Raw genomic sequence first — 144,179 nt, 5'->3', positions numbered from 1 at the left:
AGCTTGGATATGTATTCAACTATATCCATAACATATTCAAGTCCCGTACTCAAAAATTATTTGAAATTTGCGTTGAAGAACCAGTTTAGGATATGTCGGTTGCTGGAGCCAACACGTAAGAATTTCCAACTTGCCACCGGAAATATCTGATAATAACTTATTATCTGTGTTAGGAAAGATCGGAAAAGTGAAGCGCATAGTCCGAGAGTGATGCCCGGCTAAGTATCAACTTTCAAATGGAATTCAACTCTAGCGTAGAAACTGTGTTTTGTCTATGTCAGCAAGACTTGGTGTACCAGCAGAGATCACGCAGGAACAATGTCTACGTTGTAGAATTCGGCATGAAGTAGGAAATTTGAGAGCATAAATGGGGGTGAATCGGCCTCACATTACGAAAGACCGAAGAAAAAATCCATAAACATGTGCTGGATTGGAATCTGTCATGACATCACAACAAGGTTGAACCCCGAGGGCCATGGCGACGAAGCCACTGCAAAGAAATACAGGAAGTCGATATAAATCGGCACTAGATCCAGTTCAAGACCAGTGGAATCTTAAGATTCAATGTAGTCACGATGACTGTTGACACTAGAGATGGGCGTTCCGCTCAGGAGCTGTTCCAAAGATTCGCTTCCTTACATTGAGCTGATGAGCCATGGATCTTTTTTAAAGAAGCCCAGCTCAGCAGCTCACTTTAAATTGATGAAATCATTGTCAAACACGCGCCTAGAGAAACTCCCTCGAGCGTACGCACTCGAGTACGTGCGCTGTTGTATTTTGTACAGCACAAACGAAAATACCACGCTCTCGGTACGCAACACAAGCGAGCTTGTATGAGCATTCCAGTCCAGTACCGCGCACGTGCTGATCGTTTATTATTTGCACCTCAAGCACCATCAAGCCAAGCAACAGAAATCATTTCTGCTGCAGAGAGGAATAAGAAACACACAAGCAAAAATAATCTAGCTTGCCGCCTATTTCTTAACCCATACCCACATACTCGTCGCTACGAACGGACACACAAAAGATACCTACACTCAGGCAAATTGACTATCGAATATCATAATGCAGCATTTTGGAAATTTGCCACAAGTTTTGAGCTTGAAATTCAAAAGGACTCATTATGAATTAGATTTACGTGATCAATACAGAACATAACATTTTCCTAAGGCTCATTTATGAAATAACCGTGAAGCATTATGAACGCTGTACGCTAGACATTAATTAATCCATAACCCTACCTTATGAATTGCGGATGTAATATTCGGAGGCCATAATCGTGCCTTATGAACTTCGTAATTTGTATATAGAATCTTAATCAATTCATAATGCAGATCTATGAATTTATCATTGGGTTTAACTGTATAAATATGCATTCATTATGCTGCATTATGAATTTCTAATTCGTGTATAATGGAATTTTTCTTCAATGTGCTTAACGTAAAAAGTAATTACAGATTCTGATTCATTCAGGCATACATGCATTCATTTCAAACTCGTTTTTTGGTTGCATCATGGCATCGAGGGGGTACATGAACAAATATGTGGTGTCAAACGCGTTCCAAAATGTCTTCGAGTCATTGATTGCATTTACTTATAACTATTCATATTCGAATTCAAACTGTTTTTTTTTGCCTTTCTCGTATACTAAGTATACGGTAAAGGCTATATGATCGCTCCAAAAACAAACTTTTTATAGAAGGCCCGGAGACCCATAGTGTTATATACCAATCGACTCAGTTCGACGAATTGAGGTGATGTCTGTGTGTGTGTGTGTGTGTGTGTGTATGTGTGTGTGTATGTGTGTGTGTGTGTGTGCGCAAAACTACTCAACAAAATGTCACTCATTTTTCGGGCACTTATCCTCAACCGATTTGCTCGCAACAAGTTGCATTCGACGCAGAATCCTGTCCCATTGTTTCCTATTTGAAATTGGCCAGATCGGACTATGGGATCGAAAGTTATGGCCAAAATACAAATTCATACAAAAAAATCGCGTAAAAAATGTCACTCATTTTTCGGACACTTATCCTCAACCGATTTGCTCGCAACAAGTTGCATTCGACGCAGAATCCTGTCCCATTGTTTCCTATTTGAAATTGGTAAGATCGGACTATGGGATCGAAAGTTATGGCCAAAATACAAATTCATACAAAAAAATCGCGTCAAAAATGTCACTCATTTTTCGGACACTTATCCTCAACCGATTTGCTCGCAACAAGTTGCATTCGACGAAGAATCCTGTCTCATTGTTTCCTATTTGAAATTGGCCAGATCGAACTATGGGATCAAAAGTTATGGCCAAAATACAAATTCATACGAAAAAATCGCGTGGAAAATGTCACTCATTTTTCGGACACTTATCCTCAATCGATTTGCTCGCAGCAAGTTGCATTCGACGCAGAATCCTGTCCCATTGTTTCCTATTAAAAATTGGCCAGATCGGACTATGGGATCGAAAGTTATGGCCAAAATACAAATTCATACAAAAAAATCGCGTGGAAAATGTCACTCATTTTTCGGACATTTATCCTCAATCGATTCACACGCAACAAGTTGCATTCGACGCAGAATCCTGTCCCATTGTTTCCTATTTGAAATTGGCCAGATCGGACTATGGGATCGAGAGTTATGGCCAAAATACAAATTCATACGAAAATATTGCGTAAGAAATGTCACTCATTTTTCAGGCACTTATTCTCAACCGATTTGCTCGCAACAAATTGCATTCGACTAAGAATCCTTTCCCATTGTTTCCTATTGAAAATTGGACAGGTCGGACTATGGGATCGGAAGTTATGACCAAAATACCTTTTTTCATAAAATCACAAAAATGTCACCTATTTTCGGACACCTAACCTTAATCGATTCACACGCAACAAGTTGTATTCGACGCAGAATCCTGTCCCATTGTTTCCTATTGAAAATTGGCTTGATCGGACTATGGGATCGGAAGTTATAGCCGAAACACCATTTTAGCCTTTTTATACGAAAAGGCTGTATGTTCGCTCCAAAAACCAATCTTTTACAGAAGGCCTGGAGAGTTATATACCAATCGATTCAGCTCGACGAACTGAGATGATGTTTCTGTCTCTCCCACTTCATACGGGAGTTTGGCAGAAAGACGGTCATGAGATTTATATCATAACAAATATTGCCCTCCGCTCGCGTGATGGGAATGACATTTTCGTTTTCTTTTTGTGTAGTCGGAGCTTCAGTTCAACTAACATCCAAAAGTGATATCCTTAAAATATATGACTGGGTGAAATAAAACAGGGTTATGTACGTCAAAAGATTGGAAAAGGAAACAAAATGTCGAAATTCTTATTAGCATATTGTAGATCAAGCTGAAAACCGAACCGAGGTCCCGCGAAATCGCATTTTCTCGCATTTCCGGATGTTGCAACTGCATCGCGAGTAGTGCGTCGGGCACCACTCGCGATGCAGTTGCGACATCCGGAAATGGGACAAAATATGATTTTCGGTTTTCAACTGGATCTACAATATCTTTGCCATAAATAATCTGATTTTCATAGAACGGACAAAGAAATTTGTCTTTTTTACTCCTAGCCACTAGCTCATTTTTTTTCAAGCACACACATTTTACGAAGGTCGAGAAAGGCACCATCACCGCTAGGTGGATTAATCTGGGTTTTGTATATATATTCAGTGTAAACTTCATATTTCACCCTTGACACTTTTGAACACTTTAACTTAATCTTTGTTTCAAACCACCTCGATGTAAAACGCAACCGCACGACTTGAAATGCTTTACAATATGGGAGCGCATGGCTCTCTTGACTGAAACGCGTTCCCTATCCGATTAAGATGCATGATGCCTTTCATAAGATGCCTTACGATTTCCTTCAAACCAGTTGTGAACGAACTACCAAAAAGTGTCTTATGAAATTCATCATATGAAATTAATGGACCACATACGTCCCATAATGAAATTTGAAGAGCTCCCAATGAAAAGCATGGGTGACTTATGGTTTAACGATTCTCAAAAATCTTATACCTTCATAATTTATGCCTTATGTATTTCGTATGTTCATTTGCCTGAGTGTAGTAGTGCGGTAGCGAACGAACCGTACTAAGCAAAAGATCCGAAGATCCGAACAACTCTCAGTTCCGCTCATGTCGTCGTCCGTCTCGAAATTGCTGTGACATGGAAGCGAGAGCTGCGCCACTAGCTCAGATCCGTGCGACACGGATCTCGATCCGGATCAGTCGCGACGGTCGCGACCGATTCTAGCGAGCGAACCGTGTGGTTCAAACGAACCGAGCTGGGTGCTGTGTCTTGCACGGAGCGGATCTTTTACTTGCGACGGGTTTTCCCGCCAGCATACTGCTACATGTGCACTCGGTTTGTTTTGTTTGTAACACCGTGCTCTGTATTTTTTTTACTCTCTTGTTTTTATTTCTCTCGCATTTCGGGAACCAATATAGATGAATGGGCTCGCTTGTATGAAAATGTCAACTACGCATGGTTAGAAGGGTTAGAACCGCGCGCAAACAAGACATTGATTTACTGCACCCAGTATGAAGAGAAAACTTATGACACGTGATATGGTTCATATACATATCAGAGACTAGGGACTGAATTATTTAAATTAACGATTTGAGAAACGTTATCAACAAAATGTAACTTAGAATTATGAATAGAAAATAATGTTGAGTTAGTTTTTGTAGAGAAATAAATGTGATAGTTCTAAATGAACTCCTAGACTTCAAAACTAGACGGTCAGAAAAAGCGTAATAAATGTTATTAGTTTAAAATTGTCGGTTTTTCAATAGAAATTATTACCTCACTGTAGCCAAACATTTTAAAAAATTCAAAGAAAGGTGAATAGATGAATGATGAACGAATGAATAAATCAATGAATGACATAAATTTTTCAAATTTTTGAACAATAATTAAAATAATAATATTAACAATTATGTTTTATTATATGTAGCATTAAAGAACTGAAGAGCTGATCCAAGGAGCTGACTCTTTTCAATGAACTGAACGGATCAGATCCGCTCACTGCAATAAGCTGTTTTGCCCATCTCTCACCCTTTACCCCACGGTGAAAATAATAAATGGATTCACAATACGCAACAACTAGATTGTATAAATTATATGATATTTTTTAATATTTTTTAGTAAAACTTAACGATAATTTTAACGATTTGGTGGTTTCTACCACATTATTCTCCCTGTGATTGTTGAAGTTATAATTTTCATTTGACATACTGAGCTTAGTTTATGAACAATGACAGCAACAGCACTTAATGTGACTCGATTTTTGTAATTGTTAAATATAATTTCCAAAAAGTAAAAGAAATAAAGTCATGTGTTGTTATAGTTCTTTATTATCAAAAAGGGTTTCGTATGATAATTAATACCAATACTTGTTATGCCCCAGTCCGTATTCATAACCATAGCCACCATTGTTCCACAAACCATTTTCGACCACCTTGGCCCCAACAGTTACAACTGGCGAGGAGTATCCCCAGTTCTTGCCATATCCATAGCCACCATAATTCCACAGTCCATTGTCCACTACTTTGGCGCCAACGGCAACAACCGGCGAAGAGTATCCCCAGTTCTTGCCATTCGCAGGCCAGGTTCCATAAACATTCGGGTAGGCGTACTTTCCGTAGGCAACATCTGGGACCACAGCTTCCTTACCACCGTACAATCCACCGTATGCGGGCCAAACTGTGCTGGTCTTCAGTGGCCACGGGTTGGAGTAGGACACAACATCTTGAACGTACGGATCGGGTGAAGCATTGGCGACGATGGCCATAGTCATTGCAATTACGGAAATTGTAACCTGTAAAAACATATTGTAAAGTTTAATCCAACAAATAGTATATTCGCATTAGTTACCTTCATTGTAGCGCCGCGGCTGTGTTTGGTTCGATTCTCGGAAACACTGCTGATTGACTGATGAAGAACTGTTGTAAAAGATCTATTTTATATAAATTGATCTATACGTTGAACAACACATTGATACAAAGAACTATCCTTAAGTGAATGTTACATTGATTCGTTTTTCTATTCCAACTTGTTTGAGTAATTAATTGCCAAAATTCACTTCAGCACGATTGTCCCCACAATTTCCTTTAGACTCTTCGTTTAGTCAAACAGGCGGTTGACAAAAAAAACGCGAACGCTTAACGATTGTTTCCGCATGAGTGACCTCGATTACTGCTCGTCTCCGAAACCAAAGGAATAAATCGAACCGAAATAATAAAACGGCAATCTTATCGCTACCGGGTGCTGGTGATACTTCCTATCTGGATTTTTTTAAACTAAAATGTGCTAAAATCGATAAATCCGTATAAAAGCAGATGGGTTTAAGTACTAACCATCAGTCAATCAATTGTTTTACTTGTGCATCAATCCTCATCAGCCAAGAGAGTAGAAATGAAGGTAATGAAGAACATCAGTTTATTTACCATGATATAATGTTTTTGTAATCTTCATAGGTTGTCAGTGCCATCCTACCGCTGGTTCTAGCCATCTGCGCCAATGCTTCTCCTTCGCCATATGTCCAAGATGTTGTGACCTACTCCAACCCGTGGCCTCTGAAGACCAGCACGGTTTGGCCCGCATACGGTGGATTGTACGGTGGTAAGGTCTCTGTGGTTCCAGATGTTGCATACGGAAAGTACGCCTACCCGACTGCTTATGGAAGTTGGCCTGCGAATGGCAAGAACTGGGGATACTCTTCGCCGGTTGTCGCCGTTGGCGCCAAAGTAGTGGACAACGGACTGTGGAATTATGGTGGCTATGGATATGGCAAGAATTGGGGATACTCCGCGCCAGTTGTAACTGTTGGTGCCAAGGTTGTGGACAATGGTTTGTGGAACAATGGTGGTTACGGCTACGGATACGGACTGGGGCATAACAAGTATTGGTAATAATTATCATACGAACTCCTTTTAATTAATAAAGAATTACAACCAACGCAAAACTTTATTTTTATTACTTATTGGAAATTATATAACAAACATTGAGTCACATGTGATGTTGATTGTCATCGTTATGTGATGTTGTTGTCATCGTTCATAAACTAAGCTCAGTATGTCAAATGAAATTTATGACTTCAACAATCACAGGGAGAGTAATGTGGTAGATACTAAGTGTATGCGATAACACAATTTTTCCTGACGAAACGAAATAAAACGAAACGAAATTCAGATTTATTTTCGGAACTTCGAAACGAGACGAAATCGAAATCCATTTGATTCGAAATTTTACTAAACAAAACGAAATGTAATTTTGTCCCGTGAAATATTTATTGAATAGTTTTTCTTCTGCATTATGTACATAATAAATCCACGGAGAAAATGAATTTTCTTTAATATTTTTTTAGTCAAATAAGGCGGATGCAAATATTTGAAAAGAATTATGTCTACACCCCTCGAATTTTTTGGCCTAAAATAATATTTTGAGAGGATAACCAGAAAAAAATCGGAAAAAAATCAGGATTTTGTTAAAATAAATAAATAAATAAATAAACTCAAGGAGTTTTATTTTATTTTAATATTTATTTTTTTATTATACCGGAATTCCGCGGAATTTCGTTTCGAATGCCATAAAACGATTTTTTTTTCGAAATACCTTATATGCTTAGTAGATACCACCAAATTTTTAAAATTATACAACCAAAAAGTGTTAAAATTAGCATTTAATTTATACAATCCATTTATTGCGTATTGTGAATCCATTTATTATTTCCGCCGTGTGTTAAAGGGAGCCACTAGCCAAAGAGATTCCACTGAATCGATTCCATCAAGGTTTTAAACTGGATCTATTTCAGATTTACATCGATTTCCTGTATTTCTTTGCAGAGGTTTTGTCGCCATGAGCCTCGGGGTCCGACCTTGTTGCGATTTTCTGCCAGATTCTAATACAGCGCATGTTTATGGATTTTGCCTCCGGTCTTTCGTAATTTCCTAGTTCATGCCAAGTTCTAGAACGTACACATCATTCCTGCGTCATCTCTGCTGATACACCAGGTCTCACTGGCATAGACCAATACACAGTATCTACGCAAGAGTTGAATTCAATTTGAAATTCAATCCAAATATTCACCTTTGCGTACAACCCGATTTAGCTGCACCTTTGTGTTTTTCTCTAGAAAGCAATTTATCAATAGCCTATAAAAGTATATTCTTCCCTTCATATTCCGGATATAAAACACCTCCGGTATTATCTTTTCTACTTTTTTGTAGAGGCCACGCACACCGGTATACACATCAAGTTTATACTTAGCCAGGAATCACTCTCGGACTGTGCGCTTGGCCAACCACTACTACATTACTAGCATTTGTCAATAAATTATCAATGACTCCGTAAAATTTGATTCTAGGTTAAATAGAATCGAAAAACATTCGAAAACGACTGAAAATTTAAAAAGTCGGTATATTTTATATTATAACTGCTGTATCTTAGAAACAGTAGCACTTAGAATAAAATTATTGTACACCGTTTCCATTGGAAATTTAACGTACTTTCATTCAATCGTGTCAATTAAAACATAAAAAAAATATTTCGACCATTTTTGAAAAACCAACTAATTTAAAAAATATATATATAACTTTTTTGTCCGTCATTTCTCCTTTATGACTCATGGTGCAAAAAATACATATATTGTCTGCTACAGCACATCAAAAAATAAAAAAATATTAAAAAATCGTTTTTGAGAAAATTAATTTTTAGGTTTTGTTTTCAATGTTTGAACAATTTTTATTCGCAGTTTATATTTTTTTCACATAGCCCAAATGATTACCTAAAACTTTGCTGAAGACATCAAAACGATTGGACGAGCCGATTTCAAGTGAATTTTTTTTAAAGTGTTCAAGGTGTTTTTGCTTAGGTCCTTGTCAAAAGTTTGGCTAGAGTCAAAATGGCAAACCAATGATGCAGATTATGTTTTTTGATCACAAAGAATGTATATGCAAAATTTCAGAAAAATCAAATAATACTAAATTGAAATCTCGAAAAAAAATCATGATTTCACAGAGAATTGTTCTTAAGTAATAAAAACGAAGTTATCCGATAGTTATAATTCTTTATTATTTAAATGGATTGCATATGTAAATTATTACCAATACTTGTTGTGCCCCAGTCCGTATCCATAGCCGTAGCCACCATTGTTCCACAAACCATTGTCGACCACCTTGGCACCAACAGTTACAACTGGCGCGGAGTATCCCCAGTTCTTGCCATATCCATAGCCACCATAATTCCACAGACCATTGTCCACTACTTTGGCACCAACGGCGACAACCGGCGAAGAGTATCCCCAGTTCTTCACATTCGCAGGCCAACTTCCATAAGCAGTCGGGTAGGCGTACTTTCCGTATGCAACATCTGGAACCACAGAGACCTTACCACCGTACAATCCACCATATGCGGGCCAAACCGTGCTGGTCTTCAGAGGCCACGGGTTGGAGTAGGTCACAACATCTTGGACATATGGCGAAGGAGAAGCATTGGCGCAGATGGCTAGAACCAGCACTAGGATGGCACTGACAACCTATGAAGATTACAAAAATATTAAATCATGGTTATTCAAGTTAACGTTTTTCATTACCTTCATTTTTACTCTCGTGGCTGATGAGGCTTGTTGCACAAGTAAAACAATTGATTGACTGATGGTTAGTACTTAAACTCATCTGCTTTTATACGGATTTATCGATTTTAGTTTACAAAAATCCAGATAGGAAGTATCACCAGCACCCGGTGGCTATAGGATTGCCTACAGACAAGTTTAATTATTTCGGTTTGTTTTATTCTTTTGGTTTCGGAGACGAGCAGTAATCAAAACCACTCATGCGGAAACATTCGTTAAACGTTCGCGTTTTATTTATCAATTTTTTCTGCCATTCTTTGCACTAATAAATAACTATCTGGGGTTAAGTTTTCATGACCCGCCTGTTTGACTAAACGAAGAGACTAAAGGAAATAGTAGGGAAAAGCGTGCTGAAGTAAATGTTAACACGAGGCAATTAATTACTCAAACAAGTTGGAATAGAAAAACGAATCAATGTAACATTCACTTGAGGATAGTTCTTTGTATCAATGTGTTGTTCAACGTATAGATCAGTTTATATAAAATAGATCTCTTACAACAGTTCTACATCAGTCAATCAGCAGTGTTTCCGAGAATCGAACCAAACACAGTCGCGGCGCTACAATGAAGGTAACTAATGCGAATTTACTACTTGTTGGATTAAACTTTACAATATGTTGTTTACAGGTTACAATTTCCGTAATTGCAATGACTATGGCCATCGTCGCCAATGCTTCACCCGCTCCATACGTTCAAGATGTTGTGTCCTACTCCGACCCGTGGCCACTGAAGACCAGCACGGTTTGGCCCGCATACGGTGGATTGTACGGTGGTAAGGTCGCTGTGGTCCCAGATGTTGCCTACGGAAAGTACGCCTACCCGAACGTGTATGGAAGTTGGCCTGCGAATGGCAAGAACTGCACACCAATTTTTTTTCGCCGAAAATCAGCAAAATTTTGCTGAATTTTGCCGAACTGAAAACTCAGCAACCATTTCAGTAAAATAAAATTACTGAAACTTTCAGCAAACTGAACTGCTGTCATATCTGACAGATGTTTACTGCGTCATCAGCTTTTTATGCTGAAAAATCCGCATTTTGGGCTGCCATGTGAATTGACAGCACTTTGCTGAATCAATTCAGCAAAATGTGCAAAACTGCTGAAAACCAGCTGATTTCATTTTCTATTATCATTATAATTATTGTCATGAAAGTATTCAAAAGAATATTTAAGATTTTTATGGCTTGTGTAAAAAGTACCGTCGTGCGGGGCTTCTTTTGATTCCGGGGGCTACTTTGGATTTTTGATTTTTTGAAAAAAATAAACGGAAAAAATACCAAATTTGAAACACAAAGTTACCATCCAACTATCAACAAGACACCCGATTGGTGATAATGACAATTTTATAGTAATTTTCGTTATAATTCTTGTTTTAAAATGTCCAAAGTAGCCCCTGATTTATCAAAAGAAGCCCCGCACGACGGTAGTCAAACAAATTCAATCAAATTTACATTTATTTTGTAAATGTTTAGTTTTGTGCAAGGATAAAGTTTTGCACGGCAACTGTATCGATGGACTCATGAATTTGCCACATCGTAGAATACCATCAACCAATCAATCGATTGATGACCATTAAAACAATCCAGGATGTCTGCCATTCTTCGAAGGCTGAAAGTAAAATACAATATTATTTTCACTTAACAAATTAACAAATAGAATTTTTACTGCTCCATTTTACAACTTACGTTGTAACGGTCGAGCTACAAGTTCCGCTAGACCTCTTGAACTTCCAGAACCATCAAGCATTTCACTTCTAGTATAGTTAGGTGATTTTTCAATTTTCAAAACGAACAACAACTCTAAAATGATATGTTTACCAATACACGCAGTGGCAGTGACAGCGGTACAATATACTGAATCTGCAGCAAACTAGTAGAGTTTGCTGAATTTCAAAAGACCGAAACAAATTGCTGGTTATCAGCAAAGTTCAAAATTGCTGATTGCTTTTCAGCTGAATATTTTGCTGAAACATATTCTTCGAATTTGGTGTGTGGGGATACTCTTCGCCGGTTGTCGCCGTTGGTGCCAAAGTAGTGGACAATGGACTGTGGAATTATGGTGGCTATGGATATGGCAAGAACTGGGGATACTCCTCGCCTGTTGTAACTGTTGGGGCCAAGGTTGTAGACAATGGTTTGTGGAACAATGGTGGCTATGGATATGGATACGGTCTAGGACACAACAAGTACTGGCTGTGAAACTTGGACGTAACAAATGTTATGGTGAATTAAAATAAACAAATTATTGATATTGGTTTCTGTAAAAGGCGTTCTTTTGATTTTGTGAAATTTGAAAGTAATTCGTCTGCATTTGATCGGCATCAACAATTTTCCTTTGAAGAAATCCTAAAAATGGCTTAGAATTTTAGGTTTCTGTCCCTAGCTTTTCCAACTGTGTGTATCATGTGCTGTTGATTAAATTATCACTATCGAAAGGCTTCGCTTATGAGTTTAGATATCGTCTATAAAATTTTAATCCAACGCACAGTGCGTTGAATATATGGCAATTCGGGACAAAAATCATTACTGGATGATTTAGGCTTTTTTACACATAGGGGATCGAAAATCCGTTAAGTTTATGCAGAGATATGGTTATTTTCGTGAAATTGGTACGGGATTGGCCATACACCCAGAACAAATGTCACTTTTACAGAACACCCGGAACCTGTTACAAATTGGCCAGAGAGTCTTACAGTCCTCAAAATGTATCTTTAATAAAGATCCTATATTCATCGTCTTGGGAAAACATGAATTTTGACACCCATATATGCATGGTTCCAGATGGTGCCAACAACCGGCCCCTCCTGGAAGGACCATGGAACCTGCTGTAAGAGTGGCAGCTGACACTACCATTCTGAAAATGTTTCTGTAACCATCGTCTCTCAAAGCCATGAAGTCAGATACTCATATTTGCATTATTCCGATCTATTATCATTTCACCATGTTCCCAGTACCATTTTTACGGAAATGTTTTTGGAGTTTTTGGAGAAATCATGAAACATGATGAAAGTAAATGTCACATAAAACGACAAGCAGTGGAAAAAATGCATTTTGAACATACCCTCGGAAAATCCGGAACATATCCGGTGGCCAAGGACCAACCATCGGTTTTACAGGGGGACAGTATACTAGAAGAGTGTCTGCTTCTGATGGTCCTGGTTTTATCAAAATCGGATTATTATACGCAAAGTTATGCTGATTTAAATTTCGACATAATTTTACCTATCTCAACCTTTTTGTCTAACCCCGGTATATAACATAGAAGGGCTTTACCCAAACCATTACCGATGCTATTAGCATAAATGTCGCATACGGGTAATAGCAAGAGTGTCTCAAATGCCAAATCCCAATAGAATTATAATAATTGGGAAGGAATTAAAAATGAAGCATGTAGTCTGTACTTTCCTCTGAAGGAATATTGCAAACATTGATCAAATTGTACGTGTTCAAGTGAATTATTAAATATCAACTTTACTGTTCTGCTGTTTTAAACCATTAGGTGACAACTTACAAACTTTAAATATGGTGAAAAATCAATTTATGCTACACTTTTTCCTTTTTCCAGCGGTATGTTCACGAATTAAAATGGTTAGGAAATGTTCGTGCTATGTCATTGTTATTGAATCAAGAATTTAAAAAAACACGAGGGGTCAGGAGAAATGATTCCATGAATAATTAACGAGGGGTTCAAGTTTTTGAAGATCTCAAATCGGTTTTACATTATGCTCGGCCAATCCTTTCGATTGCTTTTTTAGGATTCTATCACAAACGCCCGAATGACACTCGCCCGAATTCCATTCGCCCGAATGTAACATTCCCGAAAAGACGAAACGCCCGAAAAGACCATTCGCCCGAATGGACCACTCGCCCGAATAGACCACTCGCCCGAATGGACCATTCGCCCGAATAGGTCATATATTTATGAATACTTCCAGATTCTATAACAACATGTTATTTTTCCTAATCATATTAAAAGAAAAAATATGCCAATCACCTGGAATATATGAACGTTTGTCTAGTTTTTCATTCTTTTCTGCTATTTTCATTCTATATGTCTTCTTAGCCTGCAGTGGTCGTAGGGTATCAGTGGTCGCATTTCTTTCTTCTAGTTGGAACTGTTTTGGAACGCTATAAAACGGAGGACTTCCTCATTTCAAAAGCGAATTCCACTTATTGTGCCACCCTAAAATGTTATTGGAAGTTCGAGGAATACTGTTTAGGTTTTTTTTCATAGACCGATCATAGTGAAGGGGAGAAAAGTGGGTCTCTAGTGGTCTTTTTGTAAGTTGATTAACGACCATTCATATAAGTCCACTACGTTAGGCATAAGTATGTTAAGCATAATGGTTACGCATTACGAACGTTAGGGATAATGTACGTTAGGCATAATGGTCGTTTGGCATAATTCGAACTTCTTTATGTCATGGGCTGTTCTTTGGGTCATTTATGTATAACGTTCGAGTAAGTAACGGGTACACCCCATTCGCATCAGGGATGCCAGATTTGAAGACATGTCTTCAATTTGAAGACATTTGAATCTCTGTGAAGACATTTATTTCATGAAGACATTTTGAAGACTTTTCAAAATATTTGAAGACTTAGCATTAGCATTAGCATTGAGTAATTCGCACAAATTCGTAGGTGGTACAAGCCAAGACTATTGTATGAGAGTAGGATCACTTTCATCCGTTACCACAGATATTGATTTGGGACTAATCACTATCTCTTCAATAGTCGAGATCTGCGAATGCTGAGGAAGGGGAAGGATGGTTAGTTGGACACCTACTTAAGAAAGATGCAGAGAACTCTACGACCTCTCATAGGTGCCACGGGAAGTTTTGGGATTGTGTTACAGGTTATAACAGTAGGAATGGTTTTGGAAGAACGTGAAACACAGAAAGAACTAAGATAGAAATACAAAGTAGGAAAGGGACAAGCCTGGAATTGAACCCACGACCTCCTGCTTATAAGGTAGAAGCGGTAGCCACTAGACCACCGAGCTCGTCGACTTTTCAAAATATTTGAAATTATTTAAAGATACTTGAAGACAATCAATAAGCCAGCGAATAGAAAATATAATTCGATTACTAACTTTTAAATTTTGCGACTTCTAAATGCAGGTAATATAAATATTACAAAAGTTATACATAAAAGACTAATGTTTCGGGCTTAAAATTTCTAACGTAAAGGTTGTTAATTGCAACACATTTTAGACGTCAAACGTACATTTTTTAGTTCTGTGCTGGTTAAAAATTCCCGATGGCAGCATTTGTTTAAATTTCCCTGCATGGTGTTTTCGAAGTGTCTGGTTAAAAGTTATTTCGATCATTGCATCAGAACGCAATAACCGATCTAATTTATTTCAAACGGCAAAAAAAGGGATTCTATTATGACTTTTTGGCTAGAACCAATTTTTTTAAATTTTTTTATAATTCATCAGATCTTTTCGGTATTTCCAGAATACCCGTCGAGAATGAGAATAAATTTTGAAGAACTCGATGAATTTTCCGTAGATTTTAGAAATAATTTTCAGTGAAAATTCGTTTTAAAAAATTAATTCGTGTAAAAAAGGGAGAATTAAACATGAAAACTCTGAGGAACTTTTCATGAAAATTCAAGAGAATTGAAATTGAAAATTCTTCTAAAATTATCTTGCAAATTTATAACAATTTCAGTATGGGAAAATAAAGGGGTTCCCCCAAAATTGAAACGGGAAATTCATATTTAATTCCACAAACAAATTTCTAAGTTCTTGCGGGAAAATCATCTGATCTCCCACAAAGAATTCATTTTCATTTCCGCAAGAAATTTGTCTTGAATTTTCGTGGGATGTTCTCCGGATTTGTATTTGAAATTTTAAGGATGTCTCTTCGGATTTTCCATGAACCACATTTTTACGTAGAGTTTGAAATTTCCCCAGGAAATTATTTTCTCAGAAAATTTTCTTTAGTTTCCATAGAAAATTCTTACGAATATCGACAAGAAATTGAAATTGTTTTGGTTTTTAATGGATATTTTTCAGAATAGCCACGGTAAATTATTTTTAATTTGTACAGGAAAATCCTTTGAAAAAAATATTAGAAGAATTTCCTAAACAAATCCGCCAGAGTTTTTAAACCTCAGTAGAAACTCGTTACACTTTCTTGTTGAATTCTTCCTTGACTTCCTTTGGTATTTTTTCAAGAAATATCTTTGGGCACTCTTCCAGTATTTTAACTGAAAATCCCACTATGAATTTCTCCAGTAAATCCAACTCTGGTATTTATTTCAAATTCCCTTAAACTTCCTCCAGGGATTCGTCCAGCAATTCCCTCAGATATATTTCAGAAAATTTCTCCAGAATTTCCTTCGGATGTACATCTAGGAGGAGTTCGTCCAGAAATTTCACCGTAGGATCCTTCAAGAATTCCGTCGGAAAGTCCTCCAGTCGTTCCTCTAGAAATTCCTTGGTTTGTTTCTTTCACGACTTTCTCCAGTAGTTCTTCCAAGAAACCGTTTGGAAGTTTCTCCAGGAATCCCTCTTGATGATGCTCCAAGAATGTTGCCGAAAGATTCTCCACTAATACCTCTGGAATTATACTCTGGAATTTCTCTGTTATTTCCTCCAGGAATTCTTTCGGAAATTCCTGCAGCAATACCTCAGGAAGTTCCTCCAAAAAGTTAACCAGAAGATTTTTCGGAAGTTTCTTCAGAAATTTCTTCGAAAACTTCACTGCAAACTCTTTTAGTAATTGCTCAGGAAAACCCTCCAGGAATTCTTCAGGAAAATCCTTCAGAAAATCCCTCAGGAATTCCTCCTGTAATTCCTCCGGAAGTTCCATTAGCATTTCACCTGGAAGTTCCTCCAGAAATTTATCTGGAAGTTCCTTCAGAAAATCTTTTGGATGTTCCAACAGCAATTCCTCCGGAAATTCCTTCAGGAGTTCCATTAGGAAGTCTCCGAAAAATTCATCAGGAATTTATCCTGAAGTTTCTCCAGAAATTTCTTCAGAAAATCTTGTGGAAGCTTCTTCAGGTGTATATATTCCGAATTTCTACAGGCAATTCTTTAAAAATAAATTCAGAAGAATTCCACAAAGAAATTCAGTTAGAAAAATCCGTTGAAATTATATTTAAAGACTCATTAAAAAATCCAAGGGAAAGTGATTTCCCTTACTCTTGAAGATTTAAAGAATATTCTTTTGAATTCTAACAATTTGAGTGTTCGATACATAAAACAAGGAGATGATTGAAATTATAAACCTATTGGATTTTGAAAATTTTTCACTGATAATCATAATTTTGATATTGAAGACATTTGAAGACATCTTTACTCGACTGTGAAGACATTTGAAAATATGCCCTGGCATCCCGCATAATACTTGCTTTCATAAAAAAAAATTACGTTTCTTTGGGCAAGATTTTCGAACCTCCTTTAATGCCTTTGTTATATCTTAGCATGAAAAAAAGTGCAAAGGTAACACACTTTGTATAGGCAAGTTAAAGTCTGTAATTCTTCCCGTATGCCAATTGTAATCCCAATCGCTGATGTTTTCTAAAAACAAAACTTCGGTTGAGAAGAAAGAAATATCCTTAAAACTTGAATTTGGGAAGACACGTTCCTTAGCATTAATCTCTGCCATCTTAACATCCAATAGTATATACTCGGGATCTAACGTATACTGATATATTGCGTTCCATCAAAGAACAAAAGGCTGTATCATAGGGTAACGGCTGTATTTTGGACCGGGCTCTTATTTTGGACCACCTAGCTGAATTTTGTATTTATATCACACAAAACTAAATAAAACGTGCAATATTTAAATTTCATTGCACAAAGAAACTATCCATAAGGTATTTTCTACATTTGTTTCTTATAAAATATTGCAATTATTAGGAATATTTTCACGTGTTTACCCATGCCGGCTGGATTAGACCAAAACTAAGACGACATTGTAAAATTGAAGTCAACTTTCAAAAGCTGTAAGTTTATTTGTACATAGATTTAAACCACGTTAATGATGTTGTTGACTCATTAAAACCTAATTGAAGCAGTTTCATATCTCGAACGAAACATTGTAAGTTTAAAAACAGTATTCTGAGGCATGTCCAAAATAGGATCATTTTTTATTGAACCGAACATATTTTTGACATATCTTCTTTTTAAGTTCTAGATCTCTTAAACTTTTGTTTTTAGCAACCATTTGTTTCTCTAGTATCAAACCATTCATAAATTACTGTTCATACCGCATTTATAAATTACCGTTTATTGATGTAAGCCCTAGAAAAATGTCTATTAACCCAACATGTAACTGCTTTTTTTTATTTCCGTACGAAAATACTGCCTATGATCGCATATCAGTCCCACCTTTGCTGTAATTCCTATCCATATGGGACAAATATGCGATTGTGAGCAGAATAGTTGAGAAATCTCTACGACAAGAACCAATCTTTGCTAGAGCTCTCCGTCCGTGCTGTTTGCCAATGCAACAGAGTTCCGCGTTCTACGATTATGTTTCGTTTTGAAAAAGAATATGCAATGAGCAAGGAAGAACCAGGCAAACCACTACTATCAATGGCGCAAATGGAACAGATCTAACAAACTACATAAAAAATATGCAGGGTATGTATGCAGGTGTATACATCACGGCAATGGGCCACAAGTTTGTTTTGCTTTGATGATGCTGTACCGAGTGGTACTGACATTGAAATTAGTTTCAATACCCTAAGCTTGTAGATGTTGTTCTAAGCTTTGAATGCCTATAAAAATGTATTGCTTCACAAGGACTTTCAGGATCAAAACGCCGAAAATGCTGGAGATCGCTAATTTAATCCAATAGTAACATAACTTTGCAAGCAATACAAAATTGTTCGAGTGGTCCAAAATATGTTCAACAGGTGGTCCAGAATAAAAACAGGTGGTCCAAAATTAAATCTTACATATCTTCAGAATTTATGGTAGTTTGGTTTTTTCGGTGGGATTTACAACATTTTTACCTACAAATCCTACTTAGAATTCACCACTTTTTAGTTGCATAGGGAATTGATCAAGTATTATTACAAAATCTAACTTTTATTCGACAAAATTGTTCGGCCATCTCCTAAAGTGGTCCAAAATACCTCCCTTACCCTACGTTCCTGTGTTTTAGCATTAATGCCAAGAGAAAGAATTCGCCTACAGTTCCGTGAATTGTGAATACTTGAGCTAATTGTTGTGGAGCAGTTGAGAATATTCCGTCAATTATCCAAATCTTGGCTTGTGCCTACAACACTGACTGATGTGTTGAAGGAAACATGGATAGTCGATCGCAAGAAAGGTTCTGCGTTCAAAGTTGTCATATAGTATCAGTCGTTTTTGGTTATCTTTAAAACGAATTTTGCTTCAACCTTAATACTTAGGGAGGAAATCATGCCTCCTAACATTTAGAAAGAATAATGTATGAAGAAAAGAAGGGTGAATTCCTATTTGCGCCTCTTATTTTTGACGTTTGGTTTAAATAAATACCCTTGCAACGTTATTTCGCTACAGCTCTAATTATTCCATCAGGTTTTGATTCATTTCAGGATGTTTGTGGACCGATATAAGTGACAGCATACATAAAACATATTTTAATATCTGAATCACTTGAATGCCTTTGTTATATCTTAACATGAAAAAAGCGCTTAGGTAACAAACATTTTATAGGCAAGTTGAAGTCTGTAATCCTTCCCGTATGCCGATTGTAATCCCAATCGCTGATGTTTTCTAAAAACAAAATTTTGGTTGAGGAGAAAGAAACATCCTTGAAACTTGAATTTGGGAAGACACGTTCCTCAACATTAATCTCAGCCATCTTAAATTCCAATAGTATATACTCTGGATCTAACGTATACTGATAAATGTCGTTCCTTTAATGAATAAAAGGCTGTATCATATGTTCCCGTGTATTAGCATTAATACCAAGGGAACGAATCGACGGTGTTGACCTTCACCTACAGTTCCGTGAATTTTGAACACTTCAGCAAATTGTGGTGGAGCAGTTGAGAATGCTCCGTCAATTATCCAAATCTTAGCTTGTGCTTACAACACTGAATGATGTGTTTAAGGAAATAGAAAAATCGTCCCATCATTACCATGGATAGTCGATCGCAAGAAAGGTTCTGCGTCCAATGTTGTCATTTAGCATCTGTCGATATAAACATATACATCGTCACATTCTGATGGTTATAACAGTTCATCACGTTGTCACCGGCGTTACATTATACGACGTGGCTCGTTTTTGCTTATCTTCAAAATGAATTTTGCTTGAACCTTAATACTTAGGGAAGAAATCGTGTCTTCAATACATTTAGAAAGAACAATGTATGAAGAAAAGAAGGGTGAATTCCTATTTGTGCCTCTTATTTTTGACGATTGGTTTAAATAAATACCCTTGCAACGTTATTTTTCGCTACAGCTCTAATTATTCCGTCAGGTTTTGATTCATTTCAAGATGGAGCCAGTGGAGATATATCAGCTTCCACACTGATATTCTTCCCTCCCTCTTCATACGGGAGCTTGGCAGAAGGAAGGTCGTGCGATATATGCCCTCACAAATATTGCCCTTCGCTCGCTTTCAAATCGACTTCTATAAAAAACATTCTTCATGCCTGCCGTATCCTAACGGAACTATCAATTCTATACTTTCGCCTCTAATGCTATCATGAACATGTACGTCCGAATTTGGAAGATGATATTAGCATTTCCATATCAATTCAAGATGTTTGTGGACCGGTATAAGTCAAGACAAAATTTTCAAAACGACTTATCTGCTTTTGTAAACAAAGATTCAAACGACGATTTGACGAATCTGATAGCTCTCCCACGCAAACTAACACCAACAACAGGTAGCGGAAACCTTCACCTTCCTATTGGTGGTGTTGGTTTGCGTGGGAGAGCTATCAGATTCGTCAATTCGTCGTTTGAATCTTTGTTTACAAAAGCAGATAAGTCGTTTTGAAAATTTTGTCTTGAAGTGACCAGCATACATAAAACATATTTTAATATCAGATGCTCTCAACAATGCTGAGCGATTGAAACTGACTTTTTTTTGGATGAATGGATTGCAAGACAGTGATGAGTAGATTTTATTTATAATCAATGTTAAATGGGGCTTTACACCTCGGGTAAGTTTTCCGCCGGATTTTGGTCTCTGTACCCTGGGGAAAAAGTCTGCGGGTCGAATTCCCGAGGTGTGAAGCTACCTTAAAGGACTTATTTAAAGAAATCAAGTCATTATTTGAATATTATGAAAAAGAAAGTACATAACGTCTTTAATTTTCTTATTATTTCACATATAAATGAAACGAATATTTAGATACATGTGAGAGACGTACGTCTCGTGTACAACACGTGTACAACAAGATATGAGATAAGTAGGAAATCAAATATTCTTTTTCTTTTATTAGTCACAAAAAATCTTTTCATCAAGTAATGTGAAGAGTTTTTTCCGGGCATATAGTCTATTCGGGCGAATGATCCATTCGGGCGTTTGGTCTTTTCGGGCGTTTGGTCTATTCGGGCGAATGGAATTCGGGCGTTTGTCATTCGGGCGAATGGAATTCGGACGAGTGTCATTCGGGCGTTTGTGATAGAACCCTTTTTTAGGACGTTTGTATGAACCTCGTGTAAAAAGTTGCTCGGTCTCTGCAAGAATTATTAATGGTAAATTAGTTGCAAGGAAATTTAATGCAATTTCAACTGCTTGAAACTCACAAAGTTGCGGATAGTTGCAGCTGTAATGCACATGATTTCATAGGGTACACCGAAAACAACGATTCTGTTGATGTTTCAGGGTGGAGCTCGTTGAAACTTTTTTCAGAGCTCCGAATTACTCAGCTTAAAAATGTTTATCGATTAATATTTCAACGAATGTAACATTTCTGTTTCTCGCATACACGGTCTAACTTAACTGATTTTTTGTTTGCAATTCAATAAGTTTTGCTTAATATCAGATATTCAATTTACGAATTTTGGCTTCATGCAGTATAAGATCCGTAGGAACGTTTTTATGGACCTTCACATTTGAGGGAAATTTATGCCCAAACATTCATATAAGTTTTTAAGCATTTCTTGATAGATGCTTCAAACACTTGTTCACATTACAAGGACTATATACAAATACGTCGCACAAGAATGCTGTAGGAGCAAGTTCTGACGAAATACAATGGACGTATTTTGATGAACGATGAAACTAATATTAAAAAGAACTTTCAACTACCGGGGCATAATTTTTACCTTGCCAAACGGAAGGGAGATGCCCCAGGAAGATTCAAATTTGTGTATGCAGGCAAGAGTGCTTGTGATTTGATGGAATGGCAAAGCATCTGCAGTTGTGGAAAGAAAACTAAAGTTCCATCACTGGAGCGACCATAAATGGCAATGTATACAAGGAGGAGTGTCTTCAGAAGCGATTTTTGCCATTCATCCAATCACACGACGGCCCGGTGATGCTTTGGCTTGATTAAGCAAGCTGCTGTTACAGACGGGATGTAATGGAATGGTATGAACCGAATAAAATGACGTTATTGAAAAAGCTATCAACCCACCAAAATGCCCAAATTTTCGTCGCATCGAAAAATATTAGGTAAGTATCAGAGGTAAACTTAAGAAATGGTGCAATACATACAAAAATCCATCTGATATGGAGAAGTGGTGTGAAAAAATTGCAGATCATGTTGACCATTCTATTGTGTAAAAAATGATGAGTGGTATTGAGGGATCTAAGAATTCATCCAAAATGCTGATGAATAATTGTTATTAAGCTCCCTGTATAATCAAATCTTAACCACTTTTTTATGTACTCTTTCGACAAAGAAATGCCTCATGTCGTGCGGCCAAATACTAAGTGGATCAAGCTTTAGTGGTAAATAAACAAGAACGAGGCGCATTTTATAAAGGCCGTCATCAGTTGTTAAAAAGCTAATAATTGTTCGACTTTAAAAACATTAAATTCAAATTGTTTAATGCAAAAAACGGTTCATTCAAAATTCCGCGAAAAAATAATAAACAAAAATTACGTTACGTTCTGAAAAATTTGTAATTAAATGGGATCATCTTAATTTTATATCGTTTCGAAGTCCCGATTCATACTTTGTTTCATTTAAAACCAATAAGAAAATTTGACATTTCGTTTCGTTGTGACATGAAAAAATATGATTCTGCATAAATTTATGGATTGGAACATTATATTACCAGATTTGGACACGTTGGTTTAAAATTTTATAGACGATATCTAAACTCACAAGCGAAATCTAAAATTCTAAGCCATTTTTAGAATTTCTTCATAGAAAAATTGTTGATGCCGATCAAATGCAGACGAATTACATTCAAATTTCACAAAATTAAAAGAACGACTTTTACAGAAACCAATATAAATAATTTGTTTATTTCAATTCACCATAACATATGTTACGTCCAAGTTTTACAGCCAGTACTTGTTGTGTCCGAGTCCGTATCCATATCCATAGCCACCATTGTTCCACAAACCATTGTCTACAACCTTGGAACCAACAGTTACAACTGGCGAGGAGTATCCCCAGTTCTTGCCATGGCCATAAGCACCATAATTCCACAGTCCATTGTCCACTACTTTGGTGCCAACGGCGACAACCGGCGAAGAGTATCCCCAGTTCTTGCCATTCGTAGGCCAACTTCCATACACGTTCGGGTAGGCGTACTTTCCATAGGCAACATCTGGGACCACAGCGACCTTACCACCATACAATCCACCATATGCGGGCCAAACCGTGCTAGTCTTCAGTGGCCACGGGTCGGAGTAGGACACAACATCTTGAACGTATGGAGCGGGTGAAGCATTGGCGACGATGGCCATAGTCATTGCAATTACGGAAATTGTAACCTGTGAACAACATATTGTTAAGTTTAATCCAACAAGTAGTAAATTCGCATTAGTTACCTTCATTGTAGCGCCGCGACTGTGGTTGGTTCTATTCTCGGAAACACTGCTGATTGACTGATGCAGTTCTACATGAAAGAGATCTATTTTATATAAATTGATCTATACGTTGAACAACACATTGATACAAAGAACTATCCTTAAGTGAATGTTACATTGATTCGTTCTTGTATTCCAACTTGTTTGAGTAATTAATTGACCCGTATCAAAATTCACTTCAGCACGCTTTTCCTCACTATTTGCTTTAGTCTCTTCGTTTAGTCAAACAGGCGGGTCATGAAAACTTAACCCCAGATAGTTATTTATTGGTGCAAAGAATGGCGTGTTTCCGCATGAGTGATATTGGTTACTGCTCGTCTTTGAAACCAAAGGAATAAAACAAACCGAAATAATTAAACGTGTCTGTAGGCAATCCTATCGCCACCGGGTGCTGGTGATACTTCCTATCTGGATTTTTGTAAACTAAAATCGTTAAATCAGTATAAAAGCAGATGAGTTTAAGTACTAATCATCAGTCAATCAATTGTTTTACTTGTGCATCAAGCCTGATCAGCCAAGACAGTAAAAATGAAGGTAATGAAAAACGTTAACTTAAATAATCTTGATTTAATATTTTTGTAATCTTCATAGGTTGTCAGTGCCATCCTAGCGCTGGTTCTAGCCATCTGCGCTAATGCTTCTCCTTCGCCATATGTCCAAGATGTTGTGACCTACTCCAACCCGTGGCCTCTGAAGACCAGCACGGTTTGGCCCGCATATGGTGGATTGTACGGTGGTAAGGTCGCTGTGGTCCCAGATGTTGCATACGGAAAGTACGCCTACCCGAACGTGTATGGAAGTTGGCCTGCGAATGGCAAGAACTGGGGATACTCTTCGCCGGTTGTCGCCGTTGGCACCAAAGTAGTGGACAATGGACTGTGGAATTATGGTGGCTATGGATATGGCAAAAACTGGGGTAACTCCGCGCCAGTTGTAACTGTTGGTGCCAAGGTGGTAGACAATGGTTTGTGGAACAATGGTGGTTACGGCTACGGATACGGACTGGGGCACAACAAGTATTGGTATTAGGTATCATACGAATTCCGTTTAATTAATAAAGAATTATAACCAGCGCATGACTTTATTTCTTTTACTTTTGGAAATTATATTTAACAATTACAAACATCGAGTCACGTTAAGTGTTGTTGCTGTCATTGTTCATAAACTAAGTCCAGTATGTCAAATGAAAATTGTAACAATCACAGGGAGAGTAATCTGGTAGACACCACCAAATCGTTAAAATTATCATTAAATACTATCCAAGATTGTTAAGATTATCATATAATTCATACAATATATTTATTGCGTATTGTGAATCCATTATTATTTCCACCGTAGGGTAAATGGGATCAACGAGACTCCACTGAATCTTGAGACTCCACTGGTCTTGAACTGGATCTAGTTCAGATTTATATCGACTTTCTGTATTCCTTTGCAGAGGCTTCATCGCCATGACCCTCGGGGTCCACCCTTGTTGCGATATCCTGTCAGATTCCAATCCAGCGCATGTTTATGGATTTTGTCTCCGGTCTTTTGAAGTGTGGCCGATTCACCCCCATTTATGATCTCAAATTTCCTACTTCATGTCGAATTCTAGAACGTACACACAGCCACAGAGAACAGACATGGAGGCTCGAACATTTTTTTTTGCAAAACGTGTGTAAACAACCGAACCGCAACGCCAACGACGTCGACATTGCAAGTCACAATCTCATTTTGACAACACGATGGCGCTGCTATGCTCTTGCATGCATAACGATACTAGCGCACAGTGGCATTTTTTGATGACGCTAGCGTTGATTATGCACGGGACAACAACGACATTCCAAAGATATGTTATAACAAAAAAGTTATCACAACATAGCAAGCGCAGCTTCAACGTCTGTTCTCTGTGATGCAGCTACGTAATTCAATCAAGAGCCCCGTACGCCTGCCACTGGCAAACAAAGCTCGTGTACTCTACATCGAAGCTTAGAACCGGTAGTATGGCGCAATCGTTAATGGGAACACATTTATATTCGGTTAGTTACTGCAAATAAATTCTTTTTCGAGTCTCTATAATCAAGCAGGTATCTTAAGAATACTACAAATACAAATACTACAAATCGACGTGTTAAATTGCTTGATTTGGGTGCTTGATTTGGTTTGAATATCGAAAACAAAAGTTTGCATAAAAATTGCCTCGCTATAACAAAAAGGTGATAGAGAATTAGAATTATTAATTGAATTTAGAACGAAATCCAGATGTCTCACATGTCGGGGTAGGAATTCAGTGCTCCGCCTTCTCCCCATGAGTTCAACATCACCTTTGCGTACAATTCTATTTAGCTGCACGTTTGAGTTTTTCTCTAGAAAGCAATTTATTCTTAGCCTATCAAAGTAGGGGAACGGTTCGGCACTTCATCCCATAGCTCCTATTTCCATCCCATCAAAAACAAAGCAATGAAAAAAAATTTGGTTTGTTTCTTTTTTTTTCACTAGTGAGCACGCGTGTTAGCAAAAAGAAGCGACGAGATTGGTGCTGTATTTCTTACACATCAATACAAGTTGATAATTAGGGAATCACCAAATACAGGGTTGGTCATTTCTCACACTTCGTCTTGAAATGTGTAGAGATTTTACAAATAAAGAGAAGTGTATTGATTCACACTCGAGAGCGTTCACACGTAAGTGTGATTGAAGCCAAGAGAAACATGATCGATAAAGAGTGAGAATATTTTCGGTCGCGTGTGTTTTGATATTGTGTACAAAATGGTCTATGTTTAGGCGCTCACAACAACGTATTTACATGGAAGATTTAGAATATAGCCTAAATGTATGCATTTTGGTAAACAGCAAATAACCATTTTCCTGTACTCTTTACACTTGTGGGTTTGTGCGACGAAGAGTGGATACTACGCACGCTCCTTCATACAAAGATAAAGTGTATTTCTGCACAATACACTCGGATAACAGATCGAGAAAAGAGAAGTTTTTACACCTTCTCTTGAATACTCCTCAGAGCGAACCAACCCTGACCAAATATATTAAAAATTTTAGCGTGTAGTAGTTACATTTCTGCCACGGGTGGCGCCACATACGCTAAAGCATGGATCGCCAGTATTGCATGAGAGCAGGCCTTGGAATATTCGTTCAAAAACGAACGAATGCTTCGTTTTTAGCCCGCAGTGAGGTTGTAATTTCGGTGCACGGATTGATGTGCGCTCGACGATGTGCTGCTGGCTGCACGAACAAGGGAAGAGGCAAATACAAAGCATTCGTTTCATACATTGAAAGTGGGTAGTTTTGAACGTGGCATCTTCCTAAGCCGGGTAGTGCCGAGGAGGCATCGTTCAGTAGGACAGTGTGAAATGAGGATGGTTCCTTCCTGGGTGGTGAGGATAGAATCGATTTGGTTGTCAAACTGAAGCCAAAATTTTCTATTGTGCCGGAGCCAAACATTGAAGATTGTGGTTATGTTCGTTTCTGATCTAATATTGAGAAGTATTGTTATTATTTTGGGAAAAAATAAAAATAAACTTTGTTTGAGTTTTGTTTTCTTTGTAACAAACATTCTCACATTATATTTCGAGTGGAAAATTAGTGGGAATGCAATTAAAAAGGACTCGTTACGAAATTTCACGAGATTCAGCAGCTGATTGGAGCATCAATGTATGTAAACAATCGTAAAGTCATGTAGAGTCTAGCGCATTTGTGCGCCCTCGTGCAGCGTAGAAAGAGAAATTCGAAGAGCGGGAAATGTTTGACAGCCAAGTAACTGCAAAATAATTTAGTTTATGGGAGTGATTTCAAAATATCCCTCTGCTCGCTTGAGCGCGGAAAAGCGGCTCTATCCGCAGCACCCAGGTTCCTTCGTTCATCGGCAGTGTTTCAGATGCGAGTGAGTTTTGTGTGAATACAAAACCGTATTAGCGAGAAAGAGAGAGAATGTATCATATACCCCTCTTTCACACATTCATTCCAACTGAAATGCGCAGCTTAGTATAAGTGAGGCAAGAGAGTTGAATATTCTCTGCACCAGTGGTGCGAATTCTCAATCTCAGTGACTGAAATTTGTTGGATATTGATACCATTCCCTCTTCACACTCACTTCCTAGCAGTGAAAACTGAAAATGGTTAGCAGCAACAATCAAAGATAAAGTAAACAAAAGACCTCTCTTCTCATTGCACACGTAGCCCGCACTGACAGTCTATTCAGTTCACTCGCTGCTGTGTGAATGCGACGGCCCTATATAAATGCATGGGTGAATACTATCACTTGAACGACAATGACAGGAAATTTTTGCCGAATGATCATCAGCTTCAGCCCGCTGTTGGCAAACCGAGGTTGCTAAGCTACTCCTGCTTTGTCGTTCTGACTGAAATGCACCGTCATAGGCAGGGCCGGATTTAGCCGGAAGGGGGCCCCGGGGCCGACGGTATGTGGGGGCCCCAAAATGTACAAAAAATGTTAGTTTTGGTACATAAGATTTGTGGGGGTCCTGGGCCACGCCCCCCCCGGCCCCCCCATAAATCAGGTCCTGGTCATAGGCAAAGAGGAGCAGAGAAAAATACAAAACAAAAGAATCACACTCAGCAGGCATTGTTGATAAATTGCACCACTGCTCTGCACTAGCGGGTGTTTGGTGTCACTCTCCAGCTGTTTCGTACAGCAGTGCTATATGGAGCGAGAAAGCATTCTTCACCAAGCGCTTTGAAACTGTTCTCTCATGAAGCTACCTTCCTCGGGAGTTTTCCGTTGGGTACTTTTTTAACATGGGAGTGTAGTACCCAAATAGAGAGAAAGGTTAAGTAATAAGAGATGTTCATATAACGAATAAAATTATTGTTAAAAAAACAGAATAATTATACCTATCATTGGAAACCTTGGTGATTCCTAATTTCACATAATATGGACAACAGGAAATTCATTGCGATATGTAGACAACCCTGTATTCGACTTTACCACTTCATATCTCTGCTTCGACTCATCTCCGTGGTAACGAATACTTCTACAGCTCAAATCACGAAGAGAAGTACTATAAGCTTTACACACACTAACAACGTAATGCATTACACACATCAGTATAATGCCGAACTCTACGTCGTAGCCAGGGTTGCCATTATGCCAGATATATCTGGCACTGCCAGACTTTTTGGCAGCAAAAAGAGAAAAAGAGAAACCACCAAAAATGCCAGACTTTTCAAATTTCAGAAAGATTTTTTTTTACATTATGACCTGCATGAACATGTTCAAACATTTCTAATGAGTCATTCAGTTATTATTTTCATATTCATTCAATAACTGAAATCTGACCGCAAAACTCATTTTTGAATCATTTTCAATATTTTATAAATAAAGTGAAGGTATGGTTTCCGCGGATGTTGTTCCGGATTGCGGTTTGGCCATGCTGGTTTCCAGAAATCGGTGTTGAAGGAATCTTTCAAGGCTAATTTTTGGTGTAATTTCTTGCGTTTCGTGTTCTGGAAATGCTTACAACATTCTGTAACAATGATGCCAATAAATGTAATCATTGTCTAGTTCCATGATATATCATATTTCCTGATTCATTTCGGTCAATTCGGCGTCCTTCTGAAAGATCCGAAACATCATTAAACTTCTTTTGAAGGACCTTATTGGCCACCGGAGGTCCTACGGAAGATTTAGGACATACGTAAAAGTGAAAAGTTCATAAAACTCATCCGTCTCTAAAAAGCGAATGATTGACGAGGTCCGTTCTCATAAGTCACTCATGAGTCAATTATGGCCACCGAAATTCCTCCGGAAAATCCGGAGCCTTCGTAAAAATGGTCAATTCACGATACTCAGAGCGCAATTTTGTTCAAATCTTTTGATTATCGTACTCTGAGTAACAAATGCTTGGCTTAACCCCTTCTCATGAACTTGTTACGCTCCAATCCTCTGCTATTATGGACATTTCATAAAAATTATGATGGCACTTTTTACAAATATTCAAATAATAACTATGCTTATCAAAATTATTTTTGGAATACCTATGGGCTTACGAGTACCGTAGACCATTTTTAATTTGAGCTTCGTTTGTTTGTTAATCGATCAATTTAAAAATGTTTTGAACTTCATTTATTGTTACTTAGAAACTCAAAATAAAAGCAAACCCCGTTATTCTGAATGAATTCAAGTTTCACCAATAGCTGTTCGGAAATGTTCAAATCTCCATCTCACTGAACAAATATTCATCACATTGTGAAACAAAAAAATACGGCACCAATTTCGTCGCTTCTTTCTGTTCACATGCGTGCTAATTGCTGAAAAAAAAATCACAAGAATAAGAAATAAATCAAATACCTTTCTATTGCTTTGTTATTGATGGAATGAACATCGGAGCCATGAGATGAAGTTCGGCATCCGTTCCCAGAAATATTTATATTTTTTTGTAATTTCAGATATTTCAGAGCTAATCTAAAATCTAACAATCAATTCAATCTGAATTTTCTGAATTGTATAAAATGGTATGATTTCTAAGAATCTCATTTTTACAAATATCGAATTGTTTAAACGAATATCTTAGGCGGAAAAAGATTGAGAATTGGTAAACATAGAGCAAAAGCAAAAAGAGGGTCAGAACAGAATTTTCTAATATTGGTGAAAATAATTAGTATTAGATCACATTTTTAGTTAGAATCTATTAAATTAAAAAAAAATATAAATTAATATTAAAAACTTTTAATAACTAAAAAAATAATAAAGACGAATTTCTTCGCCAGATTTTGCCAGATTTTTAGTTTGTAGCATGCCAGACTTTTCTCAAAAAGTAGTGGCAACCCTGGTCGTAGCATCGAACGAACTTTACTTCATTCTCTCGATCAAGTTTGGACCGTGTGGTCGCGCTCGTGAGTCGGTAGGTAAGGAGCGAAAAAAAATAAGATGGAGTCGGACAGTTCGAATGGGAGTCAGCCGGAGGTTTGTCCGGAATCCCCGGAAAATTACCACAGGGAGTAAAGGCAAACTACTTCGACCCTACTTACTCAATTTTGGCTTCCCGTACGGATGTTCGAGGCTGGGTGAATTAAACTCACTATTGGGTAGTTTATTTCTTCCGTGTTGGCAAAGGAATACAGAAAGTCGAAAGTCTGAACTACACAGATAAAAATATGTTGTGATTTTAAATGTATTTTCATGCACATTCAATCGATCTCACTGTCCTCTTAAATCAAAATAAATTTAAACTGTGCTTGCTTGTAGAATACAGTAAAATTTAATTTAATATCAAATGTTAATTCGTTTGATGAAAAGATATTTTAGTTAACAGATAAAGATTGTCGCTTCGGTTCCCTTTGTTCTGCTGTCCGAAACATGCGTGGTACCTAACTGTCAAATCGTATGTATTTTTCCTTCATTGACATTTAGATCCCCTATCTTCGCCAGCAAAAGATGTTCCGGACAGCGACGACAGCGACAATATTTATCTTGTAACTAAAATATCTTTTGTTTGATGGGATAAGCTGTAATTTTACACGTCGTGAATTTAAAAAAAAAACTTGCTGTGTAGATCCGGTTCAAGACCAGTGGAGTCTCAAGATTCAGTGGAGTCTCGTTGATCCCCTTTACCCTACGGTTGAAATAATAAATGGATTCACAATACGCAATAAATGGATTGTATGAATTATATGATAATTTTAACAATTTTGGATAGTATTTAATGATAATTTTAACGATTTGGTGGTGTCTACCAGATTACTCTCCCTGTGATTGTTATAATTTTCATTTGACATACTGAGCTTAGTTTATGAACAATGACAGCAACAACACTCAACGTGACTCGATTTTTGTAATTGTTAAATATAATTTCCAAAAGTAAAACAAATAAAGTCATGCGCTGGTTATAATTCTTTATTAATTAAACGGAATTCGTATGATACCTAATACCAATACTTGTTGTGCCCCAGTCCGTATCCGTAGCCGTAACCACCATTGTTCCACAAACCATTGTCTACCACCTTGGCCCCAACAGATACAACAGGCGAGGAGTATCCCCAGTTCTTGCCATATCCATAGCCACCATAATTCCACAGTCCATTGTCCACTACTTTGGCGCCAACGGCGACAACCGGCGAAGAGTATCCCCAGTTCTTGCCATTCGCAGGCCAGCTTCCATAAACATTCGGGTAGGCGTACTTTCCGTAGGCAACATCTGGGACCACAGCGACCTTACCACCGTACAATCCACCGTATGCGGGCCAAACCGTGCTGGTCTTCAGTGGCCACGGGTTGGAGTAGGTCACAACATCTTGGACATATGGCGAAGGAGAAGCATTGGCGCAGATGGCCAAAACAAGAGCTAGGATGGCATTGATGACCTATGCAGATCACGAAAATTTTGTATCATGGTTATTCAAGTTAACGTGTTTCATTACCTTCATTTTCCTCTCTTAGCCTCTTGGTTGATGAGACTTCTTGCACTAGTAAAACAATTGATTGACTGATGGTTAGTACTTGAACCCATCTGCTTTTATACGGATTAATCCAGAAAGGAAGTATCACCGGCAACCGGTGGCGAAAAAATTGCAAGCAGACACGTTCAATTATTTGGTTTGTTTATTTCTTTGATTTTGCAGACGAGCAGTAATCCTTTCGTTTTCGAAATCACTCAAGCGTGTATGTAACTGAAACGTTTGCCTTTTATTTATCAACTTTTTTTTTACCATTCTCTATATTAATAGATAACTATCTGGGGCTTTAATTTTGATGACCATGTTCGGCAAAACGTAGAGATTAGAGGAAATAGCAAAAAAAATGTGCTGAGTTAGACTTGCAGTACAAAGCAATGAATTGCACATAAAAGTTTAAATGGAAAAACGTATTGTTTCACGTATGGTCTCATTGATATAAATTAGATCTCTCAGAACAGTTCTGCATCAGTCAATCAGCAGTGTTTTCGAAGATCAAACCAACCACATTCGCGGCGCTACAATGAAGGTAACTAATTCGAATTTACTACTTTTTGGATTAATTTTTACAATATATTGTTTACAGTTTACAATTTCTGTAATTGCAATGACTATGGCCATCGTCGCCAATGCATCACCCGCTCCATACGTTCAAGATGTTGTGTCGTACTCCAACCCGTGGCCACTGAAGACTAGCACGGTTTGGCCCGCATACGGTGGATTGTATGGTGGTAAGGTCGCTGTGGTTCCAGATGCTGCCTACGGAAAATACTCCTACCCGAATGTTTATGGAAGTTGGCCTGCGAGTGGCAAGACCTGGGGATACTCTTCGCCGGTTGTCGCCGTTGGCACCAAAGTAGTGGACAATGGACTGTGGAATTATGGTGGCTATGGATATGGCAAGAACTGGGGATACTCCGCGCCAGTTGTAACTGTTGGTGCCAAGGTGGTAGACAATGGTTTGTGGAACAATGGTGGCTATGGATATGGATACGGACTCGGACATAACAAATACTGGTAGGGAAAATGAGACATAAGAATTACTGTGGCGAATTAAAATAAACAAATTTTTGTAATTGGTTTCTATGGAAGGCAGTCTTTTAATTTTGTAAAATTTGAAACAATGATTTCCGGAATTCGTATCCTTTTTATTCATTTCATCGTTTTTTGTTTGAATCCGGCTGCAACGCTGAATGGAGCATGTTATAATCGAATCGAAAGTCTAGGAGCTAACGAGTAAATACTACGAATCACATCCGGAAACTTTTTTTTGAATGCGATTGCAGTTGGCAAATTTATAAGTGTACAGGGGTGACAGAAGCCGGAGTTGCGGATAATACTCACGACAACCCCAACGTTCAAGATGATCAAAATTTATAATTAACCATGCATTTATCTGTTTGATCTGATATATCAATATAATAGTTAACAAATCGAGTTTAGCAATGCCCTAAAGTAAAAGTGAATTTTTACATATTCTGAATCAATGTCTAAAAGCAGGAAATGTTTTATTTTATTTTGTACATACAGCAGCAATAATAGGAATAAAGAGCAAGTATATACTTTTTTTCAATGTTGTCAACTGCTTAGCACGGCGAGTGAGTGCTGTTCTTGATTGTAACCCAATTTGCTGAGTCAAGTATGAGACACTAGGGTGGCGTGACCTCTCTCAATGAAAATGAAAATCTCAGTACTGCGCCTAATAAAAGGAATGTCACACAAAATTGTTTTGGGTATAGGGTCCTTTCCTGTTGGGGATCGCTCGTATAGTTTTCTCCTGGTATCCGTTGATCTTTGCTGCTTCCAAGATGTGCTGCACTTCTCTCGTTTTTCCTTCTTCGCTCAGGGGTATCGTCTGCATCCTGATATGCTGCAATTTTGTGTTGATACGAATAGTAATAGAGATGACTCTCATAGTGTTTGTGGACTTCCTTAGATTTCGAAGCTCAATGTTGTATTCGCTTTCCTTGATGACCATTAGATCCAAGAAAGGTAATTTACCTTCTTTTTCCTTCTGGAAGGTAAATTTGATGTCATTAGGCACGTTCAGAGCCGTAACGTAGAGTCCCAGCGCCTTTGGCGAAACCATCGGTCTCTTACTAAGGGAAATAAAAAGCGCAAATTCAGGGGCTAAATATTCATAAAATTCCCTAAAATGTTTACGAAAATATACAAACGCATTTTTTTCTCCAGAACCCACGCCTTGCTAGACCTAGTAGATAGGTCAAAAAGTCCAACTCTAGTCTAGGAAAAAAAACCTATTTTGAGCTGGGTATCAAGAAAAATCCAACGCTGAAGAGAATCTTTCAATGGTTTGGGGACACCATTGGGCCTAGTTGGGTTTATGAAACCCAGCTCTAAAGTGGGTTAGTTGATGTTCGGAATCGCTGTCAGTCCTAACCAGATCATAAAAAATTCAAATCTGTTGTGGCTTGGTTGTATATTTGAAGGAACTAATAATCTTAGTCAAGTCGATATTAAAACTCAAATCTGGAATGAGTTAATCGATGGTCGGAATTATTATGAAACCCTATTGAATCAAGTGGGTTGGTAAGGTTGGTGTATGAAATCACCATTGAATCTATTCGAATCAAGGAAAACACCAACTCCGGAATGGGTCTGACAGTGGTTTGGAACCACTACTTGACCTAGATGGGACAATAAAACCCAAATCTGCAGTGGTCGATGTTCGGAAATGCCATCGGTAAGGGAAAGGTAAAAAATCTAAATAAGGATTAAACTGCATTTAATTGTTACTAGAAGAAATGAACATTCCAATCAATTAATGCCCACTAACAATTTCAACGAAGCAAAGTCTTAGGTACCGAATCCTCTGAATGTAACTTCTCGTAATTTTGACTACATGAAGTAGATCTGAATAATATATCTCAAATCTACACAATCCCAGAACACTACTTCCTGGTTTCAGTTATTATTGCAAAGGGCCTTTCGTCAATCGGTCGGTTAAGGATGTAGTCCTTGAAAGAATTCAACTACAGAAGCTGAATATTCTTTCCTGTATATATTTCCCACGTATATTAAACATTACGGGTACGGTAGTCCCTCCAAGGCCGTAATAGTGGACACAAAATTAACTATTTGGATCCACACAATATGGGTATCAAACTTCATGATTTTGAAATAACTTTCAAAATATGATACACTCAGATTTGTTTCTTGTTGAACAAACCACCCGGTTTCAAAAGTCCCTGAAAACCCGTAGGAGCAAGAAAATAAGAAATAGGGGAAATGTTCCGATTTCCATCTCACTGTACATATATCCATCTCATCGCTAAACAAAGAAATGCGGCACCAAATTTTCTCGCTTCTTTTTGTCAACATGCGTGCTCACTGCTGAAAAAATCATAAAAATAATAAACAAACCAAATTCCTTTCCATTGCTTTGTTTTTGATGGGATTGAAATAGGAGCTATGAGATGAAGTGGCGAACCATTCCCCTATGTTTATGAGCCTTTTGTCCCACTGAAGAGGCGAGGATAGGCTTGGTGGCAGGCAGAGATAGAAGAAGACCTAGTGGTGTTGGTGCTGAGGTAGTGCTCGATGGGGATGTGTTTGAAGTTGTTGACAAATGAATTATTGGCAGTAGCTGATTTTCTACTCGCCGCTATCACATCCCGGCGCTATAGTATATGCGCAAAATAGCCAGCATGAGTTAACCGCCAGAAATTTGTAATTTGTAATTTGTAAATTTTCAGAAAGTTAACTCCTTCTGTGCCGCTGTAAGCACGCTCAAAGCAGGCGATTCATTTGTCTACCTTGGAATGCTTGTGACATGTGACAATGACGTTTCCCGTGAAGTGAAAAGATGTATTGCTGCTGCGAATAGGGCCTTTTACGGATTACGTAACCAGCTTAGGTCCCGCAACATGCAGACGGAAACGAAATTTGCTCTATACAAAACTCTGATTCTACCAGTGGCCCTTTATGGACATGAATCATGGACGTTAAAAGAGGCGGACCAGAGAGCTTTCAGGGTTTTCGAGGGAGGGAAACTAGAAAATGGTGTGTGGCGCAGACGCATGAATCATGAGCTGTATCAAGTATTCAAATAAATGGTCACGAACACGCTGGCTGCAGGCGGTGGAATCGGACCTGGGGACCCTGAACGTTCGAGGAAACTGGAGGAACATCGCCCAAGACCGACGATTATGGAGCTCTACAATACGCCAGGCATTGGTGTATCGAAGCTGTAGCCAACCAAGTAGGTACCCAATTCCCAAGTAACATTTTAAGTTTTATTATACTCTAGTAGCTGTTTTGGAGAGTAAATTTACAAGACTAACAACAAAACTAAAAACTCCATGTCAACCTCTTGAAGACCGCTACAAGAGTAAGTTATGACCAAGTGGCCCATTCTTGAGAACGTCTTCAAAGCAAGTTCAAGTCTGGTAATAAGACTACCATGAAACCACTGTCAAAAAATAAAAACTTCATTTTTTCTGTGGAGTTAGCTGTTATTGTTTTGAAAGGAATGACAAAATGTCTAAATGAAAAAGTAGCACTCAATCATGGATACGAAAATAAAACAATTTTTGATCATTGTAAAATTGAATGCTCAGAAATTTGTTCGCGTGCATCAAATTTTCGTGCGCGTTCAAATTTCTGGTGAAAACCAGTAAGAAAAGCAGAATATTCTAGTGCGCCGTTAAAATATTTTTATTTACGGCGATGGAATATCAGACAATATCAAATCATTACGTTTTTTTGACTATTTGAATTTAATTCCGCGTCAAGACATTTTTGGTACTCTAAATTATCGAAAACATTGCATAATGCGACGGTATAAATATTTATTATCAAATTTCGCTAAATATTCTAGCAAATATAAGAATAATAATATAATAAAAATAATATGAAATATATTATTAATATGTCTATCATAACACTATGGGCGGTTTTCGTATGAACTTATGGACAAAATTAATTGTTGCACATCATATGGCGAATATGGGCTTCCGTAATACAGCGGTACTGGATAGCAATACATTATCTGAAAGTTTTCAGGATCAGTTCCCTGTGTTTAGGTATAAAAAATGTTTAAGTAAAAAAATGTTCGAATATAAGCATAAGCAAAAATGTGCCAAATGTGGGATATATTGAAAGCGTAAATAATATTTAATCAGGGTCGGTATGATAACAAAATACAAAAATCTAATGACAACTACATTCATACTATTGTATGCTTAATTTGACTTAATGCCCCTTGTAGCCTACAAAATCAAATGAGATAATGATTAGAACGAATCAGATTCTTTTGAATGTATTGATTGTCCATGAATACGGGTTAGAGTGGCTCAAAAAACACTTTTTCAAATTTTTTGATGGGCCGCCCTCTTATTCGGTTCTATTTGATGCCCTGATGCTCTGGACAAAATTTCAGCCAAATCGGTCAACGTTTGGGCGGTGCTAAACTCGTTGGAAGTTTATATGGAAAAATGTAAGCAGAAACATCAAAAAACAGTGAATTGCAGTTGGACGGTACAACTTACGATAAAGAACTATGATACTCAGATCTTGAAGAATTTAATACAGAATGTTATGCAGAAAACCGCGAGCAGATTAGAGTTTATTAGGCAAAGATATTAGCATTTTACTGGAGTGCTGTAGGGGTGAATTTATTTCTTTTCAAAGGTAAAAGAAACGAAATTTGCTCAAACCCCACTTCAGAGAAATGCTAATAACTTAGCCGGGCAAACTCTAATCTTCTCGCGGTTTTCTGCATAACATTCTGTATTTAATTCTACAAGAACTGAATGAGTATCATGCTTCTTGATCGTAAATTGTGCCGTCCGACTGCAAATTACTATTTTGGGATGTTTCTGCATACATTTTTGCATATAAACTTCCAACGAGTTCAGCACCGCCCAAACGTTGACCGATTTGGCTGAAATTTTGTCCAGGGCATCAGGGCATCAAATAGGGCCGAATAAGAGGGCGGCCCATCAAAAAAATTGAAAAAAGTTTTTTCCATACTAATTTGAGCCACCCTAATACGGGTGAATATAATTGAAAGCAATAATTGCATTAGAAAAATACTAACATACAGTACTATGTAATAAGTATAACCTAGGGAATATTTTGTTCAGAACTAGTAGTGGAATGAAAATTGTTATAGGAACGAAATGGAATGGAATATTAGCTTTCTCCACGTTTGACTTGATTTCATTATTTTGAATAAAAATTATAAGGAGTAACATAATCTCTGAAAGTATGTATTTATTGTTCATTATCCATAGTTCATGGATTTTGATATGAACATGAAGCTCTAGTACAATACCATTATAAATCAATCGAAAACAACGAAGATTTATGAAGGTTATTCGTAAGATAATATTAAGATCAAAATGTTTTGCCTCATGACAGTTTTCAGGATTGGTTTTATGAGACTCCTCAAGATAATCGCCAAGCTACCAATAAGCCTAGACTATATAGCTATCAAGCATTTGACATTTGTGGTTTTATTGCACATTTAATAATGGTTTTGAAGTTAGCTATGAGCGCGTAATTAAAGTTCATCTTGCAGCATTGAACAAAGCTGTGATAAAACTGTAAATAAATCCATGAAGTCTTAAAATTGTTACTTGGGAAGTAGCACATTTCCATCGAATCTGGTTACAGCAACTTGATTGTGACCAAGTTCGGTCGAATGTCAGTTACGGCAACCGACCTAGAACATGTGTGCTACTAGGGTAATATACGTATAATTGTTCTATTCCTCATAGATAAGACGTTGATTTTGGCGCTCCCTGAAGACTGGCGGGGGCCAACCGGGCTAACCACACGCTACGGCGCTGTGCACGTTGTTTATGGCTTCCAAATTCCTGGGTAGATCCTTTCGGTTGATGATGCTGAAGATGTCGTAGACGTATTTCCACCATTTCTCGGGTAGTATTCCTTTTTCCTGTAGGTTGTTCTCCAAATTCGCCATGAACAGTTCGCACAAAAATGGAGATAGCGGATTTCCCATCGGTGCTCCCTTCGTTTGTTCGTAGTAGTTGCCACGAAATGTGAAGTAGTTCTCCAGCATGCACAGCCTTGCCAGATTTAGGTACATCTGCACCTTTCCTCGCTATGTTGTTTCCTTCCTTTGTGTTAGCAACCGATCCACCAGAAGATTCAGAACATCTTCCACTGGAACGGTAGGGAACAATACCGCTACGTCGAATGATACCATTATGTTCTCTTCTTCGATGTGTCCTGATTCCAATAGCTTCTGGGCGAACTCCTGGGTGTTGATGACTGACCTGCTGAGGAATGGTTCCGGCATACTTTGGAACTCCTTTACTAACCATTTGGCTAAGTTTTGGGAAGGGGAACCCTCTGCTAAAACTATCTCTCGCATCTCCTACCCAGGTTTGTGGATCTTTGGTAGTTCTTTATTCCTTGGTAGAACCGGGTTTGCTGTCTTCACTCGAGCTTCTCCGATGATCGCCTTACACTCCTTTATCGTTTTCTCCGTGAGTCTTATTAATCCTGGTAGCGGATCCACTCTCAAATGCCTGTAAGGTCCTCCGTTGATTTTCGTCGTCATCTGTTCGTCGTAGTGGTAATGGATAAAGAGGTTCCTTGCTGGGTTTGGACAGGTTCCGCGGTATTCCGATAACCGGGGAAGTTGTCACTTTTTAAATTTTTTTTGTCATTTTTTAAATTTTACGACATCTCAAACTTCATGATTTCGCGAAACATGCTCAATAGAGTCTATTTCGAGACACTTGAGTGTTGTTGGTCAGGTTCCGAGGGATTCCGGGAACCTGGATTGCTCGGGGAAGTGATCACTGTTTATGTGATATGAAACCCATCTTGCGATGTCTCAAACTTCAAGATTTCGCAAAACATGCTCAATAGATTCCATTTGAAGGTTCCTGAGTAGTCTTGGTTAGGTTCCGTGGCATTCAGGAAATCTAATACCTCCTGGGAAGTGGCCACTTTTTGTTGTGATCTGAAACCCATTTCGTGACGTATAATACTTCACAATTTCAAAAAGCATGATCAATTGAGCATATTTCACGGCACTTTGTATGTCCTGGGCACGTTTCGCAGTATTATAACGACCCTGTTTTCCCCGGTGTAGTGATCACTTTTCGATGTATTTTGAACTCCATCATGTAATATATCATACTTACTTGATACTTGATGGGCTACAGCTCGATGAACCTACGCCGAATGGAGTATCTTCTTCCACTGGACTCGATCCTGGGCCAATCGCTTCCAGGGCGACTCCTGAACGTTTTGCGTCCTCAGGTCCTCTTCGGGGTTTTGTACTGAATATTATAAATTCAGTAGAAAATCGAATTATAGCCGCTATTGAAATTGGATTTTTCTCACAATCCATACGTTAAACCTAATTTCGGAAGTAGTGCGCTGTATAGCACATCACCAAATGAAAACAGCGCACCACTTCCGAAGTTAGGTTTAACGTACGAATTGTGAGAAAAATCCAACTTTGTTAGCGGCTATAATTCGGATTTGCACTGAATTGATAATATTATCTTCGCTGGGCGCTCTTCCGACATTCAAACAACGTATCACGACATATCATACATCATTAGGGTAAGACACCCAGAAATCACCCTCCCCCCAGTTTTCGCCCACCTATTTTAAAATCTTCATTTCTCGTAAACTAGTTGTTGAAAACAGTTACAGTTAAAGTTTTTCCATACAAGCATCAATCAATTACGAAAAAACTTGAACTTTGACTGTTTCCAACAACTAGTTTTCGAGAAATGAAGGTTTTAAAATAGGTGGGCGAAAACTGGGGGGAGGGCGATTTCTGGGTGTCTTACCCTACATGTATCTCAAAATATGATCAAAAAAACACAATTCGAGGCATTTTCGCCGATTTGCTATTCCGGAAACCATTCCCTCGGGAATGTAGAAACTGTTGTATGTGTTCTGAATCTTACGCTGCGGTGTATCAACCTTCATGGCTATACAAAACATGATCAACAAAGCATGATTCAAGGTACAAAGGGCACAAGCCTCTTTATGGTAATCTTGGTAACTGATTGTTGTAAGTTGGCGGCCCTTTCTTGTGATCTGATGTCTACCTTGCGTTGTATCGAATATTTTCAAAAATATGCATAGTTTTATACAGAATATGTTTCAAAGTTCTAAAATAATGTACATGCTCTGGAGTAAATATCCTGAGAAACTGGGTACTTCATAACACAATTGATCGTCAATCGGGTCGGACGTATTTTTAATTGCTGGCGACCGTAGTCTTTTTTTTTGATTTATTACTTTTTGCATACGTTTTGATTGTCGCTCGTCGGTGGCGTATAGTGATAATGAGTTGCGAAATTTGCTCGCTAGATTCGTCCGAGGATTCAGTAATGTGGACATGGGTTGGATGTCCTCGTAATTTCCATGCCGCCTGCGTGGGAGTAGCTGTCCAGCGTAGTTCGTTACGGAGGAAAGATAAAAGGGTGACGGATACATCTTCATATGTGTTGCCGTGTTGTGCCCCATGCCAAAATCTTGTTACTGGTAGCTTTGAATTCAATGCACTAGTGCAACAACAGGAGCAATTGGCAGACCAAATTAATAAAAACACTGAAGTGATTCATCGCGCAGCGGTAAATAATACAAGCGATGGCATAATTCATGAAGCCATTGATCGACTCGAAGCTCACCTGGGCGAAATAAAAAATTGCTGACATCCAAGAAGATCAACGATTCTATTGGAAATTCTGTAATTAATCAATCGTTGGATATGTCCATGGCACAAGTGACTATAACAAATTCAGTGGAGTCGATGAGAACTGACATTTCCAAAGAAATGAAAATTTTAAACGAAGAAATGAGGCGAATTAGTAGCCTCACCCTGGATTTATCTTCTACAGTAACCATGTGCTCCAACCCGTGGCTGGGGACTGACATTCTAGATGAATTGAAAACGCTTTCAACCAACATCATGGGATGCCACAACGAGAGCCCACTGCAATCGCTCGAAACGGAATTGGCTGCCGAACCTAAAAACACTAATGGTCTACAGTCCCTCGAATCAAATAATCAACCTGATTTGAATCTGCCTTGCCCCATTCCAGAAAAGACACGTGACGAATTAAATTTCCACGCAAAGTACAAGGAACCGCGCGATTATGACCCACTATGGCGCTGGAAAGGGAGGTGGATATGGAAACGGGACTGGTCGGAGTTTGATGCATGCATTCGTCGACAGAAGCAGAAAAAACAGACAGATCGCGTGATAAGCAGAAACATAAACGGAATTATTGTAACAATAAGACTGATCAACACCACCATACTACCCACCGTGGCGCAGTGACAAACAAAAACAGCCATACACCTATACTTCCGCGCGATAGAGAGCTGCTCGCGGCGGCTAAGGAACACTTTTCGCGACCGCCACCACCATCAAGCCAACACCCGTACCGCCCAACCATCGCTTTTCGGAGAGGAGAGGTGTTAAATCCATACTTTGCTGCTAACCATTCAAGAACAACCAACGCAATATCTCCATCGCCGAGGCCCTGTGTCTGTCAGTGTTTTTGCCAGAATTGACGAACTCCTTAGAGGAAAGCAATGGTTCTTCATGCTCCTGCCAACAGACGGGGTTTTAAAGGAATTGACGCAGTCGGGAGATGCAGAATGTGACCAACAAATAGTACTTCCGATCAACTTAACGCACTCATTGGAGGAAGTCGTAGAAAATTGTAATGGTATTGACGAACTACCAAAAACTTCATCAAACGCACAGGCAACAGAACTACTTGTATACTGTCAGAACTTCAATCGTATGAAAAGTGCTATCAAAATGAACGAAATACACAAACAAATTTTGAGTTCCTCTTTCTCGGTTATTTTAGGAACTGAAACAAGTTGGTCAGAAAGCGTTAAAAGCGAGGAAGTTTTGGTAGTGATTATAATGTTTTTAGAGATGACCGAGATTTCGTCCTAGCGCAAAGAATGTCTGGCGGAGGTGTTCTCATCGCAATTTCCTCAAAACATAATTCGAGCTCATTGATTCTACCAAATTTAATGAATTTGAGCATGTGGGTAAAACGCATATTGATGGTGAAACTCACATTTTGCAACAGTGTACTTTCCTCCAGATCAAGCTTGTAAATCCTCATATGAAAAGTTCTTCCATAATGCCGATGAAATTATTTCCCATTTTCCTCCTGAATTCAAAGTTCACATTTACGGCGATTTCAACCAACGTAATGCAGACTTCATTCCAGATTCTGAGAATGAAAGTATTTTGCTGCCAGTTGTCGGTGAAAATGAGACTTTACAATTTATTTTTGAAAAACTGCATGTTTAGGCTTGAATCAAATCAATCATGTGAAAAATCGACAAAATTGCTATTTGGACTTTTTATTCACAAACACTCTCGATGATTTCTGTGTAAATGAGTCTCTATCGCCGTTATGGAAAAATGAAGCATTTCACACAGCAATAGAATACTCTGTATTTGTGCATCGGAACCATGATCCTTATGGCTATGATTTCGAAAATATTCTCGATTATAAAAATGCAAATTTTGACAACATTAAACAAAAATTGAACAGAGCTAATTGGCAACAAATTTTACAAAATCAAACTGACATTGAATGTGCTGTTACAGACTTTTATGCAATTTTATTAGACATTGTTCGGAATGAAGTACCATTCGTGAGGAAACGTCGCAATTATAACTCAAAAACCCAATATGGTTCAACAAACAAATCAAAAATTTGAAAAACCGAAAGCAAATGGCTCATAAACTTTATAAACAATACACAAGTCAAGAAAATTTAGAAAACTATTTGAATATTTGCGATCAACTTAGTTTAGCCATGTCTTCGGCTCTTAAGGAGTATAATGCTAAAACCGAAAATGAAATCAAATCATGTCCAAAAACTTTTCAAGTATGCCAAAACCAAGCTAAAATCCAGCGATTTTCCATCGAAAATGAATTGAGATGGGAAAGGAGGAGGTAATGCTGAGGAAAGGTGTACTCTTTTTGCAACCTTTTTTCAAGAGACATATACCGAATTTTCCGAAAGTGATCGTGATTATGAATATTTTTCACATTTTCCTGACTATTTAAGCAGTGTTGGTGTAAACCAAATTAGTGCAACGGAGATTTTGGCAGCTCTACAGAATTTAGATGTCTCAAAAGGATCCGGACCAGATGGAATTCCACCTATGTTTTTGAAAAAGTTGGCAAGCGAATTTACGACACCTTTATTTTGGTTATTCAAGTTATCTTTAGAAACCAGTAGCTTTCCAAAAGAATGGAAGAAGTCTTTTCTAATACCAATTTTAAATCAGGGAAAAATCTGATATTAGAAATTATCGTGGAGTGGCCATTATTTCATGTATTCCTAAACTTTTGAATCAATCATCAATAGAAGGATGTTCAACCAAATAAAACATATAATAACAGATGCACAACACGGGTTCTTTAAAGGACGTTCGACTACAACCAATCTTTTAGAATTTGTAAATTACTCATTGAATGCTATGGACAAAGGTAGTCATGTTGAGGCGCTTTACACAGACTTTAGCAAAGCATTTGATAGACTCGATATTCCTATGATGATTTTCAAGCTTGAGAAATTGGGAATTGAGATGAGACTCCTTAAATGGATTAAATCGTATTTAACTGACCGCCAACAAATAGTACGATTTGAAGGGAAACAGTCGCTTCCAGTCAATGTAACATCTGGAGTTCCCCAAGGCTCGCATATAGGACCTCTTCTATTCATATTGTTTGTAAACGATATATCACTCATTCTTAAGCATCTTAAAATCCTTATTTATGCGGACGATATGAAACTATTTATGGAAATCATACTGTTGACAATGACATCTACTTGAACGAAATACGCATATTTGATAACTGGTGTAACAAAAGCTTACTACAACTTAATGTCAAGAAATGTAATTTGATCACTTTCAGTAGAAAACGGAGCACACCATCGATAACTGTAACTCTAGGAAATCAACCAGTACAAAAATGTGAAAGGGTTAGAGATTTGGGTGTAATCTTAGATGCTAAGCTAACCTTTACTGACCACTACAACACTATTATCCATAGAGCAACAAATATGGTCAGTTTTATTAAAAGATTTAGTTATAACTTTCAAGATCCTTATACAATTAAAACTTTGTACGTTGCGTATGTCAGATCAATTATAGAATATTGTAGCATTGTATGGTCTCCGTATATGAAATCACATGATGATCGAATAGAATCAATTCAAAAGCAATTCCTTTTATATGCCTTTACGCAAATTAGGGTGGACAACATTCCCACTTCCGTCGTACGAGGCGCGATGTATGCTTATAGATATCCAATCATTAAAAAAGCGTCGTGAATTTGCCATGATCTCATTTGTGAATGATATTGTTTCGCACCGCATTGATTCCACCAAACTATTGTCTTGTTTAAATTTTTACACTCCTACTCGGCAATTGAGAAATCGAAACTTGTTTGCCACCTGTCATCATCGAACAAATTATGCAAAATTTAGTCCAATGAATCAAATGATGTCTGTTTACAATCAGTATTGTGAAGCAATTGATTTAGCCATGCCTCGTATGAGCCTAAGAAAATATTTTAGGAACATTAGTTACAATAGAACATAGTTATAAGTTTTTTAATGTAGTCTACATTATGTTTGACGAAATAAATAAATACAATAAATACAGTTTCTACTTCGATACGATACAAAATGGTTTTCAAATAACATCGATAGGGGTCGTACACATATTACGTAAGCACTTATAGGGGGAGGGGTTCTGACGTTTTCATACGCAGAATATAAATAAAAAATCATTTGTATGAGAAAATGGGGTCGAAAATCCCAGAAAAAATGCTTTTGTAATATGTGTACGACTCCATAAAGGATTTCATCGCTGCGACGGCGACAACTACTCCCCCCGGATGCTATCGTTGGGCCGCTACAGGAAATATTCAATTTGCGCTTCCATACCAATGATGGTAGAATACCAATGGCGATAGAATCACAGTCGCCAAGCGATAGAATTGGGTCGCGTGTGTTTTTGGGGGAATCTTTAATGAAGAAATGTGAAATATCATGAAAAAACACTAACCATTCGATTATGGAAACATAAACGCACCGAACGTTTTGCCAAAATTGAATGGAGTCTGTATTATACACGAGAAAAGGAACAATTGCTTATTCGATTAAAACCATATTTATTTTATCTATTATAAGTGAAAATTGCATATCACTTGCAACTATTGATATTTCACCAAGGTCAGTATAGTGTAGTAGTGATGTCAGTGAGAAGTAAATTTAAAGAGCCATAATGAAGTGCAAAAACTTTAATTACCTAATTACCGTATCCGATAATAATTTGAAGCTTATTGCAACAAAAAAAAAAAATAATATGAGCGTCATGCCAATTGAATTGAAAGTAAAAGGTTCCACTATATGTGAATTGATTTGCCAACGTGTTCTCTCTGCAGATCAATTAGTCGTGTGCCACAAAAATGAAGATAAAAAATAAACAGGAGCTTATGATACGGTAATCATTTTCCGCATGGATGAATATAGAACGTATAAACGAGTTCTCTGTTCATAGCTGTTCGTTGTCCGGATAGTGTTACCCACAAGAACTATAAAAGCAAGATCCCTGCTTATTTTGCAATCATACCACACCAGTATTCACAACCGAAAACCAACAATCATGAAGGTAAGCTGTCAGTCATCGATTGTTTTGTTATAATATTTCACAACTTAATCAATTCATCAATTATTACAGTGCATCGCAGCTGTAGTCATGATGGCCCTGGCCTTCGCCGCCGCCGAAGCGTCCTGGAGTCCGTTGGCCTATTCCGCTTATTCCGCATCCCCACTAGCATACACCGTTCCCCAAGCCACCGTCGTTCAGCAGAACCTGGGACTTCCCCTGGCGTACTCCGCCTATGGTCCAGCCGTCAGCTATGCCGCTCAAGCCTCGATTGTCCCAACCGCTTACGCTTACCAGCCGGCGGTTGCCGTCGTCGCTCAAAAGGAAGCTCGCTATCTGGCTGCCAACCGTGGAGCAGTGCACGATGCCCCTTTGCCAGGACATGCCGTTTCTCAGCAATCGTTGAACCTGGAACCAGCACCGGGAACTTGGTGAAAAATGAGCTGCGCAGATTTTCATGAACGAGTATGCTTTGTGTAAATAGTGATGGGAGATAATATATTTTCGAATCTAAATTGGAAATGAATTCTAACATGCAACTCAATTATTGACATCCCTTGAAAAAGTTACTCCAAAATTATCACAAATACAAAGAAATACGGCACACCGAAAAGCACTGCTGCTATGATAGATGACTGATTGAACCAAAAAGGGCACAGACAGGTGGGCATGGGCACGTTTTCGGACTCGGAGTAACGGTTGGAAGTTTCAAAAGATCTCAAATTATGCTTCTCTTCAGATGATTCCACTGAGGCGAGATAAGGATAATAGAAGTATGATAAAATCAGTTCAAACTAAATAATTGCCTAAACTCAATGTGCAAATGCGTAGCATGTGAAGGAATAAATTCGAAAAATGTAGGGTATAATGCGCCTCACCTGAAAAAACGAACCATTTATTTTTTTTAGAAAACTGTAACTAACTAAGGGTAAAAATTAGTTGGCACCTTAAAATATTTGTAAAACCATCATACTATGTGGATGTGGAAGTATTTTTGTATTACATAATGAAAATAATAGCAAAATACAAAAAGTTACAGTTTTGATGTAACTTTCAATGTTTTGTTGCTCAACATTCAGGAGCGACGCTTGTATACTGTCCGGAAAACTTGTACTGCAACCAGGCTTGTAAAATGTCATCTGCATGTCATTTCACTTATTTGCTTATAACTTTCCTTAGAAGCCAAATTTATTGCATAATTTTAGATGTACTCATAACGCTTGAGTAGGGCTATCTTTTTGTCCAAGGGTACTTTGCTCTAAATATAACATCTTAGGCTGGAGAGTGAAAACTCTCCAAAATGTCACGTGTCATTTGACATAATGTCATTTGAATGACATTTTGCCTCCCACGCCCCAGATTACATATTTACGGCAATGTCTTGTTAGACAAAGTTGTAGGCACATTTGAGCGCTATAAGTTCGTCATACAGCATGAATTGATAGCTCTCTTCTGGAAAAAGTTCTGGGAAAATTATACAAACGAATGCAAATGACATTTCACAACACTGACTGCAACACTCACTTGGGCAACAAAATAACTTTTCTCAGTGGTTAATATGATATGAAATTACTTCCATCTTCAAATGCTTAAATGTACTTTTTTTGGTTTTCTGGCACATATGGATTTGATTTGTAATTTCAAATTGTGAGTACGACATGCTTACCACATTCAAATAATGAAAACTGTGGCTAATCTATGGTGATATAATTTTTTATGCACAGTATTTTAGCATTTTGAACAGAAATCGTTAAAATCAATGCATGGGATCTCAACCTTAGTGAATAGATAGAAGATTGTGTACAGCTTATAGTGGGAAATTAGCTCACAATTTTTTGAGAATTTTCTGAGAAATATGGTGGGCTAAAACGGACACATTCTTGTGTGGGTAATATCGGTAATATATATGAAGCACAAACATATTTCCAACTATTTTAATTATTGATAAGTTTGTGTTGTTCACCATAGAAAATGTCAAGCATTTATTAGGGAACGCGAATTTATGGGTTTTATAGAAAACAATGACAATTTTATGTGATTTTTAGAGATAAAAAATGCTTTATCAGTAAAACCATTGTTAGTTATCAATTCATTAATTTATTTAGTTAACATCTAAACAGATAACACTGAATCAAAAATTTGACGCCACAATGCACGGTTCGAGGCCGCATCTCTCCATCCTCGGATACGCCCCACGCTCGCCAAGTCGTTTTGCACCTGGTCTGCCCGTTAGTTATCAATACATCAATTATTATCCAACATTTTCATATCAAGAGGCACATTTCATAGACACTTGGCCTATCCCGAAAACCACGAGATTAGAGCTATTAGCATTTATCTGAAGTGGGGTTTGAGCAAATTTCGTTTCTTTTACCTTTGAAAAGAAATAAATTCACCCCTACAACACTCCAGTAAAATGCTAATATCTTTGCCTAATAAACTCTAATCTTCTCGCGGTTTTCGGTATAACATTCTGTATTAAATTCTTCAAGATCTGAATGAGTATCATAGTTCTTCATCGTAAGTTGTGCCGTCCAACTGCAATTCACTGTTTTTGGATGTTTCTGCATACATATTTCCATATAGACGAGTTTAGCACCGCCCAAACGTTGACCGATTTGCCTGAAATTTTGTCCACAGCATCATGGCATCCAATAGAACCGAATAAGAGGGCGGTCCATCAAAAAATTTGAAAAAGTGTTTTTTGAGCCACCCTACTTTACAGTTATGTATTTCGACCTCAACTGTAAGGCCGTCCTCCATGCTCGCAATTGACTCGACTTGCGGCGGTTTTTTTCGACCTTTTTACGGTTAATTCGAATTAGATGATCAATCAATCAACAGTGAACAAACAGTGAGAAAAATTGTGTTTGTTCGCTTTAGACCAATCTCAAAAGTACGTAATATTAGAATAAGGATGAATTTTATCAAAGGTTATATAACATTTCATTTGTTTATCTGTAAATAAATTATCTTAACGTAAAAATAAAAAGATCAAGAAATTCACGGATTTCAAATGACAAAAATATATTATCTCTCATCACAAAGCATACTTCATAAAACGCTGCGCAGCTCAGATTTTACCAAGTTCCTGGTGCCGGTTCCAGGTTCAGCGATTTCTGGGAAACTGCGTGTCCAGGTAGGGGAGCATCATGGACGGCTCCACGGTTGGCAGCCAGATAGCGAGCTTCCTTTTGAGCGACGACGGCAACCGCCGGTTGGTAAGCGTAAGCGGTTGGGACAACCGAGGCTTGAGCGGCATAGCTGATGGCTGGACCGTAGGCAGAGTACGCCAGGGGTAGTCCCAGGTTTTGCTGAACGACGGTGGCTTGGGGCACGGTGTAGGCCAGCGGGGATGCGGAGTATGTGGAATATGCCAACGGGCTCCAGGATGCTTCGGCGGCGGCGAAGGCCAGGGTCATCATGACTACAGCTGCGATGCACTGTAATAGTCAAATTATGCCTTATTGCGTTAGTTATTTGAAATCAATCAACTCACCTTCATGATTACTGGTTTTTCGAATCTTGACGGATGTAGAGACTGATGTGGTATGATAACGAAATGAATAAGAGCCTGCTTTTATATCTGTTCAAACTTTACAGCGGGACTGCTGCTCTCTGTACAAAAAATGCTGTATGAAAAACTCGTTATACGTTCCCAAATTAACCATGCGAGCAGTGATTATCGGGTCATAAACTGCTGATTGTTCCTTTTTTCGGTGACACACGACTAAAAGATCTAAAGTAGGAACTGATTAATTTACCCGGAGGTGTTGAATTCTTTCTCATCAAAAACTCTTTAGTGTACACTGTAACGCGCACTGTACATACACCATAGATTTGACTATCGAACTCTTAGGAAAAGATTTGAACGATTGTAAAACCTTGCAGCGATTCAAAGTGAAAGGAAAAGACATCAAACGATGCGGAACAGGCGATGGCGAACAAATTAACTGTGAATCTAGATCGATCATTTGGTCCACCCACATACTGTATGTTTATATACACAGTTGGTAGATATTCGATTTGTTTCGTACTTGTTAATCGTTAATCGTATTCACGTGTTACTACAAAGTTTTGTCATGTTTTAGTTTTTGTTTTGATGTAACGATATTGTGTATCTTGTTAACTACGGACAACGTCTGACAACGATCTAGAACACATTTGCTGTCCTTGGCATGCTGTGTGTTCAACGCAAAACCATGTCAATCGTTAGTGTTACCAGTTAGATTCTTGGTCTAGGATGTTTTAAGGTGGAAATCATTCGTGGCTCACTGTGAATACCTAGTGCTTGCCACATGATACCTACTTATTCATGTTGAAAAATTATTTTTTTTCAAATTAGTAACTGTGACGCTCAAAGCCGAGATGCTCAAAGCTGACCCCATGACCAGGGTTCTTATATCAGGGTTCACTCACTTCGACAGTAGATGGGAGAGACTAGCGCGGGGGTGAAAAATTCATTTTCAGTGCAAAACATAAACAAACTCGGTGGCTGCTCCATATAAAAATCCAAGATGGCTGAATCATGAAATTGGCATACTGCTACACCTGTTTGAATTCACCTTGCCCATGACATCCGCACAGCTACTGCATCGTTTATTTCGTAATATCTGGGACACCGCAACTTTCCCGGTCGACTGGATGCAAGGTATCTTAGTGAAGGTTCCCAAAAAGGGTGACCTGACTGTATGCGATAACTGGCGAGGCATTATGTTGCTGTGTACCGTTCTCAAAGTTCTGTGCAAAATCATCCTAGCCCGGATTCAGGAGAAGAACGATGCGACTCTCCGGCGGCAGCAACCCGGATTCCGTGCCGGAAGATCCTGTGTGGACCATATTGTCACGCTCTGCATCATTTTGGAGTAGGTCAACGAATTCCAAGAGTCCCTTTACTTGGTATTCATTGACTACGAAAAAGCTTTCGACCGTCTCAATCACGAGAATATGTGGGGCGCCCTGAGACGCAAGGGGGTTCCTGAGAAAATCATCGGCCTCATCGAAGCACAGTATGAGGCCTTTTCGTGTAGAGTGCTGCACAATGGGGTCCTGTCCGACCCTATCCGGGTCGTAGCTGGTGTGAGGCAAGGATGTATTCTATCACCGTTACTGTTCCTCATCGTAATCGATGAGATTCTGGTAGATGCGATTGACCGTGAACCAAATCGCGGGCTGTTATGGCAGCCTACAACGACTTCGAATTGGCGGAAGACGTTGCACTCTGATATGCAGAGTAAGCTCAACGACCTTGCCGAGCGCTCCTCCTCGGCAGGTTTAGTCATCAACGTCAACAAAACCAAATCGTTGGATGTAAACACGGTGACTCCTTCCAGTTTCACAGTAGCCGGGCAACTAGTGGAGAATGTTGAAAGCTTCCAATATATTGGTAGCCAAATGGTGTCAGACGGCGGTACCAAGATCGACATAGGCGCACGGATCAAGAAAGCTAGGGCTGCCATTGCGAATTTAAGAAATATCTGGAAAAACAGGCAGATAAGTGACTGCACCAAAATACGAATTTTCAACTCTAACGTGAAATCTGTGCTGTTATACGCTAGCGAAACATGGTGTGTATCAGTGGAGAACACTCAACGGCTGCAGGTGTTCATTAACAGATGCCTGCGGTATATAATTCGGGCCTGGTGGCCTCACAACTGGATCTCAAACAACGAGCTCCATCGTCGTTGTCACCAGAGGCCGATAGCAACAGAAATTCGGGATCGGAAGTGGGTCTGGGTCGGCCACACTCTACGTAGGGGCGGAAACGAAATCTGTAAACAAGCATTAGACTGGAACCCAGCAGGACATCGCAGCAGAGGCAGACCCAGAGGCTCATGGCGGCGAAGCCTCAATAAAGAAATAAAAGAAGTCGACCGAAATCTAACCTGGCAACAGGTTAAAGCGATAGCCGGGCAACGCTCAGGATGGATATCTTTCAAGTCGGCCCTTTGCACCACCGGAGGTGTACAGGATCCATAAGTAAAGTAAAGTCTGCTTGCGTAACCAGAGGTCTAAATTCAAAAACGGTATATGCTCCTTATGGGTCTTAGCATATAATGCGTTCACAGTATATGTTCTTGGTCATCCAATAAATCTCTGGAGTAAGGTCTTAAGGTCTACGCGCCTAACCAAAAGCCTATCGGCTTATTTCAAAAGTGGTACATGCTCTTTGTGATCCTTCAAATGAAACGTCATCACTACATATGTTCTACATTATTCAAGAAATGCAATATTTGAAGTAAGACCTCAGTCATACAAGCAATCCCTGGAGTAACGCCTTGTGGTCTGCTTGCGTTTCACAAGGTCTATCGTCGAAATTCAAATATGGTACATGCTCTTAATGGTACTATGCGTTCAAAGTATATGTTCCAGATCATCCAAGAAATCTCTGGAGTAAGGCCTCAAGGTCTACACGCGTAACGAGAGGTCTATGGACTTTTTTTTTCAAAATTGGTACATGCTCTTTGTGATCCTTAGAATCCAAGAATCCTTGGAGTCTACACGCGTAACCAAAGATCTATCTAATAGGTTTAAAAGTGGCATATTGATACATATCCAAGATATCCAAGAACTATTTATTGATTTATTGACTATTTATTGATTTGAAGAAAGCTTTCGATACGCTTGACCATGAAATTCTCCTAAAAAAATTAGAATATAACGGAATAAGAGGTGTCGCAAACAATATTATTCGGAGTTACTTGCAAGATAGGCGGCAATATGTATCAATCGATAACGAGAAAAGTTCCTTTCGTACGGTCAACGTTGGTGTTCCACAGGGAAGTAACATAGGTCCTTTGCTGTTTTTAACGTATATCAATGATATAGGGTAAATGATGTATCTTGGACAAGCGCAGGACATTCATTAGAAAATATATCGAGATTGAATAGTATAAACCAATTGAAAACCACTTGGTTCATCCAAATACATAACCTATGATTAATCTTGTGTCTCCATTACCCAATTTTTGAGTAAATTACGTTTACTAGGTGTAAACTGTGATATACTGCGAACTGAAATATTTTCTTTTTGGACATCAAATATATAATTTCGACATGGAAAATGAATATATTTTGGACAGAGTCATTTTCTCCTTATTTAAAAATGGCCACCTACAGATCTCAATGGTATGACTTACCTACACGTATCCACATTAATTTAAATGCATTTATTTGCTTTACTGACATAGATTAAACCAGAAATTAACATTGTTTCGCAATCTTATCGATATCATTGAAAACAGCCTGAAAGTTGGCAATTAATGGTTCATCCATGTACTGTACATGGGGTGACCAATAAATGTCTGATGCATAGAAACATAACTTCATTTTGGTCACTCCTTTTTCATCCGTCTCAAGTTCATGTTAAGCGATTGGAATATGTTAGTATCTCAATTACAATCAAACTTTGACCGCAGGACCTCAAGATTGCCGTTTGAACCAATTTAAACGTGTTTCAGGTCCATGTTACGAAGAGTCTTATAATGCATGTTCTCCAGCATACTGGCGTCCAGCAGGCACTTTGGTAGAAAGCTTTATATTTTAGATAATTTTAACGATAAATAATAGTTGATTTGTGAATTCTCGTCAGGAACCGCTAGAGTTGAGGTAAAAGTATGCAATAATCATACTTTCGATGAAAAAATTCCTACACATTATCTAAAATTGATCGAAGGAGCTCAGGCTTGTCCAAAATATGTACATGTCCAAAATATATCATTTACCCTAGGTATTTTGGCATTATTTGGAGTACCAAGATTGTTTGCGGACGATACCGCTATCTTTTATCCACATTCGGATACTGAATGTATAATTTCCCATATAGAACATGATTTAAAAATATTAGTAAACTATTTCAATTCCAACTTACTTTCTATAAATTTATCTAAAACAAAATATATGTTGTTCCATAGTCCTCGTAAGAAACTTGAAAGCCATAGACATCCTATTACAAACTCATATATTATTGAAGAAGTATCCTCGATGAAATATCTTGACCTTATGCTGGATTCGCCGTTATCATGGGACTGTCACATAAAAAGTATAGAAAATAAGGTTGCCTCTATGTGTGGAATGATATATCGTGTCAGCTCGTTTGTACCTCGACAGGCTTTTCTGAAGTTTTACTATGCTTGTGTACATTCGCTGTTTCAGTATCTGATAATTGCATGGGGACATGCATGTAAGTCTAAGCTAAGAAATCTCTAAGTACTACAAAATCGTTGCTTATACTTACTTTTTTGGATCGCCTGTTTCTTCTCTTTATCGTGTATGATACGACAAATTAGGTACGTAAACTACTTTTTACACTTTATTACCACTTGATTATCACCACAAATAGCAAATTTATCCATTATTTGCTCTATGTTTCACTAAATAAAATCGGGACTGTTCGTTTTCTTTGACAGCAGCGCACTTCGGAATAGAGCGAGAGAATGTGTTTGTGAGCATATCAAACACGCGCTAAAAAAAAAATACCACGCACAATTCCATGTGATTTGATTTTAGCAAAACTACGAACAAAATATCCGGCGTTGGCATTTATTTTAAAAAAGTTTTAGAAGCTCCAGCTCAATCTTATGTGCATAGATTTGGTTTTACATAGTTTACGTCGTTGTACACAACCCCCATGATTATTTTGATGAAACAAACATATCATGTAAGGACCTTCAAATCTAAGGACCGTAAAGAGCTTATTTGAAACTGGTTGATAGACTTTTGCTTACGCGTGAATACTCTAAGGCATCACATAAGACAAAATATGTAAATCTTGGCAGCGGACGAAAAGTATGTAAGTTCCCTTCTCCAAAATGGCCAACATTATTCAAATAGGTTAAAAATGGTAAAAGTTATGAAATTGTCAATATATGGGTACACGGGTACCCTATCTGCCATTCACGTCTGTTTTTTGTTGGCCGCAAAAGGGGTAAAATTTGTTTTACAATGTGTTTAAATGTTTTTGCCTATCTTCCACATGACATAAAGTTGATGCCAAGGCTAAAATTCATGTTTTGTTTTAAGCCAGTTTTGATAATTAATAAACATTTCTTCCAAAATTGAGTGAAGCGAGATGAGCGTGCGGCCGATTATTATGAATGAATTTTACTACTAGAGGATATAAACAACCAGCATCTGGCACCAATACATTGTTAGTTTTCTACTTCCATGTCTAGTTGCTGAAGGGAGCAAAATCATTGCTGATAATAGAAATTGCTATGCCAATAGAAGAAACTTTGACTTGTTACTTTATATTAAATTTACTAAGTTTGTGGTAAAAGATATTATATTAAGTGAACACCAATCATCAAAGGAAGAGCATACAAATGTATACCAGTTGAACTATACCTGTGTTTTAATGTAATTATTCATTATTTTTATCATTCAATTTGGCGAATGTCTTAGACTGCCAAGAATAGGTATTTTCCCCTATATGATATACTTAAAAATCAAAATCTTCACCAATTTTGAATTGTTAATCATGGTCATGCTACTAGACAAGCCAACAATTTATTACAACCGTCTAAGACGAATTAAGTACTGTCCATTTAATTCCACCAGTTAATTTTCGTTATCTTTGCAGATACGTATTTCGACCACAACTGTATGGTCGTCTTCAGTGTCTCGTACTTGACTCGACTTGAAGAAAACAATCACATTGTGGTCGAAATACGTATCTGCAAAGATAACGAAAATTAACTGGTGGAATTAAATGGACAGTACTTAATTCGTCTTAGACGGTTGAATACATTCCACTAAAAGAGCTTAATATATTTTTCTGAATTTATTACAATCTAGAGCTCGAACGAATCTTGGTCAAACAAAATTATCTTATTTCGGTCCGCTCAAATATAACTCGCTTCCAACTTACTTGAAACAGATCCGCACCACATTTAAAATCCACTTAAAAGAATATTACAAAGGTAAAATTAAGGATTTTTTAATCTGACACATATCATATTTATCTTTTTTGGTTTATTAGTGTTTCTTCTTTTTGTAACTATAATATATAAATATACACATATCTTTTGTCCTTTTAAATCACTTTTGAATCCTTAAAAGGAAAGTTAATTTGCACTGGATTCCAATGTTTTAATGTTTAGAACTCCCTAGAGAACCTTATGGTTTATACGCGTTACCAAAGCTGTACCGGCTAGTTTCTGAAGTAGTGCGTACTCTTTGTGGATTTTAAAAAGAAATTTGAACTCAACATATAGTCTGTGTTATACAAGAATTTTCTGCTGTAAGGCCACAGACAAACAGACATAGCACTCGAGAATATCTCATCGTACAGTGATTTACTGACCAATTCAAATATTTATTAGTTGGTCAATCCACTACTTGAGGCGCGTGCGTCGATTTTGTTCGAGATTGACGTTTGCTCAGTAGTGAAACCGTGATTTCGTTCGTGATTTGCCTAAGTCAGAATAAACAATAGATGCCGTTAGTGTTCGCGTGACGATGAATTTAATAGCCTAATGTTCCATGTATTATGTCTGTTTGTCTGTGGTAAGGCCTTAAGGTCTACACGAGTATCCAAAGGTGTATCAAATGGTCTCGAAAATGATGCATATTGTTTGTGGTCCTTGAAATAGAATGTGATCACAACGCATGTTCCGCATTATCCAAGTATTCTCTGGAGAAAAGCGTTACGGTATACACGCGAAGCCAAAGGTCTATTGACCTGTTGTAGTATTTCCCAAGCCACACCACTTGCTTCTCAGTAAGTTACAGCAGCTGTGGTGTGACTAAGAACAGGTCTAGTTTTGACACAATGCGTCATATGTGGAACTGTTTTGTAACACAGAAAGCGCAAGATCTTGCGGGTTCAATGAAAATAAAAACACCAGCAAACCAACAATTTTCTTGTAGAATCTGCCTACAAAGGCACAACATATGTAAGCAACAAAGTTATTTGTATTTCACAATACCTTTAACCAAATAACTATTTGTGCAACTTATTTGATTTGTTTCTGACTTGCAACAACCCATAACTATCCAAGAAGTCATTTGCGATGCAACGTCAAAGGAACAAAAATGAAACCTAGTGTGTCTCTGAACCTGAAAAGTAACTTTCACGAGACTTGGTGGATTTTCAGAGTATCCAATACAATCTATAAGAAACAAGCGGTTATTTAAAAGATGTTGCGCGTCATTCCTGGGCTACAATTGTATGTAATCTCATCATATGTTCAAGGATGTTCAAGAAATCCATGATGTTCAAAAGTTCAAAATTTACACTCGTACCTGAAGATCTACCAGCTTGCTTCAAATATGGAAGATTTTCGTTACGTGGTACTTGGAACAGAATGTGTGCAGGGAATATTTTTCTGATTCATCCAAGAAATGGCAATGTCACATTCTATTCTAACGTTTGTAGATGTAGATCCTAGGGCCTGACTCCAGAGATTTCTTGGATAACGCAGAATATATGTTGTGATCGCATTCTATTCTAAGGACCACAAAAAGCATGCACCACTTTTGACAAAAAATCGAAACACTTTCGGTTACGCGTATAGACCCTTTCTCCAGGCCGCGTATGGCCTTTCTTCAGGGATTTCTTATATAACTGAGGCCTTATCCTAGAGATTTCGTGGATAGCACAGAACATATGTAGTAATCAGTGTTCTCCCTAAGACCAAAAAGAGCATTTATCACCTTTGAAAACTGCCGATAGACCTTTGGTTACGCTTGAAGACTCTAAGGCCTTATTTCTGAGATCTCTTGGATAACGCAGAACACATGTTGTGATCACATTTTATTCTTAGGACTGCAAACAGCATGTTACAATTTTGAAACCATTTGAACTATCTTTGGTTACGCGTATATACCCTTATACCTTTCTCCAGAGGTTTCTTGTATGATTGAGACCTTATCCGAGAGATTTTTGCAGCTAAATATGATTATTTAATCCTCCTTTAATAGGAGATCTGATTTTATCTGAAAATTCACCTAAACAAAAACAAACAAAACACAGAAATCCTTCATAAATCAATTAATACTTCCAAAGAGTAAAGAATATAGCGTACAAGTTACTATTTGTTTATTCGACAATCGATTTCATATAATATTTAATACCAATACTTGTTATTTCCCAGTCCGTATCCATGTCCATAGCCGCCATAGTTCCACAGACCATTGTCCACAACTTTGGCACCAACAGTGACAACTGGCGCGGAGTATCCCCAGTTCTTGCCATACACAGGCCAGCTTCCATAAACGTTCGGGTAGGCGTATTTTCCATAAGCAACATCTGGGACCACAGCGACCTTGCCACCGTACAATCCACCGTATGCGGGCCAAACCGTGCTGGTCTTCAGGGGCCACGGGTTGGAGTAGGTTACGACATCTTGCACATATGGCGAAGGAGATGCATTGGCGCAGATGGCCAGAACCAGAGCTAGGATAGCATTGACGACCTATAAAGATTGGAAATATTGTTTTATTTATATTAACACGCTGCATTGGTGTTCTGGATTACCTTCATTGCTGTTTTTTAGGTTTGTGAGTTTTGTCACACGTCAGCAAAACTAGTTAATTGACTGATATCAAGTATGTGAGTCCATCCACTTTTATACTGATTTATCGAGTCTGATCACAAATTCCAAATAGGAAGTATCATCCAGAACCGGCGTCGATTGAATTGCCAACAGACACAGTGACTGATTTTGTTTGTTTCAATTAGTAACCATTTCGTTTTCAAGATCACTCATGCGAGGTACGTTCGAATTATATGGCTGATAGTTCTACGCCTCGTTTATTCTTTGTGTTGCATTTTCCAACAAAAAGATGTTCTGGAAAAAATAAACAAAAATCTTATGTCCATACCGATCATTCGAAGAAAATTTTCGTTTTTCACCTTTTGTACGTCGACTATTTTCTATAAAACAGAACTCTGACATTAGTTCTGCATCAGTCAACCAGAGGTGCTCCACCAGAACAAATCAAATCAGCCACATTCAAATCGTTACAATGAAGGTAATATGTTAAGATCTGTTACTGTATGGATTTAATTTAATATTCGTTGCTTTCAGTTCGCTATTGCTGTAATTGCAATGACAATGGCCATCAGCGCCAATGCATCACCAGCTCCATACATTCAAGATGTTGTGACCTATTCCAATCCTTGGTCACTGAAGTCCAGCACGGTTTGGCCTACATACGGAGGGCTGTACGGCAAGGAGCTCGCTGTGGTCTCTGATGTATCATACGGAAAGTATCCCTATCAGAATGGTTATGGAAACTGGCCTGCTTATGGCAAGAACTGGGGATACTCTTCACCGGTTGTTGCTGTTGGTGCCAATGTAGTGGGTAATGGACTGTGGAATTATGGTGGCTCTGGATATGGATATGGCAAGAACTGGGGATACTCATCGCCAGTAGTAACCGTTGGTGCTAAGCTGGCGAACAATGATCTGTGGAATTATGGTGGTTATGGATATGGACTGGGACATAATAAATACTGGCTGTAAACACATGATGAGGATTGAAAAATAAAATATGTTCGGCTCTGCGAAGCTGGAGAACAAACGAATTTATCTCTTTTAATTATGTTATTTGAAGAATTCAAAAATAGTGCATTCATTTAATTTATTCAAACTATTATCAAAGTGTCGTTATCACATCTATAAAATATTTTTCCATTCCTCTTGGTCCATGCCTGCCTACACGTCACCAATCACGAAATCCACTAATTCCCGTTACGCTGGGATATGGATACTCTGAAGTAGTGCGTAACGGTGTAAATCCGGTCATATAGCCAGGCTCGTTACAACACTGAAGCTGACAATATGACGTCCCTAACCCCGAATCCCAAGGTGTCAGGCGACCCGTGCTGAGGGGATGAATGGCCTGGGGGTGAAACAATTAGCCAGGCAGTTAACGGAGCCTGTAATGCTGGGTAGACACTCTTCGTGTTGTATTACGGAGTAAGATCTACCACACTGTGCTCTAGTTCTTACTATTCTTGTTAATACTTATGAGTGATGGTCGGAAGAGTATAGAACGACTATAATTTGCTTTTAGATGACCCATTTTTTGCTCCTTTTGGATGGAGTCAAGGGAGTAAATTGTAAAAACGTAACTCAACCTTAGGCTGGTTTTCGAAGCCGACGACATGAATCTCCAAGCTCCAGAGCGCTGATTAATTAGGAAAGAAGCGGATACGAATTTGGTGGATCTGCTGAACCCTCTGACTGATTAGAGCTCTGTGTAAAGGTGAGATTTGGAAATGCCAAACGCAATGAAATCAGATCTCTATGCAAAAACGAATTCGGAACTCATCAGAAGAAGCAAAAATATGTTTGAGCTTCAGAACCTATGCATGGTCAAAATCAGTATTATCCCACTTATTGTTGAGCCGAAACTGATTGAGGGGCGCGCCTTTGAGAGTTGGTATAAGCCATTTTTCGAAGGGTATAAATAGCGGTACCTTAATCTAAAGAGGCCTTACATTAAGCTTGAGAAATATTTGAATAAAAAATGACTTCTTCATTTCTTCTCAATAGAAATGGAGCAGAAAGACATGCACTAAATAAATGACACGGGTATACTACAAAAGTTCAATAAAATGGACGTAGTGGTTCACCCGAACAAAAAAAAAAAAAAGGGTTCACAAATCGTCTTCGATCTATACCTCGTTTGCTCCGCAGCTCATCTTATTGTGTTCACTAAGTTTTTCTTTCTCAAATTTAAAGCTTTAGCAAAATAACTTTGGTTGGCTGACCTTCAGCTAAGCAATACGTTATGAATCCATTTAAGATCATAAAATTTTAATTTATTAGAATTCATATACTTTTTATACTTTTAACTGCATGTTCATACTTCTTGAACATTGAAAATATTTTCTGGCTTATAAAAATACAAAGAAAGCTGAAAATAAATATAGAGACCACTTACTAAATAAGTGCGTTTCTCTTAGGAGGTCCGACCTAAATTAAAGAGGACAGTAATATTCTATAGGCAGTATGTAGGGTACATCGCGGGGAGGAGTTTTGGTGAACAAGGGTACAAAAAGAGTGATTTTTCATGATTGTTTTACTTATATCCGAAAATCCTACCCGTTTTGAACTGCACCTTTTTTGAAAAGGTTATGCAGGAAGGCGTGTGCTTTGGCATGAGGCGTTGATAATATTAGAACTTGGCCGCTAGGTGGTGGCATATTTGAATTCATTATTTTAGACTACTCAAGATATTCCGATTTATAGAATTCTCCTCAGTGTAAATATCCTTATCGCACAAATTTAAAATTTGTTAAAATGGCGTCTTGATCGAAGGTTGTCTAGTGGGAATGGACAGTCTTGTAACGGAAGTAATAATTGGGATTTTGATAAATAGGCGGCAAATTGGCTGATCTTTGGTTAGGCATGTAGACCCAAAAGCCTTAATTCCAGGGTTTTCTTGGACGACTTAAAACATATTCTGTGAACATGTTCTATTATTTGCAGCATCGCTGGAGCAGGTTGAATACAAAGAAAACTTTTGATGAACTCTACCACAACATTCATATTTGCCAAAAATGCTACAAACCAAAATACATCAGATCTCACATGGAACAATATACTCAAATATAACAGCTCAATAGCGCCGCATCTTGGAAGAAGTGCTCATTATATTCAGCTCCGCTTTGTAGTCCTGGACATCCTGAACAATGCTGCCGAATACAACTTGGGTGTAGGTATGAGGGATCTCAAGCTAAAGCAATATTTCAAACATGCAAGAATATTGCAAGTACACTAGCGCCGCCTATTTGTAAATTTCCTAATTATTTATTTCGTCACATGACAGTCCATTCCCACCAAACGAACTTTGTTAAAGACGCCATCTTTACAAATTTCAAATTTATGCGATAAGAATATTTACAATGAGGAAAATTCCATATATCGGAATTACTTGAGTAGTCTAAAATATTGAATTCAAATATACCGCCACCTAGCGACCAAGCTATAAACTAATCAATGCCTCATGTCAAAGCACACGCCTTCCTGCATAACCTTTTTGAAAAGGTGCAGTTCAAAATGGGTAGGATTTTCAGATATGAGTAAAATAAGCATGAAAAATCAAACCCCTCCCCGCGATATACCCGCCTACCTATAGTCAATCATTGGTAACGGCCTGAAAGATGATTAAATTATCTTTCGGAACAGCCCCAAAAATCCAAAACTGGCCAAACATTAAAAAAGTTATAGCAATTCCAATTTGGGGTCAATTTGACCCCAGAGCACAGACAACGTAAGTTTTTTGAAAAAAGTACACTGTAGCACATATTTTCAAGATTTTTCAAGCGAATTTGCACCTAGGAGACAGATCTCGGCGAGTTTTACCAAACTACCAAAAATTAGGAGAATCGGTCGAAAACTAAAAAAATGGCAGCCACTCAAAGTGGCCTGGGGTCATATTGACCCCAGAGCACAGACAAAAGGTTAAATCTTTTATCAGTTTTCCGCACTGAGGATGAAGATTACAAACGAATCCAAGATCATATGGAGAAAATTACACGAATAAACTACAGTCAAACCTCTATGAGTTGATATTGAAGGGACCATCGACTCATGGAAATATCGAGATGTGGAGTAAAAAATTCTTGAAAAGCTGTTTGAAGGAACCATCACAGTAACCGAGAAAATATTTTTTAATATGGCATAATTAGCCTCCATGAGTCAATATCGAGACATAGAACATCGACTCATGGAGGTTCGACTGTAATATAAACGCGAATGTTCGGAATATGAGTTATGTTCGGAATTTGAATCCGGCATACGATAAAAATTAACTTAAAAATTGAGATATCTCTGGCGTTTCTGAACCGATTTGTATATTTTTTTTCTCAGAAGAACCGAATAGGTTTCTAGGATTGGCCACTTGGTCCCGGAGTTATTCTGGATTGTACTGGAGTAGTTTTATTACTGGTGGGTATTGCCGACTGAATCTTTAGTCTAAGCTGTTAAAAGTACCTAATACTGTGATTGGTCAACTCGGGGATGTATATCGGACATGTTCTGCCCGTAATGGAACTTTTTCCAACCAGTCTAGGGACTATTCGCCCTTCCGGAACCGGCTATAACGAATGAATATCCTGTGATGGTTAAATTGGAAAGGAAATTCAAAATATGTCTTGCGACACATCATATGTCATAATTTTGCGATCAGGAGTTAGAAAGTGACCTCCGGGAATTGATATGGCTTAACCTGGCCAAATTGACATGCTCCTAGGGCATCCGGAATTTGGTCCCGGTGGATTTCTTTTGCGAAAATTCCAAACATGGCTTGCGACACACCTTACCTTTACATTTGTATTTTATTCATCGGACTCTGTTGTCGACACGAAATTCTTAAATCCAATGGTGGTCAAACAATAAAAACATTAAAGGCGGACCAGCAAGCAGCAACGGAATCTGGGTGTGGAGATGTTGAAATTAAATTCATCGGACACTTCTTTGAAGCGATGGATCATGGTGCAAAACGCCTTTTGTGGTTTCCCTCATATTTACCGTCCTCAAGATGTCCGTAACAAAACTAGATCTAAAATTATGTAGGATAGGGGAAGAAAGTTTCAAAATAGTGCATGGGAAGGTCGGAAAAACCGAAAATTTCCACATTTTGAAGAAACATCTAACATTTTGGCGAGGCAAAACGCCCTAGTGGCAATAACTTACAAAGTATTTGCGTCTCCACGGACTATCCATACTAGAATGCTGATTCGCGACGCGTGGTACTTTGTTCCCTAGGAGCTGCCAGCTAAAAGGCGTTTTGCCTCATGAGTTTTCCGGCAACAGAATATCACCACTTTTTTGAAATGTGAATATTATCAATATGATTGAGATTTTTGACAAATTTGAATGGCATCAACTAGCTATCTTGTTTAACCCATGAATAGCGTTACAAATAAGACAATAGAGCAGTGTTTGCTTAGCTAGGGCATATTGCCCCCCCTTCCCCTAGCTTGTGGTTCCTCGTGTAGCAGCGCTCGTGCTCGAAGCATTCGGACAGGTGTGTATAAACTGATCCTCGACAGCAACTCAGGAGCATCGTAATCAGATGATAATAGCTTGGCAATAAAAACACACGAAGCCACATTCCTCTGCTTGGCTAGAATATCCAATCCGAGTAGACGACAGCGATCAGCGTAAACAAGCAAGTTCAACGAGTCATTCCATGGAAGGTGACGCAAAGCATATCTGAAGAATCTTCTTTGGACAGATTCGAACCGCTCACTCCATACAGCCTGGTAAAGATTCCAAACAGCAGATGCAAACTCTAGTATTGAGCGTACCAGAGAGCAGTACAGTGCTTTGAAACACAACGGATCTTGGAACTCATTGGAGATTTTAAACATGAACCCAAGCTAGCGATTGGCTCTATCGATGGTATTTGAGAAGTGTCGGCTGTAGGTAAACTTTTCATCCAAAACAACTCCTAGGTCTTTAACGACAAGTACAGTAGCAACGAAGTAGGAAGACATACACTGAATTAAGGCTACGAGTGCACTACAAAAATTCAATGATATAAACTTAGTGGTTCACTTTAAAAGATATATCTTCTTAGCATTCCAATCGATTTTCAATCGAAAGTTAACATGTTTATCCATAAACATGCTTATATGTGCAGATGTAATGAAACATTTCGGATAAAAAACAACCAGCTTCATGTAAAATGTTCAACTACTTTCATTCTTTATCATTGTTCATGTTTCAAAATCGACATTGCATTTACGCTATCACCAACTTTTCACCTCCAATAGCAACAGCAGCTACATGAACCGATCCCGGAGTGGCAGCCACCTGCTTCGACACGGGAACAGCAGTGGGCAGATATCCACCGTGAAGTCCAGTCCAGCCATTAACTCCAGCGAAGGTACTTTCATGCAAAGATCACTTTTCTGAAAATTTAATTCTATGTTTTATTTTTTTTCCACAGTCTTTCATCGCATTACTGGCCCTTGCTGTGGTGGCTGCTGAAGCAGGTTTCGCACCGGCTGCTGTGCCCGTCAGCACCTCAGTTTGGCCCCCGTACGGAGTATATGGAAAGGGTTCCCCCGCTGCGTGGCCGTACGCCTATAATGGATGGAACAATGGCTGGGCCAAAGGATGGAACAATGACTGGAACAACGGATGGAGCAGCTGGAACGATGGAGCTCAAGTTGTATACGGTTACCCCAAGACTGCTGCCTGGTCAAACCTTGGACGTAACACCGTAGTAGAGGCCAATATCGGTAAGGCAGTCCCATATGGGCTGCCATGGGGAACATACGGCACTGGAGTTGATGGCTGGGCTGGTGGATACGGTGGATATTTGACCACTAAACAGGTGGCTGTCGCTCCCCAATCAGTTCATGTGGCTGCCGTTCCCGTGGCAGTGAAAAATTGGTGATTGCTTGAATATGTGACGTTATTGAGGCCCCTAATTTCAAATTTGCTTTTAATGAACAATAAATGATGTGTTAGGATTGAAATATTTTTTGTTTTTACTTTTATATTTATATTCATCTATTCGTCTTTATATTATTTGTTCTAAAATCGTTACATTTCAAAATTAACAAGTCACTGTGTAGGATTCGATTAGAAGGAGTTGCAGTTTATTAGTTTTCGGGGACAGTAGGTTATTGCGCTTCCTCAGCCTTTAACTCGTGGGTCCTGTTCCTCCAAAATAAAGGGCCACTTGGAATTCGTTGGCCTGTTGCAGGATGATACGAAGCGTGACAATGTGGTGCTGGGCCACATAGGATCCACCAGCACGGAATCCGACCTGTTGCCGCCGGAGAGTTGCATCGATCTGATCCTAGGGCTAGAATAACTGCGTAGGGCTTTGAGAAGGTTACAAAGCAATATAATGCGTCGCCAGTTATCGCATACAGTCAGGTCACATTTAGGGCACATTCACTAAGATACTCTGCATCCAGTTGCCCGGAAACATCTGGTGTCCCAAATATTACGAAATAAATGATGCAATAGTTGATATGTGATCTACCTCTGGGGCTTTGTCCGATTTAATGCTTTGGATGGCCGATTGAATATCTAGCAGTGATGGAGCATCAGTATTGATGTAGGGGCAGTAGGGGCAATATGAACATACGGGGCAATATGAGCCACCCTTAATTTGGCCTTTATAGCATTATTTTTTTAATTATTTGCCATAGGACCTTTAAAAGAATGTTTCAAAGTTATCCTACTGTGAAAACCTTATCAAAATTCGATTGAGAAAGGAAAATAATCCAGAATTAGTGAACTTCGGCCAATAACGGAAAATTGTTATAAGATTTGAGATTCCAAAATAAGCTTTTGAAGAATAACAACCGGCAATTCGGATAAAACTTACATAGTAATGGATGTTCACACTATCGCTGGACATTTTGTGCACGTAATTGAGATCATAATAAACTAAATTTACATTAAAACAAGATTTTTTCACTTCTGTTCTGTATGGGGCAGTATGGACATACTGCTTCGAGCAGTCTTATTTCGTAATCTAACCTCAAATTTAAGTTGTCAAAAATTAAAAACATCAACAAGGTTTGTCTTATCATCATGGTGCGGTGTTACAAAAGGCGATCGGAACGGAAGAAATGGTCACAGGACAACCTGAACCGGGCCGTTGAAGTGGTAAAAAGTGGCTTATCAATTCGGCGTGCTGCAGTCGTTTATCGTATTCCAAGAGCAACTTTGCTCCGCTATATAGATGGTGTTCATCCGCCGCAGATCCGTCACCTTGGTGCGTTTTCATGCGTGTTTACGGCGGAGCAGGAATCGGAACTGTTGAGGTATATCCTGTTCATAGAACAAAGTTTCTATGGAATAACAATTAAAGAAATACGAAAACTGGCCTTCGATTTAGCCGAGAAAAACGGTATAAATCATCCATTCAACAAATCCTCTAAGCTTGCTGGAAACGATTGGTTAAGTGGATTTCGCAAGCGCCACCCACAAATTTCACTAAGGTCACCGGAAGCAACTTCGGCAGCTAGAGCACAAGGATTTAACCGTGTAGCTGTGGGAAAATTCTTCGATTTGTTAGAAGATACCATCCGTTTGAAGAATATACCGGATTACAGAATTTATAACGTAGACGAGACTTCCATCGTTCCGGTAATACATATTTTAGTTTTGTTGTCCATTGAGACACAAATTACTTTTTGCCTTTCTCGTATACTAAGTATACGGTAAAGACTATATGATCGCTCCAAAAACAAACTTTTTATAGAAGGCCCGGAGACCCATAGTGTTATATACCAATCGACTCAGTTCGACGAATTGAGGTGATGTCTGTGTGTGTGTGTGTGTGTGTGTGTGTATGTGTGTGTGTGTGTGTGCGCACAAAACGACGCAAAAAATGTCACTAATTTTTCGGGCACTTATCCTTAACCGATTTGCTCGCAACAAATTGCACTCGACGCAGAATCCTTTCCCATTGTTTCCTATTGAAAATTGGCCAGGTCGGACTATGGGATCGGAAGTTATGGCCAAAATACAAATTTATACGTAAAATTCGCGTAAAAAATGTCACTCATTTTTCGGGCACTTATCCTAAACCGATTTGCTCGCAACAAGTTGCATTCAACAAAGAATCCTTTCCGATTGTTTCGTATTGAAAATTGGCCAGGTCGGACTATGGGATCGGAATTTATGGTCAAAATACAAATTTATACGGAAAAATCGCGTAAAAAATGTCACTCATTTTTCGGGCACTTATCCTCAACCGATTTGCTCGCAACAAACTGCATTCGACGCAGAATCCTTTCCCATTGTTTCCTATTGAAAATTGGCCAGGTCGGACTATGGGATCGGAAGTTATGGCCAAAATACAAATTCATACGTAAAAATCGCGTAAAAAATGTCACTCATTTTCCGGGCACTTATCCTTAACCGATTTGCTCGCACAAGTTGCATTCGACGTCCCATTGTTTCCTATTGAAAATTGGCCAGGTCGGACTATGGGATCGGAAGTTATGGCCAAAATACAAATTTATACGTAAAAATCGCGTAAAAAATGTCACTCATTTTTCGGGCACTTATCCTCAACCGATTTGCTCGCAACAAATTGCATTCGACGCAGAATCCTTTCCCATTGTTTCCTATTGAAAATTGGCCAGGTCGTACTATTTTCAAAAAAATAAAAGAAAAATAAAATTTATTCATTACGGCACTTTTTACAATAAAAACCAATGTTACAGATGGGTGGCTCATACTGCCCCTTATGGTGGCCCATATTGCCCCGTATACATGGGAGACACATGAAAATGTATTGGTTTTTGAACATGTTTTTAAATAGTTAATAAAGTAATTATGTTATCATTTATCGACCTAATATGGAAGGGAGCATTCCTAAGCGTAAGCCTACTGCATTCGGAAATTGATTTATTGAGTATATTGGTGCTTTTTAGAATGATTTCCTTAGGTGGCCCATATTGCCCCGATCACCCCTATGTCATATTATAGACAGTCCGCCCACGCTAGCGTGTGTCGTCGACATGGGCGTTCCACTTCCTTATCTTAACTGTGTGCGTATATGCACAGCGTATATTTTCGTAATGAACAAATTGATATTAATTTTGCGAAAAAAATCCACGTTTCTTGAAGGAACTCGAACCCTCAACCTCCTACTCTCTAGATGGGCGTAATAATCCCTACGCAACAAGACCACTTAATGATCCACTTAGCGGTAAGCCATCAGAATCCGAGTATCAACCTTCACCGCAGATAGCTCTTTTTTGCAATTAAGTATCTTCCGGATCGTCTTGATCGTCGCATGTGCTTTACTCTTGTATATTATCAATTCAGTAGAAAATTGAAATGGGCGATTTAGCGAAGTTGTATTTTTCTCACAATCTGTACGCTAAATTTTACTTCGGAAGTGGTGCGCTGTTTTCATTTGGTGATGCGCTATACAGCGCACCCCCTCCGAAATTAGATTTAACGTATGGAAATCCAACTTCGCTGGCGGTTAATTCGGTTTTCTACTGAATTGATAATATCTACAGCCAAGCAAGCACATTTGTTTATTATATAGAACTCCACACACTGAGGACCCCCAACAACTTGCTGGTCGAATTGTATAGTACCGTGGACCCCCGGTAATATGACCGTTTTTAATCTGAACACTTTTTAATTTGAACCCCGTTCGTTTGAACATCGTTCAAATTAAAAATGGTTCAAACGTCATTTAGCACGTGGAATCGAGAAAAGAAAAATGGAACATTGTGAAACGGAACGCAGAGTCAAAACAAACCAGCAAAGAGAGCAGCCAGAAACCAGTTTTTCTGATGTAAATAGAGTAACCAGAAGTTCAAATTAAAAATGAACCCCGATAATTTGAATGAGGTACCGTTCAAATTATCGGGGGTCCATGGTATATGAATCAATCGCTCACCGTTATACTAACTACTTGCTGGTTAAACCCAGGCTACTGACATCCTATTGTTTAGCCCATCGCCAGATCGTAGCCAGGATGTCCTGGGCTATAATTTTTTTTTCATACGCGTTTCAATGATGACAGCGGTCTATGTCTATTGATGATGATGACACCGCGCTTGTCACCGGGTCGGTTTAACCATTTGATGTGTGTGATCGTTCTTCGATAGAGTCGCAATATGCTCAGGCGACCAGGGACGACAGAAAGACCGTCACTTGATACTACAAATTAATCAATTGTATTTTCGTACGGCCAAATTGCCAAACAATATGCAATTAATTTATGATATCACGGTAGAAAATCATACTAAAGAATTGCGGATCCGCAATGCCTGCCTGCTGGACTAGATAAATTATTGACCATTAGTCAACTTGCAAGTGGGTACCCATTTGAACTGACCGAGAATCCAAACTAGTTTTCTAGATTATCCAATATGGTTTCCAAGGATTAAATCCGAGTGTTCCGCAAGCACGACTGATTAGTTTTGAAACTTGTTTTTAAAACAAAAGAAACAACTATCATACGTTTAACGTTTACAACACAATTCTTCATTTATTTTTCATTAAAAGCATAGCCAAAGTTGATCGTAGGTGACCCCATTAACGTCTCATATTCAAGCAACAACCAGTTTTTCTCCTCCGACGGGAACGGCTGCAACATGAACTGATCCTGGAGTGGCAGCTACCTGTTTAGACACTGGAACAGCACTAGTCAAATAGCCACCGTGCAGACCAGTCCAGCCATTAACTCCAGCGCCGTAGGTTCCCCATGGCAGCCCATATGGGAGCGCCTTTCCCAGGTTGGCCTGCACTACGGTATTGTGACCAAGGTAGGCGTTCGACCAGGCACCGGCATTTGGGTAACCGTACGCGCCATGAACTCCATCGTTCCAGCTGTTCCAACCATTGTTCCAGGAATTCCATCCGTTATTCCAGGAGTTCCATCCGTTGTTCCAGCCATTGTTCCATCCATTGTAGGCGTTTGGCCACGCAGCGAGGGAACCCTTTCCGTACACTCCGTATGATGGCCAGACTGAGGTGCTGACGGGGACAGCAGCCGGTGCGTAACCTGCTTCAGCAGCCACCACAGCCAGGGCCAGTAATGCGATGAAGAACTGTGGATAAATAAAATTTAATCATGGAATGTGTCCTTATGAAAAGCGATTTATGAATAAATGTACCTTCATTTTGGGTTTTAAGAGGATTGTAAGGTATGGTTGTTGGGTTACAAGTGGAATGATACCATCAATGGTTTTACTTCGCAATTTATACAATATCTCGCAAAAGGGGATCGAACGCTCGATTCGATTTTTGATCCTCAGGAAGTATGTATTTCATTGTGTATGAATGCGAGATTGTTTTATATCACACTCAAATCAGTCAACCGTGAGACTATGAGGTGAAGATAATCAGAGTTTAAATTCAATTTTCGAGTTTGATGCTATATTGGTATATTGTTTAAATTTTAATCAGGCTTTGATTGTTAGCAAACCTAATGCTTATCAAAACTGCTCATAATCCTTCGTCAAATCAGAATTTTTAAGAAAATTAGAAATAAAGAACAAAAATGCCATTATTCGAGGGTAGTTGTCTACTTAATAACAGATACGATTGAAAATGTAAAGAATCATCTCAGACATGAGAGCTTTTGAGAAAATCTAAAGGAATTATCGTTCCGTGATTTGAGGTGCTGTGGTATACGATTTCGCGCCATAATCCATTCAATCTATGTTTCACACTTTTACTCTCTCACGGTTGACTGGTTCAACTCAAATTGAATTAATACGCACTTAGAATCGATTTACTTTGGGTTTACAAATGCTTGGACATTCCGTTCTATTTTACGATATTTGATATAAATAGTAGAACTGGCATCGATTTGATCATCAGTCTGCAACTAAACTGTCTTTGGATCGTAATTCCATTTACTGCAGTAACAAAAAATGAAGGTTCGTTCATTCGAACATTATTATCTGAACACGCTAATCATGATTAAATTACATTTGTTTACAGATTTTCATCGCATTACTGGCCCTTGCTGTGGTGGCTGCTGAGGCAGGTTACGCACCGACTGCCGTGCCCGTCAGCACCTCGGTTTGGCCTCCTTATGGAGTATACGGAAAAGGTTCCCTCGCTGCGTGGCCATACGCCTACAATGGATGGAATAATGGCTGGACCAATGGCTGGAAGAACGGATGGAACAACGAATGGAACTCCTGGAATAATGGATGGAACAGCTGGAACGATGGAGTTCATGGCGCGTACGGTTACCCAAATGCTGGTGCCTGGTCTAATGCGTATCTTGGTCACAACACCGTAGTGCAGGCCAACCTGGGAAAGGCGCTCCCATATGGTCTGCCATGGGGAACGTACGGCGCTGGAGTTAATGGCTGGACTGGTCTTCACGGTGGCTATTTGACTAGTGCTGTTCCTGTGTCTAAGCAGGTAGCTGCCACTCCTGGATCGGTTCATGTGGCTGCTGTTCCCGTCGGAGGTGGAAAATTGGTAATTGCATGAATAAGCAAAATAATTAGGCACATTCGTCAGGACCACAGCTCAGATTTTATGCTAAATGGACAATAAATGATGCTATTTTGCAATTTTCAAATATTTAACAGCCAATGATTCATTTCATCGAAATATGGAACTTTTATTTCTTCAAAACACATTTGAAAGGGTTATTAAAAAGGGGATTAAGTGACATTTGGAAAACCTGATTGAAAGATAGCTCTGGAATATTCGGGTCATCCAAACTGTCCTTCAGTTCAGGACTTGAGAGATTCAAGGGCAATTTGGATGACCCAAAATACATCAAAACTGTCTTGCGGTACTCAAGTACTGAACTCAAGAACGGTTTTGTTGACCCAAAATATCCCATTACTATTTTACGATGATGGTTGGTCCAGGAGACGCTGGTATATATGTAATTAAATACATATCCATACATTGTGAAACAAAAAAGGTAGTGAATGGTCTGTACATTGCAACGTTGGAATTCAAGTACAATTTGGATGGCTTATATTACCACAAGGGGCCCTCCTTAGCCGTGCGGTAAGACGCGCGGCTACAAAGCAAGACCATGCTGAGGGTGGTTGGGTTCGATTCCCGGTGCCTACCCCGATGTTGAACTTAGTCTGTAGATTAAAAAAACACCTTAATAAAGATTAAAAAAAAAAGATTCCCGGTGCCGGTCTAGGCAATTTTCGGATTGGAAATTGTTTCGACTTCCCTGGGCATAAAAGTATCATCGTGTTAGCCTCATGATATACGAATGCAAAAATGGTAAACTGGCTTAGAAACCTCGCAGTTAATAACTGTGGAAGTGCTTAATGAACACTAAGCTGCGAGGCGGCTCTGTCCCAGTGTGGGGACGTAATGCAAATAAGAAGAAGAAGAAGAAGATATTACCACAAATTATCTATTGACGTCTAATATTGCGCTAGGAGGTGTCATGAGGAGAGCCGGGTGTAACAGCCGGGGTGAGATTATCAACAGATCCAGTCAATTTGTTTGTTTCGCCGATGACATGGACATTGTCGGCCGAACATTTCCAAAGGTGGCAGAACTGTACAGTGTACACCCGCCTGAAACGTGAAGTTATAAAAGTTAGACTGGTGGCGAATGTGTCGAAGACAAAGTACATGCAAGTTTCCGGAAATGAGCGTGAAAGAGCCTGCTTTGGAGCATTTTTACGATAGGCGGAGGCTTAGGCTTAGATCCTTGCTAACGTCTGATACTGATATTAGTTGTGTAGTATGAAGGCGTATCACGCGTGGAAGTCGGGCATACTACGGGCTCCAGAAGAAACTGCGGTCAAAATAATTCACCACCGCACCAAATGTGTCATGTACAAAACGCTGATAAGACCGGTAGTTCTCCACGGATATAAGACTTGGACAATGCTCGAGGAGGAATTGCAAGCACTCGGAGTATTCGAGAGACGAGTGCAGAGGACCATCTTTGGCGGTGTGCTAGAAGACGGCCAAGCTCTATGGCGAACCCAGCATCCAGAAAGTTGCTAAAGCTGGAAGGACACGATGGATAGGGCATAGTGCAATAATAACGGACAACAACCCTGCAAAGATGTTGTTCACTTCCGACCCGGCAAGTACAAGAAGTTGTGACAAGTGACCAGGTACAGAACTAACATCAACATCTGTGATTATTTGATTGATATTAGGTCAGCTTTTCCAAAGAACTCAGCTTCTTGCTGATGGCACATTAATTATTGACTTGAAACTTATTTGTCGTATAGAAGTATGTCGTTATGCCTCCGTTGCACAGTGCTAGTGTGCTGATAAATATGGTGAAATTTTTCCGAGTTTTACTTTTTAACGCTAGTGTTCATTCCGAATTGCCCCTAGGTTGTAGCACCATCTTGTTTATGTAGTGTAAGCCAACGCCATCGCTTGGTAAGATTGAGTTTGTATGTCGGGCAGCCTACGTTGGCGGCGCTGAGGCGCAGTTTGAATCTTTACACACGCTTTCCAGGAAATTTTGATCGAGGATCCATATCTGTTCTCTGTGCTGATACTCTCCCCTCCCTCTTCATATGGTAGTTTGGCAGAAGAAAGGTCGTGAGATTAATACCACCACCAGGGCCGGATTTATGGGGGGGCCGGGGGGGCCGTGGCCCCGGGCCCCCACAAATCTTATGTACCAAAACCAACCTTTTTTGTACATTTTGGGGCCCCCACAAGCTGTCGGCCCCGGGGCCCCCTTCCGGCTAAATCCGGTCCTGACCACCACAAATATTGCCCTTCGCTTTGAAATCCACTTCTACAAAACATTCTTCAAATAAAATATCAAATCGATACTTTCACCTCTAATTTTATCATGAACATGTACGTCTATGATTGGAAGATGATATTAGCATTTCCATAACATTATTGGAAATATTACTTGGTTGCTGACGTCAATTAGGTTCAGGTTTGGATTAAATTCCATAAAACATTAAAAATGAGGTGGTTTATCAAACGAGTATAACTTATGAGTTTTAACGTTAAACACATTCTTTTTGGAACATACAATCGCTATAAATCTGCAATATAGAAAACCGACACTGCGGGTAAAACCGACACCACTTCAAATCTCAGATTTCATGCGATTATCGAACAGAATTTTGACCCACTTTGAATAAATATTTGATTTCTTGTATTTCTAGTCATTTTGTAACTGGCGGAGACGTGTTTGAGTCATAATAAACAGACAATTAGCAGTGATCACCATTGAGCAGATGAGTTATGTAAAATTTTCGGTGTATAAGCTTACAGTAGTTAGTAAATTTGTTACTAACATTCTTATACTCTATATATTTTTCACCCGACCCATTAAAGAAACTAAATATAATAAGGTATTTGATGTTAATTTTGAATATATAAATTTTGTTCAACCAACGTTTATGAGTGGCCTCTAAACATGAATTTCATACACAAATATCAAAATGAATGTTGTTAAACATTTTCAATTATGATATCACATCATTTAGAATTGTTCTGATGTTCGATTCCATAACGACTTGATGTGTCGGTTTTACTCTCATGTGTTGTCGATCTTACCCGCACCCCAGCTGGTTGGACTGGAAGATGGACTGTTCGCGTTTTCATCATAAATCAAATTATATCAAAAAATTGTGTCCTGAGACCTCATGGACTGATGCATGAAGAGCCTAAGTATGCTTGTATGAAGTTTCTAGACCGGAAAATTGCTTCATAGATTGGGGAACTGTAAAAATGCTTAAGGTGTCGGTTTTACCCATTTTCCCCTAATAAATATTGTTGCAATGAATTTCATTAGTACAATATTATTATTATCCATCCGGAATGGAAATTATTGACTGTATCTAAAAACAAAATTTTATGTTTTGTTATACTTAACGCACAGGTTTTCCAAATGTCATTTATTCCCCTTTTTAATAACCCTTTCAAATGTGTTTTGAAGAAATAAAAGTTCCATATTTCGATGAAATGAATCATTGGCTGTTAAATATTTGAAAATTGCAAAATAGCATCATTTATTGTCCATTTAGCATAAAATCTGAGCTGTGGTCCTGACGAATGTGCCTAATTATTTTGCTTATTCATGCAATTACCAATTTTCCACCTCCGACGGGAACAGCAGCCACATGAACCGATCCAGGAGTGGCAGCTACCTGCTTAGACACAGGAACAGCAGTGGGCAGATATCCACCGTGAAGACCAGTCCAGCCATTAACTCCAGCGCCGTACGTTCCCCATGGCAGCCCATATGGTAGTGCCTTTCCCCAATTGGCCTGCACTACGGTGTTGTGACCAAGATAGGCATTAGACCAGGCACCAGCATTGGGGTAACCGTACACACCATGAGCTCCAGCGTTCCAGCTGTTCCATCCATTATTCCAGGAGTTCCATTCGTTGTTCCATCCGTTCTTCCAGCCATTGTTCCAGCCATTATTCCATCCATTGTAGGCGTATGGCCACGCAGCGAGGGAACCCTTTCCATATACTCCATAAGGAGGCCAAACCGAGGTGCTGACGGGCACAGCAGTCGGTGCGTATCCTGCCTCAGCAGCCACCACAGCAAGGGCGAGTAATGTGATGAAAATCTGTAAACAAATGTAATTCAATCATTATTAGCGTGTTCAGACAATGATGTTTGAAAGAACGAACCTTCATTTTTTTGTTACTGCAATAAGTGGAATAAACGTTCTAAAGATAGTTTAGTTGGTAACTGATGACCAAATCGATGTCAGTTCTACCATTTATACCAAATGTCGTGAAAAAGAACGGAATGTCCAAGCGTTTATTAACTCAAATTAAATCGATTTCAAGTGCGTATTAATTCAATTTGAGTTGAACCAGTCAACCGTTAGAGAGTAAAAGTGTGAAACATAGATTGAATGGATTATGGCGCGAAATCGCATACCATTGCACCTTAACTAACGGAACGATAGTTCCTTTAGATTTTCTCAAAAGCTCTCATTTCTGAGATGATTCTTTACATTTTCAATCGTATCTGTTATTGAGTGGATAACTACCCTCGAATAATGGCATTTTTGTTCTTTATTTTTATTTATCTGAAAAATTCCGAACTGACGAAGAAGGATTATAAGCAGTTTCGATAAGCATAAGGTTTGCTAGCTATTATAGCCTGATCAAAATTTAAACAATATACCAATATAGCATCAAACTCGAAAATTGAATTTAAACTATGTGTATCTTTACCTCATAGTCTCACGGTTGACTGATTTGAGTGTGATATAAAACAATCTCGCATTCATACACAATGAAATACATACTTTCTGAGGATCAAAAATCGAATCGAGCGTTCGATCCCCTTTTGCGAGATATTGTATAAATTGCGAAGTAAAACCATTGTTGGTATCATTCTACTCATAACCCAACAGACATACGTTACAATTCTCTTAAAACCCAAAATGAAGGTACATTTATTCATAAATCGCTTTTCATAAGGATACATTCCATGATTAAATTTTATTTATCCGCAGTTCTTCATCGCATTACTGGCCCTGGCTGTGGTGGCTGCTGAAGCAGGTTACGCACCGGCTGTTGTCCCCGTCAGCACCTCAGTCTGGCCATCATACGGAGTGTACGGAAAGGGATCCCTCGCTGCGTGGCCATACGCCTACAATGGATGGAACAATGGCTGGAACAACGGATGGAACTCCTGGAATAACGGATGGAATTCCTGGAACAATGGATTGAACAGCTGGAACGATGGATTCCATGGCGCGTACGGTTACCCAAATGCTGGTGCCTGGTCTAATGCGTATCTTGGTCACAACACCGTAGTGCAGGCCAACCTGGGAAAGGCGCTCCCATATGGTCTGCCCTGGGGAACCTACGGTGCAGGAGTTAATGGCTGGACTGGTCTGCACGGTGGCTATTTGACTAGTGCTGTTCCAGTGTCTAAACAGGTAGCTGCCACTCCCGGATCAGTTCATGTTGCAGCCGTTCCCGTTGGAGGAGAAAAACTGGTTGTTGCTTGAATATGAGATGAACCGTTTGTTTGAGAAACTGCATATGTGGCATTTTTGGCCGAAATGAGATTTTATCCATTAATACGTATGTATTCCAACAAAAAATACGAAAAAAAAACAAATTCTGTTCACCTGACATCCACACCTGAGCATCCACACTATGCTCGAAGGTGGTCAGGGCTGGGCTCCTCCCGACCTGCTAAAAATGCGCCTCCCGGATAAAACCGGGTCCCTTATCCTTCTTGCCTGGATCCCCCCGCGACCGCGGAATGCAGCGACGTCAGGGGGGGGGGGGTGGCTGGGCTTGTTCGCCAACTGGTTTGCTGAGATCCACTGCTGCGTCGTCTCGATCCCTCGTCGGTCGTGCCACAAACTTCCTAACTCGAATCCTCCTGACTCCCCCTGGCATCGAGGGTGGGCCACCAGTTCCGGCGAAGGAAACTTTCGCGCTGATGGTGCCTCGACTACCGGTGGCTATCGCAGGGGACGCTTTTTTGCATTGCGCCGACTTCGTCTTCGGGTTGCAGAGGTGGTCCGACAGTTCCGGTGGTGGATGACGTCCGTACTGGCGTTGCCCTACATACCCAAAGCACTTCCTTCTTCTTTCTTCAGCAGGTTGGTTGATCCAGTGCCGAAGTCGGTCCGACGATTCCGGTTAGCAGAAGGCTTCCGGTTCGCCGGCGCCCTGATGACCCGAAGCCAATGTGTGTGTGTGGGAAACAGAAAACCAAATCGACCACGTTCACATCGACATCACGAACGTCTGCACTTACCGCAATACGAATATTGAACCACTACCTCGATGCAGTATGCCTGCACTCAAAATTCTAAACGGTCTACGCCACACGTCAAATTCCACGGCTTAATATTGGTTGATTACAAAACGGTAGATTAGCTCAAGACTATGTAAACGAGCGTGGAACAGACAAGACTTGATTTTTCAGAGGAAAAAGCGTCTGCCAAAAGATCTAGACCGTGAAAGACGGAACAACAAAACAGATAATAACACACAAATATATGAGAAGTTGAACCTTTCGCGCAAGAACCACGTGCCACAGTTATGTGTTAGGTGGGGTGCTCCAGAGGTCGCGGCAGCACTAGGAAAAACACCTGAATGTTGCAGACAACGATGGCAGTATGGTGAAGAATATGGAAGTACGCGCACTGGACATATGTTTGCTAGCTGCGGATCTCCAGGGATTCCAGGAGCAGATTGCTCGGCTAAAAACAACAAAGCCCCTGGGGTTGACCAACTAGCAACTTGGCAAAATTATTAAGCTTTTTTTGTGGATTGTCTTTACCTGTCATAAGACGAGTTTGGTATTATCCCATTTAATTCCTCCACGTTGTAATCGTAACAGAGACATATTTCGACCTCAACAGTAAGGCCATCTTCGGTGTCTCGTACTTAACTCTCGAGTCAAATACCAGACACGGAAGACAGCCTTACAAATGAGGTCGAAATACGAATCTGTATAGATTACAAAGTGGTGGAATTGAATGAAATAGTAATAAACACCGCGAAAATTATCATGGGTCTCCTTGTTGGCCTTGCAAGCAAAGGCGTAGAATTGCCAACCCGGAGATGGCGAGTTCGATTCTCGGTCCGGTCTAGGATGTTTTCGGGTGGGAAACCCTGGCCAAGCATATTCTTTATACCTGCCCCACAGGATACATACTCACTCATGCAATGGCGGGCATAGAAAAGTTGTCAATTAATAACTGAGGAAATGCTAATAGAATACTAAGTTGAAAAGCAGGCCAAGTTTCAGTTAGAATGTAGAGCCACTGAAGAAGAAGAAGAAGAAGAACCGCAGTATCAACTAAATGTTGGATGTCTTTTATATTAGACTAGTCGACCCGGCAGACGTTGTCCTGCATAGTAGGCGAAAATGCGCGTTGTGAACTGCCCATGCGAAATATCCATATGAATCTTAATTTTAGTTTTTCACGATTTAATCAATCTTACCCTTGACTTTTGCTTGAGGAAATATCATATAAACCCGTCGGAAACGATAACGAATATATCTGCTAAAGGAATGAAGAAAATCCATCCAGCCGTTTTCGAGTTATGCGGATACGAACACAGACCATTTCATTTTTATATATATAGATTAGCGGTTGTAACGATGTAATAATAGGTTAAGTTATTTAATAAGATCAACAATGATCAGTTGAAATATCACCAAATATACAAATATACAGAACATGGAAAAAAATTAACACATATTTTATGTTTAACATTTCAACTGCAAATCGTCATTTATTTTGCATTCAAAGCATAGCCAAAGTTAAACCCAGGTTAAATCATTACATCTCGTGCTCAAGCAACCACTACTTTTCCACCTCCGACGGGAACGGCTGCAACATAAACTGATCCAGGAGTGGCAGCTACCTGTTTAGACACTGGAACAGTACTAGCCAAATATCCACCGTGCAGGCCAGTCCAGCCATTAACTTCTGCACCGTATGTTCCCCATGGCAGCCCATATGGGAGCGCCTTTCCCAGGTTGGCCTGCACTACGGTGTTGTGACCAAGATACGCGTTAGACCACGCACCAGCATTGGGGTAACCGTACACACCATGAGCACCAGCGCTCCAGCTGTTCCATCCGTTGTTCCAGCTATTGGTCCAGCCATTAGTCCAGCCATTGTTGTTCCATCCATTGTAGGCGTAAGGCCACGCAGCCAGGGAACCCTTTCCATATACTCCATACGGAGGCCAGACTGAGGTGCTGACGGGGACAGCAGCCGGTGCGTAACCTGCTTCAGCAGCCACTACAGCCAGGACCAGTAATGCGATGAAAAGCTGTGAATAAATAAAATTTCAAGATGGAATTTATCTTTGTGAAAAGCGATTTGTATAAATGTACCTTCATTTTGGGTTATAAGAGGATTGTAAGGTATGGTTATTGGGTTTCGAGTGGAATGATACCAACAACGGTTTTTCTTCGCAATTTATACAATATCTAGCAAAATGGAATCGATTGTTCATTCGTTTTTTGCTCCTAAGGAAGTATATTATTGATGTGAGATGGTGGTTTATATTACTATCGAATCAGTCAACCGTGTCACAATGAGGCGAAGACACATAGAGTTAAAATTCATTTTTTGTGTTTGATGCTATATTGACATACTTACATATTGGCGGATAAATAACTGCCAGGAAACCTACAATAATGTTCCAATGAAAATCATCCCAGTTTATGAAAAAAAATATTATGTAAGTAATCCTAAGTAAGTTGAAAATTGTATTTTAAAATATTATAGCGTATTGAATAATCATTCCCTTGGTGGAGCTACTATAATAGGTTCAGTGGCGTAGCCAGAAAATTGGTCCGGGGGAGGGGGGGGGGTTTTTTAACATTTTTTTTTTCGAAAAAAAAATTTTCTTTCAAAAATTTTGTCTTTGGGGGGGGTTTTATACCCAAAACCACCCCCGTGGCTACGCCACTGAATAGGTTCAATGCGATTACCTGTAATGATCCATTTAAAATAAGTTTTACACATTTACTCTCTCATGATAAGGACTCCCTTGCTGCGTGACCTTACGCCTACAATAATGGATGGAACAATGACTGGACTAATGGCTGGAAGAACGGATGGAACAACGAATGGAACTCCTGGAAATAATGGATGGAATAGCTGGAACGCTGGAGTTCATGGTGTGTACGGTTACCCCAATGATGGTGCCTGGTCTAATGCCTATCTTGGTCACAACACCGTAGTACATGCCAATTGGGGAAAGGCGCTACTATATGGGCTGCCATGGGGAACATACGGTGCAGGAGTTAATGACTGGACAGGTCTACAAGGTGGATATCTGCCCACTGCTATTCCTGTGTCTAAGCAAGTAGCTGCCACTCCTGGATCGGTTCATGTGGCTGATGTTCCCGTTGGAGGTTGAAAATTGGTGGTTGCATGAATAGGACTAATAGGAGAAATTAATGACTACGTTGATTATATGTTGAATGGACAATAAAATTTAATGATTACCTATATGTTGCAATTTTAATATATCTAGACCAACATTTGAAAAAGGCGTAACAGCCAAAAATTATTCCTTCTGATTCCTCGTCTACATATATAGGTGTACAACGATCCGACAGGCACAAGAAGGCGAGGTGCGTAGCGGGCAAGGTGGATCGATCAGGTGGAAGATGACTTACGGACCCTCCGTAGACTGCGTGGTTGGCGACGTGTAGCCATGGACCGAGTCGAATGGAGAAGACTTTTATATACCGCACAGGCCACTTCGGTCTTAGTCTGAATAAATAAATAAAAATAAATGTAGACGAACAAATGGCGTTATGCCAAATGACCCAGACCCCCTGAAAATTAAATCTCACCGAAAATTACATTTTTGCAATTCTTGATCATAATACTTGGTTGACAGTTCGTGTTTGAGTCATAAAACGGCCTACTTCTCCATATCATTGAAATGGGCGCCTTTAGATGCATTTAGATCAATATGCAACTCAAATGGGTTGCATAAAATCCATTATAACATTCATTTGAGTGAAAAATGAAAAACCAACATCACAACAGTAATTACATGACTGCATTTTGCTTAGGCTGACCATATGTACCGTATTTAACGGGACAGTCCCGTTTTTTAGACCTTTTTGTGCTGTCCCGTTGTAATCTAAAAAATACTCAATTTGTCCCGTTTTTTCATTGATTTTACATAGATCATACATAGAAAGTGTTTTTTTGCGTCACTATTGGAGAGATTTACAGCCCTTGGCTGGCTCATCTCTTAACAAAGAAAGTGGACTAAATCTATCTATGTCGTTTTGTATTTTCCATTAATCGACTTTTCTTTAGGTTTTTAGCAGATAATGATAACAGGTGCTTCTCCGGGAGATTTTTCATACAGTCTATGATTGTTTCTAAGCATATGCGGTATTTCGAAAAATTTCGTTTCAGGTGGTTCGAAACGAAATTCCGCGGAATTTCGCGGAATTTGAGCATGGCGAAATCAAATTTCTTGATTTCGTTTCGTTTCGTAAAATTACAAAAAATTCGCCTGAAAAAAACTAGCTTAAAACGAAATTTAACGGAATTCCGCGGAATATCGAAACAAATTTAGACTAAAACCATACAGTCTCGTACGTAAATTTTTGGCTGCGCCGCAGAACAAAATCATAAAGCTGTTTTCAAAAATTAATGTTAATTTTTTTTCTATTAACGCCTACTACATAATCCCATTATGAGTCGACAAATGAGCCGGTTCCAGCGAGTGGTACATAAACCAAAAATGGTTTGTGTTTGTTGCTGATTTTGTGTTTTAACACCACCGGCTTCTGTTTACAAAGATCTTGTAAGGAATAACGAAAAAGTGATTTTTGACAACTAAATCTGGAGATATGCACTTTTTAACTTCTGAGATATATCACAATGGCAATTTCGTACATTCAATTTATGTTCACATAAATCTGCTGGTGTGACACATTAGCAGGTAGGAGTAAACGTAACGATACAGAAACTTTTTAGTGGTCGAGTGTTATAACCCTTCAAAAAAGAAGAAATAAACTACACTATCACAAAAATTTATTCAGAAAATTTAGTTGTTGAATGCAATCATGTATCGGTGGTTTGGAGCTTATCCCTTATGCAAGTCCTTATATGCACACGTTTGAAAAACGAAAACCCTGATTTTCGAAAGCTTCTTAAAATGCACATTCATAATCTTCTATCCAGCTGGATTTGAATTGAATGAAACGGAGGGTCTTCAGCCTCTTTGAGACCCGAACTATTGATGAGAGTTCCACAGGTAGAAAACTACTTCTTCGCTTCTAAACTATGCATGATGATCAAATTATATAAGGATAAAGCTATTTTTAACTCAAATGGATAGCATTGGGGACCCTCCTTAGCCGTGTGGTAAGACGCGGGGCTACAAAGCAAGACCATGCTGAGGGTGGCTGGGTTCGATTCCCGGTGCCGGTCTAGGCAATTTTCGGATTGGAAATTGTCTCGACTTCCCTGGGCATAAAAGTATCATCGTGTTAGCCTCACGATATACGAATGCAAAAATGGTAACCTGGCTTAGAAACCTCGCAGTTAATAACTGTGGAAGTGCTTCATGAACACTAAGCTGCGAGGCGGCTCTGTCCCAATGTCCCTTCGCATATTTCTTTTTACTACCTCTAGGGGTACATCAGTCATAACGTTGGTACAGTTTAGTTGCAAAAAATTGCAACTTTGAATTTTATTTTCGAAGTTTTTGGAAAAATGCGTCCTGGAAAATTTGTTCAATGTGACATGTACCACTTTCGCTGACACCGGTTCAAATACTTCTTTGGTATTTTGTTAGAAATGTCCAACAGAAAAAGAAAAATATCTTTAACTATTCTATACCATTTTTTTTCCAAAAGTTATCCGATCCGACTCAATATTTAAGACGTCAGGCTAAGAGTGTAAATATTATCAGATATGAATTAGATCAGTACAACTTTGTCAAAGAGGCAATGTCGTGGAGTGATTCCTGAAAACTTTACACGAATCACATGGTTTTACGTTGGATTGATTTGAAACACGGTTTTCGTCTTCGAGTTTTCAAAATAACTTTGTTTACAATAAATATTTAGTCGCTTACCAAGGTGGTTTCACATGAATTACTTTTTCAACAAACTTAAGATTCCTTTCTCGTGGCACTCACGGAGATGCAGAGCATTCCTCTTATCTATATAATAAAAATGAAATGGTCTGTGTTCGTATCCGCATAACTCGAAAACGCCTGGATGGATTATATTCATTTCTTCAGCAGAAACGTTCGTTTTAGTTTCCGACGGGTTTATATGATATTTTCTTATTTGAAAATCACGAATAAAGTTGAGAAAATCATCAAAATCTTAAAATTAGATTCGTATGGAAATTTCTCATGGGAAGTTTACAGTGCCCTTTTTCGCCTACTATGCAGGACAACGTCTGCCGGAGACGAGCTCGGTGGTCTAGTGGCTACCGCTTCTGCCTTATAAGCAGGAGGTCGTTGGTTCAATTCCAGGCTCGTCCCTTTCAAAAAATGATTGTACAATTGAACAATAAAGAAATTTATACTAACACATGTAGACTTGTAAATCGTTCACCAAAACGATTCCAACAACAAACCTATCCCAATTCCAAACTCCCAATGAAATTCCGGACGCGGCCGGCGCCAGTATTGCCTAACATAAAATATAGGATTACCAGTAATTACACACTGAGGATGTTTACTGAACCCGAGTATCATCCGCTGGTTCTTTGTGTAATTACACCTGATCCGATAATAATGGAGCTTAGCAGCCGCGAGCGGTCAATCATGCTCATGCTCCCATTTTCAATTTCATGTCTGTTCTTTTTATACTTTTCGCGTTGAAGAAATTATGTTTCGGGCGCATGACTCGACTCGAACTCAAACACATAATCACTCACTTTGAGCGATTGATTGTTTATCCTCGCAAAGGATGAACAATTAAACAAAGGAATTAAGAGTTGTGTTTCTCCAGTAAGCAGAGCATCGGCCGGTTGTCTAAATTTAGTTTTGCTTTGTGCGGAAAGCAAAACGATCGGCTGGTCACGGAAATTTGGTTCTGCATTGTGCGGGTGAGTGAATTAATCAGAAAGTGAAAATTAATTTCTTGTCCAGTCGTGTTTCTCTAGTAAGCAGAGCATCGGCCGGTCGTCGAAATTTAGTTTTGCTTTGTGCGGAAAGCAAAATGATCGGCCGGTTACCGATATTTTGTTCTGCTTTGTGCGGGTGAGTAAATTAATCAGTGGAAATTAAGTTCGCATCCAGTTGTGTAAGTGCGGTCGATAATTAAAATAATTACCGTTCGTTCGATTGTTTTTGTCTTAATTCGAACTACACGTTATACACGGCAGACCGTTTACCAAAACGAACCTTGCACACTTCCTGCCCCATATATCCAACATCCCAGTGATTTCTCGTGGAAGTGCAGATGACTCGTCGGCTTCTATCAAAGCGAGTATCACGTCAACAATTTCCTACCTATTCCTCAATTGACCTGCATTCGGACACGGCCGGCGCTGGTATTGCTTATCTATGGGTCACCAGTTCTTACACATTGAAGATGATGTTAGTCCCAAACTTCATCTATTGGTTCTCTGTGTAATTACAGCTGACCTGGCAATAACGGAGTAGCAACCGTGGGCGGTCAATCATGCTCATGCTCATGCTACTATGCAGGACAACGTCTGCCGGGTCAACTAGTAATATCATAATAATGAGTATCAAACTAATTTTCCTCTCGTAATCCTAAATTGACTGTAATGGCGTGAGCGGCTCATACTGTCCATAGCAGCTGTTTCTTGCACTCAATTGGAGTCGATTGAGAATGAAAATTTGACAACAATCTTTGCATGCATCATATGCACAAACACATATACAAGGACAAACAGGAAATAGCTTGGTTCGTCGAGTTAATTGTATATAAGACTATGGGTCTCCGAACCTTCTATAAAAAGGTTGAATTTGGAAGGAAATTATATCCTTTTGTTATTAATTTTTGTATGAGAAAATTATTTCTTTATGCCTGGCAAACCAAAAAAAAAATAAAAAACTGCGATTTCTGAAACACAATTTGAAAGACATATCTTTGTGCATTTTAGATGTGTGCTAATATCAATTCTCTATCTACGTACACTATATTCGGGTATTCTGGTTTTGATTTAGCTCAATACCATAAAACCACGCTGATGAATGAATATAAAGCATGCTTCAGCATAATCACATAAGTCTTAAATGAAATATATTTTTTCAATCGGAATACAAAAAAATCGTACAATTCCTATATTTTTATATAAATACATACATACTTACTGATATGAAGCTGAACTGATATAAAATTGATCAGATTCGGGAGCACCCACTCCACGATGAATTCCTTTGAAAGCGAGACAACAAATTCTGGGGTATTACCTTTTCGCCAATGGTAAACGGGAACACGGCGGCTTATCACAGACTGCTTCATCTGTTACTATAATTTTATTGGTCGCAAAGCAAATATTTGACTTTAAAAAATGAAATCAAAATACATGAGTGTGGTACTCAGACAGAAAGTATTTATATTTTGCACCAATCGCCAATGAAGAATTGTGCAGAAACATCATGAGAGCAATTTACAAAACTAAGTCTTTGAGTATGGAACTAATATTTCATTACTGTTTTTTGGTCCCGTTCATTTCTAGTAGACGGGAATTATTATCACTAACACGATATCGCGCAAAATAGAATTGCCAATTCACTTCAAATCTATGTGTTTGTTGGAATTGCAATTCACTTCACTTCATTAATTACAATTACAATTTTTAGTGAATTGAGAACGGTGAGTACCATGACTAACAAATCATTTATCTTCTACAATTGAAACTAGATAGAAAATATCCGCATATGTTTTCATGTAAGTCTTTGAGTGTACATAATATAAAATCAATTCAATAAAAATTCCGCGGAAAAAAATTAAAATTTCGTTTCGTTTCGAAAAATTTCGAATTAAATGGACGTTGATTTCGTATCGTTTCGAAGTCTCGAAAGTTAATCTATTTTTCGTTTCGTTTCGTTTCGAATCAACATAGACGTTTCAAATTTTGTTTCGTTTCGTTTCGTCAGGGAAAAGTGTCTTATCGCATACCCTTAATTGTTTCTGCTTATTCCGGAGGCATTAAAATTTGGCCAATTTCATCAGTGAATTGAACGAAATTAGTAACTTGGTAGGCAAGTATTTCCTGAAAATCAGAACACTCCTCAACGTCAATAATATAGCAGGGACAAACATTCTAATTTTCAGATTAAGTTCATTTTTGATTTTTCTTTTTGAATCTTCCGAAGAAGGTACCCACCTAATTTTTTTTCAAATCTGCTTCACCACATATCGTTCAATCATTTGATTCTTTCTGAATTATTCAGTCTTGTTTTTGTACGTGTCCCTTTGAAGAGTGTAATATATATAGCTTAGTATTTTTTCACAGCTAACTTAATACAATAGAAGGCTATGGTGGTGAATGATTCACTCTAAGATATTTCTTATTTCTTACACGGAAAATGAGAATGAAGCCCATAAATTTTGAAATTTTCACAGCTCTTCAATCTTATTCCAAGGTTTTTTGACATGTCCCGTTTTGTAACCGCGTTTGTCCCGTTTTTTCACCGAAATCATCTGGTCAGCCTAATTTTGCTGAATTAGCATGAGTAAGTGTTCAAAAAGTGTATTCTCTACGTCGCGTTTGATGGAGATGACATCAAAAATCTCCAAAGGCAAGTTCACCTATCGCTTCATGCCGAGCTATGCAATGTGACACGAATACATGAAATCTACAAAAGTAAAAGTGTTGAAAAAATAAATAAACATTAAATAGTAGAATGGAAATAGAATTTCCCCGGCAATATCATTTAGAATATAACAAGAATTTATTTAGCGGAGTCAATGTTTTCAAAAGTAAAGTCTATGCCTTTTTTAATCAACTGGCAATTCCGGACCATGCCGGGTACATGCAGTTAGTTCAATATAAAGGCCAATGCATCGTTTCAGATTCAGATAAGCCAAAGCTACTGCATTTTTTACATTAATTTTTGAAGGGCAAATTTACCCCATTTCCCTTCCGTTAAAAAAAAATATGAAAGTTTGCCAAATTTCTTCTTTTAAATATATGAACAAATCCATTTTCAGGATTTTCAAGCAGATCGAAGGAAAAAGTTTCAACGTCCTTTGGAAAGGTGGTCGCGCTTCTCGCGAACTGGTTCTTATAATACTTCAATTTATGCATTGAGTGTGCAGTTTTGTTAAAATTATTTCATCATTGATTTTAAGTAGGACTTGAATAAGATATTTGGTGAAAAGTATGATCTGCCGAAAAACATAATAGGCTAATGCTGCTCTGGTAGCATAAAGCTTGTAACAGAATGTCAGTACAACGAAGGGCAATTTTAGTTTAGATTATGTTCTGTTGAACAAAGTAGTTCAATTTGCATATTTCAATACCATTAGATTGTATATTCGAGCAAAATAACAATTTCGTTGTTTCTGTTTAATAGAGCATGTAAATGTAGAATGTACCTTGAGGCGATCAATTTTCGTACGACTAACAAGTTTACCGTTCCGCTTGCACTGCATCAATTAGTACTTGTTGCCCGGTTCGACCTCCAATTCGGGTTCTTTGGTCCCTTTTCGCAACACCTTTGCCGGTCACTACCGGTTCTGTTTACACCTTCTACCCATTAAAGGGAAGATCCACCTAATACGTCCCGCAAAAATGAAATATATGACAATTTTGTTATGAATCGGAACATTTCACGAAACCTTTTCTCTCCTATCGGAGCGAAACGTAATTAACGGACGTCCCATAATGCCCCTCACCTAGTATGCACATAATTCAAATTCCGTACGAAAACAAAATAAACTGCCCAACCCAAGCTTGTTTCGCCTTTTGGCGACGATCGACAAGAGCGCGCCGGCGCGCACGTATTTGCCTCACCCGACACTGACCATACTCAACATCGCGGTTGACCGACCGAAAGCGGCGGCGTGCGATTTTGATACAAGGAAACGGAATACAAATTATCAACGCGATCGAGTATGTTGGTCTTTGTCCAGAATGTGCCTCGTTCGTCCAAGAAAAAGCGTGGCATGTGGATTTTATGCGCTTTAGATAGCTAAGGCAAAAAGCAGGAACACTGAGTGCTGGAGAACGTTTCCTTGTGGCCGGTCCCAACAGTTTAGGTTCAGGTTTTTGTACCAATCTGAATGTGTTCTGTTCAATGATTGAGAAATATGGTTTATGACCTTTTATTTGGGACAAATTAGTAACAGCCACTTAATAAAAAAATATAAAAAAGTTTGTAATATGTAAGGCAAAAACTGATGGGTCTCTGAAATTGTGTTTTCCTTCAGTGAATATCATGCAATCGTTCGCAACTCTTTTGAAGATTTATGAAGATTTATCATCTTCACTAAGTCAACGTCGAATGTCACTCCTGACGGAATCCAAGATTAAAAGTGCTCGCGTTTTCGGGGGCGCACCACTATTCAGAGGCGGCGCACAACTGTCATTTTTGTTGATTTAGTTTTGCTGCGTCGCAGCATGCGTGAAATAATAAAATTGACAGTTGTGCGTTGCTTTCGAATCGAGTGGTGTGCCCCCGAAAACGCGAGCACTTTTAATCTTGGATTCCGTCAGGAGTGACGTTCAACATCTCTAAATGCAATTACCTCTGGGCACATTTCCATTCCAATCCGAATGGTAATAAATTGAGTCACTTGCAACCTACACCAAGAACTGGTTCCGATTAATTTTCTTGTTTTTAGAAGCATTTCATCCCATAATCGGGACATTGCTGCCCCACAGCATTAGTATTCTTCATACTTTTAATAACTGCGAGATTTCTGTAGTAAGATCTTTTCTGCATTTTTTCATGTAACTATTAATATCAATCTGTACTCTTCACACCACGAGAAGTAGAGGAAATTTCAAAATCAAACATTCTCTAGATCGGACCGGATCTTGCGCCCAGTCACTTCCAACATAGTCCTTTTATAAGTCTCGCCTGTTTCGACTGAGCCTCAGAAAGCTCCGATAGAATCATTGGCTGGCTTACTATTTCTTTCATCCCATGGGCGTGTCGTGTTGTGATCTAGAAATATTGCTAAACTAATCAGTGGTGAAAAGTTTATTATCACTTTCCTGCGGAACTTGTTCAGTTGATAGAGGTTGGCTGTTGGGGCCATGACCTAATTCAAGCTGAGATCAAACAGAGCGTGAGGTTCCCACGTTAAATCCAGAACTTACGCAATCGTTTGTAGAACTTAGAAAACTGGTTACAGGTGTGGCCCTCTGCTACTTGTTTGCCAGTTTGTTAGTGGACAAGTTGTTCATGGATAACAATGATTATGGCGAATGACACAATTTACAACTAGTGTTATGTATTACAACAGCCGGATTGAATGTTACGTAATTTGGGTGGGTTCTTGTATCGTTAGGCTGATATGTAAATGAATTCGATTGAAATTCTCCACGTATTAGTTGACTAGCGCGGTATTGAGTAGTAATACTAAGGGATTAATATGTAGGTATTATTCTCTTAAGATCATGGATTGAGGATGTAGGTACATGCGGTGATACCATGAAGTCCCTATCTAGTACTGCAAACAACATCTCTGCCTACAAAATTCTTCATGCCAATGATGTCGTAATCGTTATTTTACGCGATTATTGGTCATATCAGTCATACCGTTTTTTTAAACCAAATCAAGAACATCATAAGATAACACATTTTACTTGAGACACTTCAGAAACACCTATCTAGTCATTATTTACGATACTGGAAATAAAAATGAATTCTATTCTTCAAACTGTTTTACTTCCAACAAACATTAACCGCTTTAAACGAAACATGATGTCATTGGATTAAAAACTATATATTTACTTAAATAAAACAAGCAAGTACAGTTGCATCGTTGCATCGAGTTTCTATCGGTGGTGACGAAATCGAGGTGGTTGAAGAATTCGTGTACTTGGGCTCACTGGTGACCGCCGATAACGATACCAGCAGAGAAATTCGGAGACGCATAGTGGCTGGAAATCGTACGTACTTTGGACTCCGCAAGACGCTTCGATCGAATAGAGTTCGCCGCCGTACCAAACTGACTATCTACAAAACGCTTATAAGACAGGTAGTTCTCTACGGACACGAGACCTGGACGATGCTCGTGGAGGACCAACGCGCACTGGGAGTCTTCGAAAGGAAAGTGTTGCGTACCATCTATGGTGGGTTGCAGATGGCGGACGGTACGTGGAGGAGGCGAATGAACCACGAGTTGCATCAGCTGTTGGGAGAACCATCCATCGTTCACACCGCGAAAATCGGAAGACTGCGGTGGGCCGGGCACGTGGCCAGAATGTCGGAGAGGAATCCGAGTAAAATTGTTCGCGACAACGATCCGACGGGAACAAGAAGGCGAGGTGCACAGCGGGCAAGGTGGATCGATCAGGTGGAGGACGACTTGCGGACCCTCCGCAGACTGCGTGGTTGGCGAAGTGCAGCCTTGAACCGAGCTGAATGGAGAAGTCTTTTATGTGCAGCACAGGCCACTCCGGCCTTAGTCTGATGATAAATAAACAGTTGCATCGTGATGGTTTCATATTGACAATTGTTCCAAGAAGTCTTTGAAAAATATTTTTTTACAATTCCCGATTCCTCATCCTAGTTGTACAGTTCGTGTATGAGTGATAAAACGACCTACTTTTTATACCAATGAAATTGGTGCTCAATATCAAACTCAAATAAGCTTCATAAAATTCATTATATGTAATACTAATTTAGGTGCTATAATGGAAAATCAACATCAGAATAGCAGTTTCATGGCTATACATATTATATTCAATTAGCGTGAGTGAGTATTCAATTAGTGTGTTCTATGTGTCGCGTAATGAATGAAATAGTTTGATGGACATGACATCTGAATGGGCTAGGAGAACCGGATGAATGGCTGTCATCAGAGAAGAAGTAGAATCACAAAAATATACCACGGCAAGGTTTAGCCAACGGAATTCAAAATAATTTTAAAAATTACTAGCTGATTTTTTTTGAAAATGGTTTATTGCACGAGATTAGAAATTCAATAAACATCAAAAATAGTAGGGGAAGGTGGGGAGACTAGATCCCCGGGGAGACTTGATCACCCCGTGTTTTATCGAAAACTAAGGTAGTTTTGTTCAAGCGTATTTTTTAGTATCCAGCTTTTTATTATAGCAATGGGTCAACTATGGTAATTCATATTTGACATATGCTGTGTACGGATTTTATAGTTATCATCCTAGTAACCTTCGTAGATTTGCTCGAAATTTGATGAACAACTAAAACGTCAAAAAAATGGCTTTGTCTTCAAACAGGGTAAAATCAGCAGTGATTCAAATCGTTCTGGGCTGTCAGTTTGAATATGAATCTGAAACATTCATTTTCCCAGCAGCTGTTCTAGATTCATTTTTATACCAGTCAAATGTCAAAAAAATTAAACTGGTGTAACGTGCCGTTCTATTTTCTGCAGATTTGAACCACGATTGAATCACGAGATTCAAATATTCTCCTATTGTTTTGGTGTATGAATGCGTCATTTTATCTACGGATCAACCCACTTTGCAATTACGGTGCTTTTCTTGGCGCCAACATGATGATTTCATTTATGTCGAATTCGTTTTTAAAAAGTTCCAACCTAGGTTGGAACCAGTTCCAACCTAAGTGCTGTCAAAGTGTTTTTTTATTCGCTCAGGTTGGAACTAGGTTCGCACTAGTTCCAACCCCAAAGCTGTCGGGTTCGCACTGTGTTGTTTCACGGTTTCGCACCGGGTTCACCAATACAACTGTACTTCAACTGTCAAAACCACGTGGGTGGGTGGTACTGGGCGGAATAAACAAGCAGAAGGGAGAGTTTCGTTTCCGTTTATTAAAATGAAATGTGCGTTGAAATTCTTTTTTTCCGGGAATTTTGTGATATTTGTTATTGTAGTTTTTAATGAAATTAATCCGGTATTGTTGACTAGAATCAGTTTTGAAAATAATTGTTAGGGAAGCTATGTATTCATAAGTTCATTCAGGTTTTCCTCACAGATTGTGACCTCAATTAGGTCGGTGGATGGAATTATGTAGTTTGGGAATTCCCCTTGAAACCCTTATGCAGAATTTCTTTTGAAATTCTTCCAAAAACTCTTTCGTGCGTTTCTGAATTTTCTTCGGGAATTCTGCCAGAAATTACTTCAGAAATTCTTTCAGTAATTCTTTCTTGAATTTTTGGCAATATCTTTCAGGCATTCCTCCATATTTTTTCCAAAAGATCCTTTCGAGATGAACTACTTTGGAAATTCTTCTGGGAATATCTTTGAATACTGTTCCAGGATTTTCTCTGGAAGTTGCTCCAGGAATTAATTTGGAAATTCCTTCTGGAATACAGGAACTTACACGAAGTTTTCTTCAGGGATTGCTCCGCAAGTTTCGTACATAAATAAATTCTCCAGTACCTTAAGCAATTCCTCCGGGAGATTCTTGAAAATTGAAGATGTACGGGGCCCAAAATCCATCGGAAAATTATCCCAAGATGTGAGGCTACCTTTATCAGGAGAGGTAGCGAGGTCCTGGAGAATTTTTATTACATGCTTCTGAGTGTTCTCCGAAAAAAAACTTTTGCAGAAATAGATGAATGTAGAATAGAAAATCTCTTTTACATACGGAATTCTTGGTATAAAAATGTGCAATTATTGAATATAATTAAATAGGGGAACTGTTCCGATCTCCATCTCAAATATATTCATCTCATCGGGAAACAAAGAAATACAGCACCAATTTCGTCGCCTCTTTTTGTCAACATGCGTGCTCACTGCTGAAAAAAATCACAAAAATAATAAACAATCCAAATTCCTTTACATTGCTTTGTTTTTGATGGGATGAATATCGGAGCCATGAGATGAATTCCAGGAGCAGTTCCCGTATGTATATCCACCCAAAAGTAAATTCCACTATCCGCAAAAATCAGTTCACAAGGCACGCTTTGCCAGTACACTGGATGTCCTGGATCATATGTTTCGAATCAAAACAAACACGATGCTACGCACACCAACATATCCAATGACAGATGGAACTGAAAATGTTTTTTTATTCAGGGTTCGGGTTGGCACTGACCCAGGTTTAAAAACGAATTCGACATTAATTGAAAATTTGAAAAATATGAATAGAACACTGCTGGGGAAACCAGCGAGTTTGTTCTATTTGGCTCCAGATTCAAACTAGAATAGTGGTCGAAAATTTGGAATGAAACTGAATCACTCCTGATTTCACTCTTTGAGTGATTCAAATCGTTCGGGGCTGTCAGTTTGAATATGAATCTGAAACATTCATTTTCCCAGCTGTTCTAGATTCATTTTTTATACCAGTCAAATGTCAAAAAAATAAACCTGGTATAACGCTCCGTTCTATTTTCTGCAGATTTGAACCACGATTGAATCACGAGATTCAAATATTTTTCAATTGTGTTGGTGTCTGATGTCCTCTGACTGAAAACAATGACTACTTTCCATTTGTATGCGTAATCCCCGGTTGTAAAGAAAAACCCAGATTAATCCACCTTTATCGCGCAAAAACGTAATAAATGTAGCCTTTACGCTTACACCTTGATGATGTAGTGCGGACGAAAATTGATGAGCTGTTTCTTGGCACCTGTGACAGCAATTACGATGTCATCGTTTTGGTTGAAACGGGTCTTGATGACTGCATCACTTCTCTGCAGATATTCGGTACTTCCTACAACGTATATCGATGCGATCGTTGTGCTTTGAACAGTCTTAAATCGCGTTTTGGAGATGTGCTCATCGCTATTGCTACCTTAGTTCGTCGATCGATTTGATGAATGGTCAATCATTAGAGCAAGTAAGCGTATCGTCTGTCATCAAGCATAGCATAGCATAGTTACGGTGTACTTAGTAGATTGGACACTAGTGATACTCATGTTTTTTCTTTTGAAATCCTTATTCAGATTTCTATCAGAAATCAAGGTGGGTGTGGTCCTTGATTTCAATCTAGGATAAACATCACAAAAGCATGAGGATTACTACTCCTGGCCACGCCCATCTTCACCGTAACTTGGGAGGGGAAGGAAGCGTTGATGTATTACTTACTTAACGAGAGGCCCCCGACTCAGGGACACCCCCATAAGTACCACGGAGTTGGATATTGGGGAAGGATTTGGCTGTAGCTGACAATGTGACCGTGATAGATCTTACACCGTAACACACCACGCAAAGGTGTTTACCCAGCGTTACGGGGGGAGTAAGCGTATCGTCTGTCATCAAGGGGCAAAAATTATGATTAATGACCGTCTACATTCCACCCGATACACAACAGTGCATAATTGAGACCCATATGGGTGGAGGCAGTGCGAATCCGCACCTGCGGGAGCATTTCAAAGAGACTGTAAAGGTGTTCGGCCGTATGGCACATTTTTTTAGTACACACATACACACTCACATCCACACATATAGCCTGGAAAGAGACTAATAGAAATTTTTGGATTTGGGCAAAGCTTCTTAGTTGTCGACCAAGTATGACTAAGAAGGAAGGCAGGGCTGAGTAAATCTTATATTGCTAAGAATTGAAATTTTACCCTGTGTAGATTTTCCGATTGGTAGATTTTGTTATGGCATTGAATAGTGCGTGCAGTCTATATAATTTGATGAGACTTGATCCCCATGTTATAATATCTACTCAATATTTTTTATTATTATGATCTTTATTAACGAGATATTCGGCCCTTGGCCGGTTCATCTTGTACACAATAAATATTTTTACGATCCAGCCAGTCAACAAATTTGTCAAATTAGTTATTTAGACACTAAAGAATCAATGAATATTTTTTTGAATTTTTTCGACAAAATTTGGTAGGGGTCACTTATATTATATTAACGGATTAGGGTCATTTGGCCGAATGCTGTTTGGCCGAATAGTTGAAATATGTACATTCAAAGTTAATTGCCTATATGCCGGATATTAAGCCACACGGAGTGGAAATTAATTACTATGTCTGAAACTCGATTATGCATATGTATAACATGTGATAGATTTAGTTCGGAAAAGGTATTGGAGGGTAAACGCCCCTTCGGTGGGCTTTGATCCCACGACCCCAATACGCTAGACAGGTGCTTTCCCTACTAACAAATATATTATATTAACAATATAGTCCACTCTTGCCAAAAATAGGCGAACGTAGCCTCAGCGCTCCAACGGATGTCGGTCGAACTATTTCATCAAAGCAACGCGTTATTTTGATTAAATCGTTGAATTGCTTAAAGGTGCATCGTCGCTTTCATAACAATCTGAACAAATCGAAGTAGGTATCAGTAAATAAACGTCATGCAGGCTGGATTCGGTGTTAAATTTTTGAATAATCTGTTCAATTCACTCCTTCTCAACATTGTTTCTGCTGCCAAACTCAGTCATTAGTAAATAGTGCTTCAGCGATAAATAAGGCAGCGTTCGCTGATCGCTCTTTTAAATTAGTGCTTCAGTGAAAAATACAAATCTCATCAGCCAAAGGAGCTACATTAGCATCCCTCTTCTCAATACCTTCCCCCAAAATAAAAGTATATTTTTAATGCATATAGGTATTGCGCCTCACGGAATTTCAAAACACTTGCTTTTAAACAGCTAAATACGTTAAGAAAATTATTTTGAGCTTTTTAGTGGAATGTCCTCCACTTGTCATAAGACGAGTTTGAACAATCCCATTGAATTCCACCACTTAATTGTATCTTGATAGATACGTATTTCGACCTCAACAGTAAGACCGTCTTCAGTGTCTCGTACTTGACTCGACTTGAAGAAAATGATCGCAACTTACACAGCTGCAGAGGAGATCGAAATACGTATCTGTCAAGATACAATTAAGTGGTGGAATTCAATGTGATTGTACAAACTCGTCTTATGACAAGTGAGCTAAATACGGCTTTTAAACGGCTACTACTCGAATTACGTCATTAATTCTTGATTTGAGCTGAGATCTTCATCAACCCTGTTGAAAAATATTGAAAATTTGTACTTTAAAATCTTTGCTACTCAGCTACGAAGGACCTCCGTAGTCCTCCGCAGCTTAGTGGGTACTGATGAAACCACATTCCCAGCACCAGGTACCAGCCGAACTCTCGCAATACATTTTCAGAACTAACTCTCTCATATGTATTTTTGTACACATGCCAACCAAGTAGGATGAGTATTTACACCGAAAAAATTCTTTATATTGAATATATTTGTCGCACACATAAATTTTTGCAATTTGGCGACCCAAATATACAAAAAGTCATGTAGACTTTAAAATTCGAAACTTTCATCGGCCTTACTGGAATCAAATAAAACTTACTCAAATCATAAGTGCATCTTAATAAGAAATGTAGTGGATTTCATTAGAAAACATAGAAAATAATATCTATATACTCTTCTAGTGAATTCTACTCAAAATGAATGTATGAAAAATATATGAGTGAGGTTCTCAGAGCGAAAAGTATGTTTATTAACAATCGCTAATGAAACATTTTGCAGAAGCATTATGAGAACGACTTGCAAAAAAACCTGTTTGGGTGTGAATTAACTTTCTACTCCTTTTTTGCCCTCGTCCGCTTCTAGTGGACGGGATACCATCTACAGGGAAACTAGAAAAAAAATTATCGAAGATTCACTTAAAATTTAAGTACTTTGCCAAACGAAAATTCACTTAAATTTTATTTTATTTTCTAGTGAATTAAGAATAATGAGTGCCATCACTAATGAATCATTTAACTTTTACAACCGAAACTACATGGAAAATATCTGCATATTCAAGTAGATTCTAAGTGAAAATTATTTTGAGTGTATGCAATTTGTATCCACACATAAATTCAATAACTGCATATTAGAGACCACACATACATTTTATTTGATTATAGATTATATTTGTACTTCGCGTGGAGAGTGGTTATGTGTGCACTAATTAATTAATGGATTTTTGCCAATAAAAATGTGTGGAATTTTTGTAGTGTAGTATTGTCCGGCTGAAGCAAGTGTGTAGGAATTTGGTTTCATCAGTACCCGCTAAGCTGCGGAGGACGACGGAGGTCCTTCGTAGCTTTGTAAGGAAAGCACCTGTCTACCCGAGTAGACGAAAAAAGCTAAATAATATCAAATTTTGATAAGATAGCAAAATGAGATATGGACATGATTGATATAAGAGATAAAAGATCAAACGACAATATCAATATTTTGCATTAAAATATCATGAGGAGATCAAGTTATGCTATTTGTAAGAAGTGATCAATATCATGTGCCATTAGTTTGTTCTTATCCATAGCAAACCTTGCTGTTCAAATGATATTTCGGAGCAAATTTTTGATATTGTTGCCTGTTCTTTTATCTCTTATATCAATCAAGTCCATACTATGTTTTGTTATTCTGTTCATGGCTTCTGCCCGGGTAGCGTACTGGGGTCGTGGGATCAAAGCCCACCGAAGGAGCGGTTACCCTCCAATACCTTTTCCGAACTAAATCTATCACATGTAGTACATATGCAAAATCGAGTTTCAGACACAGTTGAAATATGTTTCCTTTAAGGTGACACGGGAAGCACGAACAATCATCAAATCGTCATCATTTTCATCATTAAATGCTTAATTTTTTTTCTACAACGAATATGATTTAAAAAAAGTATCATCGGCGCGTGCTTACTCGCAATCTACATGCTGATACATTTACAGTTACATCAAACAAATGAAAACCGAAATACGCCGCTCCAAAGTTACGAGGTGATAATGCTAGAAAGAGACAAAAGATAGGAAAAATAACACGTGTAGTGCCTCTTCGAGTCACCTTAAGTGTGTGTGTAATACGAAGTGAGATGTTTGAAGAACTGAGAAATGATCGATGAGTATTGAAAAATAAAGTTAAGAACTGAGTAGTGAAAAAGTAAGAAATGAAAAGTTCGCAGTAAGTTCCCAATGGAAGTTGAAAAAATGCTTGTTTTGTTTGAAATATGTTTCTTCAGCTAAACAACTAGGGGGAATGACGGCTTTGGCAGGTTTTGTTCTATTATTGTCAGGGTTTTTTTTATGACTGATTATGCTCAAATTTGGCCTAAACATTCTTTGCATATCAAAGAATATTGTGGCCAAATTTCATAAAATTTGGTCGACAAAAACCCTTCAAACTTCAGTGATCAACGCTACGTCAATTGTTTGGCTTACAAGCGGGCAAGCGTTCCAGTTGAAGTAGACCTGATCGAAACACTACACAAAATCCGCCTGTGCGAGCTGCAAAAAAAATCGAAGTCAGATACTCCGGGTGTATAGGTGTGAATAGTTATTTTTCCGGGAGAAAAGTTTTGCTCAAAGACGGCAGGATTCCTCGAGGATGGAGTGTGTGCTTATTGCTAGACTATTTTTTTTTGCGCTGGAGCTGAGTACTTTCTCGGAAGGTCCGTTGTCCTGTCCACCACATTTTGCGCACTTGGAATCAGTTGACCTCTATTATATCGCACTGTTGAGTAGCGTGCAGGTCGCCGCATCTGTTGCTGCTCGTCTTCATGCTGCAATTTCCTGTGCCGTGCGCCGAAGAGGCTCCCAGGTCTTTCCAAGAAAGTAACCGTGCATTAGGCAGATCAGGTCAGGTACTTCCGGTACTTCCAAAAGCCCCCAGTGTGTGTATCTGTGTATCTTCAATCTAACCCCCACTGTCCGGCAGTGGTATTATGGAAGAAAGCTGTCTTTAATAAAGTCAGCTTTAGCCCGGGAGTTAGAAGGTGTTAGCTCTACTGCAGCTCCAGTGACCCATTTCAGACTGCCTGGTAACTCACGTCCAGTCCGAGGTCACTTTCACTTGCAATAAGCCCCGCCTGTTTATGTTTCCATTATCAATTGGATAATAGATCCATAAACAAACTTCCGGATTTTTAAATCCAGCGCGTATTTAGTTTTTGAATCATATTAAAACAAATTGAAACAATCTCACCAAATTGATCCAATTCCGTACAAATGAACTGAGGAAGAGCAGATTACAACGAGTGTCCACGAACAAACCACTACTCTTCCAGCGCTATTCCGACTTCCGAGCAATTCTTTATTGATCCATATTTTCCTGGTATTTTCACAAATTCATACATGTTTTCACCAAATTCATCCCCGTATTCAAACTAAACAAACGATTTCGCGCACTCAAATAAGAATACACTTGAGAAAAAGTCACCAAACTCGTAAATCTCAAAACTTCAGATAACTTAAACTTTTTTCTTCTAGTACATATGCAAAAAATACACATCAGCCGAATCTTTTTCTTGCGGAAACGAACAAAACCCGTGACAGCAAATTTAAAAGCAATCATCCGCGGGCATGGCTTGCTGCGATCACTCATACTTCCAAAAGCCCCCAGTATGACAAAAAGCTCCTTGTGCTCCATGTCGTGGAGAAGACGCAGTAAAGCCTTGAGCGGCTTCGAGTCGGGGAGTTCAGACAAGTCGTCTTTGATGAAAATCGGCGGTCCATCTGCACTGGTTGCACCAGCAGTGGCAGTTGTGGCTGTGTTTTTTCGCCAGTGCATTGCTAGCTTCTTCTGTTGAACATCATCGAAGTTTAGCTGCTTGGAGGAAGTGATATTATGACATACCTGTATAAAGAGTATCCCTATCTTCCATGGCTATAAACATTAGGCACGATTTATATTGGTGAAACTAGTGATAAAAATAATCCAAAATAGCAAAACTACAATTGCCATACATACATTCTTTTCCGCGAATAAAGTCGGAAAGCCATCACACTATTCACTGTAGTGTTCAAACAATTAAGCTTAGTAAACAATTATTCGGTTTTATAATCGTGTAATACTTGCATGATAGTCCATAAAGAAGGGCCATCGTATTGTATTTGTATTGTATTGTAAAAGCAGTTTATTTTTTTTCTAAATTTAAAAAAGTTGATTAGCAATGAATCCAGATCGTGTTACGCTCGGACAGGCTGAAGCCAAGCAAATATCACATTGCTAAAAAATCTGCGCAAACAGGATATGAAACCTTTTACCACGCAGTCCTCAATTATTACAGAAATCCATTCTGAACCTCACCCTGAATCAATTGCTTCGCTTCTCGACAAAAGCCGCCTGAGCCGTACGTACTAAGAATGTGAATGCGGACAACCGGGACCGCATGAAATTCCAACCAGTTTATCGATCTCCATCACAGCACTGTAAATCAGCGTGGATATTTAGATACTCGCTACCTGCTGCGGCGGTGGTGGGCACATTAAGGAACCCAGCGCGTGACAATCAAATGTAGATCGAACTCGTACCCGTGCCGCCAACATACTGGTTTACCTCCGTGGCGCTGCGCCGCCGTTGGACAATGATCGTTTTTCGCTCGAATAATTTGCAGCTCGCAAGCAGACACTGTGCTGACTGGGTACTAACTGATCGCAATTTAGTCGGGGCGGACGAAAAAAAAAAACTGGATTAATTTAGTTGTCCGAAAGCGGGAGATTACTGACGCGGAATCGGATAGCATCGAGTAGGAAGGGTTTGGGTGTTCTGTTGAAAGTTGCTGCGTCTATCATGCGAGAATTATAGAACCCATTGCAGGACCAGTTGATATTTACTTTTCAGGAATCTTGTCGCTCATTCGAGCTTAAGTGATTTGGGATATTGAATACTTTGGATTTGGTATGGTCAGAATCGACTATATTCACACGTAACATTGCTTTATTGTTATCCAACTCGTTGTACGGTTTGCATTAATTACATTATCACGCGATTGCAGCTCAGGCAATAAAGAAAACTTTAGGATTTTACAGAAAAAAGCAACAATTTTACAGCTTTACTATAAGTTCAAGTATAGTTTTCAGTTTAGATTAGAATATATATATAGTTTTTACTAGATCCCGAGAAACGAAATGACTTGGAATCGATTGACATATAGCTTTTTCACGACTTTTTTCTGTGGTTCACCAGTTTTTCGAGGTCACAATTGAACAAAAAATTTCGTAATATGATTCTAAACAACGTCATTCAATTTGCCAAATTTCAAAATTGTGAAACTTCCTGGCAAATATGTTATATTGAAAATGTTATACGAGCTGGATGAACCAATTATTGATGTGATTGTCGATCCAATTCTAGGGTAGCTGCACAATTCATCGTTCACGGTTCGCTGACTACCGTTTTATTTGCTCACGCATATAGCACCCTGGACGGCTCCAAGAAGCAGATATGGTCACGAAGAATAATCAAGACTTCACAAAGTTATATCTTCCGCGTATAATTAACTAAATTAGTCGATAAAGATTTATTTTGATTCTGTCATACTAATTTTTCGACTATAAAACCTTTTCGAATGCTAGACTCGAGCATCAGTTTGCTTGCAACGCTTCCACTGAACATCAGAAGCCAAAGCATTTCTTCGTTAAAAATGAAGGTACGTAATTCGGCTGTAACCTTTTAAGCTTTCTTTATAATAAGAATTTTCTTCCACATAGTTCTCAATCGCCATCTTCGCCATGGTCATGGCCATCGTTGCCACCGAAGCCTCCCCTGTCGTTCCGTACACTGCAGGTGTTGTTGCATATGATAACGCATGGCCAGTGGCCACCACCAGCGCTGCCTGGTCACCTTATGTATTGAACGCCAACTCGCACTACGGATATGGTGGCTGGCCGGTATATGGAAAGAGCTACGGATACTCGAATGCATGGGCCCCGGCAGTGGTTTCCACCAAGGTTGTTGATGGCGGACTGTGGAACTACGGATCGTATGGACATGGTTACGGTCTGGGATATTCCAAGTACTGGTAAATGTAGATAACGATTGTTATTAAATGTGGATGTTGGATCTGGTAAAACGTACTTCATGACGTGAATCTGTTGAATGAAATAAATGAACAATTGGAGCAAAACTATATTTTTTTTCAATTGCATCATACTACTAAAAAGTGTTACAAAATTTTATTTGTGTCAGTAAGTTCTCAGATACATCAAAAGGACATTCTAAGTTGTTTTCAAGAGTGGCCCATTCTCACCCCCATTTTTACTTTGTCTAAGAAACTCAATGGATAAATTAAATGTTAATCGCAATTACAATCACTGGCGGCGTCAGGGTTCTGGTAATGGTGGGGCACCAGCATTTTAGGCATAATTGATTCATACATAATTTGGCGTCAATAGTATTTTATTTATTTTATTTTATTGATGTATAAGGGGGCCAGGGGCCAAGTCACCGATGCACATAGGGGTATTTCACCATTCTAGCCGGAATAAAGTTAAATTTTCAAAATTGTCCTAGATTTTTATTTATTTATGGATCCTGTACACCTCCGGTGGTGCAAAGGGCCGACTTGAAAGATCTCCATCCTGAGCGATGCCCGGCTATCGCTTTAACCTGTTGCCAGGTTAGATTTCGGTCGACTTCTTTTATTTCTTTATTGAGGCTTCTCCGCCATGAGCCTCTGGGTCTGCCTCTGCTGCGATGTCCCGCTGGGTTCCAGTCTAATGCTTGCTTACAGATTTCGTTTCCGCCCCTACGTAGAGTGTGGCCGACCCAGCCCCACTTCCGATCCCGAATTTCTGTTGTTATCGGCCTCTGGTGACAACGACGATGGAGCTCGTTGTTTGAGATCCAGTTGTGAGGCCACCAGGCCCGAATTATATACCGCAGGCATCTGTTAATGAACACCTGCAGCCGTTGAGTGTTCTCCACTGATACACACCATGTTTCGCTGGCGTATAACAGCACAGATTTCACGTTAGAGTTGAAAATTCGTATTTTGGTGCGTTCACTTATCTGCCTATTTTTCCAGATATTTCTTAAACTCGCAAAGGCAGCCCTTGCTTTCTTGATCCGTGCGCCTATGTCGATCTTGGTACCGCCGTCTGACGCCATTTGGCTACCAAGATATTGGAAGCTTTCAACATTCTCCACTGGTTGCCCGGCTACTGTGAAACTGGAAGGAGTCACCGTGTTTACATCCAACGATTTGGTTTTGTTGACGTTGATGACTAAACCTGCTGAGGAGGAGCGATCAGCAAGGTCGTTGAGCTTACTCTGCATATCAGAGCGCCGTTGCGCAAGGAGAGCAACGTCATCCGCCAATTCGAAGTCGTTTAGGTGCTCCATGGTTATAGGCTGCCATAACAGCCCGCGGTTTGGTTCACGGTCAATCGCATCTACCAGAATCTCATCGATTACGATGAGGAACAGTAACGGTGATAGAATACATCCTTGCCTCACACCAGCTACGACCCGGATAGCCTCGTACTGTGCTTCGATGAGGCCGATGATTTTCTCAGGAACCCCCTTGCGTCTCAGGGCGCCCCACATATTCTCGTGATTGAGACGGTCGAAAGCTTTTTCGTAGTCAATGAATACCAAGTAAAGGGACTCTTGGAATTCGTTGACCTGCTCCAAAATGATGCGGAGCGTGACAATATGGTCCACACAGGATCTTCCGGCACGGAATCCGGCTTGCTGCCGCCGGAGAGTCGCATCGATCTTCTCCTGAATCCGGGCTAGGATAATTTTGCACAGAACTTTGAGAACGGTACACAGCAACATAATGCCTCGCCAGTTATCGCATACAGTCAGGTCACCCTTTTGGGCACCTTTACTAAGATACCTTGCATCCAGTCGACCGGGAAAGTTGCGGTGTCCCAGATATTATGAAATAAACGATGCAGTAGTTGAGCAGATGTCATGGGGTCAGCTTTGAGCATCTCGGCTGATATGCGGTCGACCCCTGGGGCTTTATTCGATTTCATGCTTTGGATGGCTGTTTGAATCTCTAGCAGTGATGGAGCTTCGGTATTGACGCGTGTTATACGTCGGATCCTAGGCAGATCATGCCGAGGTGGTGATGGCCTGGCTGGCACTTGAAAAAGTTGTTCGAAGTGCTCGAACCAGCGTTTCAGCTGGTCAGTTGGGTCAGTCAATAACTGATCATTCGCGTCTTTCACAGGCATCGTTGCATTCATCTTCGCCCCGCTTAAGCGTCGTGAGATATCGTAGAGGAGGCGAATGTCCCCGGTTGCGGCGGCTCTCTCTCCTTCGTCGGCCAGAGAGTCTGCCCACGCTCGCTTGTCCCGTCGACATGAGCGTTTTACTTCCTTCTCAAGAGCCGTGTATCGTTGACGGGCTAAGACTTTGGCTCCTCTGGTTTTCGATCGCTCTATCGCGGCTTTGGCTTCTCTTCGCTCCTCTATCTTCCTCCAGGTCTCATCGGTGATCCATTGTTTTCTCTGGGTGCGTAGTTCGCCCAGATTGTTCTCGCTGGTGGCGATGAAGGCATTCTTGATGGCGGTCCATTGGTCTTCCACGCTGCCACCTTCCGGAATATCTGCAGCACGCGTCTCCAGTTCTTCAACGAAGGACCGTTTCACCGTGGCATCTTCCAGTCGGCGTGTGTTGAATCGTCGTCCAACTCTTTCCTCCTGCCGACGAATCCGCGCAATGCGCAGGCGTATTTCGCCGATGAGGAGGTGATGATCAGACGCAATATCGGCACTACGTTTATTCCGTACATCAAGAAGGCTCCGTTTCCATTTTCGGCTGATGCAGATGTGGTCGATTTGATTTTCTGTAAAGCCGTCACGGGAGACCCACGTGACCTTGTGAACCGGTCGATGAGGGAAGAGCGATCCCCCGATCACCATGTCGTTATTACCACAAAATTCTGCGAACAGCTCTCCGTTTTCGCTCATTTCTCCGAGACCATGGCGTCCCATAATGCGCTCATGGTTCGAGTTGTCGGATCCGATCTTCGCATTGAAGTCGCCCAAACAGATCTTAATATCACCCTACGACGGCATTGAGTTGACTGCAGAAGTTCTCTTTGTCTTGCAGATCGGCAGCATCGGTTGGCGCTTATCATTGGATTATAGTAAGGTTTCGGACCCGTGTTCTAAATCTGGCAACGATTATCCTTTCACTTATAGGTTCCCACTTCATAAGCGCAGAGTGTGCCTGAGCGCTTAGTAGGAAGCCAACTCCGCGATGCCGGGGAGCGTGTTCACCTCGTAAACCAGAGTATAGCAGAACTTGTCCCGACGGCGTTCTGTGTTCTCCAAAGTTTGGCCAACGGACTTCACTCAGTCCCAGGATCTCAAGCTTCATGCGGCGTGCCTCATTGGCAAGTTGTGCCAATTTACCCTGCTGGGCTAGGGTTAAAACGTTCCATGTTCCTATTCGTGTCCGTTGTTTCGCGCTAAGAGTCGTCGCCGTAAAATCAGTCCGTATTCTTTCATTATCGGATTCTCGAACAAATTGATGTTTCGGGAACAGTAGGTTGTTGGCCCAAGGTTCCCTATCCACCGGGATGGGGCTGCCATCTTAGGTATAGCTTCCGGGGAATAGCATTTCATACTCAGCCGCTGGATGCCAGAACAGACGCTGTTGGAGCCGCACCTCCTTGGTGGACAGACGCTCGATCAGTCGGGTCAAATTTGTTTAAAGTCCCACCCAACACCAGGACTAGGCTAGTGCGCTTTGAGCGGCACACGGTCGCTTTGATAGGGCCTGCTTGGGGACACATGCAGCTTTTTATAGAAGTTCAACAGAGCCCACTGTCGAACCCCACCACATCCTAGGCAGACCCCACAGTACGCACCCTCTCACTCTAGCTGATGTCAGAAGGACAACAGTGCCCAGGCTGCACTACCAGCTAAGTACGCAACCCTTAGCTGGCGGTCAATTGTCATCGGAAGACCCGTGGAAGCGTGAGTATTGGAACTTGTGAGGACCAGAGCTATGTTAGGCGCCCCTTCCCGGATGTCAACTCACCATTTCGCAGCCCAAATTGTCCTAGAGCAGTCCAAATATTCCTCAAACTTCTCTGAATAGTAGACGAGCGACTCCTAGTACTAGGTTTCCTATTTAGATTTAAAGTTTTACCACTACACTTCTACAAAGTAAGAGGATTTTCATTGAGAAAATTAACAATTTTCTCTATTGATTTTGATTACGTTCGGTATGTTCTATTGTGGTCAAATATTTGTCACAGGAATCCACAGATCAGTACGTACCTTGAAAAAGTAGACAAAATAGTATCATGAAAACATATTTTTGACAAGAATGAATGCTTCTGAACAGAAATACAAAAGAGTAATTCGAAGTCCATTTTCGAGCTGAAACTAGTTAATGTTACTTATATTTTCAATAAGCATAAAACACTTATTCGATGATATTCGGTAATATTTCAGTATAGAGAGGACGCATTTATGTCTATATTTTAGGATCCCGAAGAAAAATCTTGCGCCATTTTGAAAGCGGATGTTTTTAATTTGGTTCTGTATTTAAGGCATTTATGGCCTATATCATACATTCGACCTCCCTATGAAAAGAGGAAGAGTCATAGAGCAATTTCCATGACACCATGTTTTAGCTCTATGTTTCCCCTTGCAAACACATAGAGTTAAGCTGATTTCAGTAGAAGCGATGACGAGAACGAATTAATTGAAATTACCAATATTTTTCAAGGTTTTAAAGGGTGAAGCACATGGGTCAAAAAGTGAAAATTTAGAAAACTGATATTTCAGCTAAATCATAAAATAAGGTGAAATATAGCATTTGTAGAGATGAAATAATTTATTCCGGCTAGATTGCGAAAATACCCCTATGTGCGATGTGAATTTGGAATTCAGATCGTCCATGATACACCAGGGACTTAAGGATAAGGCTTCACAACATCTTTACCCATGGGGGTTTTAAGTTTTGCGGGATATACTCATAGTATATCGCTGCCTAAGGTGTTGTGGCAGGTTGGGGATAGTTTTATGATGAATACTTGAGCTGTGGAGAAATGTCAGTTATTATATATGATTACATGTTTTAAATTTAGTTTTAATTAAAATCAGTAGCGTTTGGATCATGTTCCCATCAAGCAACAGAAGCTCGAAAAGTACGTTAAAAAATTAATTAGTTAATCATCAATCGCAAGTGTCAGTCTAAATATAATTATATTGATGATGAAGTAGGAAACTCTAATGAAAACGTATTTTAACTATAATGTTGCATTAGATTTTGAAGATTATTTAGTGAAAGCCTCTAAAACTGCATTAAAAGGCCAAAGCGGGCCGCAGTTTAGAACCGTTCACCAAGCAATCATCAAAAATTCTCTACTCACAGTTTTAACCACTACATATTCTGAACTTATTATTATATCGTCTTTATTTAAGAGGTTTTCAGCCCTTGGCTGGCTCACCTCTGGAATTCTGAACTTCATTTCGAGAAAACGTTCGGCCGAATACTATCATTGTGGGCTACGATAGTCCTCGACAGCATCGGAATTACCTCCAAACAAGATTCGACAATTCATGAGCTTCAATTTGATGATGGGCTTAGGAAGTCTTATGATTGATCTCTACGTCTATGTTTCTATTGTCAATCATTTCGTATCCTCAGTCATAATTATGTAAAATGTTTAGTACGGTGTCATATTGTCTTACAATGTTTAATTCTTCTATCATTTTGTCTGTCTTAGTTATTACATGTTTCCTACGTTATAAAGTTTAAATCTGTATTAGTTGTAGATTTTATGTTGCGTATAGCTGTCAGTAAATTGCCTCCATTTGTTTATCACTAAAGGTCAGCTTTGCTTAGACTAAAAACCTAGTTAAAGCGTTAAGGCTCAAGACTCCATCACAATGTTTTGAAAATTAATGACTGTATCGCTTGTTTGTAATAGTGATGCAATTGGTACGGAAAAGTGCAGCAGCGATAAATAAATTTTGTTTACAACTGGGGTGGGTGAAAATGGGGTGTTAAAAATATGCCAGCTGATGCATAATGTTGCCAGACTTGACGAAATGTTTATTTTATATCATAACACATGTTCACGGTGTATCAAATATATGGGTATTTATCGGTTTAAAAATAGTTATATATTACTTGGAATGTAACAGAAGCTTACATAACATGTTTAAATATTTATTTCTGGTTTATTTGTTCAATCCGACAAACAGCAATGATTTTTTCCAATAAATAAATCTGGCAACGGTGAAGAGATGATTATTTTCTTGTGTATGCACACCTTTGTTTGCGTGTTGGCTGGCGTATACGTTGTATTGTTCGGATTGAATGAAGTTGCATCGCGTAGATTTTGTAGTCACCATTTCACTTATTGCGCTAGTGAATTTGAGTCTTCCGTATTTTATTGCATTCACAATACGGTCGTCAAATTTGTCTCTCACTTCGATTTCTGGAAAGCAGTTTTCAACAGTTTTTGGACGTGAAGTGAATTAATTGGCAGTCAAGGTTGAAGAAAAATGTGATACTCAGTTAGTGAATATGTTTTAGGAGTGATAAAATCGAGGAAACAGTGGGAAAAGATCAAGTGAAAAATCAAGTGCGTGTGTATGTGTTTGCTCCGGACGTCCGGAGTTAGTATGCGTTCGATAAAAATATGAATGTCATCCTAGGAAAAAAGCAGTTTTCACCGTTTTTCCAGCAATTTCTCAGTGATTGTTAATTTGGATAAGTGAAAAATGTATATGAAAATGTAATGAATATGAAATGATGGAGGTAAGTCGGCAAATAGCCCCACAATATTGAATTTAGTTCAAAACTTTATTAGTATTAGTGCGGATTCGAATAAAATCATCGTCATTATCGGATTGATTACGGTTTATAGAGCCTTAAGCGAAGATGAAGAAATGGTTAAGTTGTCTAATTGTCCTAAAGCCTTAAAAGCAAGCGTAACTATAATTCTGTGGGTTGTGGTCAGAGCTATAGATTCACTTTTCGGGGGCAAAGTAAGGCTTCATCATGCCTATTCCCTATCTATTAGTAAACATTATCGAGAATGAAGCCATTATAAGATTGTTTGCATACCATCGTTATAATTTGTGGTAGTTTTAATTATGGTTCTTTAAAGTGAGCCATAACAAAATAAAAACCCAGATTAATCCACCTACCAGTGATGATGCCTTTCTCGTGCATTATAAAATATATTGAAAGAATCACATTAGAAAGGTCAAAAAAGCTCTTTAGGAGAATAGATCACATTTTTTCGATCATTTTGCATGTTTTTGCATTAGTTAAAATGCATCGCCATCATTTTCGGAAAAAAAAATATTTTTTTGGTTTTGATTTTTTTTTTCCAAGGGGGGACCCTTGGGAAAAAAACAATGATTTTTCAATAATTCCGAAATGCAATGTCCGATCGAGCCAATTTTCAATAGCAAACAATGGGACCGCATTCCCCGTCGAATGCAACTTGTTGCGAGTAAATCGGATAATGCTAAGTTCCAAAAAGTGTGTCTACAAAATTTGTACACATACACACATACACACACACACATACATACATACAGACATCACCTCAGTTCGTCGAGCTGAGTTGATCGGTATATAACACTATGGGTCTCCGGGCCTTCTATCAAAAGTTCTTTTTTGAAGCAATCATATAGCCTTTCGGTACAACTTTGTTGTACGAGAAAGGCAAAAAGGCGCCACGTTCCTAGTTTTGATAAAACTTCTACTCAGTGAATCCAACAGTCGATTCCCTATTACCGTCGATAAACTTGATCACACTCAATAAAAATAAGTACCAATCTAGCTAGAATTAAGCGCGGCTACGACTCATCATAATCAGGGACCGCTTCAGAAAAGAATTGCAGAAAAGAAGAGATCTACCACCATTATCACTGAGGGATGAGATCTGCATGACTGCACTACCATTCAAGGCTCCAAGACTCGACGTCCGTTGGATCACATCCATAATATCAGTGCGTCAATGCCAGATTATGACGCGCCATTAAACAAAAATAGTCAACATGTGATACCACCACGACAGGATATGTCTTTGGTTGCCGTATCAGTGCTAATGGCGTAAGCCCAACCACCGCGGCAAGGTAACATATCCAAGGGGAGGGCATAATTTGGCGTCAGTAGTAAGAACTATAATCAAAGGGATTAATCACTCAAACGGTAAATCAGTAAAAAAATGCCACGCAGGTTCAAACATTAAGTTGCATTTTATCGTCTAAAATTGGTCATCTTGAAATTTGAAATTGGAAATTCTTTGATATTTCTTAAACTTTCAACACTTGGAACTCCTGAGAATATCCGAAAAAGTATGATAATGGATAACTCTTATCGCGTCAGGGTTTTCTAGAAAGTAATGCCAGAGTTAAATCTACGGTTTTACTACAGTCCAGAATTCTTCTGATGTTCTCAAGAATACCTTGGAAATAAACTTCAGACATTTTTACGTGAATATCGAACACGTGAATACGAAATACCTCCAGGATTTTTCAAGAAAGTTTCAAGAAAAATCCAGAAATTCCTACAGGAACTCTTTCGAAAATTATTTAAGGAATTCCTTCGGATACCGTCGGAAATTCCATTCACTCGTATATTTCTCTAGTACTTTTTCCGGAGTTTCCTTCAAGAATCCTTTTACAATTCCAAGAATTTCCTTAGCTATTACGAACGGAACGAACTATTAACAAATTAAATTTACTCAGTCTTACAATTAATACAACAGGTTTATTATTATTATAGAGTTTTGGCACTTCATCAGCAAGCGTGCTTGGAATTTTCACCTAGCCCGGGCAATCTAAATGCCAAAGCGGATAAGGCTCTCTGGATCTCATTCGCAGGTTGACTCAAAATCCTATAATAAAAGTTTGCACCGGATGTATTAGCTACGGTGGTTCAGGAACCTTCTTACAATGCTGCAAGTTCCAAGAACCACTGTCTTTTGGATGCTATAGAGGTTATGAGTAAGCATATGCGATATTTCGAAAAATTTCGTTTCAGGTGGTTCGAAACGAAATTCCGCGGAATTTCGCGGAATTTACGCATGGCGAAATCTGATTTCTTGATTTCGTTTCGTTTCGTAAAATTACAAAAATTTTGCTAGATAAAACTAGCTTCTAACGAAATTTAACGGAATTCCGCGGAATTTCGAAACAAATTTAAACTTATCTATACTTTATATTATAAAAAATTTTGGCTGCGCCGCTGAACAAAATCGTAGAGGTTGTTTTCAAAACTTTAGGTTATACATTTTTTTCTATTAACGCTTACTACATAACCCCATTCTTAGTCAACAAAAACGTAAGTAGTGTTCTTCTATAAAACATTTTCAGTGTTTCCATGAGTTAAATTTTGTGATATTTTTTTACTATTTGCACAATATAAATGCGGAATCGATTGTGTTGCTGCTGGTCATGGGACGGCAGCTAGTCCGGGAAAACGCGAAATGAAAAAAAATCTACCTCGCGTAGCAGAAATATGTTTAACCAGTGTGCAATCGACCGTGTTGATGCTGATCAAGCCAGCTAGTGTGGGAGAACGCGAAGTGATAAAACTAATGTCTGCATCGAAGAGCACAAAATTATTTAGTGATAATCGATCGTGTTGTAGAAGATTATTAAACGAAGCACATTGATCTTGCGTTGGATTGATTTTAAACACAGTTTTCGTCTTGTTTTCAAAATAATTTCGTTTACAATAAATATTTTGTCGCTTACCAAGGGGTTTCACATGAATTACCTTCTCAACCAACGATTCCTTTTCCGTAGCGCTCACGGAGATGCAGAGCACTCCTCGGTCTCTTAAAACAATGAGTATTAAACTAATTTTCCTCTCTTGATCCTTAATTGACGTGACCAGCAAGTATACAATAAGAATAACTTTTTGTATCACAAGAATATTATTTAATTGGCATATTTGCTGTTTCTCGGCCAATCATTATTAGCAACTATGATGTGTACAGTTAATTAAGCTTATAAGCTCTTCTTTGACTATTTGCACAATATGTGAGGAACATTGCAGATTTGTGGGCATTTCTAGATCTTCGCATTAAATTTGCAAAAAAAATCAGAGCGGGTTGAAAGATCAATAAAATTGCTGAGAATTCTTTACTTATGATTGCTTCCAGCACATAATGACTATAACAGCTGTTCTCATATGCCAAGGACACACACAATAGCTCAGTTTGTCGAGCTGATTGTATATAAGACTATGCTGCCGCCCATATACAGATGTACTCGACTTGCGGCTTGCGGCAGTATGGGTCTGTGAAAATCAATCTGAAATACATATCTTTGGGCATTTTAGAAAGGTGCACAGTAGTAAGTCGAGTCCATCTGTATATGGCTTCCATATACAGATGTGCTCGATTTGCGGTTAGCGACAGTGTAGACGAAGAATAAGAAGGAATAAATTTTGGCAGATACGCCCTTTTCAAATGTTGATCTAGTAATATCAATTCTATAACTGGCAGATGTGGATACTTAATTAAGTATTCCACTACATAAAAAATAAATCTGAGCATTCTTTTTTAAATTTTGACTAAGTCAATACTGTAAAACCATGCTGACAAGACAATATGAAGTAAGCTTCAGCATAATTACATAATTCTTAGGTGAACTAAGGTTTTAAACGAAATTTGAATCCGTTTATGAAAAATCACACAATTTCTTTATTTCTATATACTTACTGATATAAAATTGATCAGATTCGGGAGCACACGCTCCACGATGAATTCCTTTGAAAGCGGCACAAATGCTGGGATATTGCCTTATCGCCAATGGTATATGCGGCGAGAATGTGACGATTTATCATAGATTTTTTTTGTCTTTATTAGCAAGACTTTCAGCCCTGTGCTGGCGCGTCTCGACCTATCATAGATTGCCTCTTCTGTTATTATAACTCTTTTGGTCGCAAAACAGTTATTTGACTTCGAAAAAGTGGAATCAGAATTGCGTACATAAAGTAAAACCAATTCAATAAAAATTCCGCGGAAAGAAAATCAAAATTTCGTTTCGTTTCGAAAAATTTCGAATTAAATGAACCTTGATTTCGTATCGTTTCGAAGTCTCGAAAGAAATCTATATTTCGTTTCGTTTCGATCCGAATCAACATAGACATTTTAAATTTCGTTTCGTTTCGTTTCGTCAGGAAAAAATGTGTTATCGCATAGCCTTAGTTATGAGATAGTTCCAGCGATTGTATAACATTTCACCGAAAACTATTTCGTGGAATTCATTTTCGCGGTTGAACATTTCGCGGAATAACAATTGGCGGTTTGTAACTTTTCGCGGTACGACATTTGGCGGTTTGTACCTTTTCGCCGAATGACTTTTGGCGGAATGTACCATTTCGCGGAATGCACCGTTTCGCGGAATATTGATAATAATAGCTTAGTGTCTATTTAGCACTTCCACAATTATTACCTGCTTACCTGCTAAGCCAAGTTACATGCATTAGAAACGCCTCCCAGAATATGTAGAAGAAGTTTTCAAAATTTCAATTGTCTCTTACAAATCCTTTATTATATCTGGCAGACGGGCCAGATATAATGAAGGGATTATCTCCTATTTTTACTTTGTTGCGGATAGACGTTTTTATGAATAATCATTTATTTCTTCCTTTTGCCTAATATCGAGAAATGGTAGCGTCTGCCCGCTTTGTACCGGGCAGACGCTACCATTTAAAGAAGGCATTACTTATTTCTTCCCCTTGAACCGGGTAGATTTGTTCTTTTAAAGAAGGTTTTATCAACTCCTTTCGCCTTATACCGGGCAGACGCATCCATTCGAAGAAGGTATTATCAACTCCTTTCGCCTTATACTGAGCAGATGCATCCTTTTAAGGTCACTCCTGACAGAATCCAAGTTTCAAAGTGCTCGCGTTTTCGGGGGTACACCACCCGATACGGAAGCAACGCACAACTGTCATTTTTATTTTTTCACGCATGCTGCGATGAAGCAAAGCTGAATCAACAAAAATGACAGTTGTCCGCCGCCTCCGTATCGAGTGGTGTGCCCCCGAAAACGCGAGCACTTTGAAACTTGGATTCTGTCAGGAGTGACCTTAAAGCAGGCGTTACCCCTCCCTTCGCCTTACATCGGACAGACGCATTCTTTTGAAGAAGGCATTTTCAACCCCTTTTGCCTTATACTGGGCAGATGCATCCATTTAAATAAGGCATTATCAACTCCTTTCGCCTTACACGGGACAGACGCGTTCTTTTTAAGAAGGCATTATCAACTCCTTTCGCCTTATACCAAGCAGATGCATTCATTTGAAGTAGACGTTACTCTTCCCTTCGCCTTATACCGGGCAGACGCGTTCTTTTAAAGAAGACGTTATCAACTCCTTTCGCCTTACACGGGGCAGACTAGAGATGTTCGGGTTTCGGGTTTTGAAACCCGAAACCCGAAACGAACCGGAACCCGACGAGTTTGAGTTGGATTCGGGTTTGAAAAATTTGTACAATATCGGGTTCGGGTCGGGTACGGGTTTGTGAGATAAAAAAATCGGGTCCTGGTCGGGTACGGGTTTAAGAAATTAAATACTGATTATTATTTTATTCAGTTTTGTTAATTGTTAGACTTGTTCGTTGTTTGGGCTTACATTTTTTTCGATTTAAAAAGAACCAGAAAATATCTAGTTTTAATTAACCTTAATAATTAAGTTACGTCGTGTTCGGGTTAAGTACGAGTTTACGAATACAAAAAATCTCGTGTACGGTTCGGTTTCGGGTGATAATTATTCTAACTGAATACCGCCAAATGGCTTTCCGCGGAATGACTTTCGGTGAAAAGGTACATTCCGCGAAATGTCTTTCGGAAAAAAGGTGCATTCCGCGAAATGTGTTTCGGAGAGTTGATACATGCCGCGAAGTGTCGTACCGCGAAAAAGATTTCCGCGAAATGGTTTTCGGCGAAATAGTATACAGCCGTTCCAGCTCTCCTAAGGATTTCAGAAGAGATTTCGGGACGGTTCCGGTTGCTTAGATAACAACCGTAATTATACGCACGTCCTCCAGGTGCCACATCTGCTTCAACTCCTCCGCCAAGTCGTGGTACTTCGATATCTTGTTGGAGAATGTTGTTTGGACGTTGACATTATGGTCTAGCGCTACAGCAATGTCGATGAGGGCTACCCGATTCATTCTTTTGTCGTAGACCACAATATCGGGCCGATTGGCACGAATGAGGACATCCGTTATGATTTCGCGATCCCAGTACAGCTTCACGAAACTATTTTACAGAACCGGAACAGGCACATATTTGTAGTAGGCGACAAGCTGGTTAACCAAGTTGTGCTTCAAAGCAAGCTCTTGGTGCACAGTTGACTACTTCGTTATGGCGACCGAGATAGGCTGGACACCCGGACACGATATGCTCAATCGTCTCTCCTACTGAATTACACTTCCTGCAGCGGTCCTCCACGTTTTCGTGCAATATATAGTGCCGATAGTTCTTCGTCGCAATTACCCGGTCCTGGATGGCTACCATGAATCCTTCTGTTTCTGAGAAGACTTCACCCCGCACCAGCCACATATTCGACGCCGCTTTGTCGATATATTCCAGCTCTAGTTGATGGGGGTGCGTCCCGTCCGATGCATTAATCTTGTCGACAGATTTGATGTCGCAATTCATCTGATAGTCCTCCTGCGCCAGATGCAGGGCACTGAATCCGTGGTCAGCTTCACACACAGCGCGGTAGATTCCATGGCGGTTCTGGCGTTCCACGAGGCGAATCTATACCATTTCGTCGAAAGACATTTCGTCGAATGACATTTAGTCGAATGACATTTGGTCGAAAGGACACTACGTCGAATGGACATTTAGTCGAAATCAGATTTTAGAATAAAGAATCTTCGTACATTTTGTCGAATGACGTTTGTTCAAAAGCGGATTTTCGAATTAAAAATCTTAGTACATTTAGTCCAATAACGTTCCGTCGAATGGCTATTAAAAAAAGAACTTTGGTTAATAACAATTAAGAATGAATGATTTATTGTGGTGTTTATAAAAGTCACATAATTATTGCTCCAATATTGTCCAAAGAATGGTGGGTTCATAAAAAGAATAAATAATACGAAAACGAGAATATTCCCGACTGGATATTGACTTTGGCGAACCCCTCTAACCGACTACGATGAATCTATTTCACCTGGTCAACAGAAATTCAGTTGAATGATGTTTCGTCAATAGATATGACGTCGAATAGATTAGGTCATATGACTATTTGGTCGGAATTAAATTTTCGGCCAATAATTAACGAATTACGGTTGGAATTTTATTCTGAACTAATTATTGTATAAATATTGAGTGAAAGAAAGAGTTTCAATGAAAAGAATAAGAAAACCATTTCCATTCGACTAAACGTCCTTTCAACGAAATGTCATTAGACTAAATGTTCCAAAGCCGACTACGATGAAGTATTGGCAAAATAACATTGGTATCATTGGTTTTTGACCATGTGCCGAAAAATAGATTAGAGGGTATTTCACCATCAGTACCTAATATTTTACTATTTCTGTAGGATTTAATTTTTCTATAATCCACCAGTTTCTGTTAGCTGCTGGAGATCCTGGTATTTCTGCAACCTCATTGACATCCGTATACGTTTCTTTCGCTGCTGATTGAACTTCCTCATGTCCACTGAATTCTTCTAATCAGCTTATCAATGTGTCTTGTGGATTATTTACTCAAATTTAACCTAAAATATATTGACGAATCGAACCGTTTGTTTGAGAAACTGCATATGTAACATTTTTGGCCAAAATGAGATTTTTATATATTCTGAATCCTCGTCCAAAAATACATATTCTGGCAAAAAACAAGAAAAAAAAAATTTTGTTCAGGAATGTATGAAAAAAATTTCGTTTGTTTGAGAAACTACATATGTCCACGTACTTTGAAGAGCAATTGTAGAGTACTGTTTACATTTTTTGCACTGAAAGTGCCCCAGGGTGTTGAGTTTTGCCAAAAACTATTGATCTGTATCGAAGAAATGGAAAGATTCGGTGCAAATTTGTTAAAAAACGGTTTTTTGTTGTTTTCTCGAAATAGTGTAAAATGGACTTATGCAGTTTCTCAAACAAATGATTCAATTATCTATTTAACTAATTACCTATTACCGACTAAACACTTCCAACATTCGACTAAATTTTTATTCGACTAAATGTCCTTTCGACTTAATGTCCATTCGACCAAATGTCCATTCGACTAAATGTCCATTTGACTAAATTTCCATTTGACTAAATGTCCATTCGACTAAATGTCCCTTCGACCAAATGTACTTTCGACTAAATGTCATTCGACTAAACGTCATTCGACGAAATGTCATTCGACGAACTGTCCCAAAGCCCCACGAGGTATCTTCGCAACTGCTGGATCTGGGAAACACATAGTGTTTGTATATCGGTGGCGCCTCTTCCTCCTACTGTACGTGGCAGGGTGGCTCTTTCAATGGACGATTTTGGATGGCGCATGCGATGCTTAGTGAACGCCACTCGTACCGCTCGTTCTAACGCCTCCAAGTCAGTCTTGGTTCACTTCACCACCCCGAAACTGTATGTCAATAAGGGCACGGCAAACGTGTTTATCGCCTTCAACATGCTGCCTGACGACATGAGGCTCTTCAAAATACCGTTGACACGAAGAACTCCTCCTGCAGCTCTTTCTTGATCATCGTATGGCGAATTCCTTTCGACTTGTACGTTTCACTTTCAGCCTGTTCGTTGACGCGGAAACTGTTGGCATCCATCAGGTGACCCCGGTGTAGATGTATGGATCGACATTTATCGATACCAAACTCCATCCAGATGTCGTTATGTCTGAATACCGTTACTTGGCCGAATGCCACTAGGCACCTGGCCGAATATGTCTTTTGGCGGGGTATGTCATTTGGCCGAATACGAGTTTTGGTCGAATAGGTAATTTGGCCGAATAGGTCATTTGGTCGAATAAGACATTTGGCCGAATAGGACATTTGACCGAATAGGACATTTGGCCGAGTAAGGCATTTGGCCGAATAGAACATTTGGCCGAACATGACCTTTGGCCGAACATAACATTCGGCCGAATAGGTTATTTGGCCGAACATATCACTTGGCCGAATAGGTCATTTGAAAAGGGAGAAATGAGATGTGAAAAGTGAGACGTCTCACTTCTCATTACTTTTTTTCCCACTTCTCACTGTAAAAAGGAGTAGTGCAAAGTGGGTAGTGCGACGTCTCACTATTTTTTTGCGCTTCTCACTTTTTACAGTGAGAAGTGAGAAATGAGGAATGAGAAATGAGACGTCTCACTTTTCACATTTTAGAAACTCCTACAAGAATCCATTCCAGGAATTTAAAATTAATTTTTTCACCCAAAGGCACATCCCTAGCAACACAATTCAAGTTGATTTGGTTGCAATAACTCATATATGACCAAATTTGGTCATATATGAGTATCATAAACTGATTTACAACATGTGTGTTGCTCGGGAATCCTGGGGGGTGCCCTGTAGAATTCGACAACTTTTTTTCTCCCTATACAAGGCTGGGCCACTCTATGCACCATTTTCAAAACAGCCGTTGTAATATCGAGCACTGCGATCGAATTGTATAACAAAACTATCGCAAAAGCAAGAATTCTCTCGTAAAATAATACACGTTAACTAGAAATTAATATTTGACTTATTAAGAAGCAAAAACTACGACCATACGACACCCAAAACGACATGTAAAATAGGAAACGAAAACAAGATTTGATCGAACAAATAAGAATTGATCAAGTAACTAAAATTTTTCAACATTGTAACTGAACATTATCTCTAGAAATATTATTTTCCCTTGGAAAAGGCCACATGCAATGGTCGAAACGTCGGGCAGAGTAAAACGCTAAGCAATAATGGTTTTGTAAGGATGCGCCAGCCGATATCTCTACATAAACAGTATTTCCAGTCGCCTCCAATGCCATACTTAGAAAAATCATTAAGGAATATCTGCGTCTTGAGAATTTCTTCGGAAATGCCTTCCGGAATTTCTTCGAAAACTCTATCGGAAAGTTTTCGCGAATAAATTCTTTTAAAAATTCCTTCGAAAATAACTTTTGAAATAATTTGGAAATTCCTTTGGAAATTTGGTCGGATTTTCTTCCGAAAATTCTTCGGAAATATACCTATACGGAAATGATTGCAGGAGAACCTCCCGCAATTCATTTAGTAGAATTCTTTCGGGAAATTCTTAATTATTCCTATTGGCAATTGTTTTAAGGAATTCCTTCGAACTTTTTCAAGAAATTGCTCCAGTTATTATTTTAGAAATTTCTTAAAGTAATTCTTTAACAAATCCTATCGGAAACATTAGGAAGATAATCTTGGAATTTCTTCGGATTTTTTTTGGGAATTGATCCAAGAGTACTTTTGAATTTTATTTCAGGAATTCATTCCGACATTTCTCCGGAAATTTAATTAAAAATTACTTAAGGGCATCGTATATTTCTTTACGATTATTTTTCGGAGTCTCTCATTTTCGATCTGTCAATCATTTTGTTGATTGTAGCGTCGCACTCCAGATTGATTTCAGTTCGAGCTTGTTCATAACTCATGAAACCGTTGCATTTTGACAATTTTATATTTTTTTGCCGTCAAATTGATCAACTCTTAGTATTTATAAACACAGCTGATTTGAAGACAAATCGATCAGTGAGGAAATCTTGAAAATCAGTCCAACCGTCCTTGCACACTTAACTCATTTCACCGTATTCGGTAAATTTTACCGAAATCTCAACCGCTGAACTGTTCTGTAAATTAATTTACAGATTTTTTGTAATTTTTTCCATTGCTCAACTGTCAAAATCACCGAAAATCAGTAAAATAATTTACCGAACAGTTCAGCGGTTGAGATTTCGGTAAAATTTTACCGAAGTCGGCGATTTATTTTAAGTGTGTGAGTTATAATGTTTCAAAGAAAATGCAAACTCATTTTTATATATGGATATTACGCAACAATCAATTGTGCTGAAATTTTCAGAGATTGATTTTCTTAACCAAAGGCACAATTCTGGAGGGGTGCCCCGTAGAATTCGACAACTTTTTGTTTCCTGGGCCATTCTTCTACACCCTTCTTTAAGTAGCATAATTTTCAAAGAAAAAATCCAATAAATTTATTTCTATAAGGTCAGACGATGATCAAACCATCCTAGTTCAATATTGGCTACGTGGGTGTATCGATCGATTACAGCAGTAGGCACAAAACGTAGTGCGTCACACCACGCGAGTGAATTAATCATATTACTTAGCTAATAAAATATTATATCACATACAAATTAACCTTATTCAATTCTCTTCGATTATTATAATGGATATTACATAACCAAATGGAGGAAGTTGTCATCAAATCAACACTATGCTGATTGAAAGCAAAAAAAAATCAAACCTGATCTACCTATTTAGCTTTAATCAAGGTCAGCGAAACAGCAGCGCTAGAAGAAAGAGTTAAAACAGAAACACGAGGAAAATGCGGAGCAAAAAGCATCAACTTACAACTAAGAACAGGTAATACGCTCATAGGAACAGGTTGAACTTTCGATTTTTTTCGTTAATCCTCTATACGTCAAAACATTATCGCGAAATATATTTCGACACTATATAACGCAAGCAAAAATTGGAAGGACATTAAATCACATCAGAACTTCAAGTTGTGACAATCCTCTCGCCGTTTAGCCAATAATCTTTCACGAGATCAACAATCATGAAGGTGAGTTATTCAAAGCACAATAATATGAATTTCAATAGAATACATACTATCTTTTTAACAGTGCATCGCAGCTGTAGTCATGATGGCCTTGGCCGTTGTTGCTGAAGGAAATGTATTGTCCTACTCGGTCCCATTGGCATACTCCGTGCCCAAGACTACTGTTGTTCAACAGAACGTGGCTCCTCGGTACATCTCAACTGTTCCAGTTACTACTTATGGTGCTACTCCAATAACCACCTACGCTGCTGCTCCAGTTGCTCCAATCACCTACAACGTTCCACAGACCACCGTTGTCCAATCGAATGTCGTCCCACGTTATGTGTCTCCGGTGGCTTACGCCGCCGCCCCATCGGTGTTGGCCTACAACTCTGTCGATTCGGAAATCGTTGAAGCCACCCAAGTGGCCACTCCAGTTGCTACCGTCGTTGCCCAGCCAACGGTGGCCGTCATTGCCCAGAAGGAAGCACGCTATGTGGCCGCTAACCGAGGAGCCGTCCATGATGCCCCACTCGCTGGACACGCCATCTCACAGCAGTCGCTCAATCTGGAACCAGCTGCGGGAACCGTTTGAAGCGTTTGGCTATAAGTACCTGATCTGAACTATGGCACTGAAAATTGCGAATTTAGTCATCACAAAATCCGAGAGAGTCAAATAAAGTTCTAGTTGTTCAAATGACGTATAGGTGTATTTTATTTTTCAAAGCGTCGAACACAATTTTGAAAATATTACATATTCGTAATAATTGTCCTTCTGCATGCGGCAATACTCTTCTTCATAATTACCATGTTCCATAAGTATGCAAACAAAAGATTAGTTATTGACCAGAATTTATTCTTTATATTACCTAGGAAAAGCCTGTCAATTGAATTTTTTGGACCCAATAAGCAAAGCGAGAAAGCAAGGCATTTTTCGAATTTATTAACATCAACGGTTTTGTTCAAATCTTGCATTTCATATATCAACCCAGTAATATTGCTACAAAACACCTCTAGCCGGCTCCAAATTCAGTGCCAGCTGTGAAACGGCGTGTCCAGGAAGCGGAGCATCATGCACGGCGCCCAAATTGGCAGCCCTATAGCGAGCTTCTGGTTGAGACACGACGGTATGGGCCGGTGAGACAACCACTGGGTGATAAACAGAGAGTGGCAGAACATGATGCAGTGGAACTACGGAGGAACCAGAGTGTGCATAGTAGGGGTACGGATAGACGTAATCTTCAGCAGTGACGAATACTACGGCCGTCAGGATAATTGCAATGATGCACTGAATAAAAATGGAAAAATACGTTAGAACAGAAAGTATTAACTGGAAATAATTTACTTACCTTCATTATTAATCGAGTGAGGACTGCACTGTTTATTCCGGCATGGAGCAAGGGCTGCAGGTGATTGTTATTACACTTGTTTGACACAGAACTTTTATACCAAAATGATGCTTCAAATTATGATTTGGAATTACACATACAATTAGACTGTTAGTATTAAAAGCAAGCACATTGAACTATTATAATAAAAACCTGAATCGGCCCTCCAGTTGTGATTCATTTGGAGAGAAAACAAGTGGACATGAACTCAAAGTGCCGGTGTCCATGCCGGTTTCTGCTATTAAGTGCTTGTTTATATATAATTGTATATTCGATTTTATCTTCCAATATTATTTAACTTCAATTCATGTGACAATAAATGCAGGCCCCGAGCAACACACATGTTGTGGAGTAGTTACAGTATATCATATATCACCCAAAAAGTTCTATTCTATATGTGTTCATACAGATCTGACGACCGCTCGACCCATGATTGATTGCACTTATTTCCTTGAATTAAGCTATCAAGTTTTGCAATATCTACATCAAGTGATCTCCAACATAAATCCTCGTTGATACCAATTGTCCACGGATAGACGCTGGTAGTGGCCGAGATACGATCCCATCTGGATTGGAACCGTGCGACCTAACGGAAATCGATTCACTTCTCAAAGGTTGCCCTATTAATCTTTCCAGTGGAACAAGTGGATAGAAGCAAGTACTTCTCGCTGGGAGTGCTGCACAGAAAGAAATGAAAAAGGTTAAACGATTGCCATGAATGAACGAAAGCTGCCAGTTTACAAATGCAAAAACACGATGAGGTGTGGTTAAGTTGGACTCCAACTATTCTTAGGTTTCAATCTCCAGAGCTGTAACCTTAGATGCGGACAGGGAAATGTATTCGCGCTGTGAGTGGCGGTTGCGGATTGATTGATTGCAGTCCCAATCCAAACTGTTTGGTGTTACTTTAATGATGGGTGTCACTCAATAACATGACGGGAAAAGTGTTTAGCTAGTGACAGGTGCGAAATTGCTGGGCTGTTCAGAACTTTAACAACTACATTTACGCAACTTATTGGAAGTATCATTAAGCTATTTAAGAGATTGGTATACTGCCTATGATTGCCTATCAGTCCCATCTTTGCTGGATTTCTAATTCACATGCGACAATTATGCGATTATGGGCAGTATAGTTGATTATAATTGTGATCATTGGCGGAGTTAGCTCTGGGTCACGATGGTGCACGAGGTCTACCAAACCAAATTTACCCTGAAATTTAAATCTATACGCCAAAATTGTTCCGAGAAGAATAAAACTGCACGGTTAAACGAATATTTTCTTCCTTTTACTTCCACTAATTAATTTTTATGTATCAAACAGATACGCATTTCGTCCTCCACATGAGGGTTTCTTTAGTGTTTTGTTATCGACTGTGGAGGACGAAACGCGTATCTGTTTGATACATAAAAATTAATTAGTGGAAGTAAAAGGAAGAAAATAGTCGTTTAACCCTGTAACATTTCCCCTAAGACGCTCGCAAATAATTAATCAGAATAAAACTGATTTTTCGCCACGTTTTATAATCACTGGCGAAGGGACACGTGACCCATCAAATCGAATATTTTCCCTGAAATTTTATTATAGACGCCAAATTTGTTCTGAGCAAAAAAAAATGATTTTCCTAGAATTTGAACATTTCTGGACAAACTTCCGAAAAATTTCTTGAAGTTATTTTCAAAAGATTTTTTGTAGAAATTCTTTGGAAATTCCGATAAATATTTTTCCGAAAATTATAGTAGAAATTCATTCGTAAACTCATGTAAGAATTTCTTCGGGAATTCGTTTAGCAAGTCCTTCAATAATTCCATTAGAACATCTTTCAACTTTCCTTTGGAAATTTCTCCTTCTGCAAATCCTTCAGAAATTCTTTCCAAAATTCCCTTTGTAATTTCCTCCGAATTCGAAATTAACTTTTCCTTTTAGTAATATCATACAATATTCTTTCTAAAATTCCTGCAGGAATTATTCCGAAAATTTTGTTGAAGTTTTTTTCCGGATTTTTTTAAAGGAAATTTCTATAGAAATTTTAGGAAAAGAATTTATGAAAAAAAATTGGACTTTCTCCTTGTAAGCTAATTACGAGTTAATCAAAGTATCTTTATTGACAGGTAGAATACATTACAAATGTCGGGTACAAGGTATTGGATAGCAAGGTCAATATATAAATGTTACGCTTATACGTTACATCTTCCCCTCTTAATAATATTCAAATTCACTCAAGATCTTAGGTTTCACTGTGCGTCCAGAACGCGTCACTCGAGATGGCACTGCTGTTACTTCTTCACTTGAGGGCTCGACTGACGAGCTTCGATTCTGTACGGTACTGGTTTCAGCTGTCATTTCATCAGGAACACCGTCATCTATTTGTGAGTTCTCCTGCACCGCTTCTTCCACCCGATCGGATCCACGTAGCTTGCGCAAATGATGAGCATTCCTCCTTATAGTTCTCTCGCCATCCGTTACTAGATATGAACGGTTTTCTCGAAGTTGTTTAACTACTGTTCCTGGGGTCCATCTTCGGGACGACTGATCTTGAATAAGAATTTTCTCCTTCTCGGCGAACTGCGGCGCCTCCAGTCCTCCTCTATCTGCGTAATCCTTCTGCATCTCCCGTTCGCGTTCCAGAAGCTGTTGAACATTCACTGCCACCCTCGGTCTAAGTGCTTCTAGTGTCATTGGCATGTTTGAACGTACTAATCGGCCCATAAGTCTTTCATTGGGTGACGGTAAGGAACTACTACGAGGTGTGTTCCTCACGTTGAGTAATGCCAGATGTATGTCAGACTGATCTTCAGCACATTTCTTTAGTATGGATTTGGTTACTTGCACATATCGCTCAGCTAACCCGTTTGCTCTCGGGAAGTGAGGACTGGACGTTTGGTGTTCAAACCCCCATTGACGACTAAATTGACGAAACTCTGCAGAAGCATATTGTGGACCGTTGTCAGTTTCCAAAACTTGAGGAATGCCATGAACCGAGAACCATTCTTTCAACTGATTGATGACTTGTTTGGATGTGGTTTCCGACAGCAATTTCATGTCGAAAAAACCAGAATAGCTGTCGACGAGCAGAAGATACTCCTTTCCTTTCAGATGGAATAGATCTGACGCAACCCGTTCGAATGGAAGACCTGGAATGTCCTTCAGAAGAATCGTATTTTTTGTATTGCTCCGTTGATGACGTTGACAAATTGTACAAGCTTCCACCATCTCCTGAATATTGCTACTCATACCAATCCAGAATAGCACTTGCCTTGCTCGGCGAATGCAGCTTTGAATCCCTGCGTGTCCACTGTGAACCTTCTCCAGCATAGCCTTCCTCAGCGATTGTGGAATGAGTACTTGGTTCGACTTGAATATCAGCCCATCATATACAGCCATTTCATCTCGAAAACCCCAGTATTTTCGCAACTCCGGCAACAGTTCGCTTCTGGTTTCCGGCCAACCCTGCATTATCACTGACTTTAGGGACTGCATTTCTAGATCCGCTTCGGTGTGCTGCTTCAACTCTGCACTGGCAGTTTTGGTCATCTGCAATACAACATGAACTTCAAGCTGTTCATTGTCGTTAGTGGATAAAGAGTTAGCGACATCACGACTCAATATGTCGGGGATCGGAATGTTAGCTCCTTTGACATACACGACTGTAGGATCATACTGGGCTACTTCTAATATTATTCTACGTAAACGGGGCGGAGCTCTATCTAACGGCTTTCGAAAGATTGATTCTAACGGTTTATGATCGGTTTCAATTGTCAGCTTCTTCCCGTATATGTATTGGTGAAATTTTGAGCAAGCAAATCGTATGGCAGTAGCTTCTTTTTCTATCTGGGGATAGTTCATTTCAGTAGCTGTTAAAGCTTTAGATGCATACGCTACTGGGCGACCCTGTTGTAGGAGAACAGCTCCCAGGGCGTGCGAACTCGCATCCACCGAAAGTGTTACTGGTAGATTCAGATCATAATATCTAAGTACGGGAGGTGATTGCATGAGATTTTTAATTTGCTGAAACGCAGCCTCTTGCTCGCAACCCCATTCCCAGTCAACATTTTTGACTAACAGACTTCTTAGAGGAGCTGTTATGTCTGACAAGTTAGCCACAAATTTTCCCATGTATGTTATCATTCCTAGAGCTCTCTGTAGCTCAGATTTGTTGGTGGGAGATTTGAGTCTGATTATTGCTTCCAATTTCTCTGGATCCGCTTTTAAGCCACCGTCAGTAACAATATGACCCAGAAATTTCAAACTAGTTTGATTAAACAAGCATTTATCTTTGTTCAACTTCAGCCCAGCAGAATGTAGTCGTTTCACAACCTTTTCCGTAATTTTGGTTAGTTTTTCTGAGCTTTCCGCATGAATTAAGATGTCATCCATAGAAACCTCCACCCCCTCAATACCTTCTAGTGTGTCGTGAATAACTTTTTGGAACACCTCCGGAGCTGAGGCAAGTCCGAAAGGTAGTCGCTTGCAGATGTATCGTCCCCAAGGAGTACCAAAAGCCAAAAACTTTGCCGTCCTTTCTGAAACCCTAATCTGCCAGAATCCCTTTTTACAATCGAGGATTGTGAAATATTTCGAATTTCTTAATCGGGTTGCTATATCTTCTACTGTGGTGAGAGGATGATGCCGCCGTAATAAATTTTGATTTACCTGAGATGGGTCAATGCAGATGCGAATCCTTTCATTGCGTTTGACCAGCACCATTGCGTTGACCACCGGGGTTGGTGCGTGAATCCTCTCAATTACACCAAGACGCTCCATTGAATCCAGTTCATCTTTCACAGCTGCTCTGATGCTGTGCGGAACGTGTCGTGCCGGTCTCGCTTCCCACTGTGGATCCTTGATCAGATCAATGTCATACACATAGTCTTTCACACAACCTAATCCATCGTACACTGCCTCATCCAAAACCGCATCTACACGAGCTATTAACCGTTGCGAAATACACGTTTCTTTGCCAAGCACCGGTACCACTGATTCTTCTACTACTTTGAACGTGATATGACTATCCTTGTTCTTAATTCGACACACGGGGTCAATTTCACCGATGACCTTCAAACGATGGTTGGAAAACGAAACAAGCCATTTCGTTTTGGACGGACGTAGACTGATGCCGAGTTGTTTAGCTAACCACAACGGAACGACGTTACAGTGGGCACCCGAGTCAAGTTTCACCGAAAATTTTTTGTTTTGCACTTTAACCACTTCAAACCAATCCTTTTCGTTCTTTGCGCTTTCCACCGATCCAATAAACAGCTCTTCTGAGTCCTCGTCGGAACTAAGTTCATTGTGCTCCGATGATTGCACTGTATGTACTACACTTTTTGATTTGCACATTGCAGCGAAGTGGTTGGATAATCCACATTTCCGACACGATTTACCGAATGCTGGACAGGACCGCTTGCTATGCTTCCTACCGCACTTTCTGCACTGAAATACATCTTCCTTTTCTTCGGATCGAGCGCTTATCAACTTTTTCTTCACTGTTTTCACCACATCTATCTTCGCTTCTCCAGACAATGCTTTAGACTGCATTGCTGTCAACTCAAAATTGCGACACGTCTCGATCGTTTTCTGCAGTGTTAAATCGTCATTTAACAGCTGCGGCACTAGGCTTGTGTATCTGACACCGATAATTATTCGATCTTTAATAAGCGAATCGTGAAGCACACTGAAAGAGCATTTTTTCGCTTGTTCTTTTACTCGGGTTACAAAACTGTCAAACTGTTCGTCTTCTCGCTGAACGATTTGATTAAAGTTATAGCGCTCGAACGTAACGCACGACTTTGGTGTGAAATATTCCTCAAATTTCGATTTGATCACGTCAACATCTTTTTCTTCGTCCGGCCGCAGACCGAACGTGTCGTATATCCGCACACAATCTTCCCCTATAGCGCTCATGAAGGTTGCTGCCTGCACCTCGTCGGATTTTTCAGACAGCTGCGTAGCCGTCGCAAACCACGAATATTGCCGAACCCAACTTTTCCATTGGGCGGCCATGTTCTCTCCCAACACAATCGGTTTTGGTGGCTTCAAGCCCGAAGACGACGCCATTTTTTCGGATCGCGGTAGAGTTTGATTTTATTTCACAAATTAATCGTTTTCACTCCCGCCGCCACTCAATATTCCAACTTGTACCGCACAACCGACAACTAATCTGCATTGCTGGCTTTGTTTTTACGCGATTCCACCGGTGTTTATCATGGATATCGAACAATATCGCTAGCTTAATTTTCTTTCTGACACCATGTAAGCTAATTACGAGTTAATCAAAGTATCTTTATTGACAGGTAGAATACATTACAAATGTCGGGTACAAGGTATTGGATAGCAAGGTCAATATATAAATGTTACGCTTATACGTTACACTCCTGAAATATCTGAAGAATTTCTCCTGAAGGAATTTCTGAAAGTATTCTTCAAACGGGCGTCGTGGTCGTCGGGTTAGCGACGTCAATCGTCTAGACGCTATGCTATGGAGTGAGGGTTCGATTCCCGCCTCGGCAAGGAGGAAATTTAATATATCAACTACCTTTGTTACAATTCTGAGCTCAGTCGGGCATACCGAACCAATTTCCTGAACAAAAGAGTGTCGGAGGTGTATTTCCCTATGCATTTTGGCTGAAACCACCATACAAACTTCAAATCAAATGCGCCAGCTTATGCAACAAGCGATTGAGCTGAAATTTTCAGAGATTGATTTTCTTACCCAAAGGCACAATTTTGGGGGGTGCAACGTAGAATTTGACAACTGGTTTTTCTCCCCATACAAGGCTGGGCCACTCTACTCTCCATTAAAAGAGATTCAAATATTTATCGAAATAATCGTCTTGACAGCGCCTGTACACAGTGGCTGAAATCGTGTTTTTAGCGCGTTTATTTAATAGTACCGTCATATGAAGGAAGATGTTCATTGAGGCGAAGATGATTATTTGATGTGTCAGTCAAAAGTGCCTAGTTTTTTATGAAACGGTAGTCAACAATATTATCCGTTCAAGTAATGTTACCGCTAGGCAGAAAATCCGAAATTTTCGATTATAATCATGTGTATTTGGTGGAAGAAAAAGAGATATAGTCATAAATTAAGCTATTTTTGTTTCAAATATTGACTTCGTAGACTTCTTTACGTAGTAAATAAAACATTCATACAAATAACCTAGTGTATTTTGACGGCTTGGTCATAATAATTATAGAAGTGCTGTCTTGATCAACTTCACCCCAAACCAGATTACTCAAAAAATTTGTGATAATTAAATTTATTTTAATAAATGCGAAAGCATATCAGAAAACTAAAGTTGTTTATTATTACAATGTATAACAGTACATGTTTTGAAAATATTTGTTTCGATTTAAAATATAAACACACATTGTTATTGCATGTTTTGTCTTAAAAATAATCATCTTCCCCTCAGAAGACGGTACCTTTATTATGTGATATAGAGTAATGGTGTCTTCGAGACATTTCAACAGAGATTGGAGATTTATTGTATGCCAACAAGTTTTGAACATGTACGATGTATAAGCATACAAGCATATGGTGACGCATGGTGCATTGGTTCATGAACTTCTTTTTTTCCTTGTGATAAGTGATTGATTTGTACCTTGCATAGTAGGAAATGGGATGATCTACAATGCATTACATCCCCGCAACTTCGACGTCGTGGCGCTGCAGGAGATTTGCTGGACAGGACAGAAAGTGTGGAAAAGCGGCCATCGAGCGGCTACCTTCTACCAAAGCTGTGGCACCACCAACGAGCTGGGAACCGGCTTCATAGTGCTGGGTAAGATGTGCCAACGTGTGATTGGGAGGGAGCCAATCAACGCAAGGATGTGCAGGCTGATGATAAAAGGTTGTTTCTTAAACTATAGCATCATCAACGTGCACTGCCTACATGAAGGGAGCCCCGATGACGAGAAAGAAGCGTTCTATGTACAGCTGGAGCAGACATACGATGGATGCCCACTGCGGGACGTCAAAACCGTCATCGGCGACATGAACGCTCAGGTAGGAAGGGAGGAAATATGTAGACCGGTCATCGGACCGGATAGTCTGCATACCTAATCACCTAACCACGAAACGGAAAACCAAATCGACCACGTTCTAATCGACGGTAAATTCTTCTCCGACATCCCGAACGTTACCGCAGTGCGAATATTGAATCCAACCACTACCTCGTCGCAGTATGCCTGCACTCAAAATTCTCGACGGTGCACAACAAGTGTCGAAGTCGGACCCCGCGGCTTAACATTGGGCGGCTACAAGACGGTAGACTAGCCATTGGATGCGCACAGCAGCTGGAAGTGGCACTCCCAATGGGAGAGCAGCTAGGCGTAGCGTCGAAGATGGCTGGAGAGACATTCGATCCGCCATTGGTAGCACCGCAACCGCTGTACTTGGCACGGTGCCCCGGATCAGAGAAACGACTGGTATGACGGCGAATGTGAGCAGTTAGTGGAAGAGAAGAATGCAGCATGGACGAGATTGCTGACAAACTGCAGTAGGGCGAACTAGGCACGAAACAAACTGGCGCGGAACAGATCAAACAAAGGAAAAAGCACCAACAGGAAAATCGAAACCGTGAAGAAACGGAGCAACTGTATCGCGCTAATATCACACGAAATTTCTATGAGAAGTTGAACCGTTCACGTAAGGGCCACGTGCCACAGTCTTATTTGTGTAAGGACATAAACGGGAACCTTCTTACGAACGAGCATAAGGTGATCCAAAGGTGGCGGCAGCACTACGAAGAACACCTGAATGGCGATGTGACAGACGAAGATGGCGGTATGGTGATGGACCTGGGAGAACGTGCGCAGAACCTAACTTTACCGGCTCCGGATCTCCAGGAAATCCAGGAGGAGATTGGCCGGCTGAAGAACAAGAAAGCCCCGGGGGTTGACCAACTAGAGCTATTGAAATACGGTGGTGAGGCACTGGCTAGAGCGCTGCACTGGGTCATTACCAAGATTTGGGAGGAGGAAGTTTTGCAGCAGGAGTGGATGGAAGGTGTCATGTGTCCCATCTACAAAAAGGGCGATAAGCTGAATTGTAGCAACTACCGCGCAATCACATTACTGAACGCCGCCTACAAGGTACTCTCCCAAATTTTATGCCGTCGACTAGCATCAATTGCAAGAGAGTTCGTGGGGCAGTTCCAGGCGGGTTTTATGGGCGAACGTTCCACTACGGACCAGGTGTTCACCATTCGCCAAGTACTGCAGAAATACCGCGAATACAACGTGCTCACACATCATCTATTCATCGACTTCAAAGCCGCATACACACTTAATTTATTTCGCCGAGGCCGGCAAAATAAACTACCGAGAATCCAACAGCTGAGAGCTCGGTAAAAATCTCGGTGAAAGTTCAAATTACCGACTGGTCGTTAAACGAACGATACCGTGCAGCTGTCAAAATTTGCTGATTCGATCGGTAACAATATACCGAGGACCTCGGTATATTGTTTTAACGAGAATCAGTACAATTTTGTTTTTCTTTCTCATAATTAATCAAAATACAGAATGAAAACAAAAAATATTATGAATTTCCAAATAAACATTTATTCAGTTTAATTTTGTTTTAAAGGTATCAATTAAACAAATTATCATTACAAGCGTTTTTCGCATGTTTTCATATGTTATTTTTTTGCAATGTACATAATTCATTTCGGAGCAGATAGAATTTGTTCTACGTAGAAAATGGCCTGAAGCTTGAAAACGAAGAACTATTAAAATTGATTTTCACAAATATGGTTTGCTCAGTTTCCGCATACAAAATAATAACAACAAACCTTGTCACAAACAGCTATGCACGAATTGAAAGAGTTATAGGCACTCTATATTCTTTTCCTTTCCATATGACTCTTCACATCCCAGCTGATAAGACAGATACTTTTGGAGGAGCGGAACGGTATCCGCGCCATTTTGACCTTGATGCATTCAAATTGCAGCATCCAATGGTATCCACGGCAACTGAAATTGGAAACAATGAAACGGAAAACAAAAACTTGAGAACAAAAACCATATACTTTCCGAGCAAAAATATATCTTCAATGAAATTTAATATAATTCCAGTGGATTCAAATTAAAATACTTACAGAAATAATGATTCCAATGACGAGCAATTGTGTGCCATCTTGTGTTATGAGCCATCTTGTGTGATGCACGCATACATCTGTTTTCCAATTTTTGACATATGAGTTTTACCGAGATTCGGATAATTTTCAGATTACCGATGACTGTTGTAAACTCGTTTCCCGAAATTCAGTTAATAATTTGACAGTTCTATTTTCTAACGAAATATCAGTAACAATATGCTTTACCGACTGCGTTCATCATATTGTTTTACCGAGAATAATTCTAGCGATTAAGTGTGTATGATACAATCGATCGGGACCAGCTATGGCAGCTAATGCACGAACACGGATTTCCGGAAAAACTGACACGGTTGATTAAAGCGACGATGGATCGGGTGATGTGCGTAGTTCGAGTTTCAGGGGCATACTCGAGTCCCATCGAAACTCGCAGAGGGTTACGGCAAGGTGATGGTCTTTCGTGTCTGCTATTCAACATTGCTTTGGAAGGGGTAATACGAAGAGCAGGGATTGACACGAGTGGTACAATTTTCAATAAGTCCGTCCAGCTATTTGGCTTCGCGGACGACATAGATATTATAGCACGTAACTTTGAGAAGATGGAGGAAGCCTACATCAGACTGAAGAGGGAAGCTAAGCGGATCGAACTAGTCATCAACTAGTTGAAGACGAAGTACATGATAGGAAGAGGTTCAAGAGAAGACAATGTGAGCCACCCACCGCGAATTTGCATCGGTGGTGACGAAATCGAGGTGGTTGAAGAATTTGTGTACTTGGGCTCACTGGTGACTGCCGAAAATGATACCAGCAGAGAAATTCGGATGCGCATAGTGGCTGGAAATCGTACATATTTTGGACTCCGCAAGACGCTCCGCGAATAGATCGAATAGAGTTCGCCGCCGTACCAAACTGACAATCTACGAAACGATTATTAGACCGGTAGTCCTCCACGGACACGAGACCAGGACGATGCTCGTGGAGGACCAACGCGCATTTGGAGTTTTCGAAAGGAAAGTGCTGCGTACCATCTATGGTGGGGTGCAGATGGCGGAAGGTACGTGGAGGAGACGAATGAACCACGAATTGCATCAGCTGGTGGGAGAACCACGTTCACACCGCAAAAATCGGACGACTGTGGTGGGCCGGGCACGTAGCCAGAATGTCGGACAGTAATCCGGTGAAAATGGTTCTTGACAACGATCTGACGGGAACAAGAAGGCGAGGTGCACAGCGGGCAAGGTGGATCGATCAGGTGGAGGACGATTTGCAGACCCTCCGCAGACTGCGTGGTAATGAAAAAAAGCCCACGTATCCCTGGCGTGTATTATTTTGACAGATTGAAATGACATTTCGAAAGCTTCAATATTCATCTTTCAATGGCACTCACTAAATGTATTTGATTTGATTGTCAAAAAATTGTAAAAAATAAAAGATCAGATTTTTTGCCAACTGTGCAGGACATCTCTGCTTTAATCACCATTTAGAAAACCAAGAATAATTAAACATATGAATACAAACATACGCATGCATTTTTAATAAACAACATCCTATTGAAATTATTATTAGGGACTTCTTTACCATCATTGGATAATAGTAAAAGAGTAGAAAATTTGTATTACCTTTTTACAACCACAAATGCTCTTTACTGATGAAACTTATTCGTTTAACGATAATTTGAACTACGGACAAATTAGCTCAAATCCTATTCACGGTTGCGTATGAGAAGCTAGTGGAAGATAGAAGCGTGTTACACCGGCAGCTGAACGACTTGATACTTTGAATTGCTCTGATTAAAGCAGATCTCGTCATCTCCCAACTCACATACTAATTTGTTTTTAGAAAGTCGACTATGAATTAGTCTTACAAAGGGTTTTCAAACTCCACCATCTAAGCTCGCGATTTTCGGATTTTTTAAATTTGCGGTGACTGTTGGAATAATATTTCACGCAATTGAAAAACGCTCACTTTTGTGAACATTGAAATTGCTGTGCCTCTCCTGGATGGAATATTTCTGTGCCAAAGTAGCGTGACTTGAGACAATTTTCAATCTGTATTTGTCGATGTAACTAAGAGTATGCGTTTGTTCGTTTTGCTCTTCGTCTCTTGCCTTGGAACGATCCTCAGAACCTCCCAAGATACGAGGATCGTTGCAAACTCATAGGACTTGAACCGCTGTATCTGCGGCGTGATGTCGCAAAGGCTTCATTTGTATCTGACCTTTTGCTCTCAAACGTTGACTGTTGTAGTTTACTCCGTCTTATAAATATTGATATTCGTCGTCGTGATCTTCGTTCCCACAATTTTATTCGTCTCCCCATGTCCCGTACAAATTATGGCCAAAATGAACCAATCAGTAGTATGTGTAGAACTTTCAATCGTTGTTATAGTGTATTCGATTTCAATTTGTCTCGTTCCACACTGAAGAAAAGCTATAGTAGATATTTGTCCAATTCTATGTAAGTTGAGCCTTTTGTTCTGTTAGACGTAGTAATAATGTATTAAGATTGTATTGTAAAATCTAGTGTTTGTCATCAATTGTTAGTTTTAAGGTTATCATGTATGTATCATTTGGTTGTGAACTGTTGATATAAAAAAATAGAGGTTTTATGCCTACGGGAGAAGGAGCGTAATATTGCCTAAACTCCACTCCCGCCGGCTTTTCCCTCTCAATAAAAGATAAAAGATAAAAGATAAAAGATAACACACTTTTTCCTAACGAAACGAAACGAAATTTAAAATGTCAATGTTGATTCGGATCGAAATGAAACGAAATATGGGTTTAATTTCGAAACTTCGAAACGAAACGAAATCAAGGCTTGATTCGAAATTTTTCGAAACGAAACGTAATTTCAATTTTTTTTTCCGCGAAAGTTTGATTAAATTGGTTTTACATTATGTACGAAATTCAGATTTCACTTTTTCGAAGGCAAATAACTGTTTTACGACCAATAGAGTTATAATAACAGAAGAGGCAGTCTGTGATAAATCACCGCATTCTTGCCGCATATACCATTGGCGATAAGGCAACCCGATCAGGAATGCATAACAAAATTATAACTAAATTCTATCTAATAACAACAGTTATTTAAAACAACGTGTGTTATAATTAGATAATTCGATGAAAATGTGTCTTCGGCTAGTTTTATTTCATTTCAAAATTATAACAACATGAGTTATGAATATTTTCACAAAATAATTGCCTACATGTTTTGTACACATTGGAAAAATAATCGGAGGTAATCACCTTCTGTATAAGTTGAACACGCTCGATATTTGCATAGCTGGACCAAAGTTAATTGCCTACATTATGGATGGAAATCCGGCGTGGTAGCGTACCAGATTTCTATCCATGATGTAGGCAATTACCTTGAAGTAGATTTTTGTACAGAAAAATTATATCAACGTTTGTTATAATGTTGATATGAAGGTATCAACCTTTGTTTTAATTATGTTACGGCTAGAGGTATTTTTGATATAATTTTTGTTATTTTAACAACTAATTAGCAAAATTTATAACACATTTTGTTACAATAATTTTTTGAAATAAATAACTCCCCTTGTTATAATTTTGTTATGCATTTTTGATCGGGAATAACCCAGAATTTATGCCGCTTTCATATCAGAAAGTATAAAAAATATAGAAATTGTGGGATTTTTCATATACGGATCAAATTTCGTTTAAAATCTTAGTTCACTTAAGAATAATGTAATTATGCTGAAGCATACTTCATGTTGTCTTGTCAGCGTGGTTTTATAGTATTGAGCTAATTCAAAATCAGAAAATTAATGCTTAAATTTATTTTTTTTATTTAGTGGGATACTCAATTATGTATCCACATCTGCCAGGCGCATACACAGATAGAGAATTGATATTTGAAAAGGGCGTAACAGCCAAAACTTATTCCTTCTTATTATTCGTCTACATATATATATATATATATATATATATATATATATATATATATATATATATATATATATATATATATATAGCATACATTTGCTCACTAGAAGAATCCTGTGCACCTTTCTAAAATGCACAAAGATATATACTTCAGAATGAATTTCACAGACCCATAGTCTTATATACAATCAGCTTGACGAACGGAGCTATTGTCTATGTGTCCTTGGCATATGAGAACAGCTGTTATGGTCAGTATGAGCTAAAAGATATCATAAGTAAAGAACTTTCAGCAATTTTAATGATCTTTCAACCCGTTCTGGAATTTTTTTGCAAATTCCATGCGAAGATCTAGAAATGCGCAAAAATCTTCAATGTTCCTTACATATTGTGGAAATAATCAAAGAAGAGCTTAGCTTGATTAACTGTACACATCGTAATTGTTAATCATGATTGTCCGAGAAACAGCAAATATGCACAGCTCATCAATTAAATAATATTCTTGGGATACAAAAAAGTTATTCTTATTGTATATTTGCTTCGGAGTTTCCAAATCATGACCAATAACGATGCTGGTCACGTCCTTACAGTCAATTAGGGATTAGAAGAGGAAAATTAGTTTAACACTCATTGCTATAAAACAGCGGTTCTCAACCTTTTTCTTGAGAGGTACCATTCGAACTTTTGCATTAACCCCCATGGTACCCCCCATGATTTTTTGATGTAAATGAAAATACGATTATAGCTCTTAAAGTATATCAAAAATGGACCTGAAATCTAACGGAATATATGGCTCTCCATAAACTTTTCTGAAATTTTTATTTTTTTTTAAACTTCCCAATTAAAATTAAGTTCTTACATCAAGGGACTGACTGTAGGAAATCTTTTGACTATTGAAGGCTTCCGAGCATATTGAAAATAGGCTTTCGAGCCTCTTGAAAAGTGGCTTTCGAGCCTCTTGAAAGACGGCTTCCGAGCCTCTTGAAAGGAGGCTTCCGAGCCTCTTGAAAGGAGGCTTCCGAGCCTCTTGAAAGGAGGCTTCCGAGCCTCTTGAAAGGAGGCTTCCGAGCCTCTTGAAAGGAGGCTTCCGAGTCTCTTGAAAGGAGGCTTCCGAGCCTCTTGAAAGGAGGCTTCCGAGCCTCTTGAAAGGAGGCTTCCGAGCCTCTTGAAAGGAGGCCTCCGAGCCTCTTGAAAGGAGGCTTCCGAGCCTCTTGAAAGGAGGCTTCCGAGCATCTTGAAAGGAGGCTTCCGAGTCTCTTAGTTACCGCTCAGCTTATGAGACGAGCAGACGTGTTTTCGATTGCGCTCTCCGAAAGTCAAGCGAATTAAATCCGGTGGTTTATTTTTCATCTGCTCGTGCCGCATCGCGCGCTTTTAGTGTACTGCGATGAGGCGCGAAAATACTTTTCGTATAGACTACTCGCGCTTCCCGGTGAAGCCGTCTTTCGAAAAGGTGCATGGCTTTTGTCGCACAGTTCTTGGGTTGAAGAAAGAAGATGTTGTGAGACTCCAGTGCCACCGCGGTGAACAATGTGCGTTCGTCAAGGTCAATGATCTGACGATCGCACAAAAAATCGTGGACGAACACGACGAAAAACATGAAGTGGATATTGCGGGGAAGAAGCACAAGTTGCGAATAACCATGGAAGATGGAAGTGTTGAAGTGAAGGTGCACGATTTGCCGGAAAACGTTTCCGAAGAGAAGATCGTTGAGTTCCTCAGTGCGTTCGGGGAAGTGATCTCGCTGCGCGAATTGACGTGGGGTGATGGATTCGAGTTTGGTGGAATTCCGCTCGGGATCTGGTCGGCTCGTATGCTGATCAAACGCAACATCGATTCGTGGGTCACGATCGATAGTCAACAAGCGTATATCCAGTACAAGGGACAGATTTCTTCCTGCAAACACTGCAAAGAGCAGACTCACACAGGCATTTCTTGTGTGCAGAACAAGAAGCTGCTGGTCCAAAAGAGCTACGCAAACGTAGCGAAGCAAACTACGCCACGACAACCACCGAATAAGGCGAACGGTGTGAAACCACCGAACGCCAAACCGGTCGGCCAGCGCTCTGTCGTTCCACCACCAACATCACTAGATGCTTTCCCCGAGCTGCCACAGCCGACGTATCAGACCGAACCGCGTGGCTCACTAAATCAAGCAACAAGCCAACCGACCGTGAGCATCACACGTACGGTGTCCCCCAGCCAGTTGCAAAAACAAAGTGCACGCAGTTCATCGTCACGCACACAACCACAGAGCGCTGAAGTGGTCTTGGTTGACATTTTTAAAAAACCTGCAAATGCGATGCGATCGCAAAGCCGAACCGCCGGCAACGATACGGACGAATCGTCTACATCGACTAGAAATAGCCGAAGCCGAGACCGCCCGCCGGGTAAGAAACAACGATGCGACGACGGCGACGACGAGCGGGACGAGAACGAAAATCCATAAATGGCTCTCACGTCCTACAACCTCGCGTCGATAAACATCGGAACTATCACGAACCAAACGAAACTGAACGCACTCCGAACCTTCATCAGTAGCCAAAGTCTCGATATCGTGTGTCTGCAGGAAGTAGAGAACGAACAGCTTTCCTTGCCAGGCTATGTTGTTTTCGCAAATGTAGACCACACGAGAAGAGGCACAGCTGTTGCAGTGAAGGAACACATCCAGGTAACCCACGTCGAGAAGAGTTTGGACAGCCGGCTGATCGCACTGAGAGTGCAAGACACAACCATCTGCAATGTCTACGCTCCCTCCGGCACTGCACAGCGAGCAGCAAGAGAAGCTTTTTTCAATGGCACGCTGGCCTACTACCTCCGTCACTCCACCGCAAACGTCATCCTAGCTGGTGACTTCAATTGTGTACTGCGGTCATGCGACTCATCCAGCCCAAACACAAGCCCGTCCCTCAAAACAGCCATCCAACAACTGCAGTTGCATGACGCGTGGGAAAAGCTGTGCCCGCGTGACCCCGGTTTCACGTACGTCAATCGGAACGCACAATCCCGACTTGACCGCATGTACGTTAGCACTAGCCTACGAAATAACCTACAGTCTGCATACACGCACGTCTGTTGCTTTACCGATCACAAGGCGTTGACGGTAAGACTCTGTCTCTTCCCACTAGGACATGAGCCTGGGCGCGGCTTTTGGGCCCTACGGCCCCATCTTCTAACAGAAGAAAACGTTGCCGAGTTCCATTATAAGTGGCAATATTGGACTCGGCAGCGCAGAAATTACGCGTCGTGGATGGAATGGTGGCTGTCGTACGCTAAGCCAAAGATAAAATCGTTTTTCAAGTGGAAATCACGAGCCGTTTACGACGAATTTCACGATGCGCACCAGCATCTTTATGCGCAACTGAGGCTAGCGTACGACGGATACTATCAACATCCCGAAATGTTGGCCACCATAAACCGTCTAAGAGGTGAAATGCTGGCTCTGCAGAGAAATTTTTCCCATGCGTTCATGCGTATCAACGAGACGCACCTTGCGGGAGAACCCATGTCGATATTCCAGCTGGGGGAAAGACGGCGTAAAAAAACAATCATCGCGCAGCTGCAAACGGCTGAAAACGAGATTGCAGATCATCCAGAAGCAATAGAAACCAATTTGTTTGCTTTTTTCTCGAATCTATATTCGGAAGAAGCAACAAACAACAACGAGGACGGGTTTGTTTGTGAGAGGGTTATCCCACCGGACGATCCACTGAATGAAGCATGCACAGAGGAGATCACGACAGCAGAGATTTTGTCTGCGATCAGAGCGAGCGCACCGAAACGATCCCCCGGTAGCGATGGGATTCCACGAGAGTTTTACCTTCGAATGTTCAACGTCATCCACCGTGAGTTGAACCTGCTTCTCAATGAAGCACTCACCGGCAATCTGCCCAATGCCTTCGTGGAGGGCATCATCGTGCTGGCTAAAAAGAAAGGTGGAGACAACACGGCACGAGCGTACCGGCCCATAACGCTGCTCAACAGCGACTACAAATTACTCTCTCGCATCCTGAAGAACAGGATGGAATGCGTCATGCGGGCCCACTGTGTTTTGAGTGACGGACAAAAATGTTCTAACTCAGAGCGCAATATTTTCCAGGCCACTCTCGCGCTGAAAGACCGAATTGCCAGTCTCCGCCATCACCATCGCGCCGGCAAACTAATCAGCTTCGATCTGGAGAATGCTTTCGATCGGGTGCGTCACTCGTTTCTCTTCGAAACCATGCGGTCGCTCGGGTTCAACGAGGAACTCATCGCTCTTCTCGCGCGCATCGCAAGTCGGTCCACTTCCCGGCTACTTGTGAATGGACGCCTGGCTCGTTCGTTTGAAATTACTCGTTCGGTGCGGCAAGGGGACCCATTGTCAATGCACCTTTTCGTCATCTATCTCCATCCTCTGGTATGCAGGCTCGAGCAAGTGTGTGGGGATGACCTTCTCGTTGCCTACGCCGACGACATCAGCGTTATCGTGACGTCACCGTGGCAAATCGAGGCAATGAGGGAAGTGTTTCGTCGCTTTGGACTTGCCGCCGGTGCGAAATTAAATTTGCGCAAAACCATTGCGGCGGATGTGGGGGTTTTCGAAGGAAATCAAATTAACACCCAGTGGCTGCAAACAGCAAATGTAGTCAAAATACTGGGTGTTAGCTTCACAAACTCTATACGGCTAATGACAACGATTAATTGGAACGCATTGGTTGGAAAGTTTGCGCAGCAGATGTGGCTACAGTCCTTGCGCATGCTGACTCTGCACCAAAAGGTGATCATGCTGAATACATTCGGCACATCAAAACTGTGGTACCTTTCGTCTGTGCTGCCTCCGTTCGGTATCCACACGGCGAAGATCACTGCAACGATGGGGACGTTCCTATGGAGAGGAATACCAGCTCGCGTTCCTATTATGCAGATGGTTCGAAAGAAGGAGCACGGCGGCTTGAATTTGCATACACTGGCGCTGAAAAGTCGCAGTTTAGCCACCAATAGGCACATCAAGGAGATCGATTCCATTCCCTATTATAAATCCTTCCTACTCCACGCAAATCCCCGCCCTGTTACCATAGATAATCCCGACATAAAATCAATCCTTGCAAACCCTCCGCCGATCAAATCCACCAGCACTTTGTCCACCAAACGGAGTTACCAAAGGTGGAACGAAACAGTCCAGAAGTTGACTGGCCACGCGCGTGGCGTAACATTGCAATGAAGGAGCTGTCGTCTGCGCAGCGATCGCAACTTTTTTTGCTGGTAAATGGTAAAATCGAACACCGAAGATTGCTGCACGTAATGCAACGAGTAGAGGACGAAAAATGCCAACACTGCGGCATACAAGCAACGGAAACTCTCCAACACAAATTCTCTTCCTGTGCTCGTGTTGTACCGGCTTGGACGGTTTTTCAGCAGAAGCTCACGGAAGTCATGGACGGATGGAGACGGCTGTCATTTGAAGATCTCGTGAAACCTGTTCTTCCAGGCATACGGAAAACTACACGTGTGAAAATACTAAAATATTTTATTAACTACATCCGCTTTGTTAATAGCTGTAACAATAGAATCGATGTTGATGCTTAGTTTTTCACTTAGAATTAGATTTTTGAATTGCTTCCAAAACGAAATTTTGTAAAACACTAATATCAATCTGACAAATAAACTGAATTTTAAACCACAAAAAAAAAAAAAAAAAAGGAGGCTTCCGAGTCTCTTGAAAGGAGGCTTCCGAGCCTCTTGAAAGGAGGCTTCCGAGCCTCTTGAAAGGAGGCTTCCGAGCCTCTTGAAAGGAGGCTTGAGCCTCTTGAAAGGAGGCTTCTGAGCCTCTTGAAAGGAGGCTTCGAGCCTCTTGAAAGGAGGCTTCTGAGCCTTTTGAAAGGAGGCTTGAGCCTCTTGAAAGGAGGCTTCAGGCCTCTTGAAAGGAGGCTTCTGAGCCTCTTGAAAGGAGGCTTCTGAGCCTCTTGAAAGGAGGCTTCCGAGCCTCTTGAAAGGGAGGCTTGAGCCTCTTGAAAGGAGGCTTGAGGCCTCTTGAAAGGAGGCTTCCAGGCCTCTTGAAAGGAGGCTGAGAGCCTCTTGAAAGGAGGCTTCCGAGCCTCTTGAAAGGAGGCTTCCTGAGCCTCTTGAAAGGAGGCTTCCGAGCCTCTTGAAAGGAGGCTTCCGAGCCTCTTGAAAGGAGGCTTCCGAGCCTCTTGAAAGGAGGCTTCCGAGCCTCTTGAAAGGAGGCTTCCGAGCCTCTTGAAAGGAGGCTTCCGAGCCTCTTGAAAGGAGGCTTCCGAGCAGTGTTGTGCTTAATCATTATCAGACGATCATTATTGCAATTTTCATGTGAAAATTTCTCACGTAAAAACAGTAGGCGAGTTGTCGCCGGCGACATCTTCTCAAATTTTGTACTCAAACGATAATAAACACAGAATTTTCATTCAATCATTAATCTTCACTAATAATAGCTAATTGTCAACAGTCCCGTTTTATCTTCTATTTGGCGTTATAGCTTCATGCTAGTAAGGAAAAATAGTTAAAAAGGTAACGGTAAATGCTTCAAATCAAGATACGATTTTCAAACGATTTTTAATCGCTGGCGAGTTTTAATCACTTGATAATTTAAAAGTAAAATCGCGGGTGAGTTTGATCATTCTAGATTTTTCGAAAATTTGATTTTTCCCAACCCTGCTTCCGAGCCTCTTGAAAGGAGGCTTCCGAGCCTCTTGAAAGGAGGCTTCCGAGCCTCTTGAAAGGAGGCTTCCAAGCCTCT

The 144,179-nt window shown here is 39.6% G+C and overlaps 20 protein-coding genes and 1 long non-coding RNA gene across 21 annotated transcripts; 10 read left to right on the top strand and 11 right to left on the bottom strand.

The window, feature by feature from the left end:
• Positions 1–5,350: 5,350 nt before the first annotated feature.
• LOC134217836 (uncharacterized) lies at positions 5,351–5,924 on the bottom strand. The gene is made up of 2 exons (XM_062696653.1): positions 5,879–5,924; positions 5,351–5,822 (listed from the first exon to the last, which is right to left on the bottom strand). The coding sequence occupies exons 1-2, from the start codon at positions 5,882–5,884 to the stop codon at positions 5,385–5,387; spliced, it is 444 nt and encodes a 147-aa protein (XP_062552637.1). The 5' UTR covers positions 5,885–5,924; the 3' UTR covers positions 5,351–5,384.
• A 453-nt stretch (positions 5,925–6,377) lies between these two features.
• Positions 6,378–6,961, top strand: LOC134217835 (uncharacterized). Its single transcript, XM_062696652.1, has 2 exons — positions 6,378–6,424; positions 6,481–6,961. Exons 1-2 carry the CDS (start codon positions 6,419–6,421, stop codon positions 6,913–6,915), a joined length of 441 nt encoding a protein of 146 aa, XP_062552636.1. The 5' UTR covers positions 6,378–6,418; the 3' UTR covers positions 6,916–6,961.
• Positions 6,962–9,060: 2,099 nt separating this feature from the next.
• Positions 9,061–9,720, bottom strand: LOC134217834 (uncharacterized). The gene is made up of 2 exons (XM_062696651.1): positions 9,597–9,720; positions 9,061–9,539 (listed from the first exon to the last, which is right to left on the bottom strand). Exons 1-2 carry the CDS (start codon positions 9,600–9,602, stop codon positions 9,105–9,107), a joined length of 441 nt encoding a protein of 146 aa, XP_062552635.1. The 5' UTR covers positions 9,603–9,720; the 3' UTR covers positions 9,061–9,104.
• A 13,278-nt stretch (positions 9,721–22,998) lies between these two features.
• Positions 22,999–23,597, bottom strand: LOC134217833 (uncharacterized). Its single transcript, XM_062696650.1, has 2 exons — positions 23,550–23,597; positions 22,999–23,492 (listed from the first exon to the last, which is right to left on the bottom strand). The coding sequence occupies exons 1-2, from the start codon at positions 23,553–23,555 to the stop codon at positions 23,055–23,057; spliced, it is 444 nt and encodes a 147-aa protein (XP_062552634.1). The 5' UTR covers positions 23,556–23,597; the 3' UTR covers positions 22,999–23,054.
• Positions 23,598–23,996: 399 nt separating this feature from the next.
• Positions 23,997–24,794, top strand: LOC134217832 (shematrin-like protein 1). The gene is made up of 2 exons (XM_062696649.1): positions 23,997–24,122; positions 24,180–24,794. The coding sequence occupies exons 1-2, from the start codon at positions 24,117–24,119 to the stop codon at positions 24,615–24,617; spliced, it is 444 nt and encodes a 147-aa protein (XP_062552633.1). The 5' UTR covers positions 23,997–24,116; the 3' UTR covers positions 24,618–24,794.
• A 6,539-nt stretch (positions 24,795–31,333) lies between these two features.
• Positions 31,334–32,035, bottom strand: LOC134217830 (uncharacterized). Its single transcript, XM_062696648.1, has 2 exons — positions 31,965–32,035; positions 31,334–31,907 (listed from the first exon to the last, which is right to left on the bottom strand). Exons 1-2 carry the CDS (start codon positions 31,968–31,970, stop codon positions 31,470–31,472), a joined length of 444 nt encoding a protein of 147 aa, XP_062552632.1. The 5' UTR covers positions 31,971–32,035; the 3' UTR covers positions 31,334–31,469.
• Positions 32,036–32,444: 409 nt separating this feature from the next.
• On the top strand, positions 32,445–33,696 carry LOC134217829 (uncharacterized). Its single transcript, XM_062696647.1, has 2 exons — positions 32,445–32,526; positions 32,584–33,696. The coding sequence occupies exons 1-2, from the start codon at positions 32,521–32,523 to the stop codon at positions 33,016–33,018; spliced, it is 441 nt and encodes a 146-aa protein (XP_062552631.1). The 5' UTR covers positions 32,445–32,520; the 3' UTR covers positions 33,019–33,696.
• A 12,834-nt stretch (positions 33,697–46,530) lies between these two features.
• Positions 46,531–47,200, top strand: LOC134217828 (adult cuticle protein 1-like). The gene is made up of 2 exons (XM_062696646.1): positions 46,531–46,688; positions 46,758–47,200. The coding sequence occupies exons 1-2, from the start codon at positions 46,683–46,685 to the stop codon at positions 47,118–47,120; spliced, it is 369 nt and encodes a 122-aa protein (XP_062552630.1). The 5' UTR covers positions 46,531–46,682; the 3' UTR covers positions 47,121–47,200.
• A 2,487-nt stretch (positions 47,201–49,687) lies between these two features.
• On the bottom strand, positions 49,688–50,319 carry LOC134217827 (adult cuticle protein 1-like). The gene is made up of 2 exons (XM_062696645.1): positions 50,185–50,319; positions 49,688–50,128 (listed from the first exon to the last, which is right to left on the bottom strand). The coding sequence occupies exons 1-2, from the start codon at positions 50,188–50,190 to the stop codon at positions 49,766–49,768; spliced, it is 369 nt and encodes a 122-aa protein (XP_062552629.1). The 5' UTR covers positions 50,191–50,319; the 3' UTR covers positions 49,688–49,765.
• Positions 50,320–58,708: 8,389 nt separating this feature from the next.
• Positions 58,709–59,219, bottom strand: LOC134217826 (glycine-rich protein-like). The gene is made up of 2 exons (XM_062696644.1): positions 59,164–59,219; positions 58,709–59,101 (listed from the first exon to the last, which is right to left on the bottom strand). The coding sequence occupies exons 1-2, from the start codon at positions 59,167–59,169 to the stop codon at positions 58,754–58,756; spliced, it is 354 nt and encodes a 117-aa protein (XP_062552628.1). The 5' UTR covers positions 59,170–59,219; the 3' UTR covers positions 58,709–58,753.
• A 379-nt stretch (positions 59,220–59,598) lies between these two features.
• Positions 59,599–60,209, top strand: LOC134217825 (cuticle protein 64-like). Its single transcript, XM_062696643.1, has 2 exons — positions 59,599–59,660; positions 59,717–60,209. Exons 1-2 carry the CDS (start codon positions 59,655–59,657, stop codon positions 60,152–60,154), a joined length of 444 nt encoding a protein of 147 aa, XP_062552627.1. The 5' UTR covers positions 59,599–59,654; the 3' UTR covers positions 60,155–60,209.
• Positions 60,210–65,272: 5,063 nt separating this feature from the next.
• On the top strand, positions 65,273–66,132 carry LOC134210324 (shematrin-like protein 2). The gene is made up of 3 exons (XM_062686373.1): positions 65,273–65,290; positions 65,422–65,505; positions 65,598–66,132. The coding sequence occupies exons 1-3, from the start codon at positions 65,273–65,275 to the stop codon at positions 66,048–66,050; spliced, it is 555 nt and encodes a 184-aa protein (XP_062542357.1). The 3' UTR covers positions 66,051–66,132.
• Positions 66,133–70,617: 4,485 nt separating this feature from the next.
• Positions 70,618–71,309, bottom strand: LOC134217824 (uncharacterized). The gene is made up of 2 exons (XM_062696642.1): positions 71,266–71,309; positions 70,618–71,199 (listed from the first exon to the last, which is right to left on the bottom strand). The coding sequence occupies exons 1-2, from the start codon at positions 71,269–71,271 to the stop codon at positions 70,699–70,701; spliced, it is 507 nt and encodes a 168-aa protein (XP_062552626.1). The 5' UTR covers positions 71,272–71,309; the 3' UTR covers positions 70,618–70,698.
• Positions 71,310–71,969: 660 nt separating this feature from the next.
• On the top strand, positions 71,970–72,703 carry LOC134217823 (shematrin-like protein 2). Its single transcript, XM_062696640.1, has 2 exons — positions 71,970–72,033; positions 72,098–72,703. Exons 1-2 carry the CDS (start codon positions 72,028–72,030, stop codon positions 72,599–72,601), a joined length of 510 nt encoding a protein of 169 aa, XP_062552624.1. The 5' UTR covers positions 71,970–72,027; the 3' UTR covers positions 72,602–72,703.
• A 3,362-nt stretch (positions 72,704–76,065) lies between these two features.
• On the bottom strand, positions 76,066–76,810 carry LOC134217822 (shematrin-like protein 2). The gene is made up of 2 exons (XM_062696639.1): positions 76,732–76,810; positions 76,066–76,667 (listed from the first exon to the last, which is right to left on the bottom strand). The coding sequence occupies exons 1-2, from the start codon at positions 76,735–76,737 to the stop codon at positions 76,164–76,166; spliced, it is 510 nt and encodes a 169-aa protein (XP_062552623.1). The 5' UTR covers positions 76,738–76,810; the 3' UTR covers positions 76,066–76,163.
• Positions 76,811–77,377: 567 nt separating this feature from the next.
• On the top strand, positions 77,378–78,250 carry LOC134217821 (shematrin-like protein 2). The gene is made up of 2 exons (XM_062696638.1): positions 77,378–77,504; positions 77,571–78,250. Exons 1-2 carry the CDS (start codon positions 77,499–77,501, stop codon positions 78,069–78,071), a joined length of 507 nt encoding a protein of 168 aa, XP_062552622.1. The 5' UTR covers positions 77,378–77,498; the 3' UTR covers positions 78,072–78,250.
• A 1,987-nt stretch (positions 78,251–80,237) lies between these two features.
• Positions 80,238–80,986, bottom strand: LOC134217820 (uncharacterized). Its single transcript, XM_062696637.1, has 2 exons — positions 80,936–80,986; positions 80,238–80,871 (listed from the first exon to the last, which is right to left on the bottom strand). The coding sequence occupies exons 1-2, from the start codon at positions 80,939–80,941 to the stop codon at positions 80,386–80,388; spliced, it is 492 nt and encodes a 163-aa protein (XP_062552621.1). The 5' UTR covers positions 80,942–80,986; the 3' UTR covers positions 80,238–80,385.
• Positions 80,987–102,905: 21,919 nt separating this feature from the next.
• On the top strand, positions 102,906–103,498 carry LOC134217819 (uncharacterized). Its single transcript, XM_062696635.1, has 2 exons — positions 102,906–103,018; positions 103,080–103,498. The coding sequence occupies exons 1-2, from the start codon at positions 102,938–102,940 to the stop codon at positions 103,392–103,394; spliced, it is 396 nt and encodes a 131-aa protein (XP_062552619.1). The 5' UTR covers positions 102,906–102,937; the 3' UTR covers positions 103,395–103,498.
• Positions 103,499–121,762: 18,264 nt separating this feature from the next.
• LOC134217818 (uncharacterized) lies at positions 121,763–122,269 on the bottom strand. The gene is made up of 2 exons (XR_009981167.1): positions 122,131–122,269; positions 121,763–122,057 (listed from the first exon to the last, which is right to left on the bottom strand). It is a non-coding gene; the product is annotated as an uncharacterized LOC134217818 (long non-coding RNA).
• Positions 121,944–123,067, top strand: LOC134217817 (adult cuticle protein 1-like). The gene is made up of 2 exons (XM_062696633.1): positions 121,944–122,083; positions 122,145–123,067. The coding sequence occupies exons 1-2, from the start codon at positions 122,078–122,080 to the stop codon at positions 122,652–122,654; spliced, it is 516 nt and encodes a 171-aa protein (XP_062552617.1). The 5' UTR covers positions 121,944–122,077; the 3' UTR covers positions 122,655–123,067.
• Positions 123,068–125,644: 2,577 nt separating this feature from the next.
• On the bottom strand, positions 125,645–129,778 carry LOC134210323 (uncharacterized protein K02A2.6-like). The gene is made up of 2 exons (XM_062686372.1): positions 128,866–129,778; positions 125,645–128,574 (listed from the first exon to the last, which is right to left on the bottom strand). Exons 1-2 carry the CDS (start codon positions 129,500–129,502, stop codon positions 125,645–125,647), a joined length of 3,567 nt encoding a protein of 1,188 aa, XP_062542356.1. The 5' UTR covers positions 129,503–129,778.
• Between the last annotated feature and the right edge of the window lie 14,401 nt (positions 129,779–144,179).

The sequence above is a fragment of the Armigeres subalbatus genome, chromosome 2 (genome assembly GCF_024139115.2).
Source record: "Armigeres subalbatus isolate Guangzhou_Male chromosome 2, GZ_Asu_2, whole genome shotgun sequence".
NCBI classification, from domain to species: Eukaryota; Metazoa; Arthropoda; class Insecta; order Diptera; family Culicidae; genus Armigeres; species Armigeres subalbatus.
Note: the sequence above shows the minus strand (reverse complement) of the source record. Positions and strands in the feature narration are given on the sequence as shown.

Excerpts from the sequence above, each read along its gene's own strand:
- LOC134210324 (XM_062686373.1), top strand. Across the intron at positions 65,506-65,597 it reads GGGCAGATATCCACCGTGAA|TCTTTCATCGCATTACTGGC; the intron begins GTCCAGTCCAGC and ends TTTTTTCCACAG.
- LOC134217819 (XM_062696635.1), top strand. The coding sequence starts at position 102,938 with ATGCTAGACTCGAGCATCAGTTTGCTTGCAACGCTTCCACTGAACATC. Across the intron at positions 103,019-103,079 it reads TTTCTTCGTTAAAAATGAAG|TTCTCAATCGCCATCTTCGC; the intron begins GTACGTAATTCG and ends TCTTCCACATAG.
- LOC134210323 (XM_062686372.1), bottom strand. The coding sequence starts at position 129,502 with ATGGCGTCGTCTTCGGGCTTGAAGCCACCAAAACCGATTGTGTTGGGA. Across the intron at positions 128,575-128,865 it reads ATTTCAGTGCAGAAAGTGCG|CTAAACAACTCGGCATCAGT; the intron begins GTAGGAAGCATA and ends CGTTGTGGTTAG.